General features: G+C 39.8%; 1 protein-coding gene and 1 long non-coding RNA gene across 14 annotated transcripts; one reads left to right on the forward strand and one right to left on the reverse strand.

The window, feature by feature from the left end:
* Window positions 1-11,101: 11,101 nt before the first annotated feature.
* FMR1 (fragile X messenger ribonucleoprotein 1) lies at window positions 11,102-67,919 on the reverse strand. Of its 13 annotated transcripts, none has more exons than XM_049871764.1 (18): window positions 67,619-67,919; window positions 45,310-45,362; window positions 40,038-40,131; window positions 36,994-37,065; window positions 36,566-36,714; window positions 35,343-35,436; window positions 35,141-35,257; window positions 29,523-29,693; window positions 29,347-29,425; window positions 25,078-25,187; window positions 24,053-24,187; window positions 23,488-23,550; window positions 20,673-20,759; window positions 17,889-18,084; window positions 16,172-16,354; window positions 15,890-15,972; window positions 14,685-14,744; window positions 13,389-13,474 (listed from the first exon to the last, which is right to left on the reverse strand). In XM_049871764.1, exons 1-17 carry the CDS (start codon window positions 67,667-67,669, stop codon window positions 14,703-14,705), a joined length of 1,779 nt encoding a protein of 592 aa, XP_049727721.1. In that variant the 5' UTR covers window positions 67,670-67,919; the 3' UTR covers window positions 13,389-13,474; window positions 14,685-14,702. The 13 variants fall into 13 exon arrangements, with proteins under 13 accessions (XP_049727724.1, XP_049727723.1, XP_049727718.1 ...); XM_049871765.1 differs by having other exon boundaries at window positions 13,462-13,525; XM_049871763.1 differs by lacking the exon at window positions 13,389-13,474 and adding an exon at window positions 13,544-13,795.
* Window positions 67,920-68,052: 133 nt separating this feature from the next.
* LOC126069426 (uncharacterized) lies at window positions 68,053-103,417 on the forward strand. Its single transcript, XR_007515926.1, has 3 exons — window positions 68,053-68,184; window positions 101,282-101,519; window positions 103,040-103,417. It is a non-coding gene; the product is annotated as an uncharacterized LOC126069426 (long non-coding RNA).
* Window positions 103,418-112,129: the final 8,712 nt, after the last annotated feature.

Here is a 112,129-nt window from a genome sequence, read left to right on the forward strand (position 1 = left end):
TTGTCTGGGACAGCGCTGGGTGTAAAGAGTGACTGTAGCGGATATGTATGGTAGATTTTCAATAGATTGTTACATTGGAACAGGAGCTTTTATATGGGACAAAATTTTGTTTGCCCTCAGAGACTTTATGTTAGAAATAAATGAATCAACAGGATAACACGAGAACAAATATTGTGTGATTAACATTAAAGACTGACTCCGAGCACGTAGATTTTATTCCCATCATTGCCACTGGTGACCTGGGTGGCCCTAAGCCAGTGCCTTTGTCCTACGGGGTCTCAGTGCCTCATGTGTAAAATGAGGGAACTGGCCATTGTCTAAGTCCCTTTCTGGCTCTAAAATCTGGCCCTTCAGCAAAATCGTATTAACTCGCTTACTTTGGGCATGTCTGCAAAAGAGCTATGCAGGTAACACTTGTATAGCCTGTAGGCCTGCCACATTCTGGTTTACGCACACAGGGATGCAAAATCTACTCCCTCAACTGCACTTCCATCCTTATTCTTACTACAGTAAAATCTGCGGAAGCGGGAACCTGTGTAAGGCGGGAACCTGTCAGAGAGGGAAAACGCAACTATTTTCCACTAAAACAAGTGGTAAGACTGCCACCGTCAAAGGTAGAAAAATTTGCAGAGACCTGGAAGAACAAGGTAGTCCCGTCGAGTTCCGGCTCTCACAGGTTTCATTGTGTATTTCACTCTGACTTCCTAAATGGTTTTCTTCTATTTTTTTCTCCAGTGTTAATAGGCATTTCTTGGGGATGTGGGGGTGAAGGTTTCCTATTCAAGTAGTTCTTGAAACTCAGCACTGTACCAACCCCCGTCCCCCCCCCCCACACCACCCACAATTCACAATGCTCTTTAGTATGTTAAAGGATCTGACAGGAAAAGAACCGACTTTTCTTTTGTCTCAGCTTTTCAAAAACTAATTTTATCAGAGAGCCGTCGTTCCACAATTTTTCGTCCCATTTATTAACAGTTCCTGAAACTAGTGCTTGCAACTATCAGGAACGATGAAGTGTCTGAGATTTTACCCTACTTGCAAGTAGTGAGGTAGTCTGCCACAGTTTCATAGATGCTGGAAGAAGACTCAAGAATACTGGGCCAGAGAAAGGACAAAAGCTGTCACAAGGCATGCAGAAACACAGGAGACCGGTGCAGAATCGGCTCCCAACATCAACCTTTTTTATATTGTAGCACACGTGGAAAATGAGCACGTGACCAGGCACCAAGCAGCATCCCTGATACTTTAAAGTACCTAACCTTTCATCCTTGTACCCAAGGAGATATGTACACAGATATTCATCGTAGCCCTCTTTGTTATGGTGAAAACAAACTGTGCTTCATTCCTATAATGTACGAATATATAGTACCTAGTGATGATCAGGAAACCCTGGTGGCGTAGGGAAACCCTGGTGGCGTAGTGGTTAAGTGCTACGGCTGCCAACCAAAGGATTGGCAGTTCGAATGCGCCAGGCGCTCCTTGGAAACTCTATGGGGCAGTTCTACTCTGTCCTATAGGGTCGCTATGAGTCGGAATCGACGGCACTGGGTTTGGTTTTTTTTTTTTTGGTTTAGGGATGATCAGGATCAATCACCCTAGCCAACGTGGTAATTCTCTTTTTTGTTGATTTATCTAGTCTAGTGGCATGAGGTGGCTGTCTCAGCTTCCAATTCAGTGGAACCATTGTTGTGTTCCCTGAAAGAAACATTCCTCTGTTGGATAATAAGCTTCTAAAATAGTAGAAACCAGAGTTATGGGAATGAAAAGGAAAACGCAAAAGTGTTTGCAAGTGAGTCATTAGGCATCATTCTCACCTTCACCCCTTAGTTCTTAGTCCCATGTACTCTGGTTATGGGAGAAACAGCAGCATATATTGATTATTGGTCCCAGTTCAGAGTACATACCACACCCTGCAAGAGAGTACCCCAAGCCCACAGGGTGTTTTCTCCTAGGTATGTCACACTAGGTCTTCAATAGGTCATTTCATTGTTCTATGAGGTCAACTTCTTCTAGATGATGTGGCACATGGTAAAAACAGGCCTCAGTTCATTGCTGCACTTCTATTGGGGTAATATGAGTTCTTGGATACAGGCAATGTTCTGTGAGATACAACGGTGGTGTATAAAATGTTTAACAAATCTATAGATTTTACTTGGATCCACAATCAACGCCCATGGAAGCAGCAGTCAAGAAACGAAAAGACACATTGCATTGGGCAAATCTGCTGCAAAACACCTCTTTAAAGTGTTGAAAAGCAAAGATGTCACCTTGAAGACTGAGGTGCACCTGACCCAAGCCACGGTGTCTTCATATGCATGTGAAAGCTGGGCAATGAATAAAGAAGACAGAAGAAGAATTGACGCCTTTGAATTGTGGTGTTGGCAAAGAATATTGAATATACCATAGACTGCCAAAAAAGCAAACAAATCTGTCTTCGAAGAAGTACAACCAGAATGCTCCTTAGAAGGGGGATGGTGAGACTATGTCTCACATACTTTGGACATGTTATCAGGAGGGACCAGTTCCTGGAGAAGGACATCATACTTGGAAAAGTAGAGGGTCAGCAAAAAAGAGGAAGACCCTCAATGAGGTGGATTGACACAGTGGCTGCAACAATGAGCTCAAGCATAACAACGATCGTAAGGATGGCACAGGACCGGGCAATGTTTCCTTCAGTTGTGCATAGGGTCGCTATGAGTTGGAACCGACTCGACGGCACCTAACAACAACAACAAAATATGACTTACAATTACCAGTGTATAACTTACAATTACTGATGTATGACTAACGATTACTATTTCCCTAAAGTTCTCCTGTATAAAAAGCCCTTCTCGTTTTCTGTACTTTGGGACATGTTGCAATTTTGCTTTATGTTCCCCAACTCAGGTTCCCCATTCAAGTTGCTATCCTTCAATAAAAGTCCTTACTTTAATAGTTCCAGAGACCCCGGTTTTACTCTACAACATTTTTGATGTGAGAAGTGGGATTCCACAAGTGAACTGACTCCTGAGACCCCCTGTGGCACCAGGGATTTGGGCCAACTGGTCAGAGCCTCCTTGGGCTCTCTGTTTCCACAGCGGATTCTCGGGAGTCTCGGCAAGGTAAATAACGTCTCAGATCTGAGCTACCCCTCTCTTTGCATAGAGGCTTTCCGGAATTTTATTGTTGGATTGTTTACTGTACTTTCAACTCACTTTTCTTTGTGTACATATTAAGGTCTCTATCCTCATTGAGGGCCCAGCCGCCTACAGGTAGCTGTGCTTAGACAGCATACATTACAGTGAGCACAGCTTCCTCTGTGAGAGAATGTCATCAATGTCAAAAGGTCACCAATATAATGGAATAGGCTTGCCCAGCCCATTGCTGACACATTGCAACTATTAAAGTATTGCTGGTGGAGTTCAAAATACCTGAGGTGGGACAGTAAAGGTGAACTTCATGCTTTGCCAGGTGCAAACAAATTTTTTTCTTCCTAGAGAAACTTGGAGAAGAGGACGTTAGCAACGTCTAGGGCAACGCTGTCTCACAGAAATATAATGTGAGCCTCATATATAATTTCAAATTTTCTAGCGGTCCCTTTTAAAAAAGTAGAGACAGGTGAAATAAGTTTTAATGATATATTTTAGTTAACCATTTAATATATCCAAAATATTAGCATTCCAGCATTTCAATATAAAAAAGTGTTTTTTTTCCTTCTTTTTTTTTTTTTGAACGAAGTTTTCAAAATCCCTTATATATTTTACACTTGCAGCACAGCTCAACATTTCAAGTGCTCAATAGCCATGTGTAGCTAATGGCCGAAGAGCTGGACAGTGCAGCCCTAGGGTCACATACCAACTGCCAGTATGGCTGCAATCAGTTCAGTCACCTGTTGGTATATCAGGCACTGTGGGTGCTATGGTGGCCACTATTCAAACCACAATAATCTACAGTCATAAGCCAAGGACAATGGGTTTATTCACTGCCCAAGCAGGTCTATGGAATTGGAAGGGAGAGTGCTTGTGCTCTACCACTCCCTCCAGGCAATAAACTTTGTAAGAGACGGATGTTTCCTTTCTCACCTCCTGGCATGTGATAATGGTTTCAACTGCACAATCGTGGGAAGCTTTGGAAGTACAGGACACTTTGGGGACTCAATCTAATTGATAGCTGTATGTCTGTCTGGTCTATCTGCATTTCACCCCAGACAGGCTGTGCCTCAAGCTTCCGGGCAGCCATTAGACTGCTAGTAATGAGGCACATACACCCACTGGCATCAACCATTCCATGGATGCTATGTTCATCTGTGATCGAGCTGTATACATGAGACACTTACACAGTGTTGGCAAAGTGAACACCATTATTACTATTTATAGAAAGCAAACAGCAAACAATAAGAACAGGTTCTCAAAAGGGAAGTGCTTACCCTTCCCCAAATTTCCCATGTCCACTCTTATGTCCGTGGGCAGGTGCACTGTTGTTCAGGTCAGTTTCAGCTACTGCCACGCTGCCGGGGGGCGGGAGCATGAAGCCCTTGCCCTGGACACACTCAGGCCTCTGCCCTACATAAGCAAGTGTTATAGCTCCTTTAGCTCTGCCGGCAAGTGCCTGGAGGCACCCAGCTCCGCCAGTAAGCCTCCTACCCAAAGGTGCTCAGCTCTCTCTCCGTGGGCCGGCAAGTCCACCACAGCTGCCTCTCTCTTTATCTCTCTGTGCGCCGACTTGCCCACTGCTGCTGTCTGTTGTCAGTGTGACAGCTCTCTCTTCTGGGTCTAGGAGGTTCTCAGTGCAGGGACCCCAGGTCCAAACGACGCACTCCACTCCAGACTCTTCTTGATGGAACTGAGGTCCCCCTGAACCTCTGTGGGATTGGCCCTTATGTAAGCAAACTCCTTTTCAATTTCAAGGCATTCCCTCCGCCCCCCCTCCCCAAGCAGGACCACGAAGCAACCAATGCCCTCAATGGACCACAGGTCAGTTAATTCTATTGGGTGGATTTTCAAACCACTATTTGCATAACTGACCAGTCCCTTGCAAGATTGTGGCCCAGCCAATCATTTTGTGGGACTTACAAAACCATGGCTAGAAACGCCATATAAAAGCGAGTTATTGCACCACAATAGCTTTCATCATGAGGAACCACAATTTGCGCACTCATCTAGCAGGTCAGTGTACTATGCTGGGCTGGGGGAAGACTGCGTGTCTGTACCAATAATGCAGTCTGACAAAGGGGCCGTGGGCATGGTCTAACCAAAGGAGCCAACGGACCTGCAGTAATGGTGACAAATCCCTTGGCTGTAAGTCAAACCAGTCTCAAATTCTGACAGGGAAATTAATTTCCTGTGGACTTGATCAAGTCCAAGAATGACAGTTCCTTGGGCTCCTGTGCGTGGTAAGTCTAGGTCTATTGAATCCTCCCCCACCTATGTTCCTGGCTACATGGGCTCGGGCATAAAGTTGGCAATCCCTTTGAGGAGCTTAGGGTACTGGATCCCAGGCCAAGTTTGCTTTTGGTTTGAATGGACCCAAATCTGGATTGGAGGGCCCTTGAGTAGCAAGCAGCTGACTAGAAAATCAGTCTCCCAGGTGGCACTGAGGCTTGTGGGGTTGGAGGGAACTTTGAGAGTCTCTTTTCAACAGTGTTAAGATGTGGCTTGCCAACCACCTTCTGTGGACCCTTTTCCAAGGACAAGGGAGGCTGGGGAGCTTGACAGGCTGGGCAGTGGGGAGAACCAATAGCCTTCATCTCCACTCAGAGCCTCCTTGCATTAGGTTTCCCATAGGAGTTTCCTTAGTGCCTGCTCTAATTTCAGCCATTTTTTGTTTCCTGTACTCTCAAATTTTCTCTCTGCAATCTCTTTAAAGGGATTTGGGCTTGAGTAGCAGTCTACCAGCTCTCTATACTTTTCTCATGTATCTCCTTACTTAGTGATCCCTTTGTTCAAGGCCCAGAGCCACAATGAGCTGCCTGAGAGAGCCTCAGATGGCAGATGAACGGAGCTTTTTCATGCCAGCAGAGACCTAGGGCACTCGCCAGGGCCTCTTATCTTCTCCTTTTACATGGGGCATAAATCAGCCTCCTGAAACACTAGTTGCCATCGGCTCTGACTCATGGTGATCCCACACGTCAGTCAGAGTAGAACTGAGCTCCACAGGGTTTTCAATGGGTGATCTTTCAGAAGATCACCAGGCCTTTCTTCTGAGGTGCTTCTGGGTGGATTCAAACGTTGAACCTTTCACTTAGCAACTGAGCGTGTTAACCATTTGCACCACCCAGGGACTCCAATCAGCCACAAAGGCTTGTCTTATTCCTTACTTCCTGGCAGAAAGGGCAGGTAGAGATGTCCTTCTCGTGGAAGGTCCCATCAACTCTTCCAGCATTCCCTGAATTAGGGTCACTTGGTTGAGTTATCCCCAAGGCCCAGGATTTTCATACAGCCATGCTAAAATGCCATGGTGTCTCAAAGCAACTATGGCCTCAGTAGCGGCATTTCACTTTGCGTTTAGGGTTTTAGGGGAATTTCCACTTTGTGTCTGTGTGAGTCCAATTTCCCTGCACATCCAATTCAAGAACAGGGCAGGCACCTGTTCCTCCTCCCCATTGGTCAGACCAGCTAATGCATTGGGCAATAGGGAACGTCATGGTCATCACCCAAGTGCTAGCCACTCAGCTCCATTTGCTTCATGGGTATATCTTCATCACTAAGCAATTCTAGCTTCAAGTGATTCCTGTGACTATTGATAGCACAATTCCCTGTCAGTGTGTTGAAACCCCTCATGCTGTACCTCAGTTTCCCCAAAAAGCCCCTGGGCAGCACACTGCACAACAGGTTTCAAATCTAAGAGATTAGTTTTCATCAACTATTCTAATGACACTTAGGGCTAAAGGCTCTTTCTCCCATCTTTGTCCTTCAGGCTCACGAGGGCTGGCAGACGTGTGAGCGGCAAGAGATTAAATAATTTCAACCTAGTATGTTCCATTCTGCCTTATGTGGTGACTTTCCAGGGCCTCCGTGGCACATAGTCACCAGTGATTTCAGCTCAGCAATGGTTTCCCGCCACCGCCCCTAGAAGGGATGTCGTCCACCCTCAGTATGGGTTGGCTGATCCTCTTCCCGGTTTCCAAAAAGCCTGAACTGGAATGAGTGGAATTTACCTCATGTGGGGACCCCATCTGTGAAAATGTGGGTGAAGCAAACCTCACAACTGGCATACGGTATGTGCACAGGGAAAAGATTATAACAGGGAAACATTTGGGCAACGGGTTAGCAAGAGGCAGCACGGGGGCAGCACTTTCTCCCACTGAGATGCAAACTGGGGCACTGGCTGCACCTGGGGGCTGTGCTGGGAGGGAGGGGGTTTACCCGTGACTCTCCTTTTTCACAGGACTTGTGGCCTTGCGTGCAGAAAAGCGAATCAGGGCCTGCAAGCCAAGCAGGCTGAGGTGAGATGCCAGCTGTTAAGGGAGTTGCCTGAGGACGCTAAATGCAGGCACCTATGACCTTGTGGGGAGCTGAATTTGGGCTGCAGGGCAGAGGAGTCTGTCTCCACGAGGCAGGCCAGGAAGTTGGATTTAAGCACAGCTCCTCCTACTACCTGGTTACCAGGCAACCTGAGAGGCTCCTGGAGTCCTGGGTCAACCCCATTTGTACCTCCACACTTCTCTAAGTAAATCTGATTAAAACCCTTCACAGGCTCCCTAAAGCCCATCCTCTTTAACATGGCACCTTAGGCCGTCCTTGAACAAGCATTTGTCTCAACTTCCTCACCCTCCACCTCAAATTCTAAGTCCTAGCCACACCAAACTCTTGGAAGATCCCCAAATATACTGTGCTTTTTTCATGCCTACACCAGTGCCCGCAGCCTTGTTTCTCCTGGCTAACTCATCCTACCTGTACTCCGGGTCTTCAGTAAGATTTCACTTTGCCTAAGAAGGACTTTAGGAGCCCCGGTGGCACAGTGCGTTAAGTGCTTGGCTGTTAACCAAAAAGTCAGTAGTCTGAACCCACCAAACGCTCCACGTGAGAAGGATGTGGCCGTCTGCTTCCATTAAGATTACAGCCTTGGAAACCCTATGGGGCAGTTCTACGCTGCCCTATATGGCCCGACTGACTCAGAAGCCACCCAGCAGCAACAGGTTTTGGTAGTTTCTTCGTTTAAGTCCTTTACTGATTCCACAGCATCATGCCACCCAATTTAGGTCATGCCCTCTGTGTGGTCCCACCTCACTCTCTGCATCTTAACACTCACCATATACCATATACTGGGACCGCCTGTTGATTCATCAAGCCCTCCCACTGGACCCTGAGCTTCTTGAAGGTTTGAGATACTATCTTTGTATGCCCGAGAAACTTTTGAAGTGCCCACTATACAGTGAATGTTCAGTAAATATTTCATGACAGAACCGGATGAAATCAGATGGGTGGTTCCTTATCACTTATTCTCTGTAGCTTTCTCCACATAAACAGGAATACATTATTAATGCATATAAATATTGGAGTTAGCATACCTTAGCAACCATTTAGCCGATAAAGAAACCAAAACCCTGAGAGGAGAAATGCCTTATCCAGTATCACAGAGCTATTCCCTGCCTTGGGCAGGTGTGGCATGTGCCTCCTGACTCCCAGTTCAGTCTTTGTTCCACTGTGGTGTGATACCTGTGTGTTATCTGCAACTTTCAATGATATACATTCTTTGTGCGCTAGTACTCTTATTTTTTTTTTTTTTGATTCAACATCTTACAGGCCCTGATCTCCAGGGAAATCTGACAAAGATGCCTTCGTATTTACCAAAAGACCTTTATACTTGAATAACACTGTATTTCTTCTGTACCCCTCTTAGCATAGGCCATCCAAGTTACGTCTGATGCTGAATAATGATAATATATCCTATTTCCCAGGATTTTGTAACCATCTACTGTTGACACTTAATCTTGCTTTCTTCCAATTTTCAACCTACCCATGTAGTCAAATGCATGGTAAGAAATTGGCAGTAAGATCTTTAAGCACTCTATTTTGAAGTTTAGTCTTTAATCATTTAGCAAATGGAATTTTCAGAGACTTTTAATGCCTGTCTAACATAAAACTCCCTAGCATAAAAAAAAAAAAAAAAGGATTTTCCTTCATTTCTTTGTGGAAAGTTCTCCTGAGAGGAAATGAAAAAAACTTTTTAAATGGCCCCCGATAAATATGCAAAGGAAGAGGAACTTAAGATTTAAATACTGGTACCCATCAAGTCTTCTGAGCAAGCCAGACTGTCACCTGGGAATGGCTAGTTCAGAATAACTGGTTATCGGAGGTTCAGGAGGCAAAGGTGCCGCTTCTGGCCAGGAAACAGAAACAAGCTCAGCAGGGATTCAGGGGCAGGTTAACCAGTAAGCACGGAACGCCACAAGTAAGCAAGGTACACACGGGCTAAATAGTGTTTACTTACTAATCTATAATCTATAGCGCACAATATTACATGGGTTTCACCACATCAAAGATCCTGTGAGACAAGGAAAACCCAACCACTTTACCTGAGGATCGTTTCTACCTACCCACCTCTAATAGACTGTGCTCAGTTCTTTGAGGTGTCCATACCTTTCAGGAATTCAGGAAGAGCCCAGAGCTAGGCAGAACAGGTGATCAGAGAACCAGGCAAGTACCAGAATGAAACACTGGACAAGCAGAGGCCATGCCAGAGTTGCCCAAAATGACTGCAACAGTCAATTCTCAGGCACAGTCTACCTACAAACCTGTCACTTATTACTAAGATGCTGACAGTAAAAGCTTTCTTTTCTTCCACTGCACATATTTAAGTTTTTCCGAATGACAGAATATGTTCGTGTGTACGCAGACAAGAGTATGTGTTTAATATCGTTTGGTGACATATGCAAAGGCATTGTGTGGATCATAAGAAATTATGGATAACATTGAGAAGAATGAAAATCCCAGAAACACGTAATCGTGTCCATGCAGAACCTGCACATAAACCAAAAAGCAGTGGTTCAAAAATCAGGAAAAGTGTGCGTCAGGGTTGTACCCTTTCACCATACCTATTCAATCTGTATGATGAGCAAATAACGTGAGAAGGTGGACTATGTGAAGAAGAGGAGGAGATCAGGACTAGAGGAAGACTCATTAACAACCTGTGTTATGCAGATGACACAACCTTGCTTGCTGAAAGTGAAGAGGACTTGAAGCACTTACTGATGAAGATCAAAGACCACAGCCTTCAGTATGGATTGCACCTCTACGTAAAGAAAACAAAAATCCTCATGAGTGGACCAATGAGCAACATTATGGTAAACGGAGAAAAGACTGAAGTTGTCAAGGATTTCATTTTACTTGGATCCACAATCAACAGCCATGGAAGCAGCAGTCAAGAAATCAAAAGATGCATCGCATTGGGTATATCTGCTGCAAAAGACCTCTTGAAAGCGTCAAAAAGCAAAGATGTCACCTTGAGGACTAAGGTGCACCTGACCGAAACCATGGCGTTTTCAGTTGCCTCATATACATGCGAAAGTTAGGCAATGAAGAAGGAAGACAGAAGAATTGAAGCCTTTGAATTGTGGTGCTGGCAAGGAATACTGAATATACCACGGACTGCCAAAAGAACCAACAAATCTAACTTTGAAGAAGTACAGCCTGAATGCTCTTTAGAAACAAGGATGGTGAGACTTTGTCTCAGGTACTTGGGATATGTTATTAGGAGGGACCAGTTCCTGGAGAAGGACATCATGCTTGGTAAAGAAGAGGGTCAGCGAAAAAGAGGAATACCCTCTATGGGACGGACTGACACAGGGGCTGCAACAATGGGTTCAAACGTAACAATGACTGGGAGCATGGTGCATGACCGGGAAGTGTTTTGTCCTGTTGTACACAGGGTCACTGTGAGTCGGAACCGACCCGAAGGCACCTAACAAGTGACACCCTATGTAATTATGTTTTGAAACCATGTGACTGGGAATATGGAGAATTCTTTTCAAATATCTTTGTTTTTGCCTTTGCTTCTATGATAAGGAACTTAAGGAACTTATCCCCCACATAATGTTAATTTTTGACATACTTAAAGATTCGAAACCAGGAGCAAACATCTGTCAGACTAATTTTTTGCGTTTTCATAAGTGCAACTTTTTAATAAAAATTTACATCTAGATAAACAATCTTCAGATTTTTGAAACTTTAATTAAAGATTTTAAAAACATCATGATTTTGAACTGAAAAACATACACGTTTAGCACACAAATATTGTATTATGAATCAACTCCAACTCCATTTGAAAACATGTGAATCAAATTACAGTTTTAGAAGTTAGTAATTCACATTTAAGCAAGTTAGCGCCTTGCTGAATTCAGCCTTTGTAAAAATAGACTTAGTGCATATTATAATGGTACAATGTGTTTTTGTACCATTTTGTTGATTTTTTTTCACTTCCTTAAACATTATTAAGTTCTTGAAAACTGGTAGAGAACAGCTAACTTCCTATGACATGTGAAACTTCCAATAGTAACAGTTAAATTTTGTAACAGAACACTTTCTAGATTTTTTTTCCTATCTTAAGATTTTAAAAGCAATCATTTGTAAGGATTGCATCAACATCAATTTAGCAGAGGAAGATCAAACTTTATTGAAACTGCTTGCATACAAAATATATTGCACTATAACCAAACAAATGTCAACATAAAATCCAATCTGTTGTAGCTAATATGTACAGAGAATATTGCCCAAGAGCAGTTACATTACAAGGTCATTCTACCTTGGTTAATTATCTACAGTATTTTAAACCAAACAGCTTACAGATGATGTGTGCAAGGTACCAATTTCTGTTTTCAAAATCTATACATTCCCAAAATAAATAACTAGAAATCAACATTAATGTTTGGCAATACTTTTAAAAGACTTTTTAATATTTGTTAAATCATGTGCAGTTTGTTGCCATTTTTATATGCTTATTTGTATGCAAGGAAAAGTAACTGTAAAATGAAAATCCAAAGAAACAAACTCACAAAATACATCAGAGGCAGAACTTAGGTTTGTACGGCTCTGTACAGATTCAGTGGTACCCCTACTCGGAGTTATTTTTTAAGAAAAATATAACATCTTAGAGTGAAGGTCCTTCACATATTTTCTCCTCAGTAAATTTCATTCATTAAAAAAAAAATCAAAAACAAAACTGAAACCCAACACATCACCAAAAAAGACCCCCAAAATAACAACAAAAAAGTATTATTTGTTAATCAATCCTAGTCTGCTTTCCAACTCTGCTTATACATTAGAACTTATATTTCAAACTTTACAAAACATTTAACCTGCTTCCAACGTTTCTTAGACAAAGTACCTGTACTTCACAGGGTTATTATACACACATGGCAATGACCATCCTAGCTCCCCGAAACAAGCTTGAAATTAAAATATAAAAAAAAAATGCACAAAACTTGGGGAGGATAAAATAAAAAAGGCTCTATGTTAAAATTGGTCATCAGGCCAAAGGGCAGGCATAATCCTCCTAACTTTCCACCTAGCTGAAAACAGTTTACCTCTCTCAAATGAAAAGATAGTTATTTCTTCTCCTGTCTATACAGAAAAATTACACATCCCTTCAATAACACTATTTGTCAAACTTCAGTGCAACGAAACAAAAAAAAACAAAAACAAGTCCTATTCCTTATACTGCCTAACCTGATGTTTATGTAAGGAAAAAAATATGGAAAGCATGCATTCTTCTATAAAGTACTAATGTTTGACAGGGTTTTGCTACATCTTTAACGTTTAGTGTTTCCAACTTATCTTCCCTGAAACTCTGCATCCAAATATAATATTCCTACCTGCCAAGATATAAAAAAGGCACAGATCATACAACTTTTTTGCTAATGAAAATGACAAATGTCACATCACACACATTTCAGGGCCCACTAAAATACTGGAAAAGTGGACCAGAACATAAACTGACACAGGACATGAAATGACATAGCATTTCACGGAGACTTCTATATGAGATTGAAAACAGAAGTCCAATACGATTACCATAAATGCTATTTATTCAGAAAAACTGAAATGTATTGGTGAGCTATCACTCATTGCAGGAAAATGGTTCAAAGTAACAAAGAATATCACTGCTCAGTGACTTGGGAAAAAAAAATCAAACAAAATAAAATCTGTCCTGAAGTGCTAAATATACTTAAAAGCAATATTTCAAAATTCAATATATTTTTTGTGCAAATCTGAAAATTGTTGCTCACAGCCAATAACAAAAAAATAAAAAGTCTCAACAGAATTTGTGTTCATGTCATGCCCTGCGCCATCTTGCCTACTATTTGTCTTTGGCCTAACAAAGTTTTCTAACATGGAATAAGAATTACGGAAATAGTATAGGAAATATAACTTCGGTATTATGCAGTTTAGGGTACTCCATTCACGAGTGGTTGCTGCCCATCCACGCTGTCTGGCTTTTCTTTCTTCTGGTTACGATCTTTACCCGTGCGCAGCCGATTACCTTCACTGGAGGTATTCTGTAATGTTTTAGTGTGGACACTCCTTTCATTATTGCAGTCAACTCTGATCTAAAACAAGTTATATGTGTTATATATATAGACCATATCCTATTTTAATCTGTAAATTGGCCTGACAAGAAACTTAAGCCTGAAGTGTAAATTCCACAGGTTAAAAGGGAGAACGGAGGTGGGAAGAGAAGAAGTGCAAGAAATTAAGTTAAGGTAGGATCTTTATTTGGCTTATGATTTTAAAACATTCTTCTTCTTTACTGGAACACATTGGTCATCTCACTGCATCCAAAGTTAGATTAAAAACTCACAATCCTACTGTGTCTTCTTCTAAGCAGAATAAAACAGTAAGAAACAAACAGTTAAAATGAATTCTTACTACTGATTACCAGAAGACATACATGTCTGTAACAGTAGAGTTCAAAAAGAATAGTTATTCTCCAGAGATTGTGAAACCCAGAAGGAGAGTGAACAAAATAGTCTTCCTATTCTGATTTTGCTAAGATAGGAACTCAACCAACTCACTTCTTAACCAGCCCTTCCTTTACCACACCTTTCAGTCTATCATAGGTATGGTTGAGTTTCTCTATACTAAGAGCTCTCCTCGTTTTATAGTAGAAAAATGAGAGTTGGTTTATAGCAATTTGTATTTCAGTAAGGCAATCTGGATGATCATACTAGGTTAACTTTGTTTTAAGAATAAGAATGGTATAGGGGAAACTTGAAGAAAATCTGTGTAAGGACTGGAATCCTGGGAGATAATAGTATTCTGGGATCTACAAAATATTTTAAGTGCCAGCACCAAACACTTCAATACTTAACAGAGTTCTAGATGCTGCACAAAAGGAAGATAATACTGACCAATAGGGGCTGAAACAACTACAAATACTGATCTGTTTCAAGTACAAATGCCAAATGTACCCCAAAATGTTTCACTATAATTTCAAAGCAGGTTTCACTGTTGGGTCTGGGTGTGTGTTTTAAAATGTCTGGTTGTCAAGGGTTCAGTGTTTTGAGGTGTATCTATCCTCATACTTATATAGAAAGCACAAACTTTTTATTCGATATTCCATTTTAATTATAAATATATACTTGTAAATACGAATCCTTTTAACCAATGTGATCAGACTGTCCAGTTAATCAAACAAGTCATTTAAAATGGGGAATTACAAAACTGATGCATAAATATCTTAAATCTTTGTAAAACATATATACGTACATTAATTCGCCAATCTTTTTATCTAGGTCCAAGGTCTTTTCTATGCTGGTCCTTAAGAACCTGTCAATAGTTAACACCTACTCAGAATTGCTATTAATTCTAATGAATATTCCACTATAAACTTTCTGTTCTTAAAAAAAATATCTTTCACTAATCTTGGGTGTTGGTTCCAAACCAATCCACAGTCAGGGGGAAGGGACCCTTAAACACTTGGATTAAGAATTAAAAGTTAAAGAAGAAATATAAGAGAGCCTGAGTTCTGGGAATCAAATACCACTCCACCATGTGCCAGCCATGTGACCCTGGGCAAAGGACTGAACCTAAGCTTCAGTTTATTCACCTATTAAACAGAACAATAAAGCAACTTACCTCAGTGGGCTGCTGCTAAGATTAAATTAAACACACAAAGCACTTAGCAAAGGTGCCTGGAAGTGCTCAGGGGTAATTTTAAAATGATTTAACAATGGGGTCAGTGCAGGTGATGAACAACCGAGACTGGAGCCTCAGAACCAGGGCTTTGAACCAGTTTGTTCCTGGTTTAACAAGATCTTATCACATTTTAACAAGATCCCCAGGTGATTCTTACGTATACTGCGATTTCCTATGGGAATGTGTATACATAAGAACCACCCAGGGATCTTGTTAAACTGTAGATTCTGATTCAGTATATCTTGGGTGGAAATGCAAATTCTCAGCAGGAGTTTGAATTAGAATGAACTTGTTCGAAGTCCTACTCACAACAGACTCTGGTCGTCAAGACACAGCTGAATGAGTCAACATGTACCAGGTGAACATCATCAACCCTGTAATGATTGCTATTTATGACAGCAACACCTTCTTTTCCCTAATTTCTACTCAAAGAGGGCAACTAAGGAAAGAAGGGGCCGACAGGGCTTACTCAGCTCTCTTAGTACACTCCAGGATATTCCTTCTTTTGTGGAACTAGGGAGAGACCACCAATGTGGTATTGATCTTAAAGTCACAATGTGGCTGTCAAAGTTTTCACGAAAACTTAGACTACATAGGCTCTAGAAAACTCCTCTTATTTGTATACTTGTCAAGAAGCACTAAGATCGCCCAGAATTGTAATGTTGAGGGGAAAATATTTCAGATACAACAAATGTGTCATCTTTCAACATGTTGAAAAATAAAGTTATAAATCTGTATTTCAAACAATTTAGACGTGAGGAGGCCAACAGGTTTACCTGAAGGGATCCATCTGTTGTTCTTCCTTTAGCCTCTCTTGGGTTGCGTGGACGATTATCTGTTCGGGAGTGATCGTCGTTTCCTATGGCAATATTTTAAAAAGGTTCAACGGTTACTGATTCTGAAACGCACATCTTCTATTTATTTAGGGCAAAGAATCGAAAATGCGATCAACAGCCTAGTGATTCCAGTTATATCATGTTTAATAATTTAGCAGGCTACCATGGAACTTCAGTTGTTCACATTCGCCTTTATTTCTTAACCAATGAAAGCCTTTGTACCTTTGAAGCCTCCTCCACGCCCTCTTCCTCCCTGTCCTCTTCCTCCGCCTCCACGCCGTCGTCCATCTCCTCTGCGCAGGAAGTTCTCCCTCTCTTCCTCTGTTGGAGCTAATGACCAATCACTGAGTTCATCTCTGTGGTCAGATTCTGTTTCAGAAGCATTTGATGCTTCAGAATTAGTTCCTATCGAGAGTTAAAAGTTATATACCATTGTCCGACTTAAAAAAAAAATTAGGTTAACAGAAGCTTCCAGGGGTAATCCAATACTTTTCCCAACTTATAAAGCCACCAAAAAGTACTACCACCTTCCATTTTGTAAAATAAATTATTTTAAATTCAAAATGAAGGGCTTCGTGATTATTTGAGATTATTTTGGTCACAAACATTTTTGGTTCTCATTTAAAAAATAAAAGGTATCTTATTAGCCACCTAAGTTCAAACCTAAGTGTGTCATATCATTAAACAGCTGCACTCCTTTAAACATCTGTGCTCTCTGGAGGAAAAGTTGTCTACAACAGTTAAACGTAATACCTTGATCAACAAAACCTCAATAAAGAGAGCTCCTTTTAACAGGTTTGGCCCACGGGCAGAGGAGAAGGCACATTTCTTGGTCACCTCTGGGAGAGTGGTAAATTAAGGCCACCATGGCAAGTGTCTCAGGGAAGGGTCTCTTGTGGGGCCAGGGACTGGACCTAGTTGAAGGAGAATATTCTTGCCTGAGGCTTGATCCACAACCTTCCCTCCCACTCCAAGGGGAATGACTGATCATGGATAAAGACATTACTACAAATTGACTTATTATGCCTGAGAGGGTTGATGACTTAGCGGATGGAGGTGTGGACGAGAGCTCAATGTTGAGGTAGAAATGCATCAGTAAAAAGAGCAGACTGTTGGGAGAGGGATTAGGGTTTAGGATCAAGGTTGGCCTCAGGAGTAGGTGTCTTCTCCCCCACTCCAGAATATCAACTCTACTACCTCTCTCTCTTCCTCTGTTGGAGCTAATGACCAATTATAGCTTCACCATTATAGCTTCACTCCTGTGGATCTTGAAGGCTTTTCCATCTTAAAGAGTTCCTTTTTGAAATGCAAATATTTGTGAGATGGATTATACCTTATACCATCATTAGCAAGTTACATAGTTGATAAACAGTTGAGTAAGTAAGACAGTAGACCCGGCAGGTGGGAAGAGGGTTCGGTGAAAAGGTGTTGGGAGAGAAGAAAGAGGCACTAACAGAAGAGCTGGGAAGGCAAAGAGAAACTCTGCCTACGTCTTGACTGTGCCTAGGGCTGACTTTGGCCATGTCACTCAGAATCACCTTAGGAGCCATAGGATACAGGCCCCTGATTTATATAGTCCATTCAGTAAGTATGACCTGCACATGCCTGACATAAAATGAGCCACAGTACACAAATGAAAAAGGCTGCTCTTTATACAGTAGTAAAATCAGGAGAGGCCTTAAGAAGGTCATCAACACACTAGGGCTTAAGCAGATTTATCCCCCATCAGAACATGGATGGAGCTCACACCTGCCTTGAGAACTACGTGTATCATTATCAGGATTTACTATAGATGCTTCTTGCAACGTGATTAGACCCACTGTGAATTGGAAACCACATAGTGAGAAATTGTTATAATGGGGTTCTAATGAATATTAGAGATTAGCAGCTATTAAGTCTAGAACAGATAAAGTAACTGAGTAAAATGCTTAGTTTGTACCTGAAGTATATCCAGGACCGCGTCTGCCGTGCCCCCTATTTCTGTAAGGTCTACTACCTCGACCCATTCCTTGACCATCATCAGTCACATAGCCTTTTTCCTTATCTGTACGATTTGGTGGTGGTCTAGAACTAGCTCCAATCTGTCGCAACTGCTCATCAATCTGTAATCTCTCCAAACGCAACTGGTCTACTTCCTATTTAAAATATACAAGATAACAGTAAAAATAATTTGACATTTTATTTAATAATACCTTTCGCCTTTTCATCAGATAAAAAGTACACTGGAAATATTTCAATTTCAGTTCTAAATTTACAGTAAAGACTGTTACACAAATTTATCAAGAAATGGAATGGTCTCCTTAAAAAGAAAATTACTACAGATAACAGGCTACTGATGTCCCAAATTAAAGACAGAACAAAAATACTCAGCATTAAAATTATACTGAATAAAATGTAAAGTTGTTTCATTTGGCACTATTATCCAACTATTCTACTGCTAAGGCACAGATACACTGTTTTCGGACTTCTTGATGACAGAATATTAAATAAAACAACTCTAAAGTGTATGAATACAAATCAATGACATTTAAGGTTTAACTAGCTAACCTTAAAAATCACACATTGTAAATAATCATAATTGAAACAGATTTGCCAGTTAATATCTTGATTTACAAAGCAGAGTTTGGGCCATATTTTGTTTTCGAAGAACATATACTACAGTTGGTCTTTGGATGTGAGTAGACAATTAGAAACAATTCTTTTTAATTAGCTGAAAATGCTGATATTCCTTATATGAGGGAGAAAAAAATTTAACAGCTGACCAGAAGAGCTAGGTCTTACATCATGCCCTAAAATTGTCTTCAAGACTACGACTGTTTGAAGAAGTATGACAAACAGTATAAACTTAGTTGATCAAAACATACACCTGGGGTCCACTGACAAACCCTTATAACACAATGCTTGCAACATGTCAGGTTCTGTCAAATCCAGATTAGAATCTCAGTTCTAATCCTTGTCCTTCCCATCCATTTTAAATTCCTCATTTCCTGACTACTGACTACAGGGACAGATCCCACACATTAGTAGTACTGGGTGTCTCAGTCAAGCAGAGGCTGTTGCAGGGACTATCTGCATGAACAGGAATTGGAGGAGCCCCTGTAAAGCTAAGCTCCCAAAATCTTGGTTGTGGAAGCTTCTGGAAAAGAAAAGTCAGGTAAGGATCTAGGGGAACTTCACTGGAGCTCTGATCCACAATTTCCGTTTTACATAGGACTTGAGCAAAGGAGAGACTGCAGCTGAGTGGCTTACTCAAAAGGTATAGTTAAAGCTCATGGAATGGGTATATCTTGCAAAACAGAATGGCAGTTCAGATTATCCCACTGGGGCAAAGCAGTCCCCTTTTGGTGAGAGATGCCAGGCCCAATCAAGGGAAGATCTGGTGATGGAAAGAATGACAACGGGATACTGCTGACAACCAGAAAAGATATTCAATTGTGAGCAATCAATGAAAAGATCTGAGAAAGAACATCAGTCAAAAGAACAAGGGTTTTGATACAATGGAACCCTAACTCTCCGGGTCTTCACAATTACTTAAGCTAAGAATAGGAAGAAACACCCAGACATGCAAACACATACAACAGGTTACATATAAAATACACTTCAGAGCAAAAACACATAAGCAAATCAAAGGGGTATCCTATCCGCAAATTTTGCTGAATGACACCTTCCTAGCTGTAATTACTGACCACCATAAAAATTAATGAAATGCCCAGCTATTTTTCTTCCTTTCACTCTCACTGGCATACAAGAAGAAATCATGTACTTTTTACTCTTTCTTTAAAGAAATCAACAAAAGAAAAACCTTAAATTGGCACCATAAATAGCAGAATAGAAACTTGGATTACTTTTTAAAGACTATTTAAAACCAGCTTCACTATAGTTTTGATACATACAGATACAAAGACGAACGAGATTATAGAAGTGAAATGGATTAAATTTCATTTCATTAAATTATAGAACATTTTGGCCAAAAGGAATTTTAAAAAGCATCTAGTCTAGGGAAGTGACCTGCCTAAAGTCATAGCTAGTTCAAGGTGAAACAGAGACCAGAAGCTAATCAGAGGATTCCCAATCCAGTGCTCCTTCACTACACCTTGTCACCTCCTGGTTTCTGCCTTCTAGTTTGCAGTCTAGAGGAGGCATGGCTGTACAAACACTAAAATGAGCATTTACAAAAAGACAGTAATAGTTTATATTCTGTATAACAGGGTATCAAAAAAATATGAAGGGTAAACATCTAAGTAGAGGACTTCATGAAGCACTGGGATTGCCTTGATAAATGACATAAAAGGGACAACAAAGGCAAGTGTTACACAGAATTTGGTCTTAAACACACACACACACACACACACACACACACAAAAGCTAGAAAGGATCAACTAGTTTAAGAGACTACCCAAGGATTACCTAAATTGAGTGCAAGGGCTTAACAGAAGAATAATTGGAAATAAGGGAATTTACTGAGAACTGGAATATTGGTCCTTAAATTTGCTATGATGGAAAACTGTTCTGTTTTCAAAAGGAATATAAGCTGAACAAAGTGAGTATTCTATTATCTTTCTATAAGTAGTTCATTATCTTAAATATATATATGCATATAAAAAAAATACGTATATATATACGTATATATGGTAGAATGAATCCTAACTGCTGAAAGATTTACTACGGAATCTTTATATCGTAGTGCAAACGGATTAGAAGTTAAAATTCTTTTTGTTCTTACCTTTAAATAGTTCAGGTGATAATCCAAAAGAACAGTGGCATTAGCGATGCTGTCCTTTGTTCCCACAAAAACAAATGGTACCATACCCTGAAAAAGAAATTGCAACAATGATCCTATAGAATGATGGGTGAGTCTGAATAATGCAAATTAATGACTAAATCCCTAGCACAGGGTATGGGAAACAGTAGGCACACAAATGTTTGTTGAAAAAAATAAAGCAACACATGAAAACAAAAAAGAGATCCTATATTTTATACAACTACTGTGAATAAGGACAGATCAATATAGCAACTGTTCAAATGCATCAGGTTATTACACTTTAAGGACAACTATTAAATGTTGGCAAAATCACAAATTACTTAATTCAAAATTTTACAAGCTTTAAGATGAGATGCATAAACAAAATGAATACGTAAAAACACTCCAATGCATTTACTATAGATTTTATCTAGATCAAATTCTTTAAAAAAATTCAAAATTAGATGCTAAAGCTACAAAAGTAAAGACAAAATTGATTTTGCTAACCAAGTCAACAGGGTACAAACAAGAACACAAACAAACAACACTAGGATAAATAAAAACGCACTGAGGAATTAACCTGTAAGAAAAAAATCTAGGCACCTCCACGAGCATATAATTTAGCAAGGCCCTCCCTATATATTCCAATAACTTACTTTGAAAATTTTAAAAGGCTGAATCACAAGGAAAATTCGCTTGTCCCGTAATGACACAACTTCAATGTAAGGATAGATTTTTTAAGTATAATAAAAACTTTTCCTTCCAGCCCATCAGTATAATCAGGAAAAAAAAAAAATTTATGGTCACAAGTTATAAGAAAGCCTGGCCACAGTTGTGTAAAACAATAGCTGGCAATTATGACAGACGTTCAAAGTTGACAACAGTTCAACATTTCACTCCTGAAGAAATGTACACGGTCACTGATATTCAGAAGTGACTAAAGAAAAGCCGCGTGGTAGTTTTGATGTGGGCACATGATTTTCAGGGCGAAGTTAAAAGGTGTGAGAAGCCAGAAGTTGTCCCTTGAGCAAAGTATCATTCTTTATACAAAGAGCCTTCATTTCATAGGTGTAGCTACTGCTGGGCTGCTTTGGCCTGCTTGAATTCAGTATACAGGATTTTTTTTAAAAAGGTACGTGGGGCCGGATCAGGTTTTTCTTTTCTCCTTCACATTAACATGGCTGCTGATGGAGAGCATAACTGAAGAACTAGGAAAATACTGCTTTCAGACTAACCTTTATCTGGTAGGTAAGGCACTACCTCCTAGTAGCAACAACCACCCAAAGAACCAGGTACTGCTGAAAATCCATAGGCTTCATTCACAGTATTTCTTTGCATCATATAGTACATGAACTACAGAAATAATCAGGCCTATGGATCAGATGTCTTTTCTCAAATGCATCATTTTTGGCTGTTTTTTCCCCAACTGACTTTGTTACAAAGCAGTTAACCATATTATTTCCCAAAACGCCTTATGATGAAATACTACATGCTTCCCTCTGGGTCAAATGTCACCAAAATAAACTTTAAAACCCTACTTCACAGATTTAGTTAGATCGACTTTGGAGCAAATCTTTTAAAAACATTTTCTCTTGCAGCATGTCCAAAGTGTTGCTGTACTCAAGTGCCACTGTGATTTAAGCACATTGTTAATGGACCTGAATATTAAAATGAAGAAAGGTGAGAGTAAAATGATAAGCAGAGTGGTGGTCTTCAATATGGACACCAGGAAAAAGTTATTCCCTCTTCTGGGATGAGAACTGGACTGCCCAACATAGAGGAATATCTGATCAACTTTCTCTTTGCAAAATGGCATTTTTGTTTTTAATCTCTTGTAAATCATAACATTTTTTCCATAAAAAAGTTCTCACAGGCCAGATAATATATTAAAAATCAAAGCCCTGCCCTCAAGGAACTTACAAGGTGATAGGGGAGATCAACAAGTAAACATCTTTGCAATAGGTGCTCTGATGGGGGTGAGCACATGGGAGCACATAAGGAGAAATGGCACCTGTGGCAAGTACACAAGGAAAGCTTCACAAGGAGTAAGGTCAAGCTTCACAAGGAGTAAGGTCAAAGCAGAGGTGGCAAGTTTAAGGTAGCTACCCAAAAAGGAGAAAGTGTTCCAGGCAGAGAAAGCAACGGACAGTATATAGGCAGTCCCTGGGTTATGAACGTCCCACTTACATACAACCTGTAGTTACGAACCAACTCCCGTAAAGCCTATCATATTAAAAATTCAAGGTGCATACAGTGGTTCGTGATACCAAATGGGCACTACTTTACGATATGTATGAAAACATTATTATTATGATTATTACTGTATTACTATGTTAAGATGTTTTAGTATACCTGGAAGTGTTTCTTTAATGTTTTTTATGCACAGAATGGCACACTATATACTAGGACAAGCATCTGAGTAACTAACGTTAGATACCAACCGTGCCTAACTGTTCCAACTTATGAATTCTACTTAAAGACAGATTTAGGAACGGAACTTGTTCATAATCCAGGGACTGACTGTAACGATGTTCAGAGAACTCTAAATACTTCAGTATGGCTCAAGCTTCTATAGAGCGCGAGAAGGAAGAATGGAGAGAGATGATACCAGAGAAGTTACCTTGAAGGGTCTTATAAGCAACATTAAGGATATAGAGGCAGAGCAATGGACACACATACCCACAAACACTCTTCCACCATCCCCCAACCCTGATGATCATTTGTAGTCTTTCTTAACAAGGGGAATAAACATTAAAATATAAAATTAAAACGTATTTTTCAAGGAATGTTTTCCTACCTGCCAAGCCTTGAGTTCAGGTTTCTGGGATTCCCCTGCTACAATTGATGAAACCACTAACACCTAAAGCAGTATAAGGAATGCAAGTGATGTCATTAACTATAACAAATGATACACAGAAGCCTGAACGCAGGACTTTCACTGTAGGACTTCTAAACCCATTTCTAAATATTTAGGTTAGTTCAAACATTGAAAACCAGTTTCTAATATATGGTTTTAAGTAACTAATGCATCTAACAGAAGGTACATTTTCAACTACTACACCTGCAAAATTTCAAGAGATACAGCATGAAAACATCAAAGTCTACCCTCAAAAGAAAAAATGCAACCATTAATTGCAACCCCATTATTTTATGTTTACAGCATACAATTTGTCACTGTGAATAAATGGAAGGTATGTATTATTTTCGTTTATAATCTCTCATAAACTGGCAATCAGATTTGAAAAAAATAGAACATGAGTAGCCTACAAGTCTAACCAGAGAAAACACCCAAAACACCAACTGTGACATCTGAGTAGAAGAAATTACGTTTAGTGTAATTCAAAGGGACAAATATTTCTTACCCTCTGGACTTTAGTACTGTTAGGTTGAGAAAAATGGGCACTGTTTTCCTTTATATCTAAATGTTTCTTTTCTTCTGAGGGATTAGGTCCAACCCTTGAATTGTTGGAAGGTAGGGAATTTGGTGGAATAATTTCCTTGGTAAAAAACACAAAAATGCAAAAGAGAAAAAAAGACCAATTTTTAAGAAGTCATTTAGCATTATCATTGTGTCAATGATCACATTTTGACTTAAAAATGTAAATTATAATAACCAGCTTTGTTATATAAAATTATAGAATGTAAAATCATTACTAAATATGAAGGGAAAAAAACCCCAGAAGATTTCACTTCAGTTAAAAGAAACTTTCACGGAAGAAAGAGGCTAGACAATATGTGGAAATCTTTTGGGGGATAGTATTTAAAACAATAGTAGATTTGCACAGAAAAGCACACCCTCATTCCCCAAACCCATACAAATACTGTAAAAGTTCTTCCCCAAAAACATAATATGCATGAAGATGAGGGTTATAACATTTAAAGATGAGAACCACAGGAAAGAGATGTTATGTCATATGAAAAGGTAAAATCACATAGAATAAACACACACACACCAAATCCCAAAACTAAAAAGCCAAAGCATGGAAGTCAGCAAAACTAATCAGAGTCTCAATTTGTCTTTGTCAGCAGCGGTAACATCTGAATAGTGCTTTACGAATAAAGCACTTCCACATGTATTATTTAATTAAATTGTCATAATGCTTGACACAGTGATACAGGTTTAATATTAAAAAAAAAATTATGACTACCCATTTGAAAGATCGGGAAATAAGACTTCAAGGGGTAAAAGTGACCAATCCAAAGTCACAGCATTAGAGAATGGCCAGAGGCCCTTATCGACACCTGCAACCTTAACTCCATCAGGCAGAATTTTTACATTCGCATTACCTGCACGTTACAGAGGCTCTAAAACAAGTACGCCAAATCAAACAATCAAAAAACCTGTACTTTTTCTAGACAAACCAGAAACACATGCACTATAACATACCTCTTCTTGTGGAACATTTTTCTCATTTTCGGCCTCAATTCTCACTCTTACAACTCCTGACTTGTCCACAATCTCTTGAATCAGTTTTCCATTTTTTCCTATTACTTTGCCTAAGTTAAGAAATGAATAAGTCATGTTCGGTTTTAAAAATACATACCTCAAGCCAGTAAAGCATACCCCACTGTAAACTATCACATTCATACATATATATACACACACACGTATATGTATGTGTGTACATATATGTATGAATATTGAACTATATATAAGGTTTCAAAACCAAAAACGAGAATCTTTTCAAGAAGACAGAGTTAAACTAGTTTTCTGTTTTGTTAGGTTATCATCGTTTTTAAACTCTTTTGGTCAGGTATTAGAATTAATTAATACTTGCCAACGGATTGGGGAATTCCGAATTTTTAAGGCAGTACAAAAAAGGATATGCTTTAAACTTGATGGTACTGAGGTGTGTAAAGGTCTATAAAAGGAATTAAGGAAAAGAAGGATAGATAATAGAAAATATATTTGCTTATTTGGCAATTTCAATTCTATCTGCATCTGATTTAAATCTGCTTTTTTGCCCACGATAAATACTCTCAGAATTCTGAATGGCATATTTAAAAAAAATACTCTAAGTTTAAACAGCGACTTAAGCAGCTATATCAAAAACCAAACCCCACAACTGTAGAGTCGATTCTGACTCATCGCAGCCCTACAGGACAAAGCAGATATGCCCCATAGGGTTTTCAAGGTTGTAAATCTTTACAAAAGCAGACTGCCACATCTTTCTCCTGCAGAGCAGCTGTTGAGTTCAAACTGCCAACCTTTTGGTTAGCAGCCGAGCAGTTGTACATACATCTAAAAGGAGTGCAAACTCTTCAAGACAATGTGTTAAAAGAATATAACTTCTGTGTATTCCTCACAAATTAGAGCACTATATTAAAGGGTGAATGGATTAGTCACAGAGTAAAAGTGAACAGATTAAGAAAGCACACTTTAAGATAACTCAAAACCACACCAAGAAGTTTATCGTCAGTTTTAGATTAAGTATTATTCAATATCAAACTTCAAAGACTTTAAATACTAGTAATAAACAGGCACACAATTCTTTCACACTTTTACAAATAAATTTTAATCATACAATTAGTGGGAAATGACTCTTCATGTTCATCATTACACATTAGTGTAAAGCAAGGCATTACAAATACAAGAACTACTAATTCTAGAATCTACATCTGATTCCCAGCGCTCTCTCCCAAGGTACTAAAGCACCCTTACACGGGGCACGTCCTTCACGTGCTTGCCTTACCATCTCATCAAAGGCAGTGTCAGGGAACTGCCAAGTCAAGGGGCAAAATTAGAGGCCAAAATTTGCTTTAGCCAGTCCTAGATCAGAATCCAAGGAAAGGCCTTCTCACAACAGGAACTTCTTGTTCTTCTAAGCAGAGCATAGCCTCAGTGCTCTTGCTGTATTTGGCAGCCTCACTCACCCCGATACACCTATTTTGGTTGGTTGGTGGTCAGGGAAAAGAGCTAACACCACTAAATCAGAACTAGATCTAGGTCCTTTTGTCAATTATTTCCATTCTTCTGCTCTTGAAAGAAAGGGTGGGGGATGGGGTGGGGGGGGTACCGTAACTGAAGCCTTCCCACAGTTCGTTTTTAATCACTAACACATTTTCATGAATTATGCTGATTTTAATAAAGGTCTGAATGAAATAGCAAAAAGAAAAGCGAGATATTGGCACATGTTTCAATTCAAACAATATCTTCTCTATTCTAAGTACTGAGTGCTAACTACAGCAGACCGAATAATTAAACCATTTCGTTGTCAGAGGGGGTGAACAACAAGCAAATTTTAAGAGGAATATAAATGAGTGTACATACTGAAGACAGTTTGTGAAAAATGAAGAAATCATAAATCAATGAGGCTCAAACAAAACTCATGCAATACTGATTATGCCATCTCCCTCAAGACTTGCCTTGCCAAGTCTAATTATATAAAAATGCTTTCTGAAACCTTCCAACATTCCCTGTGTTGCAGTAGACAATCTTGAAAGCAGATTTGTTTTGTTTTACTAACCAGAATCTAAACAAAACAAAAATCAGTCTGACCGTATGTACTTCAACAGGCTTTCTGACAGAAAGGTCACTTCTGGGATCCTCTTCTTTCCATGAAAGACTACAGGTAGAATCTGCTTTTAATATCAAATAATCTAATTCTACATTGTAACAACAACTAAAATTCGTTGCCATCGAGTCCATTCCAACTCATAGCAACCCTACGGGGCAGAGTGGAGCTGCCTCAAAGGGTTTCCAGGGAGTGGCTAGTGGATTCGAACTGCTGACCTTTTGGTTAACAAGTGTAGCTTATTTCCAAAAGCCAACTGACAGCTTACTCCAACTCTGCTCTGCTGAACTGGATGGAGCTTTTCTTCAGTGAGATGAAGGAGAGAACGTTACTATTTATAGTACCCCTACTATGCCCAGAACAGTTAGAAGCGCTTTATATATTTTCCTATTTAAGCAGCACAACAACTCTGCAAGGTAGATACTATTATTATATTTGTTTTACAGGTGAGGAAAATAAGACTCAGAAGGGCTAAGGCACTTGCCCAAGGTCACAAAGCTACCCAAAAGTGAAGTCAACATTCAAATCTAGATCTAATGCCAATGCTCAAGCCCCTTCCCCCACCATCAAGCTGTCTCCAAAATAACTTCATGAATCTGCTACAGAAGTTAGTATTGAGCACTTCAAAAAAAAAAAAAAAACTGCCTGTTGGCTATATTTTTATAAGAGCTCCTATAATTTAAAAGAACTTTTTTTTAATGTATGCAATCATTTGAGAAACTAAATTAGAAATAAATCACTCATTGCTCCACTGTCTTGAGATAATCACTCTCCCCTGAGCTATACACACATTTTCTACTCATACAAGTGGTGTGCAAGTTACCTCAGCGTTACACAGTCATGTTCTAGTTGTATGCAGTATACAGTTGAGCTAATTATTTTACTAGCATTTTCACTTTATCCTCAATCAAACAGTAATTTTCTTTGAGAAAAACACTGTTCCTTGTGTTTGTAACGGCACAGAAGAAGTAGGATTGAAACTAAGAATTCCTTGTGTTCTTCTTCTTTAAACTTTTCCATAAGGCATGTATTACTTTTTATTTTCAGTCATGGTATTGTTTAAAAGATAAAAATTGTACGAGTAGTATATCCCAATTTGACTGATAAATTAAAAACACAGGCAGTGTTCTTTAAAACTGTACCTGGTTTTGATATGTTCTACCAAATATATCTGCAGCATTTGGGAGCATTGGTGAAGGGTCCCTATGTATTTGCTGGTATTCACGTTGGTGATGACCATGAAACAAGAATACTCAAGTCAAACTCCAGAGACATTCAGAGTTACGTCTAGCTTTTATTAGACTTAATTAACCTACATTCTGAGCCCTGGTGACACAGTGGTTACGCGCTTGGCTGCTAACTGAAAGGTCAGCAGTTAGAACCCACCAGCCACTCCACAGGAGAAAGATTCGGAAGTCTTCTTCTGTAAAGATTACAGCCTTGAAGATCCTATGGGCAGTTCCACTCTGTCCTATAGGGTCACTATGAGTTCAAATCTACTGGACAGCAACAGGTTTAATGGGTTAACCTACATTCAGACCTTCAAACTTGAGATAATTAAGAATGCTACCATTTTACAGCTCTACCATTGTTGTTAGGTGCCGTCGAGTCATTTTTGACTCATAGCGACCCCATGTGACAGAGTAGAACTTCCCCATAGGGTTTTCTTGGCTGTTATCTTTACAGAAACAGATCACCAGGTCTTTCTCTAGTGGAGCTGATGGGTGGGTTCAAACTGCCAACCTTTCAGTTAGCACCCAAGTGCTTAACCGTCTGTGCCACCAGGGCCCTTTACAGTTCCATTAGAGATCAAATACTGATTTATTCCAAAGTATAAAGCCTCAAAATGCCATTCATTTTGAAAAACATATTCAATTTAACACACATAGAGTATACAGCTAAGAGGCCATGCAATATTTATCCATCCAGGTACCAGCAGGTCTGAACAAGTAATCTCTTTTGCATACCTTATGAAAATGTAATCCATGAGCATCACGTTTACCAAATATTTTCTGTAAACTGTAGCAACAGACCATATTTCAAAGATTAAACTTCAATGAAATGACCCCACCAGAGAAGGAAAATGGAATTCTACCTGTATAGATGAGTTTAGCATATATCAACAGCAATTTGTGACTCACCAACTAAGTTCCTTGGAACTTGTATGACATCTTCAGCAAATTCAAGAAAGCTTCTAGCCTTTTTCACGGCATCCTGGTCCTAAACAATGAAAAGTTTCAAGACAAAAGATGGGCCAGCTGAAATACTGATTTTGAATTAAAAAAAAAAAAAGAAACACTATTTAGGAGAATATTACCTCTCCGTAAATATGAAACGTGCAGGTATCTTCATCCAGATCAATAGCAGTGACCCCAGGTACTTTTCTAGCTTGCTGAATATTAGCACCATGTGTACCAATAGCTAGACCCATCAGATCTTCTCGTACGATAAACTGTTCATGAAACCTTGAGGCAAGTTGCCTTGAACTCTGAAGAGGAATGCAGGTCTGATTAATATGCTTTATCAAATATTAAGCCAACTGTATTTAGGTCAGCCATGTAAATTATCTTACCCTGTATACCAGGGGCCGATAAGTCAGTTTCAGTTGAAAACTAACAGGCTTTAGAAAACACCTCCCACAGCACAAGTGTTTTTAGGTTAATGAAAGTCTATGCCATTTGATATATTTTTATTAACAGGAAAGAGTTTGTTGACAATTTTCCAAGACAACTTTTAAAAACCTATTTGCAAGGCTGCCTTAGTTAACCAAAGACTTCAACAATGTAATTAATTAAGAAGCAGATCAAATGTTCCCAAATAATAGTAACAAAAAAAAAAATAACCAGCTCACTGGGTCTGACAGACTCAATGTTATTTAAGTAAAAAAGTATTAAAACACTAACTTTATAGAAAATTTAATTCACTTCATTTTTATTAAAACTTGAGTGTTTTTTTTTTGAAAACTGCCATTTTTATAACTTCTCACTAGATACTGTATTCTAGACATCCCTCTGTTGAAGCAATGACATTAAAATGGCAGCCCTACCCCCACCACTTCCCCAAACCTAAAGAAAGAACTTCCCCAAACCTAAAGAAAGGAACTATACACATTATTGGTACAGTAGTTAAACTGAAGGAATAAGGAGTGCCAAAGATTTAAAACTTATATACGCATCTGAAACCTAATGAGACCAGGGTCTGTAAGACCTTGTCATCTGGATCCACAAATATGATGAACTCTTTCAAGTACTCGGCAATGCCAAAATTAAGTTACACTGACACCCTGAACTTGTGAATAATCACTCTCTTTAGGTAGTATCAAAATTTAATGTTTAGTTCTAGCATGCCATTAATGAAAACCAAAACACATTAGTGGCTCCTGCTGAGAAGTGGGAATTCCTTATCTGAATATGTGAATCTCTTTAATATTAGTAGTGAAGAAAGACAGGCATGCATACTAGTTTTTCATTATTCAACACACCTGATAATTTCAATGAATGAATATAACTAGTATAAACAATTTTCAAAGTACAATATCCATTCCTTTAGATTACACTAACAAAATATACAAATGTTCCTAGGACTTCTCAAGATGTTTTTCGAGTCCCAGTTCATTCACCTGGTTCATTCTTTTCATTAATAATTCACCGATAAATGGTAAGCCAAAGGTATGATCACAGATCATTTAAGAAGAATTAGACGTTTAAGGAGAAACATATATTTCCGTAATACTCACAATGATAGTAAGGAGGCTGCTCTGGCCTACCAGTTAGGAGAGAATCACTAAAGAAGCCACAAAATTGTGAAAACAAGGACATCAACAAAGAATGAGAGCAAAAACGAATTAAACAGACCTCAAAATTCTATGGCCATAAGGAAAACAAAATAGCAAAAGGAGATATGAACGTCTACTCGCCTCCAATCACATATCAAGCTGGAAGGGAGCAGAAGTTTAACAGGGTTTTACAAGAACATAGCCTTGACTGCCTTCTCTTAAAATGCAGTTTGGAACTCCTTATTTTTCTTTACTATTTCAACATGGTGTTTTCCCTCTAATGAAATGAATAATGAAGAGGAACTCTGGGATTTGACAGTAATATACTTGAGTTGGCATATTAAACTAAAATCCATTTCATTTCTATGGTAATGGATGGAAGTACTAGATAGTTATCAATGAAAATAAATGTATGGTGATAGAAATTATTCAAGGATTAATAAAAGTAGACAAAATGCACCTTAAGAGACGAAATAGTAAGTTAGGGAAATAGCCTCGGGCAGGAATCTGAAGATAGGAGTTTTAAAGAGTGACAACCAATTAGAATGAAGAACTTCTATACCCTTTTAAACAGAGATAAACATATACAATGAGAGGAATATGATTAGATATTTAAATACTCTCTAGTACTTTAATGATACCATGTTATATGGAAGAAGCACTGCCTCATTTTATTAGCAGCTTTGACAAACTTCTAGTGAAACTGAATTGACCAGAAGTCCCTTAGGATACCTTCTTCCTACTCTGTCTTAGTCCGGAAGCTCAGCTGAAACCTGTCCTCCATGGGTAACCCTGCTGGTATCTGAATACCTGTGGCATAGCTTCCAGCATCACAGTAACACGCAAGCCCCCATAGTACGACAAACTGACAGACACGTCGGGGACTAAGACTAGGAAGAAGGACCCGGCAGTATACTTCTGAAAAGCATTAGCCACTGAAAACCTTATGAATAGCAGCGCAACACTGTCTGATATAGTGCTGGAAGATGAGCCCCCCAGGTTGGAAGGCACTCAAAAGATGACTGGGGAAGAGCTGCCTCCTCAAACTAGAGTTGACCTTAATGACATGGATGGAGTAAAGCTTTCGGGACCTTCGTTCCCTGATATGGCACAACTCAAGATGAGAAGAAACAGCAGCAAACATCCATTAATAATCAGAATGTGGAATGTACAAAGTATGAATCTAGGAAAATTGGAAATCATCAAAAATGAAATGGAACGCATAGACATCAATATCCTAGGCATTAGTAAGCTGAAATGGACTGGTATTGGCCATTTTGAATCAGACAATCATATAGTCTACTATGCAGGGAATGACAACTCCAAGAGCAATGGTGTTGCATTCATCATCAAAAAGAACTTTTCAAGATCTATCCTGAAGTACAACGCTGTCAGTGATAGGATAATATCCATACGCCTACAAGGAAGACCAGTTAATTTGACTATTATTCAAATTTACGCACCAACCACTAGGGCCAAAGATGAAGAAATAGAAGATTTTTATCAGCTGCTGCAGTCTGAAATTGATCGAACATGCAATCAAGTTGCATTGATAATTACCGGCGATTGGAAAGAGAAAGTTGGAAACAAAGAAGAAGGATCAGTAGTTGGAAAACATGGCCTTGGTGACAGAAACAATGCCGGAGATCAAATGATAGAATTTTGCAAGACCAACGACTTCTTCATTGCAAATACCTTCTTTCACCAACATAAACAGCGACTATATACATGGACCTCGCCTGATGGAACACACAGAAATCAAATTGACTACATCTGTGGAAAGAGACAATGGAAAAGCTCAATATCATCAGTCAGAACAAGGCCAGGGGCCAACTGTGGAACAGACCATCAATAGCTCAAGCTGAAACTGAAGAAAATCAGAGCAAGTCCATGTGAGCCAAAATACGACCTTGAGTATATCCCACCTGAATTTAGAGACCATCTCAAGGATAGATTTGACACACTGAACACTAGTGACCAAAGACCAGACGAGTTATGGAACGACATCATCCATGAAGAAGAAAAGAGGTCATTGAAAAGGCAGAAAAGAAAGAAAAGACCAAGATGGATGTCAGAGGAGACTCTGAAACTTGTTCTCGAACGTTGAGCAGCTAAAGCAAAAGAAGAATTGATGAAGTAAAAGAACTGAACAGAAGACTTCAAAGGATGGCTCGAGAAGACAAAATATTATAATGACGTGCAAAAAGCTGGAGATGGAAAACCAAAAGGGAAGAACACACACGGTGTTTCTCAAGCTGAAAGAACTGAAGAAAAAATTCAAGCCTTGAGTTGCAATAGTGAAGGATTCTATGGGGAAAATATTAAACGATGCAGGACGCATGAAAAGACGATGGAAGAAATACACAGAGTCATTATACCAAAAAGAATTAGTCGATATTTAACCATTTCAAGAGGTGGCATATAATCAGGAACCAATGGTACTAAAGGAAGAAGTCCAAGCTGCTCTGAAGGCGTTGGCAAAAAACAAGTCTCCAGGAATTGATCAAATATCAGCTGAGATGTTTCAACAAACAGATGCAGCGCTGGAAGTGCTCACTCGTCAATGCCAAGAAATATGGAAGACAGCTTCCTGGCCAACTGACTGGAAGAGATCCATATTTATGCCTATTCCCAAGAAAGGTGATCCAACCGAATGTGGAAATTATAGAACAATATCATTAATATCACACACAAGCAAAATTTTGTTGAAGATCATTCAAAAATGGCTGCAGCAGTATATCAACAGGGAACTGCCAGAAACTCAGGCTGGTTTCAGAAGAGGACGTGGAATCAGGGATATCATTGCTGATGTCAGATGGATCCTGGCTGAAAGCAGAGAATACCAGAAGGATGTCTACCTGAGTTTTATTGACTATGCAAAGGCATTCGACTGTGTGGATCATAACGAACTATGGATAATACTGCAAAGAATGGGAATTCCAGAACACTTAACTGTGCTCACGAGGAATCTTTACATAGATGAAGAGGCAGTTGTTCAGACAGAACAAGGGGATACTGACTGATTTAAAGTCAGGAAAGGTGTGCGTCCGGGTTGCATTCTTTCACCATACCTATTCAATATGTATGCTGAGCAAATAATCTGAGAAACTGGACTATATGAAGAAGAACGGGGCATCAGGATTGGAGGAAGACTCATTAACAGCCTGCGTTATGCATATGACGCTTGCTGAAAGTGAAGAGGACTTGAAGCACTTACTAATGAAGATCAAAGACCACAGCCTTCAGTATGGATTACACCTCAACATAAAGAAAACAAAAATCCTCACAACTGGACCAATGAGCGACATCATGATAAACGGAAAAAAGACTGAATTTGTTAAGGAATATTATTTTACTTGGATCCACAATCAACAGCCATGGAAGCAGCAGTCAAGAAATCAAAAGACGCATTGTATTGGGCAAATCTGCTGCAAAGGACCTCTTCAAAGTGTTGAATAGCAAAGATGTCACCCTGAAGACTAAGGTGCGCCTGACCCAAGCCATGGTATTTTCAATCACATCATATGCATGTGAAAGCTGGACAATGAATAAGGAAGACCAAAGAAGAGCTGACGCCTTTGAATTGTGGTGCTGGCGAAGAATATTGAATATACCACGGACTGCCAAAAGAACAAACAAATGTGTCTTGGAAGAAGTGTGGCTAGAATGCTCCTTAGAGGCAAGGATTGGTGAGACTGTGTCTTACATACTTTGGACATGTTGTCAGGAGGGATCAGTCCCTGAAGAAGGACATCATGCTTGGCAGAGTACAGGGTCAGTGGAAAAGAGGAAGACCCTCAACGAGGTGGGTTGACACAGTGGCTGCACGAATGAGCTCAAGCATAACAACGATTGTAAGGATGGCACAGGACCGGGCGGTATTTCGTCCTGTTGTGCATAGGGTCGCTATAAGTCAGAACTGACTCAACGGCACCTAACAACAACAACAACAACCCTTAGGATACATGCTTAATTTTGAAACCTCCAGAATGAAAACTTTAGTATGATTATGCTTTGTAAATTTTAATTTCCAAAATACAGACTGAGGAATTGTTAAGAAATAGTAAATCAGTAACAAACTACCCATACTTGAGTGTTATAACTACTGTTACATTCTCCCTTAGACAGCCTTACTAGCAGCCTTAGGGAAAGCGACATACCTCCAGCTGCTTACTGGCTTCTTCATTTCTCAGTATCAGGGACAACTTAGTGCGCAGGCTCCGAAAGTGCATGTCAATCAACATGTGTGCTCGTTTGGAGGTGACTTCGTTGATGGACTAAATGATTTAAATTAACAATGTTACTATCAAAGCAAATGAACGAAATGAAATAAACCAAAACAAACAACTCAACAACACTCACCAAAATGACAAGCTGATAATTTTCTGGATCATAGGTTACAGAAAAGGCGCCAACTGCCTTTTTGAAGTCCTTATGTGCCGATTCTTTGGCACACCTAGAAATAAAAAGAATATTCAATGTTAAGCTAAGATAAATGATTAGCAACTACTGGCATCAATATATGCCAAAAGATTTTCATTTAATTGAATCATATAGATTCATACTAAACTTGCTATATGTAAAATATGCCATTTCCTTTAAAAGTTTAGTTCGTTTGCTGTATATTGTATCTCTCTGAAATACTCAGCCAAATCTAGTGTTTAATATTGTACAAACAGAAAAAAAAAAGTTCGTTACTCCAATTCTTAATTGTCAATCATCTAGGCTGTTATGACATTATTGGTGGTCTTACATGATCAAAGGTGACTTGTTTAGAAAAACCATTCCTCTGCAGGCTTCCTGGTTTCATTTCTATATGATAAGTCATTAGTTTTCTTGAGTAAACTGTTGAAAACTGTTACGGAAGCTACAGGGTACGTGATTTTGTTTTGTTGTTTGTTTTATAAAGCAAAACTGCTGACCGATTTAAAGGAGAGAAGGAAATGTACATGAATTAGAAGACACGTTTACACACATGCACATTCTCTAGATCAAAAAGCAGGATTTCTATATACTTTGAACTGCAATATTCATGTAAAGCACAACATGATCCCATCAAACTTATAATAACCACTTGATGAAATCATTAAAAACAATGAGGAATCTCATATGTAGAAAGGGCATTAACCATTACTCTGGATCAAGGATGATAAAATGGAGAATTACCTCTTGCAGCGTTTTTAGCTCTAATTAAATACTTATCTGAAAATATTAGCTAAAAGGAAAAAAAAATCTGGAGGAATCCTCTGTCTAGATTTTTGACTTGTGACTTATCACAAAACTATTATCACATTTGCATTATAAGTTTTAAAGTCTTCAAAAATTCAATGAGCAAGTTTGTTTATTTGAGTAATAAGCAAATACACATTATGCACACGAGCCAAGCAAACTTAAGCAAGTGCAATCATATTACTGGGAAAAGCTAAATAAGCTCTTTTACTAAAAAATTTCCTTTTACAAATCAAACCATCTTGGCCAAAGTTCACTGACTCTATGTTATCAATTTGTACTATTTTAAAATGTATGTAGTTTTTAGAAGTGCATATGACCTGTAAGTTCTCGGCCTTCCTTGCATCCCAACTTACATTTGTCTTAAATCTTCTGGCACATCCAGTTTGATCTTGTGGAAAGTATCCTTGGTGGCAGGTTTGTTGGGATTCACCGATCGCAAACGTTCAATTGTGACGATTTCATTGTAAGTAGCATCACACGCCGCATACTCTATCACATAAAACTGCCAGAAATAAATAAAAGTCACCTCTAAACATTTTTTAATCCGAGCAATATGCTATTCAGTTATTTTTAAACAAATTCCTTGGAGGAAAAAAAAAAGCTATATTTAATCAACTTAACTGAAATACATGAAACATACTGAACACATAAAGAAAACATTCGAATAAAATGATTCAAATTAGGTATTACTGTAAAATGGAAATCCAGACTGAATTGTACTACCTGGGTTTAGAGAAGGGAAATAGTATAAGAAAAAAATTGTAAATAAGCATTTTCCTACCTCACCCTTTATCATCCTCACTTTAGCTAACCACCAACAGCAAGGCTCTTTTTCATTTGCTCTGGAATAAACCTACGCAAAAATCACAACATAGAATATTTCATGGTTAACGTCACTTTGAAATCTATAGATTATCAGACATTGAGGAAGATGCATTAAAATGCCCCTAGGCATACTCATTTTACCTGCAACTAGATTTTACTCCTTACAGCTAAACATAGATTTATAGTCAGAAAATGACCGAGACTGCCTGTGAGCTCCCTATGAAGATGATTTCCTATTTCTCTGTGCTAGATCACTATTAACTAGTACTCTGAACATGCATGTTGAATAAAACCTGATTATTCATAAACGGGGGCATACTTCCCTTGGGTACTCTGTGAGCTACGAAAACATATCTAAAATATACAAACTTATTTTTTGTTTTACTCTAATAAGTGAATAACTGATCAGAAGTTACTGACTCTGGCCTATTATTGCCTGGTTGCTTGGTCATTAAATGGGTAAGACCATTGCCCACTCAGCCCACTAAGGATACCACCCTGGCATCCATGTCTCCTGGGGCCTAAATCCTTGGTCACTCCCTCGGTCACTCTGGTCATTGGTCTCCTTTCCACTAAAATGGACAACTCCATAGCTGGTGAGCCTCTGGATACCACCTTCCCGCTCTTCCTCACACTGGGGGTCCATTCTTCTAATCAATCTCTCTGCTGACTACTCCAAAGTTCACTTATGATGCGACGACACTAGCAAATGAAGGTTAACAGAAAGAGACAATATAGTATACATAGAGTGAGACAGAAATACTCAGAAGTGGAAAAGAGAAGTGGAGAGGACAAGGCAGATGGGGAGGAGAGAAGTACAGAGCCTAAGGCTGACAAGTGAGCCAGGCTCCAACTCCTGTTATCCTTTTACAACTTAAGTTAAGGGTTATATAATACAGTGACTAAATACAACTGAATTTCACCTATTTTTCCTGCTTGCCTCCATCCGTCACCTTCAACTCTGTAAATACCAGTGGAATAACCTTAGTTAATTGTTACATAATACAGTGAGGACGCCCTAGCAAAATCTCTCATTGGTCTCTACCTGTCATGTGACTCACTTTAAAAAAAGTCCCATTTATGCATCCAGCAAACACTACCATGAGCATTCTCAATATAATAAAAAAAAGAAAATTGCCATCGAGTCGATTCCGACTCATAGTGACCCTAGAGGACAGAGTAGAACTATCCCACTGAGTTTCCAAGGAGTGCCTGGTGGATTTGAACTACTGACCTTTTGGTTCGCAGTCGTAGCAGTTAACCACTACGCCACCAGGGTTTCCATTCCTAATACAGACAGTCCAAAAAACCTGGTCCTTGCCTTTGGGAGGCATGTGGTCACTTAGGTTTCAACTCCTGACTCCCTTTTACAACCTAAGTTAATGGTTATGTAATACAGTGACTAAATACAACAAAATTTAATCGGTAGTTCCTGCTTGCCTCCATCACTCTCTTTCAACTCTGCTCATGCAGGAAGAGTAACCTTAGGTAACTGTTATATAATACAGGTCATCCTAGCAACTGCCTCCCACTGGCCCCTACCTGTCACCTGACTCACTGGAAAAAACAGTCCCTGTTATCCATCCACTAAGCACAATTATGGAGCCTTGGTGATGCAGTGGTTAAAAACTCAGCTGCTAACCAAAAGGTCGGCAGTTTGAATCCACTGGCTGTTTTCTGGAAACCCTATGGGGCAATTCTACTCTGTCCTACAGGGTTGCTATGAGTCAGAATTGACTCAAGGGCAACAGGCTTTTTTTTTTTAATAAGAATTATGAGCACCCCTGTTATAAAAAAAAATAGACACACCAAAAAAAACTAGTCCCTGCCTTCAGGAAATGTATAGTCTCCTGGAGAATAGAGGCAAGGGGACAATTAAAAGTCTTCAAGAATACTCAGTGTTTGTTCCCTACTGGCATCCCTTGCAAAGCAAATCCCAGTTCCTTACACCTAGTAGGTACTTTATTCCATTTACGGTTTAACATTACAGAGAAAAGAACACAGGACTGGACATCCAGGCACCTGCCCTAACCATTTTCTACACCACCTTCCATTCTCTTACTTTTTTCCTTCATAGAACTTGTACCTGTTATGGTATTAGCTATCCTCACTAGAATGCAACCTCATCGAAGGCAAGGATTCTGTCCTCTTTTGTTGTACCTTCTGTACCTAGTATAGAAAACAAGTACCCAGTACCACTTTTACCTTACCTGTACAAATGTCAACTTAGCTGCTCCCTTCATACCACAATTATTCACAGGTAGCGACTATTAATAAGGCATTATGCTAAATATTGTGGAGAAAGAAAGGAAGAAACTTAAAATGGAGTGTGGGAAAGGGGAGCAAGGAGAGAGAGGGAGGATACTATACAGACTAACTGAGAAGTACAAAAACAAGTTTTAATGGATAGAGAAATCACAAACACAATGTTTTGGTTAATGTTAGATCTCATAGCATCCTTTGGTCAAAGAAATCAATGTCACGGTATGCCCCATGAAAACGATGAATTACCTACTCATCTTTAGTTAAAAACCCATTTAACTAAAATGTGTAAAACGGTTTTTTTAAACATATGAGGGGCATTTACTGCTGCTTCAAGAAATTCTAGGATAGTGATGTATTATAAAGCATGACTTTTTGTCCTTAGTTAAACTGTTTTTCCTATTTTGCTGAAAATGGGGACACACCCGTAAATTAACAATATACTATCCAAACAAAGATGCAGAGATTGATGAAAGGAGGAAAAGAAGTACCTAGTGGGCAGACGAAATCACTAATGTTCAAAAATTGTCCCAAGTGCTGCTCAAATAACCAAATTTAAGCATCATCTATTATTTCAAATCATTATGAAGATTGCTTAGGCAAAAGCACAGGCCCATCTCAGCTGTAATTCTCAAGGCAGTTTAAACAGTATTAAAGACAAGGATAAAACAGGCACAGGCAAGTGAAACAGCCCCCACTCCTTCACTGCTTCGCAATATTAAAGCAGGAGAAACTTACCTCAACTTCATCACTTTCATTTATATCTTTATTATAACCTACAGGTGGTGGGAATCTCACATCATGGAATGGAATCTGCCTCTCAGGCTGCCAGCTGCAAATAAGCAAACATACAATTATTTAACAAGCTTTTGTATTTAGCTGAAACAATGATCACATTTCTTAACTTTTGGTTAAGTGTGATCTTCTGTTTTTCTAGTTTAAAGAAGCAAATGCTTTAAAACATAAATTTTTTGAGGGAGGGAGGGAAAATTATCAAATAGAAGATACATGTTAATATTGGTGAAGGCAATGGCAATATACGATATGGAGAAGTCAGCACAACACGACCAAGAGAGGACACTGAGAGGAACTTGCAAGAATAATGGGCAACCACGATAACTACTACAGCATAGTCATGCAACAACAGTATTAATAAACAATAATTTATGAATGGATACATAGGTAGAGATGCCCAGAGGTGCGGGAGGGTGTAAGAGAGCTCACCCACCGGCAGCTAGAGGCTTGGTGATGGATATTTCTATGTACATGACTGTAGCTGCTCCTCATATATTAATATAGACAACAGAGCAGAAAAGGGGCACAGTCAGGGAAACCTCTTAGACGTAACCAAACACCTCACAGAACGAAGTTCCTAGGCTCAAAGACAAAGGACCATAGACTGGGGGACATCTACATCAACTGACACAACACTGTTCATAAAGACAATGTTCTGCATCCTAGTTTGAGGAGAAGCATCTGGGGTCTTTAAAGTTCGCAAGTGGCCATCTAAGGTACAACTATTGGTCTCTTACCGTCTGGAGCAAAGCAGAGTGAAGAAAACGAGAGACTCAAGGGAGCAATTAGTCCAAAGGGCTAATGGAGCACATGAACCACGGCCTACACAACCCTGAAACCAGAAGAACTAGATGGTGTTTGGCTACCAGTACCGACCACTCTGACTGGGATCACAACAGATGATCCTGGACAGAGTGGGGAAAAAATGTAGAACAAAAAATCAAATTCACAAAAATACCAGACTTACTGGTCTAACAGAGACCAGGGAACCTCTGAGACTATGGCCCTAAGACACCCTTCTGACCTGGAACTGAAGCCATTCTCGGAGACCACCTTCCACCCAAACAAAAGACAAACACATAAGATAAACAGTAATGCCCAAAAGGAATGTACTCCTTAGAACAATCAATTATATGAGATCAAAAGGGCAATATTTGCCCAAAAGCAAATATGACAAGGTACAAAGAGGTAGTAAATCAGGAACAATGGTAACAGGTAACCCAGGGTGGGAATGGGGAGAGTGCTGACACATTGTGAGGAATGACACCAAGACCATGAAACATTTTATGTACAAACCATCAGATGGGAATCTAATTTGCTCTGTAAACTGTCACCTAACGCATAATAGAAAAAAATTTTTTTAAAGTATATATATGTGATTAAATTGACAACTGCAACTCTAAAAATTAGATACCAACTTTAGGAAGCAGTGAGTTTATGTTAATGAAGAACAACTCAGAAAAGGAGGGTGAGAATGGCTGCACAACTAAAAAAATGTAATCAATGTTACTAAATTGTACATGCAGAAACTGTTAAATTGGTGTATGTTTTGCTGTGTATATTCTCAACAACAAACTAAATAAAATTTAGGAAAAGAAAAATATAAACACAGTATTACAAAATGCCCAATAGTACAATTATGTGGTGGTTTTAAAAAAGGTCCTGAATTCTTTGATACTCTTCCCTCCAACAGGTGGAGCTGAATTCCCCTTCCCTTGAGTGTGGGTTGGTCTTCAGGACTCACTTTTAACGAATAGTGTACGGTGGAAGTGACGGTACATAATTTCTGAGATTACATCATAAAAGGTACTGCAGCTTCCTCCTTGCTGTTGGACCACTTGCTCTGGGAGAAGCCAGCTGCTACGGCATTTGGACACCCAAACAGTCCTATGGAGAGTCCCACGTGGAGAGCAACTGAGGCTTCCTGCCAACAGCCATGTGAATGAGCCACCTTGGAAGAGCCCCAGTCAAACTTTCAGATGACGGCAACCCCAGCTGGCATCTTGCCCATGCCTTCGAGAGAGACCCTGTACCAGAACCACCCAGCTAAGCCAATCCCAATTTCTGACCCAAAGAACCTGTGATATAATAAACACTTGTTGTTTTAAGCTGGGGTATAATGGTAATATAGAGACATTTCAACAAAGCCTAAATGCAGCATAGCAGTCTTGTAGTTCCATTTAGAATATTTCTCTCAACACAAGAAATTAATCTTAGAATTTTCAAAAAAGTGTCTTCCTTTCAATAATGCCAACCTCAGAGAGTTCTGATCATTAGAGTGTTCTAATTTGTAAGGCCATAAAAGAAAATTTACTTTGATGTTTAAATTAAGTATGTTAGTATCTGTAAGTGTTGGTAACACCATCAACATAGTTCTACTTGTAAAGGAATTTTAACCACATTCCAATGACCAAAGAAATGGGTCCTAAATGCCTTTGAATTCCCAAGCAAAACGGGGCAGTCAGCACATTACCAATTTGCAACTCACTTTTGCCCCTTTAAATTTTAGATCCCACGAGGTGGTCAATTCTTGCCGTAGGTGGCTGGCTGCTGATCAGTGTGACGTACCAGCATGCCCTGGGCTGGTGCGGTCTCATAAACTACAGAAACCCGGTGGAGAGAGTCTACAGGAGTTCAGTAACTTGTTTTTTTTTTTTTTTTTTACGATACAGAAGGATTTTGAAAAAGACCAAATTATTCTTTTATATAACAAACACATTGTAAAAACACTGGAGGGGTTCAGCTGCTGGAGCAGTCACTTCTGGGTTCCTTTTGGGGTGTTTTATCAGCAAATATTGATACCTGTCCTATGTATAATGTCAATGTTCTGCTAAACAGCTTTCTTAGTAAAATCTTATTGAGTAAACGGTTTTTTTGTTCATTTGTTTTGTTTTTAAGAGCCATCACATAAGAGGGCAGGTAATATCTCAGAATGTGTGGAAATCCACATGGGGCCTAAGTTAGACGGAACCCTTCCTCTGAATTACTGTACACAACTGGAAACTGTAAAACTTTTTTAAAAACTATCTTAACTTCCAAAAAGCCTTTGTATACTTATTGAAAATTTGTGACTTTTAAAACGTTACAAATTCATTTTTAAGTTTAATCTGTAAAGTATATAATAATGATAAATATATTTTTGGTTCCAATGAGAAGAATTATTTTATTGCTTAAATGTACAGTGATAAAAATTCTAATTATTCAAAAATGTGAACTAAGGAAGGTAAAAACAAAGCATCTAAAATAGTTTGGTATTTGAGTTACAGGAGTTTCTTTATGATTGAAAGGGAAGAAAGAGTAAACAGAATCTTAAGTTCTATTATCAGGAAACGTTGCTTTTAACAGAAAACCAAAAAGGAAACACACAAAGAAAGGGAAAGAGAGTACTTTCCTAAGAACCGATCAACTCTGAGTAATATGACCAAACCCAGTGCTTTATCGCAAACATACTCCAAGAACACAAGGAAAAACAATTGAACTTCTATTCCCAGGATGACAAATAGCTAGAAGACAGACTTTTATGCAGATATGGTACAAGAGATAATTAGGAAGTTCAAAGATCAGATAATTTTAAGTTAAATAGAAGTCTGACAGAAAACAAAACTGATCTCATAAATCAGTGTATAAACAAGACACATTCTTAAATGCAAAGAGGAAATCAGTGTTTGCTTAATACTTCAGATGAAGGACTACAAAAAAAAAAACAAAAACAAAATATGAAAAACACAGTGTTTACCTAGTGATGGGAATAAGCAGATAAGAGTAGAATGTACTTACAAGAAAAAAAATTACTCTCCAGGTTAATAATGAGGTGTGATGCCTATATGCTTCAATGTTGTTCAGTGTATAACCTTGGACACTCTACAAAACTGCAAAGAGGCACATTCTGGAACATTTGGCTCCATGTGTTCAGAGAAAGGCCTTCTATTATTCAAACTTGTATTTTAGTTTGAGACTATTAGTCTGCAACTGGTAACAGGGCTGGGTGCTCTAAACTCTTTTATCTTTGTCCCCCTAAAGGTGTCACTACTTTGTCCTATTGGTAGCTAAAATAATCTGCTAATAGTCTAATTATAAAATTTATTTTCTAGACACTAAAATACAGGCCTGCATTTTAAATTTTCTTAGAAGCAAAATTTTTTTTATTGCTCAGTGTGGTGGCTAGGTCACATACTATTTTTTAAACAGCTATATTGAGATATAATTTGCATGCTATACAATTCACCCATTTAAAATGTACAATTCAATGGTTTTTAGTATATTATTGGTATGCAAAACCATCAACAGTCATTTTTAGCACATTTTCATCACTCCAAAAAGAAACCCAGTATTCTTTAGCATTGTTCCCCTCTTGCTCCATTGCCCCAGTCTTCAGCAATCACTTCTACTTTGTCTCTACAGATTTATGACCTGCTTTTAATATACTATTATTTCTCTTGGTACATAAAATCCAAAATGTTATAATTGTCAAACATTCATCAGAGTTCAGTGAAATCCTAAGATCATGATCGGATCTACACTTTACCTACGGAGTTCATACGCTCCTTTGGGATCTCGAACGGCTATTATGAAACCAGCCCTCATTAGCATCCAAAAACATTTACTCAAGAGGTTTGCTTCCCCTAATAAAATGTTAACATCTATACTACTGATGCCTTCTATAGCTAATGTTCCTAGGACTGCAAATATTTTTACTTTCTCATCTAGCAGAAGAAAGCAGAGAAGGTCAGCTAGTGCCATTACTGATTTACAAAAAAGATGAAACTGATAAAAAATAACAGGTAACCATGATTATTTCTAATAAAATGTACTCGACAACTAAATCAATTGTTTTTAGATTAAATGCTGCAAAACTTACATCAATTTTTACCAACACCTGCAAATGCCTTCATTTTCATCCCCTTTAATAATGACAAATATTCCTATCTAAACTCGCAGTTAATCCAGAAGAATCTGGTTAAGGACACATGTAAGAGGACTGAGATACAAGGATCTGGGTTATACAAGAGGTGCCTCTGAGGCCATTAGCAGGAACAGTCATTTCATTGGTTTAATGTTCAGTTGCTCAGGAACTTCCTGGTCATTATCATGAAGATCCATTCCTGAAAAACACTCAAACTGGACTATAATTAAAAAAAAATGAAGAATAAAAATAACAATTAGCATAAAGTATCAAAGAACTGAAACATTAAAAGATACTTATCAAGACACTTACTTGTTTTCAAATGCAACTGTTATTGAATCTTCATGAACATCCTTTACAAATGCCTGCGAGAAAAACACCACAGTTAAAATAACTTCTAAGCCCGAAAATCATTTTAATGTTTTCAGTTAAGTTTTACAGATAACATTTTGTGTTTCAGAATAAAATGGAGCTTTAAATAAAAGTGTCATTTTTTGAAGATCATTGTTTCATTAATCACATCTATGTTGCCACCTGCTACGCGCTAGGCCCTAGGAATACAGATACTTCAAAAAATAAAAACAAGGCATCAAAGGAAAAAAACTGCTCCAGAGTTCAGTACCTAAAAGGAAAGAGACAAGTAAACTGAAACATACAACACTGTGCAAAGTGCAAAGCTGGAGGTACACTTTAGGCTAGAAATACTGAAAACCAAGAAACCTGTTCAGTGCCATGTGTCAGCCAGTACAGATCTGCTGCAACTATCTTTTGCTTAATAAGATATTAAGAAAATAGTAAGTGATTAAATAAAACCTCAAATCTATGTATACATAAGTATACTAATTTTTCTTTAACAACCATATGCTGGAAATACCACTAAAAAGCCCAATTACCAGAATTTAATTAAATTATCCATCTCACAAGCACTCGGAGAGAAAAAAATTATTAATACAAAGCACAGAAATTTAAATTTTTTAAGTGTGATGTGCAACTGCTAGTAATCTTTAGAAAGACGTAACAAAAAGTAAATAGTTAATTATCAACAATTCTTTAATCAATCTCAAATCTTACTATACAGCAGCGGTAATCAAAACAACCTAGTACTGGTTCAATGACAGACACATAGAACAATGGAATACAATTGAGAACCAAAAAGGAAATCCATCCATGGGCAGCAGATCTTTGACAAAGGGTCAAAGTCCATTCAATGGGGAAGAAACAGTCTCTTTAACAAAAGGTGCTGGCAAAACTGGATATTCATATGCAGAAAAATGAAATCAGGATCCATAGGTCACACCATGCTAAAAACTAATTCAAAATGGATCAAAGTCCTAAATGTTAAAGTTAAAACTATAAAGTTCCTGGAAGATAACATAGGGTCAAAACTAGGGAACCTACTTTTTGGCACAGTCAATCAAACAAAATTAAAATGCATGAATGACAGAAGATAAATCAGATAATTGGGACCTCCTAAAACTTAAAACAATTATGCTCATCAAAAGGCTACCAAAAGAGTAAAAAGAGAACCTATAGACTGAGAAAAATCTTGGGCAACAACATATCTGATAAGCATTGAATCTCTAAAATATATACAAAACTCTAACAACTCAACAACAAAAAGACAATCCAATTAAAAAATGAGCAAAGTACCTGAACAGACACTTCACCAAACAGAACATTCGGACGGCCAACAAATACATGAAAAGATGTTCTCGATCATTAGCCAATAGAGGGATGCAAATCAAAACTACAATGAGATACCATCTATCTAATCCCAGCCAAAATGGTAGCAATCAAAAAAAAAAACAAAACAAATGCTGGCAAGGTTGTGGGGAGACTGGAACTCTTATACGTTGCTGGTGGGATTGTAAAATGGTTACAACAACTACGGAAAAGAGAATGGTGTGTTCTAAAAAGCTAGAAACAGAAATACCTTATGATCCAGCAACCTCACTTCTAGGTGTATATCCTAGAGATATAAAAGCAGAGACAGGAACAGATATAGACACACCTATGTTCACTGTAGCATTTTTCACAATAGCAAAAAGCTGGAAACAACCTAAGTGCCCATCGATGGATGAATGGATAAAGGAATTTGTTACCTACATAAAACGGAATACTACACAACCATAAAAAATAGCAAAGAGTCCACAAAACACCTTATAACATGGATGAACCTGGAGAACATTATGCTGAGTGAAATAAGTCAAGCACAAAAAGGAATATTGTATGGTTCCACTATTATAAAAAGTCGAGAACAGACATACTTTGATGCTTACCAGGGATAGGATAGAGAGGGAGAGGGAATCACTTTCTAGCTAGTAGACACTTTTGGTAATAGGAAAGAAATGAAACCTGTTGCCCTCGAGTCGATTCCTACTCATAGTGACCCTAAAGGACAGAGTAGAACTGCCCCATAGGGTTTCCAAGGAGCGCCTGGGGGATGTAAAGTGCCGACCTCTTGGTTAGCAGATGTAGCTCTTAACCACTATGCCAGCAGGGTTTCCTGGTTATGAGAAAAGCGATCCGAAATATGGGTGAAGTCAGCAAAACTTGACCAAGGTAAATAAAGACATTAAGAAGTATACAAGAAAAGGGGACAATTTTGGTAAAGGCTGTAACATATACAATTTTGCAAGAGTAAAAACAACCAAAAAACATGTGTGGTTACATAGGTAGATATGGATGCATACATGTGTACAGGAAGGTATACATGAGTGTCTGTAGGCATGGGTATGCACACATCTGTATATGCTGCATATATATCCACGTATATAACAAACCACACGGAGGCACAGTTACAAAGCCTTCCGAAACATATCCAAACAACTTGTGGGATTAGTTTACTGATCAAAAGGCTTGGGACTGTAGTCTCGTGAGACAACTTAGTCAACTGGCATAACATAGCTCACAAAGCAGCAGCAGTCAAGAAACCAAAAGATACATTGCATTGGGCAAATCTGCTACAAAAGACCTCTTTAAAGTATTGAAAAGCAAGGATGTCACTTTGAGGACTAAGGTGCACCTGACCCAAGTCATGTTGTTTTCAATTGCCTCATATGCACGCAAAAACTGGACAACAAATAAAGAAGACTGAAGAAGAATTGACGCCTTTGAATTGTGGTGTTAGTAAAGAAAACTGAATATACCAGGGACTGACAAAAGAACAAATTCTGTCTTGGAAGAAGTACAACCAGAATGCTCCTAGAGGCAAGGATGGCGAGACTATATCTCACACACTTTGGACATGTTGGCAGGCGGGATCAGTCCCTGGAGAAGGGCACCATGCTTGGTAAAATAGAGGGTCTGTAAAAAAAAGAGAAGATCCTCAACAAGATGGATTGACACAGTGGCTGCAACAATGGGTCGAAGCATAACGACTGTAAGCATGGCGCAGGACCAGGCAGTATTTTGTTCTGCGGTACACAGGGTCGCTATGAGTTGAAACTGACTCAACCACACCTAACAAGTTCACAAAGATAAATGTTCTACATCTTAGTTTGATGAATAGCGTCTGGGGTCTTAAAAGCTTTCGAGCTGCCATCTAAGATACAACTACTGGTCTCTACTTACATGGAGCAAAAGTGAATGAAGGAAATCAAAGGCTCAAAGAAACTAGGCCACAGGACTAGTAGCCCACACGAACCACAGCCTCTTCTAACCCGAGACCAGAACTAGATGGTACCTGGATACCACTACTGACTGTTCTGACCATGGACACAATACAAGATCCCAGATAGAATGGGAAAAAAATGTAGAACAAAACTCAAATTCCTAAAAAAGGCCAGACCTACTGGACTGGTAAGAGACTAGAAGAACCCCTGAGACAACTGCCCTAAGATATACTTTGAACTTGGAATTGAAGCTGTTTCTGCAGGTCACCTTTCAGTCAAATAACAGCCTGGCTTATAAAATAAACAATATCACTGTGAGTAATATGCTCCCTTACACAATTAACTATGTGAGACCACCCCAAGGTAAAGATGAGAAGGCTACGAGGGAAAAGGAAGCTAAATCAATGGAAACAGAACAAACAGAATGGAAATGTGAACTCTGACACATTGTAAAAATTTTAACACCAAAGGCATGGTATAAAATTGTTAAAGAGGAACCTAATTTGTGGGGTAAACTTTAACCTATGACACAATATAAAAAAAAAATTCTTAAATCAGCATGCTGTCCATAATTCTATAAAATTAAGATTTTAGTAGGTGCAAAAAAGGAATTTTTACACAATTAAAAAAATTTTTTTTTTTTTTTAGAGGGGTAGGATAAGGCATAAAGAAACTCAAAGGCCTTTATATCCTAATTAATTTTAAAACGGCCTGGAGAGATTTAAGCTTCTCATCCAAATTTGTTCTATGTTTCTGTCCTTCAGTGGTTTCTCCCCGGCCACAGGATTACGGCCAAGCTCCTTCCCTGGCTGTAAAAGCCCTTTGAGCTTAGACCCCTGCTCACCTCTCCAAGCTTCATCTTTCACATTCTTAGAGTTTGTGATCCAGACATTCGGAACTACTTGTGCCTTACTCTGTAGTTCCTGAGCCTCTCTATATGTGCTGTCCCTCTTCCTACTGTCCTTCCCTTCTTTTCACCTAGCTATCGCCTACTGGTTTTTAGGTTTCAGTTCAGATGTCACCTCCTATGGGAAATCTGGAAGACCAGGTTAAATTCCTTTCCTCTGCATTCTCACAGCATCCTATGCTTATCCCTACTATAAACTTACCATCCTATACTGTTATTGCCCAATTTTCCACTAACAGTAAGCTTCCTGAAGGTGGGTGTTAGGTCTTATTCACAGTCATACTTCAGAGTGCACAGAAGGAACTCAGGCTCCCAGGATGGCGCAGTTAGGCACTTGACTACTTGCCAAAAGGTTGGCAGTTTAAACCCATCCAGAGGCATCTTGGAAGAAAGTCCTGGCAATCTGTTTATGAAAGGTCACAGCCTTGAAAACACTATGGAGTAGTTCTATTCCACAAACGTGAGGTTGCCGTGAGTCAGAATCAACTCAATAGTAACTAACAAGTATGAACTCATTGAACAGTTATTAAATGGGTCATTGCCTAAGAAATTCCTACCCCAATCTTGGAGAAAAAGTATGTGTGTGATGGTGGTGGTATGATGACCAGGAAGGACTTACGGAAGAACATGAGGTTCCTATTGAACCTTAAAGGCTGAGGAAGAATTAGCCAGACAAAGGGGAGGCAATCCAGACCCAAGGAACTGAATGAACAAAGGTATAGGACACAGGAAAACAGGCTGCAATCCCGCTGAGTCGATTCTGACTCATAGCAACCCTATAGGACAAAGCAAAACTGCCCCAGAGTTTCCAAGGGTTTCCAAGGTTGCAAATTTTTACTACAGGAGCAGGCAGTCACATCTTTCTCCTGTGGAGTGGCTGGTCGATTTGATCTGCCAACCTTTTGGTGAGCAGCCAAGCACTTAACCACTGTGCCACCAAAAAAATAAGAAAAAAAGAAACCCATTGCTGTCAATTCCAACTCACAGCGACCCCACATGACAGTATAAATGCCCCATAGGATTTCCAAGAATCTCTTAACTACTGCACCACCAGGGCTCCCTAAACAGCTTGGAGTGTGACAGAAATAAGTCAAAGGGGAACCAAGACAATTCAACAAAGGAATGATAGTGTTTTGAATAAATGGTTCTGGGACTACTGGATAATCACATGCAAAAGAATGAATTTTGATCCCTTCTTGTCGTTAGGTGCCATTCAGCCCGTTCCGACTTATAGCGACCCTATGTACCACAGAAAAAAGCACTGCCTGGTCCTGCACCATCCTTGTCATGCTTGAGCCCATTAATGCAACCACTGTGTCAATCCCTCTTATTGAAAGTCTTCCTCTTTTTCGCTGACCCTCTACTTTACCAAGCATGATGTCCTTCTCCAGGGACTGATTCCTCCTGACATGTCCAAAGTATGTAAGATGCAGTCCCGCCACGCTTGCTTCTAAGGAGCATTCTGGTTGTACTTCTTCCAAGACAGATTTGTTTGTTCTTTTGGCAGTCCATGGTATATTCAATATTCTTTGCCAAAACCACAATTCAAAGGTGTTAATTCTTCTTCAGTCTTCCTAATTCATTGTCCACCTTTCACATGCATATGATGCAATTGAAAATGCCGTGGCTTGGGTCAGGCGCACCTGAGTCTTCAGGGTGACATCTTTGCTCTTCAACACTTTGAAGAGGTCCTTTGCAGATTTGCCCTGCAATGTGTCTTTTGATTTCGTGACTGCTGCTTCCATGGATGTTGATTGTGGATCTAAGTCAAATGAAATCCTTCACAACTTCAATCTTTTCTCCGTTTATCATGATGTTGCTCAATGGTCCAGTTGTGAGGATTTTTGTTTTCTTTATGTTAAGGTGTAATCCATACTGAAGGCTGTGGCCTTTGATCTTCATCAGTAAGTGCTTCAAGTCCTCTTCACTTTCAGCAAGCAAGGTGGTGTCATCTGCATAACGCAGGTTGTTAATGAGTCGTCCTCCAATCCTGACGCCCCATTCTTCTTCACATAGTCCCCAGCTTCTCAGATTATTTGCTCAGCATACAGACTGAATAGGTATGCTGAAAGAATACAACCCTGACGCACACCTTTCCTGACTTTAAACCATGCAGTATCCCCTTGTTCTGTTCAAACTGCCTCTTAGTCTATGTATAGGTTCCACATGAGCACAATTAAGAGTTCTGTAATTCCCATTCTTTGCAATGTTATCCATAATTTGTCATGATCCAAACAGCTGAATGCCTTTCCATAGTCAATAAAACACAGGTAAACATCCTTCTGGTATTCTCTGCTTTCAGCCAGGATCCATCTGACATCAGCAACGATATCTCTGGTTCCATGTCCTATTCTAAATCTGGCCTGAATTTCTGGCAGTTCTCTGTTGATATACTGCTGCAGCCATTTTTGAATGATCTTCAGCAAAATTTTGCTTGCATGTAATACAAACGATATTGTTTGATAATTTCCGTTCGGTTGGATCACCTTTCTTGGAAATAGGCATATATACGGATCTCTTCCAGTCGGTTGGCCAGGTAGCTGTCTTCCAAATTTCTTGGCATAGACAAGTGAGCACTTCCAGTGCTGCCATCGGTTTGTTGAAACACCTCAATTGATAGTCTACCAATTCCTGGAGCCTTGTTTTTCACCAATCCTTCAGTGCAGCTTGGACTTCTTCATTCAGCACCACCAGTTCCTGATCATATGCTACCTCTTTAAATGGTTGAACGTCAACTAATTCTTTTTGGTATAATGACTGTGCATTCCTTCCATCTTCTTTTGATGCTTCCTGCATCGTTTAATATTTTCCCCATGGAGTCCTTCACTATTGCAACTCGAGGCTTGAATTTTTTCTTCAGTTCTTTCAGCTTGAGACACGCCAAGCATGTTCTTCCCTTTTGGTTCTCTACCTCCAGCTCTTTGCACATGTCGTTATAATACTTTACTTTGTCTTCTCCAGCCATCCTTTGAAATCTGTTCAGTTCTTTTACTTCACCATTTCTTTCTTTTGCTTTAGCTGCTCCACGAGCCCCTACGTGTCTGTCAGTTTGTCGTACTGTGGGGCTTGCATGTTGCTGTGATGCTGGAAGCTATCCCACCAGTATTCAGATACCAGCAGGGTCACCCACGCAGGACAGGTTTCAGCTGAGCTTCCAGACTAAGACAGACTAGGAAGAAGGACCCGACAGTCTACTTCTGGAAGGAATGAACCTGTGAAAACCTTATGAATAGCAGCGGAACACTGTCTGATATACTGCTGGAAGATGAGCCCCCCAGGTTGGAAGGCACTCAAAAGATGACTGGGGAAGAGCTGCCTCCTCAAAGTAGAGTCGACCTTAATGACGTGGATGGAGTCAAGCTTTCGGGACCTTCATTTGCTGATGTGACATGACTCAAAATGAGAAGGAACAGCTGCAGACATCCATTAATAATCAGAACCTGGAATGTACAAAGTATGAATCTAGGAAAATTGGAAATTGTCAAAAATGAAATGGGATGCATAAAAATCGATATCCTAGGCATTAGTGAGCTGAAATGGACTGGTATTGACTATTTTGGTTCAGACAATCATATAGTCTACTATACCAGGGATGACAACTTGAAAAGGAATGGTGTCGTGTTCACTGCCAAAAAGAACATTTCAAGGTCTATTCTCAAGTACAGCTCTGTCGGTTACAGGGTAATATCCATACACCTACAAGGATGACAAGTTAATACAACTATTATTCAAATTTACGCACCAATCGCTAAGGCCAAAGGTGAAGAAATTGAAGATTCTATCAGCTCCTGCAGCCTGAAATTGATCAAACATGCAATCAGGGTGCACTGACAATCACTGGTGATTGGAACGTGAAAGTTGGAAACAAAGACCATGGATCGGCAGTTGGAAAACACGGCCTTAGTGACAGAAACAATGCCAGAAATCTCATGATTGAATTTTGCAAGACCAATGACTTCTTCATTGCAAATACTTTTTTTTTTTTTTTAACCAACATGAACAGCAACTATACACATGGACCTCACCAGATGGAATACAGGGGAAACAAATCGACTACATCTGTGGAAAGAGATGATGGAAAAGCTCAACATCATCAGTCAGAACAAGGCTGGGGGCTGACTATGGAACAGACCATCAATTGCTCATATGCAAGTTCAAGTTGAAACTGAAGAAAATTACAGCCAAGTCCAGGAGAGAGAAAGTACGACCTTGAGTATATCCCAGCTGAATTTAGAGACCATCTCAAGAACAGATTTGACATGTTGGACACTAATGACTGTAGACCAGATGAGTTGTGGAATGACATCATACATGAGCAAGAGGCCATGAAAAGACAGGAAAGAAAAGACCAAGATGGATGGCAGAGGAGACTATGAACCTTGCTCTCAAACGTCATAAAAAAAATCAACTCGGAATGGCTCAAAGGCCTAAATGTAAGAACTAAAACTAAAATTCTTAGAAGAAAACATAGTAGTAACTATGATTTTGGATGAGGCAATACCTAAGCATAAGCAACAAAAGGAAAAAGAGTAAGCTGGATTTCAACAAAATTAGATAACATCTGTTCTTCAGAAGACACTATCAAGAAAATAAAAAGACAACCCTAGGGTAGGATAAAATATTTACAAGGTTATATCTGATCGGAAACCCTGGTGGCATAGTGCTTAAGAACTACAGCCACTAACCAAAAGGCTGGCAGTTCGAATCCACCAGGTGCTCCTTCGAAACCCTAAGGGACAGTTCTACTCTGTCCTATAGGGTCACTATGAGTCGGAATTGACTCAATGACAATGGGTTTTTATCTGGTAAGGGACTTGTACCCATAATATATAAAGAATGCTTACAACTTAAGAGTAAGATTTTTCCAGTTGCCATTGAGTTGATTCCAATTTATGGTGCTGCCATGTGTCAGAGTAGACATGCATGCTCCACAGGGTTTTCAACAGGTGGTTTTTTAAGTAGATCAGCAGGCCTTACTTTCAAGGTGCTGGACAAAGGGCTTCAATAGACATTTCTCCAAAGGTGATACACAGATGTCCAAGAAGCACACAAAAGATGCCAACATCATGTCATTAAGAGAAATGCAAATCAAAATCACAATGAGATACTACTTCACACTCATTAGGATGACTAAAATTAAAAAAAAAAAAGGACAAAAACAAATGTTGGCAAGGGTGTGGAAAAATTGGAAAACTTGTGCACTGCTGGTGGGAATGTAAAATAGTGCAGCTGCTGTGGAAATAGTCTGGCAGTTCTTCAAAAAGTTAAATGTAAAGCTACCACATGACCGAGTTCCACTCCCAGGTATATGCTCAAGAGAACTGAAAACATATGTTCACACAAAAACTTGCACATGAATGTTCATAGAAGCATTATCCGTAACAGCCAAAGAGTGAACACAACCCAAATGTCCATCAACAGATGAATGGATTAACAAAATATGGTATATCCATACAATGAATTATTATTCCGTGATAAAAAGGAAGTACCAATACATGCTACAACACAGACGAACCTTGAAAACATTACGCTAAGTGGAAGAAATCAGACACAGAAGGACACATATTATATGACTCTATTAACATGAAAGGGGGAGATGGGGAGTGACTGCTAATGAGTATGAGGTTTCTTTTCAGGGTGATGAAAACGTTCTGAAATTAGATAATGGTGATGGTTACACAACCTTGTGAAAAAAGACCACTGAATTGTACACTTTAAAATGGTAAATTTTGGGGAGGTGAATTATATCTCAATTAAACAAAATTAGTCTGTTGTCACTGGGACATAGAGCACAAGGCTTAAAGTTAGACAATGGGGGGAAAAAACAAACCAAACACACAGCTGTCGAGTCGATTCCAACTCATAGCGACCCTACAGGACAGAGTAGAACTGCCCCATAGGGTTTCCAAGGAGCGCCTGGCGGATTTGAACTGCTGATCTCTTGGTTTGCAGCCGTAGTACTTAACCACTACGCCACCAGGGAAGGGTCTAGATTCAAAGGCCTGCATGCCCTGTCAAGGAGGATTTTCCCAAGTAGGATCATAACACAGTTAGATCTGCATTTTAGATTGTCACTCTGGTGGCTGTATGGAAGGATGGTACCGGAAGCAGGAAATCTGGTTAAGAGACTTGAAATATTCCATGGGAGACGATAAAGGACTAGACCTAAGGCAGAGCTCATCGGTGGACAGGAGGAAAGGGATTTGAGACACAGTCATAAAGTTAAAACCAGTGGGAAGCAATGATCAGTTGGATGGTGAATACGAGAGAAAAAAATCAAGGAAAACACCAAGTATTCCAGACTGGGTTTAAGTGCTGCAACTGACTGAAATAATAGAACAGAGTTTAACGTACAGATAACTAATTCAGATTAAGACCAGTCTTTTATTTCTGTATCATCAGTACGTGGCACAATTTCTGATATATATATACTGAATATTCAATAAATGTGCTACACAAACAATTGATAAAAGTATCTTGGTAAACTAGGTGGACCAGGTTATATCTTCAAAAGCCTGATATAAAAGGATTCTTTAGAAAACAAAACTTCCCAAACCTCAAATTCAAACGTACCAGTCAAGTAATCAGCTGCTCCTAAGGAAAAAAATGGCAGCTGAGGCAGGACCCCAAAAAACATTTATACGGAAGCTACTGAGACACCGAAATTCTAGAATTAAGCTTAAATGAATAAAAATAAGGATATACTAAAAGAAAGTTTCCCTGTAAGATCAAGGTGGATATCATGGTATCCTGGGGTTCTGCTATACTCACGATGGCTCACGCTGTATCAAGGTGAGTCAAATTATTACTCTGAAGTTAAACACGTGTATGTACCTTTACTCGCTGGTTTAAAGGGAAAAAAATCTACATTTTCTTCCTGTCATTTTGATCTTGCTTATATTTACTCAACTATGTTTAAATTAGCAACATGTTCTACAGCATATTTTGAGAACTCTAGTTTAATACTGTTCGTGTTAGGTGTCTTCAAGTGTGTTCTGACTCATAATGACCCTATGTAAAACAGAACAAAATACTGTCCTGTCCTGCATCATCCTCACAATTGCTAATTTGAGCCCACTGTTGCAGCCACTGTGTCAATCCATCTCGTTGAGGGTCTTCTTCTTTTTCACTGACCCTCTACTTTACCAAGCATAACGTCCTTCTTCAGGGACTGGTCCCTTCTGGTAAAATGCTCAATGTACGTTAAGACAAACTCTCCCCATCCTCGCTTCCAAGGAGCATTTTGGCTGTACTACTTCCAAGACACATTTGTTCCTTCTTCTGGCAGTTTACGGTATACTCAGTATTCTGTGCGAACACCACAATTCAAATGCATCAATTCTTCTTTGGTCTTCCTTATTCACTGTGGAGCTTTTGCATGCATATGAGGCAATTGAAAATGCCATGGCTTGGGTCAAGTGCTCCTTAGTCCTCAAAGCATCAGCTTGGCTTTTTAATGCTTTAAAGAGGTCTTTTGCAGCAGATTTGTCCAATGCAATATGTCATTCGATTTCTTGATTGTTGCTTCCACGGGTGTTGATTGTGGATCCAAGAAAAATGAACTCCTTGACAATGTCAATCTTTTCTCCATTTATCATGATGTTGTCCACTGGTCCAGTTGTGAGGATTTTTGTTTTATATTGAGGTGTACTCTCTGTATTCTTTTATGTTGAAGGCTGTAGTCTTTGATCTTCATCAGTAAGTGCTTCGAATCCTTTTCACTTTCAGCAAACAAGGTTGTGTCATCTGTGTATCGGAGGCTGTTAATGAGTCTTCCTCCAATCCTAATGCAGAGTTCGTTTTCACATAGCCCAGCCTCTCGGATTATTTGCTCAGCTTACAGACTGAATAAGCATGGTGAAAAGATACAGTCCGGATACACACCTTTCCTGTCCTTAAACCATGCAGTATCCCCTTCTTCTGTCTGAATGACTGCCTCTTGGTCTATGTACAGGTTCCTCATGAGCCATTTAGGGTTCTGGAATTCCCATTCTTCACTATGTTTTCCATAATTTCTTACAATCCACATAGTCAAATATGTAGTCAATTAAACATAGGTAAAAAAAAAATTTTTTTTTTAAACATCGTTCTGGTATTCTCTGCTTTCAGCCAGGATCCATCTGACATCAGCAATGATATCCCACGTCTCACGTCATCTTCTGAATCCAGCTTGAATTTCTGGCAGTTCCCTGTCGATGTACTGCTGCAACCGTTTTTTAATCACCTTTAGCAAAATTTTACTTGCGTGTGATAACGATCTTGTTCTATAATTTCCACATTCTGTTGGATCACCTTTCTTTGGAATGGGCACAAATATGGATCTTTTCCAGTCAGTTGGCCAGGCAGTTGTCTTCCAAATTTCTTGGCATAGATAAGTGAGTGCTTCCAGTGCTACATCCAGTTGATATTCCATCAATTCCTGGAGCCTTGTTTTTCACATGTCTTCAGTGGAGATTGGACTTCTTCAGTATCATTGTTTCTTGATCATATGCTACTTCCTGATTTGGCTGAGTGTCGATCAACTTCTTTTGCTACAGTGACTGTGTAGTCCTTCCACCCTCTTTAGAAGATTCCTGCATTGTTCAATATTTTGCAACTCGAGCATTGAATTTTTTTCTTAACTTCTTTCACCTTCAGGAATGCTCAGCATGGTCTTCCCTTTTGGTTTTCTAACTTCAGGCCTTTCAACATTTCATTACAATACTTTACTCTGTCTTCTCGAGCTACCCTTTGAAACCTCCTGTTCAACTCTTTTACTTCATCATTTCTTCCATTCACTTTAACTACTCAACATTCAAGAGGAAGTTTCAGAGTCTCTTCTGACGTCCATTTTGGTCTTTTCTTTCTTTTGTCTTTTTAATGACCTTTTGCTTTCTTCATGTATGACGTCCTTGATTTCATCCCACAAGTCTGGTCTTTGGTCATTAGCGTTGAATGAGTTAAATCTATTCTTGAGATGGTCTCTAAATTTAGGTGGGATATACTCAAGGTCGTATTTTGGTTCGCCTGGTTGTTTTAATTATCTTCAGCTTCAACTTGAACTGCCATGGGAACAACTGATGGTCTGTTCCACAGTCAACCTCTGGCCTTGTTCTGATGATACTGAGCTTTTCCATTGTCTCATTCCACAGACATAGTCAATTTGATTCCTGTGTATTCCACCCAGTGAGGTCCACGTGTATCATTGCTGCTCATGTTGTTGAAAAAAGGTTTTTCCAATGAACAGATCATTGGTCTTGCAAATTTCTATCATGCGATCTCTGGCACTGTTTCTATCACCAAGGCCATATTTTCCAACTATGGATCGTTCTTCCAATCACTAGTAATCACCAGTAATTATCAATGGATCTTGATTACATGTCTGATCAATTTCAGACTACAGAAGTTGGTGAAAATCGTCAATTTCTTCATCTTTGGCATTAGTGGTTGGTATGTAAATTTGAATAATAGTCATATTAACTGGTCTTCCTGGTAAGTGCATGGATATTATCCTGTCACTGACAGAGCAGTAATTCAGGATAGATCTTGAAATGCTCTTTTTGAAGATGAATGGGATACCATTCCTCTTCAATTTGTCATTCCCAGCATGGTACGCCATATGACTGTCCAATTCAAAACAGTCAATATCAATCCATTTCAGCTAATGCCTAGGATATCGATCTTCAAGTATTTTATTTTTGACAACTTCCAATTTTCCCAAAATCATACTTTGGTACATTCCATGTTCTGATTATTAATGGACATTTGCAGTTGTTCCTTCTCATTTTGCGTTGCACCACATCAGCAAATGAAGGTCTCGAAAGCTTGATTCCATCCACTTCGTTAAGGTCGACTCTACTTTAAGGAGGCATCTCTCCCCCAGTCACACTTTGAGTGCCTTCCAACCTGAGGGGCTGATCTTCTGGCACTACATCAAACAATATTCTGCTGCTATTCATAACATTTTCGCTGGCCAATTTTGTTTTAGAAGTAGATCACCAGCTCTTTCTTCCTAGTCTTAGTCTCAAAACTCTGCTGAAACCTGTCCACCATGGGTGACCTTACTAGTATTTGAAATACTGGTGGCACAGCTTTCGGCATCACAGCAACACACAAGCCAACAAACTACTACAAACTGACAAACGAGTGGTGGAGTTTAATACTAGCCATGTTTTATAATATAGTAGGCTTCATAAGGATACATTGCTCAATCCTAGGCACTTACTTTTATAAACTATATCCTAGAAAATTGAGGGAAGAGTAGACACACAGCCCCCATTTCTCCCTTGTCTTTGTCTTTATATAATGGCTAATACCAAATTAATAATTTGCTTTTGGGGGATGAGGAGCCCTGGATGCACAGTGTTAAAGCACTCAGGTACTAACTGAAAGGTCAGTGGTTTGAACCACCATCCGCTCCACGGCAGAAAGATGTGGCAGTCTGGAAACCCTATGGGGCACTTGTACTTTGTCCTATATGGGATCCTATGAGTCTGAATTGACTCTATAGCAGTGGATTTGGTTTTTTTTTTTTTCTGAGGGGTGGAATCAGATTAGCAACTAAAACCAAGACTCCTATCCAGAGGTAATCTCTTGTTTCCCAAGAAGGGCAATTACTTCTGTCTTCATCCTTAAAGTTTTACAACACTTGCATGTCTTGGCAGTAATTAACATTAGTTTCTTACTGTATATTGTATATTGAAAATGTTAAGTCCTCTAGTCAGCTAACAGAACCTTGTTACACCTGGGCAAGAACTGTTCATGCTAAATTAGGCATCTTCCCAATGCTGTTCCCATTATCTAAAACTCTGCTGTCCACCAAGGTAGCCACTGGTCACAAGTGGCTATTTACATCTAAATAAATTAAAATTAAATAAAAAATCAATCCTCAGTCTCACACTTGCCACATTTCAAGTTCTCAGTAGCCACATGTAACTTAGTACAGTGGACAGAGAACTTTTCCATTATCACAGAGTGTTCCAATGGACAGTGCTGATTTAAAAAATTTAAAAAGTGTAGGGACTACACTCAGAACCACCTTCAAAGGTACTCTAAAAGTCAGTCTCATTACTCATTGCTGTATTTTGACTTATTTTTCTATTTGCCAAAAAACACTGACTGCCCAGCTTAATTGTACTCATTCACATTTGCCTATTTCCTAAAATCAAACATTTTCCCAAAGGAGGAAGACCTGCAACTGTTGTGACTATTCAAACAAACTCACAGGCTCTGAAAAAAATTTCTGATTTGCGTATCAGGAATGGTTTGAGTAATCATCATAGCCTAACAGGGCCATTACCTTCCAGTTAATGAGGCTTATCTATATATGGATGTTTGCATGACTGTTTCAAAATCAGTCATTTTTAGTCACAGCTTGCATAATGACTGAATACAGACAACATGGAACACCTCTCTTGTTGTTGTTTTAATAAGACGAATAAAAGAAACTAGGAAAGCCCCACAGGTTGCCTCTGTCTGTGGAAAGCCTGCACTCAACATCAAGAACAAATGCATTCTGTGAGCTCTATGGCCCCTTACCAAAGGGTCACTTCTAACAAGGGTTCCATCTTCCTGCTTCTCATCATACTTTCTCCAGTAACCCTCCTTTGATCCTGGCCCTCCCTTACCCAACACTCTCACCCTGCTCTTTGGTCACCTGAAGAACTCTATCACCCTGCCTATCAGCAACTTAGAAAACTCCATTTTGCTGTGGTCCCCAGCTATCCTATGTACTTCAAGCAAAGATGGTGTTTGGGGAGAAAATAGGTCAAGGGGATTCCTGAGAGGTTTTAAAAGGGTTGCAATGAATGCAGAGAGAGCTGCACTGTACTGGATGAGGGCTAGGGCTCTTATAAGGTGTCGGTAAACTTAGGGATTAAGGATTTTGCTACAAATCAGACCTGGGTTCAAAATCTTCACTCACCACATAGTAGCCGAGGTCCAAGCTCTGGGCCTCATATTCCTTGTCTGCCTGTAAAGAATGGATAAAGGAGAACCAGACTACCCCTCTTAAGGTTTTGAGTAATAAAATTACACGTCTAGTGCCTAGCACAGAGTCCCTGGTGGCACCAACTGTTAACATGCTTAGCTGCTATCTTAGTTATCTAGTGCTGCTGTAACAGAAATACCACAAGTGGATGGCTTTAACAAAGAGAAATTTATTCTTTCACACTGTAGGAGGCTAGAAGTCCAAATGCAGGGTGCTAGCTCCAGGAGAAGGCTTTCTCTGTCAGCTCTGGTGGAAGGTCCTTGACATCAATCTTCCCAGGCTGAGGAGCTTCCCAGTGCAGGGACCCCGGGTCCAAAGGATGTGCTATTCTCCTGGCTATTGTTTCTTGGTAGTATGAGGTCCCCATGTCTCTCTGCTGGCTTCTCTCTTTTATATCTCAAAAGAGATTGACTTAAAGCACAACCTAATCTTGTATATTGAGTCCTGCTTCATTAACAGAACTGCCACCTATCCTACCTCATTAACATCATAGTGGTAGGATTTAGAACACAGAGCAAAATCACATCCGATGACAAAATGTTGGACAATCACACAATACTGGGAATCATGGCCTAGCCAAGTTGACACGTATTTTGGGGGGACGCAATTCATAACAGCTGCTAAGCAAAAGGTTGGAGGTTTGAGTCTACCCAGAAGTGCCTTATGAAAGGCCTGGTGATCTACTTCTTTAAAATCAGCCATTGAAAACTCTATGGAACACAGTTCTACTCTGACACACAAGAGGGCGCCATGAGTCGGAGTCCAACTGATAGCTACTGTATTTTTTTTCTTTTAGTCCCTAGCACAATGCCAGGCACATAGCTGCACTAAATGAATGAGAGAGAAAGCAGAGAGGGGCACATTTTATAACAGATGTAGAATCATGTAGAACCAAATGCTGTTGTATTTGAGAAAGTTACATCCAAAAAAATATTTAAAATTGGGGTTAAAAAAAAAGCGTGCTTCCACAAAGATAATCAACACTAAACGATAATTTAGACTCTGGGATGAAAAAATGTGGTGAAAATCTCTGAGGTCTGAGAAAAGTGATAAAGTACAGTTAAAAACAGACAAGCTCCTCATTTAAGAGGAAATAAACAGGAAAACAAAAAACCACTATAGAATCCCCAGCTTATTTGCAACTGGACCAAAGAAGTAATCAAAAAATCATACTTACCAAAGTACATAATGACAGGAGCTATCCAATTCAAACATAACTTACCGGGATTAATAACTAAGACAGAAAGTCCATCCCTATTTGGGTAAACTCTTACTCCCACATTGCACTCCACACCCCTTAGCTTACTTAGCAAACCATCTCACAAATATGAGCCACTGGTCACAAGAGAGGTTACTGTGTACAGATGTTTCAGTGCAAGTACCGGACTACCATTGATCACAACTATGTACTTGGTCATTGTCAGTAGGCTTCTGCCACTCACTGAAGACAACGCGCGTAGTGTTGTAACAACTCTTATCAGAGAAAACTTATAGCACTGTAAGATATCCCTCATAAAGAAAACCTGCAAGAGAAAGGATAAGAAACATGAAATGTGATAGAAATAAGCAAACCCAAAGCTTCACATATAAAGCAGGTTATTACTTTGTCACCCTTTGTATGTGGGCACTAATGGGTATTCCTGGATATGAGCTGTGGTTAGAACTACCGTTGAGGAGGTTTGTTGTACTTTTTTGTCCATTCATTCTGTTAAGTTGTTCATTCGAATCTTATTTTTTTTCACATTTCATATGTCCCTATCCTCTATCTTCTGCAGATTTTCTTTATGAGGGTATTTCACAATGCTGTTTTCTCTAATGAGAATTATTACAGCACTACACTTGACTTTATTTGATCATGAATCACAATTCTAAGACAAATGCAACTCTTTCTAGCTTTCCTTGATCCAAGCCAATGCAGCTGTAGAGAAAACAGTATTAAATGAGTTATTTTCCTTATGTGCATGTATTTCAACTTTTGAGTGCTTCAGTTCTTAGGTGCTCCCAAGGCAACAAAAGCAAATTTCATAGCAAGGTCAAAGATTTTTTAACTATTTTTCCTTACTAGGCCATTCATATGAAGAATTACAAGGTAGTATGCCAAGTTGCAAAAAAAAAAAAAAAAAAAAAAAGGGAAGTTGATACATAAGTTGAATATTTTATGACATCTTTGTATCAACCTCAAAAAATGGTAACATAACCTACAACTGTAGTTACAAAAATGCTAAGGCAAGTAATAAAGTAACAAATACAATCAAAGGCCACAATAAAGCTTAAAAACAAGTAAGAAATCAAATTCAATTGATTTCTTTGAGTTAACTTTCATCATTTCAGGAAGTCAGACTGTCTCATTTCAAATCCCAGATCCGACCCTTAATCACTTGATGACACTTAATACTCACCTACCTAGCTTCTCTGTACGCCAAAGTCCTCATCTACAAAATGGCATTAACAGTCACTCAGGACTGCCGGGGAGGACTAAATAGATTCACAGAGATAAGGTGCCACAAAAAGAGCCTGGCACCTAGGAAGCGCTCAGCGCCTGTTAATCATTATCATAATCATGACCACAGTCATCACGAGAAGCATATTCCCATAGTGAGCAGGAATCAGAAACTCAATTAATATACCTTTGAATTCTATATTCAGTTAATAACTGGAAAGTTATCACAATACTCAGACTTGCATATAGAGCCGGAAACTCCACAGTTCAAAAGGGAAAAAAAAACAATGCTTACACAAAGATAGTAAATACTAAAAAGATTACTTAGGCTCTGAGAAGGAAAAAAAAATGCAGTTGACTGAGTAAGTGACTTCCTTGAAGTACAGAATAACACCTATATGCAAAGTCAGCTCTGGAGACTTCAGAGAAAACGCGAGTAGTCCCTTATGCGTGTTTATTTATAGTAAAACAGTGACTTCTAGTAGGCTATGTAGCTAAAATGACATTTTAGACCACTAATGTCTTATTTTAAAATTTTTTCGGTTGTTCATTTTATCATATTTAGCTGCTAGCTACTGTAATAATACTTACCAAATGAAAAGTCTCTCTCCTCAGATAACAAACGTAAAAATATAAGATATATTAAAGTGTTAATATAACCATAAAAACACAAGCAAGTATAATTTCACCAGATTACAAGGAATTAGGTTAACAGTCACTACATTTGCAGAAAACTAAAAGGTTTTGCATCTTTGTTTCCAAGACACAATTTCTCCATCTTTAGTAATTTTCATACTAGTACACACACGTAGGAATCTGAAGATATGTCAGTGCATTCCTACTGGAGTGAAGCACATTCTACCTCTAAAATGGAGCTAATTCATTACCATTCTCAACACATCGAAACACTCAGTCCAAAGAAAACTACACTATTTTGGGCAGATGTCCCTAGAATAAAGACCTTATTTCAACATTATTCATTTAGAAAATGCTTTATAAAGATTTTGTGAGTTATAATTCAAAGTGTTTCACGTCTTAAAATAACGCAAGGTTCTATAAGTGGTACATGTAACTGACTCAATGTGAAAGAAATATCTAAGCAATAAAAACAGTGGCTCTGATAATTACTAATCTAACTTTCAAATTTTTAAGAATAAACATGAGAGGAAAAGTAGAAGTGAACTATTGCAATCTTAGGGTTTAGGGTTCATGGTTAATTCTAAATCCTGAGCTTCAGCTATGTTCTAGAGAAAGAATAAAACTGTTACCAGCATATACTCAGTACTGAGTTTTTATTTGCAAACTTGGAGCATGTGCTCAGAAGATGGAGAACTGTACTTTGCAATATGGTGGCTCTGTTAGGCAAATCAAAGTCTGTGTTCAATTATAAAGAAGTTATTTCATTTGTTTAGTTTTTTTTTTTTATCAATTCAATGAACAAGGTTCCTTTTTTTTAATAAATGCAACATATTTCTCTACAGCAGTTCATTTTTGATTGGTCTTATTTCCTATTTTTCATGTCCATCCCACCAGACATTAACGACAAGCAATTCAGTTTACTTTGTTGCTCTTTTATAACTCACAGCAATATTATGAGCTAAATAAACAGCTAAACTTTTTTCATTACAGAAACTCTTTTTTCACCAATACAGATCAGTTGAGATTTTCTTAAAAAGAAACCTTAATTAAATAAACATAACAGCAACTTCTCTTCTCCTCTCAAAGAGCTAAGGAACAATTGGTTCTTTTTTTTTTTTTTAAGTCACCTTCAAATTAAGCCACTTGGTTAAAAAACAAAAACAAAAAGGGAGCTTAATGGCAATGATAGGGGGCATTTCTTATATTCCTATCGGTTTGCAAGCAAAATCACTGGAGCAAATCATGTGTTGCTGGAAAAGAACAATAAATCCTTCAAGACCAGGATGTGCTACTTGCCCTCTATGGCAAGCAAACTCTCCTAAAAGACATAAGGGTGGTGTCCAATATAAGCTGATATTATAAAAAAAAAAAAAATCAGTTAAAATACTGCTCAACCATTAGTACCTGGTCATGTATACTATAGTTAGATCCACAAAAATAGTGACTAAAACTACAAATCTAAGAACCAGAACTATTCTACACAAACCATTAGAAATTATGAATTGCTGAAATAAATGCATCCACAATTTTGACTGCAGAATCAACTGTTAACAATTTTATATTGGTGAGACGGTGAAGAATAAAAAATGCTGAGTTAATTTTCACTTCCTTGTACAGCAAAAGGTTTTATCATTCTTAGTGGAACAATTTACATTCTTTAGTCTTTTATGAAACATACTCATCCCCAAATGTTGCGATAAAATTGGTAAGCTTATAGTCTGTTAAGTAGTTGAGTCAATGATTGCTTTTCTTATAGCCAAACATGTCCCTTTGAAACGTTAGTTACTCCGTAATACTTTAACAATTGTGTTGGACAATGGCCATAGCTATTTTCCATGCTTCCTTCCATGTGCACCTTCTGTTGACAAAATACTCTAGTAAGGTGGGATCTTACTTACAGAAGTTATACAGACATTGAAGAGGAAACAAAAATTCATAGATTACTGTAGTAAATATGAACTAACAAACCCCCTACTGATCCACCAAAACATTGCTTTTAATTCTGTTTTTCTCAAATGTAAGATATTTGTTGATGTGCAATGATGTAACTTCAAAAATAAAAACCCACAGTAGGACTATTAATGCCTATTCAAAACCCCTACAACACAGTCCTCTGCAACATTACACATCCAAAGAGAAGAGAGGCAAATACCTATACTTAGAGCACAAAGCAAACATTTCCAAACACTCCGTTCTTAAAATTCCTCAGTAATAAGACAGTCCCAATTAATTTTCTCAAGTTTCATGAGGCATATATTCAGGTCTTTGGGGAGTTTAAAAAAAACGAAAAAAAATTTTAAAGTGAGTAGTAGAGTTGCTAATGTTTTTTAGATGCTGTATTCCAGAATTTACCCACGTTAAAAAAAGGGAGGGGGGCCGAAGGAGAAGAATTACCAACTTCTTTAATGCACCGATTGCCCAGATATGTTAGGCTCTTTCTGGAACTTTGGAGGCTCTTGTAAAAATGCACAAAGAGAGAGAGCAGTAAACCCAGTTACCACCGTGATTTGGGACTGACGACCACTTCTTACTACTCTGTCTTCACACCTCGCCCAGAACAGCGGCGCTCTTCGAAGTCCCAATCCTGGACCAGAAGGCGACGCCAAAGGGGACCTGAAAACCTCTGGGCCGGACAGGCGGCGGCCCGCCGAAGGCGCCCCCCGCTCCTCCGCAGCTCCCCCACGTCAGGCCGGAGCCCACGGGCGGGGAGCTGGGCGACGGAGCAAGGGGACGGAGGAAGCGGCTGTCGCCGTCCCCGCGCGCCGATTCCGGCCCTTCCCGCCTGGCTCTACCTGCCGCCGCCCTCGCCCATCCCCAGCCTGCCGCGCCGGGGCTTGGCCGGGGTGGGCGCCCCTTCTCCTCGCCCGTGTCTCCTCCCCACGGGCGCCGGGGGCTCTCGAAGGCTCGGGGGGCTTCCCGAAGGCCCGGCGCCCGTCCTTCCCCACACCTCCAGCCGAGCGCGCCGGCCCGGCCCCAGGCCTGCCTCCCGCCGAGGCCGCGAAGAAAAGCGAGGGAAGGAAGGGAAGAGATGGGGCCTGCCCAGAGCCGAGTACCTTGTAGAAAGCGCCATTGGAGCCTCGCACCTCCACCACCAGCTCCTCCATCTTCTCGTCGCCCCTGCTCGCGCCGGGAGCCCGCCCCCGGGAGGTGGGCTGCAGGCGCTCGAGGCCCAGCCGCCGCCGCCGCCGCCGCGCTCCCGCACGCCCCCCGGCAGCGGCGCCGCCGTCACCGCCACCGCCTGCGCTCGCCGTCGGCTCGCTGCCCGCTCCAAGGCGGCCCCTCACCGGAAGTGAAACCGAAACGGAGCGGAGCGCCTGACTGAGGCCGAACGCTGAACGCCGGGCCGCTCCGCGTGTAAACACTGAAGCCGCGTCACGTGACCCGCGCCGCCCCTCCCCCCGCCGGCTCGGCCCCTCGGCCCCGCCCTTCCCTTCCCCGCGGCCTCTGGAGCGCGCGCATGCGCGCTGTGGGGAACCGGCTGGGGCGCCAGGCCCGACGACGGGCGCGCGGGCTCGGCGTGTGCGGGGGATGGCCCAGCGCGGGAAGGCGGGAAGGGCAGTGACGGGTCGCGTCGCTTCGCAAAGCCCAGCGATGACCAGGGAGCCTGTCACTGGAGAGGGTGAGAGGAGGCGTGGGAAAGGGCCTCCCGTAGCGATCGCCTGCATTCAGTCATCTGAGGCCAGGCTGCTCAGGGTGGGAGGTGGTGGTTTATTTTTTTTGTTGTTGTTGTTTTTTTAAAGCGGAGCAAAGGCTTATTGAGCTGGAGGTGGAGTGGGAGACAAGGATAAAGGTGAATTAGATTGGAGGAGACTTTAGTAACAGTAACAACCAGTTCATCCAGGCTAATGTGACCCTTAGAGGCAGACAGGGAGAAGAGCGCCCACCCACACCATGACATTCTAGGCAGAGTAGGAGATACATCCCAAGTCCCTTGAGGGGCAATGGATTGTGTTGGCATCTCTGGAAATTTTAGCTTTCCCTCAGACCCGAGACTAACCCACATGTTCCCTTTCGGTCAATTCAGTTTCATACTTTTACTTGACATAAGTATAAAAAAAAGTTAAGCACTTGTTCATTTCTCTACAGCTCATATCTGCCCCTACTGTGTGCCACCCTGTACCAAGAGGGTAGGTGGGCATGTGCGTAGCAGACAGGCGATCTGCCTACAGGGGCCTTGCACGACCCATTTCCTTGCAACTCACTTTACTCTCTATGGTAAACAAAACCCAAATCTTTCTCATCTCTGCCTCTGCACCATGCTGTATCCTCCTGGGCCTGTGTTCCCCTTGTCTGGGGTGCTTGTATTCAACTGAAAAGTTTATTGAGTGCCTACCATGTGCCAAAGCTCGTAGCGACCGTCTAAGACAGAGTAGAACTGCCCCATAGAGTTTCCAAGGTGGGTTGGCGGATTTGAACTGATGACCTTTTGATTAGCAGCCCAACTGCACCTATAGGGTCGCTATGAGTCGGAATCAACTCTACCTCAACGGGTTTGATTTTTTGTTTACCATGTGCCAAGGAAGCTCTGGTGGTTGAATGTTAAGCACTAGGGCTACCCAAAAGGTCGGCAGCTCAAACCCACTTGGTGGATCGGCTCTTCAGGAGAAAGAACTGATGATCTGTTCCCGTAAAGATTATAGTCAAAACCCTGTGGGACAGGTCTGCTTGGTCACATGGGGTGCTATAAGTCGAAATTGACTGGAGGGCACCTAACAACAATAACTCATGTGCTGGCAATACATGAGTGAGCAAAAACAAACAAAAGCAAAACGGCCAACATCGAACTTGAAACCTACAGTCCTAAAAACCAAAAACCAAACCAGTTACCATTGAGTTGACTCCAACTCATGGCAGCCCCATGTTTTGCAGAGTAGAACTGTTCTATAGAGTTTTCAAGGCTGTGATCTTTTGGAAGCAAGTTTCCAGGCCTTCCATGGGAAGCCCTGGTAGTACAGTAGTTAAGAGCTTGGCTGCTAACCAAAAGGTCGGCAGTTGGAATCCACCAGCCGCTCCTTGGAAACCCCATAGTAGTTCTACTCTGTCCTACAGGGTTGCTATGAGTCAGAATCGACTTGACAGCAGTGGGTTTTGGTTTGGGTTCTTCCATGGCACCTCTGGATGGGTTTGAACCACCAACCTTTTGGTTATCAGTCAAGCACATTACCGTTGATGGGCATAAATTATCGGAAAAGTAAATGTAGAGTTGCAGCTGTGATAAGGGCTATGAAGAATAACCAAACCAAAAAAGCCAAACCCATTGCCATCAAATAAGTGCACCTATAATAATGATGAGACATGACCTAGTGTGGGGAGAGGAAGGTGTGTTTGGCGAAGGGGAAATGACTCAAGCTGGAATGTGAGGGGCCAGAGTTAACTGACAGATGGGCAGCACTGAGTTGGGGGAAGTAGCATGAACTGCCCCAGACAGATGCCCCAGAATGAGAGGCATCATTGAGGCCCCGTTCCCTTCCCACCCCACCCCCAGCCAGAGCAGCAGCATCAGAGCTGGTGCAGTCCTAGCTCTAAGGCAGCAGCTCAGAGGCCACACTCCTTGAGGCCATAGTAAACCGGAATGACCCCTTGGACTAGAAGAGTCTCTGGAGGAGTCACAAGATGGGAAGACTCCAATAGAGATTCTCGCCATAGGCTGGACTGGATCAGAGTAGATTAGAATAATTATACCTTCCATGTGTAGAGTGTTGCTCAAGTTACCCAGTGCTTTCAAGATATCAGCCCTCCACAACCACCTTTACTGCTCGAGCCACATGCTTCCTGTCCCCCAGCAATACTTACCCTTAGCACTATCCCTTAGCACTGTTAGCTGGATTTCTGTGAGCTAGTTATTTTACCTCAGGTGCAGAGAGTGAAGTTGCTTTGCACCTCAATTCTCAGCACATTGTCATCATGAGTCCCTTCAAGGCCCTTCTCATGTTTAAGGTATTTTATAGTGTTTATATTATTTATATTACTTTTTCTCATCTCCCTCAATCCCCACTCTCATTCTTCTAGGCACCCATTGCAATTTGTTTGCTATGATACTTGATAATTTAAGATGCGCAGTATTTTCTGTATGCCTTTACACTTACAGAAATGTTATTGGACTGTAAATCTCTGGTTCCCACTTTTCTCACTCAACACTATGTTTTTGAGCTGTCTCCACATTGCTGGGTGTACCCCTAGGTTGTTGCTTCTACCTGCTGCTGAGTATTCCATAGATTTTACTTACACATTTCCCTGGTGACGGGCATTTAGGTTGCTGCCAACTCCCCAGTGCCACACTGTGATGAACTCTTGTGAATACCTTCACAAATCTTTGGAGGCAGTTTCTTGTGTACTCTTGTAGAACTTTGTACAAACTGCCTGCTTCCTCTTCACACTGCTTGGCATAGAGCAGGGACTCAGGAAATGTTGAATAGCTCAACTGTGATGGTGAAATGTACTGGAATTGCTTATTTATATTTCTGTTTCTCTCAATGGACTGTGAGTTTCTTCAGGACAGGAAAGATGTCTTATTTATCTTTGTGTCTCTGGCACATTAAAAGTGGTTGGTTCCAATAAATATTCAATGAATGAGTGAATGCTTATACCTAAATGTACTGTGACTTAGCCTTGCCCACTTGCCTCTGTGTCTCAGCCTCACTCTGATCTCTAACTCTTGAAATTTCCCCTTTCAGGATAAAAACCAGTTTCTTTCAAGATAGCCCAAGTGAATTCAGCCCTGCCTCAGAGTCTGCTCCTCCCATATTCTCCCCTTACACAGTTAATGGCAACCCCCTCCTTCCAGTGAGTAGCTCAGGCTTAAAAAGGAGTCCTTTTGGACTCTTTCTCACACTCTGCAGCTACAAATCCATCAGCAAATCTTTTCAGAGTCCAGAACCTACTTCCTACCACTTGTGCTGCTAAAACCCTGGTCCGAGCCCCATCTCTCTCACCTGGGTTACTGCAATAACCTCCTCACTGGTCTCCCTGCAGCTCCTCTTGTCCTCGTCTCTCTATTCTCAACACAGAAGACAGAGTGACCCTGTCCAAGTGTCCATCAAGTCACTCTGGCACTCAAAGCCCTCCAGTGATCCCTAAATGGCTCAGAGTAAAAGGCAAAAAACCCTCCAATGATCCCTAAATCTCTCAGAGTAAAAGGCAAAGTTCTTATTTACTCTGGCCTCTGTTCTCTACATCTTCTGACCTCTGTTATTTCCTCTATGGCACCCTCTACCCTTCCATTCCATACCCCCCCCCATTCCAGCTGTTTCTTGAATACACCAAGTAGGCCCTGTCTGTCTCCCCTCACTAGAATGTAAGCTCCGTTAAAACAGTGTTTTCTTCACTGCTGCATCCCCAGTGCCTAGTATGGTGTCTGGAACAGTAGTAGTGCATATTAGATATTTACTGAGTGCATGAATGAATGAATGAGTGTTGCAGACCGGTTTGGGCCGGGTCGGCTCCCATGGCTATATTTATTCAATACTGGAATGATGCTTCAGCTTTTCTGGCTCTGCCTCAGCCCCTAGCTTTCATGAAATTGCTGCTAGTTGTCTTTGCATTGATTTATTCTGTTTTATTTCCTGCTTCTTCGCAATTCAAGCCATGGAGTCTTTGTTCCTGCTGTAATCCCAGAGGGAAATGCCCTCTGCCCTTTCCAACTCTAGAAGGACTATGTACCCTTCAGGGCCCTTCGAAAGTCTCACCTCTTTACTGACACTGTTCTGACAATTTTGCCTCATCTTCACCTCTCCTTTGAACTAGATATTAGGAAAAAATATTCATTAATAGATTTATTTTTAGAACAGTTTTAGATTTAGAGAAAAATTGAGCAGATGGTACAGAGAATTCCCATATACTCCCACACCCCCCCCCACACACCCACAGTTTCCCGTTATTAACATCTTGCATTCCTGTGGCACGTTCGTTATTATTGCTAAACTGATATTGATATATGATTGCTAAAGTCCATAGTTTACATGAGGGCTCACGCTTTGTGTTGTACAGTTTTAAGAGTTTTGAAAAATGCATAATGTCATGTATCTAGTATCATACAGAACACTTTCACTGCCCTGAAAGTCCTGTGTGCTTCACCTATCATCCTTCCCTCGTTTCCCTGAACCCCTGACCACCACTAATCTTTTTACTGTTCCCTATAGATTTGCCTTTTCCAGAATGTCATAGAGTTGGAATCATGCAGGATGTAGCCTTTTCAGACTGACTGCTTTCACTTAGAAATGTGCATTTAAGGTTCCGCCATATCTTTTCATTGCTTGACAGCTCATTTCTTTTTATCGTTGAATAATATTCCATTGTATGGATATACCACAGTTTGTTTATCCACTCGTCTATTGAAGGGCATCTTGGTTGCTTCCAATTTTGGGGGGGATTTTTGTTTTTTTTATGAATAAAGCTGCTATAAACATTTGTGTGCAAGTTTTTGTGTGGACATAAGATTTTATGGGGTTAGAAAGTATGTAGTGGTATTTCATTATTGCTTGCAATTCCCTAATAACACATGTTGAGCATCTTTGCATATGCTTATTTGCCATCTGTATATCTCTTTTGGTGAGGTTCTGTTCAGTTCTTTTGCCCATTTTCTAATTGGGTTGTTTTCTTATTTTGACTTTTAATAGTTCTTATATAGTTTGGATTCAAGTTCTTTATCAGATATGTGTTTTACAAATATTTTCTCCCAGTCTATGGCTTGTCTTTTGATTGTCCTAACAGTGTTTTATGCAGAACAGAAGTTTTTACTTTTAATGAAGTCTGACATCAGTCTTTTATTTCATGGGTTGTACTTTTGTCATTGTATCTAAAATGTTATCGCCAACTCCAAGATCACCTAGATTTCTCGTATGTTATCTCCTGAAACTTTATAGTTTTGCATTTTAAATTTAGGTCTATGATCCATTTTGAGTTAAACTTTTGAAAGGTGTAAGGTCAATGTGTAGATTCATATTTTTGCGTGTGGACGGCCAGTTGTTCCAGCACCATTTGTTGAAAGGACTGTCCTTTCTCCATTGAGTTGCCTTTGCTCCTTTGTCAAGTATCACTCAACTATATTTGTGTGGCTATATTCCTGGGCTGTCTATTCTGTTCCATTGATCTGTCTATTTTTTCACCAATGCCATGCTGTCTTGATTACTGTATAGTAAGTCTTGAAGTTGGGTAATGTCAGTCCTCTGACTTTGTTCTTCAATATTGCGTTGGCTACTCTGAGTCTTTTGCCTTTCCGTATAAACATTAGAATTGCTTTGTCAATATCCACAGAAAAATTTGCTGTGGTTTTGACTGGGATTGCATTGAATCTGTAGATCAAGTTGGGAAGAATTGACATATTAACAATATTGAATCTTCCTATCCATAAACAGGGAATATCTCTCCAATTATTTAGATCTTCTTTGATTTCTTTCTCGGCATTTTATAGTTTTTCTCATAGATATCCTGCACATTTTTTTTTTAGATTTATGCCTAAGTATTTCATTTTTGGGGGTGTGAATAGTAATGTTATTGTAATTATATGTAAATTGTATTGCGTTTTTAATTTCAAATTCCACTTTTTCATTGCTGGTATATAAATATCCCTATAAGCACTGCTTTCATTGCATTCCACAAATTTTGTAAGTTGTATTTTCATTTTTATGTAGTTCAAATTCATTTTAAATTTCTCTTGAAGCTTCTTGTTTGATTCATATATTATTTAGAAGTGTGTTGTTTAATCTCCAAATATTTATGTTTTTTCCAATTATCTTTCTTTCATTGATTTCTAATTTAATTCCATTGTGTTCTGTGAAAATATTTGATATAATTTTTAATCTTTTAAAAATTGTAAGCTGCGTTTAATGGCCCAGAATGTGGTCTATTTTGGTAAATGTTCCGTATGAGCTTGAGAAGAATGTGTAGCCTGCTGTTGTTGGATGAAGTCTTCTATAAATGTCAATTAGATCTATATTTATAGCCCAGACATCACCAATAACCCTACATGAGTAGAAGTATTTCTCTTCAAGGTGGTGGTTACATGTTCAGGATCTATTTCATTGTGGGATTAACCACATTACTTTCTTTTTATTCATCAAGAACAAGTAAGCACGCAATCCGTGAAGGACACTAGATTGGCTACACTCATCCTCCATTGCCAATCTCCTTCTCCCTTACCCATCTCTACTCTAGATGCTGGAAGACCTAAATATGCATGTTCCTAACTACCCCTGCAGCTAGGGTGGCCACCTGACATCGTCTTTGAAAATGAGATGTAAACCTAAGTTTCCCAAGAGGTTTCTGGGAAAGCTTTTTGCTTTCTTGAGAAAAGGAATGAGTTTGGCTGAAGTTTCCTCTTCCTCTGTAATCCCTGCCTTGATTGTGGGTATACTGTAATGCCTAAAGCTAGGGAAACCATGAGGGAATGGCCAAGAGAATTACAGTGGTATCAGTGAACTGATGCCAGCAGCTACCTACCACTAAGCTTCTCGTGTAAGAAAAATAAACCTCTGCTTGATTAGGCCTTTCTAAGGTGGCTTTCCTGTAACCTGCAGGCATACGCATTTCTAACTGATAGAGCACATAGCCTACATGGAACCTGAGGTAGAAAGCCAATAAACCAGACTAATAGGTAAACACTGGGAAGACCAGGAGTAAGCTCAGCTACAATGAAGGAGTAATGCTGAAATCCACCTATTCAAAAAACTAAAGCAAAGATTAGTCTCAGTGTTGTTGAAATACCAAGGACTAGAGCTATGCTGATTGCCATTTGTCATATATATATGTTACATGAGATATGAAGGGGATGTTGACTCTGTGTAAGCTCTAGGTGCTAGTGGCCAAGTAGCATGAGAAAGGGAAGTTTTCACAGAGGTGGGATCTGTAGCAGTCTCCGCTGAAACCGACCAAAGATTTCTGATGTTTTCTGAATCAGGGATTAGAGGTCCCTCCTTAGCCAGTCTTTTCAGGCAAGTTACTTGATCTTCCTGCGCTTCAGTTCCCTTGTCTGAAAAATGGGGATACTAATAGTACACATCTCATAGGGGTAGTACACATCTCCTAGAGGTGTTGAGAGCTTTCGATGAGACAATCCACGTTAAGAGCCTAACCAGTCTCTGCACATGGTACATGCTATGTCTGAGTTTCCTAGGGTTGCCATAGCACAGCTACCACATATGGATGGCTTTAAAAAACAGGAATTTATTTTCTCACAGTTCTGGAGGCTAGAAGTCCAAATGTGGGCCTTGACCATGTCAATTCTTTGTCAGTAACCCTGGGAGTTCTTTGCTGCCTTGGTGTTTCTTGGCTTGTAGACAATCCTCACATGTCATCTGTCTTCCCTCTGTATCTCTATGTCTATCCAGGCCTTATTTTTTGCAACTCAGAAGAGATTAGGTTTAGGATCCACCATACGCTGATATGACCTCATCAACACATATTTGGGGGAGACACAATTCAATCCTCTGCATGCGTCGCCATTACCAGCCCCAAAACCGCACCAAAGTTTGCCTCGCTCTGGGGAGCAGCATGTCTGACTGACTTGTTCTTCCCACGTCAAAGAATACTCCAAGAAGTGCTCTTTGTATTGGGGCAGAGGAATTTTTCTAAGCTGTGTTGGACCTTGGTTTGGTCATTCATTTGGGTTTGATGAGGAGAGGTTCAGTGAAATTTTACCTAAGGGACGATAAGCAAAGTCCACCCTTTGAAGAAGTGTGTGTCTGCTTAGTAAGAATCGTGTTTAGAGTTCTTCCAGAAATCAACGAAGCTCGGAGCTCTGTATGTCCTTTTTGAAATGTGTGATATTGTCTATTTCTAATCTTCTGGCATTTTTTCCTCCTTTTCCTTGATTTCTCAACAAGTAAGGGGTTCATTTCATTTAATTTTTTTAATCTGGTGTAACAAGAAGTCTTGAGTGCTAGCCTGGTGTGGTGGCTTCTTCTGCATACAAGGACAGTGAGTGTTCTGTCTGATGTGTGGTCCTTGTCCTCATGCTCTCAAATTGACTGCCCCTTTTCCAGGCCTTGAATTTGCATTTTAGGCAGGAAAGGAGAGGGGAAGAACAGAGTGCAAAAGGTACTTAACACCTCCTTGCCGCCCCCCTTTTTTTGGGAGGGGTTAGGAAAGTAATAGCTCTCATAGCTCTCTGAGAAGCCCCATCCAGTAGACTTCTGCTTACATCTCACTGGCCAGGACGATGTTACATGGCCGGACAGCTGCCAGGAAGCTTGAGGACTGTCGTTTTTTAGCTGCGCACACTGCTGCCCTAAATAAAACTGGGTCTTTTGGAAAAAGAAGATGAGACTGATGCGTATGTAGCTAGCTGTGGAATATCCAACATCAAAATATAATTCGTGATTATTATATTTTAAAGGATCATTCTAGATATTTCTTGGTCCTCTCTTTATTGACAAATATGTCTTCTCACAATTACTGGGAAGAACTATTTTTTTTATAAGCTTTAGTACCTAGGCAGAGCAGGGCTCAGACCCTTCCTGTATAGCTGACATAAAAATATTTCAACCACTTAAAAAAATTAAGGGGACCTGGAGAAACCAAGGAACTGTCACAGACTAGAGGGAACTAAGGACGCATGATGACAAAATGCATGATGGGATCCTGGAACAGAAAAAATACAGTAGTGGAGAAACCAATGAAGTCTGAATGAAACCTGTACTTTAGTTAATAGTAACTGTACCCATGTTGGTTTCTCAGTTGTGACAAGTATATCCTGGTAATGTAAAATGTTAACATTAGGGGAAACTGGGTGAGGAGTATATGGGAACTCTGTACCATCTTTGTGACTTTTCTGCAAATATTAAATTACTCCAAAATAAAAAGTTTATTTAAGAAATTAAGGGAATGCTGAAGCAAAAAATTGTCACATGACAAAGTGTTTACATTTCATTAACAGCAACCTCAATGAGAATGAATGGGGTCCAGATGTACTGGTATGAGCCTAGGGTATTTTCACAGGTGGAATTTAGGCACGTCCAGAAGACTAACGGGAGAAAGGCCCATCATGAGTCTGTTTCACATGAGAGATGAGAAACTTGTTAGGAAAGAACTTATACTTGGAGTAGAGAGATCAAGCAAATGTAGTTCCAGGACAGAGGCCAACATGGGGAAAGAGGAAGAATTCTAAGTACAGCATGATATCAGTCACTCAGATTGCACCCTAGCCCCAGAAACCACAGCTTCATGGCCCAGTTCTAAGTGTAAGAGAAGCAATAAAGTAAAAGAGCTCGTGGGCATCAACTGCATTGGGCCCAAGATCTTCTCCAAGCAAGGGAGATGACACTGGCTGTTTTAGCAGTAATGGGAGTGTGCATCTCCAGTTTATTCAGCATAGTACCTTCAGCAATGCACCTGAGCATTTATTGCCCATTATTAGCAGTAATGCCTCTTGTTGGCAGCGGTAGCAGAGTTTTAATGATGGGAGATGTCAGTACGGGAGAAGAGAAAAATAGAAAATGCCACAGTAACCAAGAAGGTGGGTTCTAGAAGAACACATGAAGCACAGCCAGGGGACTCATCAGAAGTATTTTTGAGGAACTGAGGAGGCCTATGTGTGAATTTCTTTTTACACCTAGGTTGGTATGACCTGAGAATCACAGTTTATTCAAGAATGTGTTTTCCAAAGCCTCACCGTAAAGCTGATTGCCATTTAACTAGATTCTTTCAGTGCATGAAACTTGACCTATGAGTGCTGACCAAAATGCAATATGATAAAAAAGGAAATGAAAATCACTTTGGCTTGAGAGATGTATATTTGAAAATGCTACATTTGCCAAGTAAATGGTGATCTTGCCTTGTAAGAGAAAATAACAAGCTACCTGTTGAACAGACTATTATTTTTAGTGGAAACTGACCTGTCGATTATTCAGGACAAACTAGCTCAACACTAGGGTTTTGGACCACTGTTAATCTGATCACTGAGAAATATGACTGTATGAAGAATATCAAAAATGGTACAAATCTTGTAGCTTTTTAAAATCAGAGGCTTCTTTACCAAAATTAATTTCTGAAAATGTTTGTAATAAGCCTAGAGGAAAATCAGGCACAGTTTTAAAATCGAAAGTAGATTTATGGCTGGAAATAATAAATTCTCTAATAGCAGTCCAGCTACAAAGTCCTGGAAGTGGAGAGGGAGACTGGGAATATGGATCCCAACTTCAGTTTCTCTCACTCCCTTGAGGTGAACGGGTGCTAGGGCCTCTAGGCTGGTGGGTGCAAGTGAGGCCTTGGGCTCCGCGGGCGCTCCAGTGGAGGGAGCTAATGTGGAGCTTTCTCCTCCACAGACTGCAGGCACCCCTGGAGAACAGCATCCAGGAGCCCTGGATTGAGTGGGGAATGCTGTGCATTCTGGAAGAAACTTAGCGTTTGCTGCCAAAGGGAGACACATCCAGTGAGTGCTCAACAGAGGACTAGCAATCAATCTTTCATTCTGTTGACCTGTGAGGCTGAGTCTTTTTCACTTTCCTGTACCTGGAGGACTCCCTCAACTTGCCGTTAGCTGCCATCAAGCCTACTCCAACTCATGGCGACCTTAGGTACGACAGAACGAAACACTGTCAGTCCTGAGCCATCCTCATGATCAAGTCTGTCATTGTGGCTACTGTGCTGGTCCATCCCACCAAGGGTCTCCCTAGGCCCCACTGGCCCTCTGCTTCACCAAACAAGGTATGTTTCTCCAGGCATTGATCCCTCCTGATGACGTATTCAAAGCAAGCAAGTTGAACAATGTTCTGCTGTCATCCATAATGTTTTCATTGGCTAATATTCAGACAGTGTTCCGCTGCTATTCATAAGGTTTTCACTGGCTAATGCCTTTCAGAAGTAGACAGCCTTCAGTATGGATTGCACCTCAACATAAAGAAAACAAAAATCCTCACAACTGGACCGATGAGCAGCATCATGATAAATGGAGAAAAGATTGAAGTTGTCAAGGATTTCATTTTACTTGGATCCACAATCAACAGCCATGGAAGCAGCAGTCAAGAAATCAATAGATGCATTGCATCGGGCAAATCTGCTGCGAAGGACCTCTTCAAAGTGTTGAAGAGCAAAGATGTCACCCTGAAGACTAGGGTGCGCCTGACCCAAGCCATGGTATTTTCAATCACATCATATGCATGTGAAAGCTGGACAACGAATAAGGAAGACCGAAGAAGAGTTGACGCCTTTGAATTGTGGTGTTGGCGAAGAATATGGAATATACCATGGGCTGCCAAAAGAATGAACAAACCTGTCTTAGAAGAGGTACAACCAGAATGCTTCTTAGAGGCAAGGATTGGGAGACTGCGTCTTACATACTTTGGACATGTTGTCAGCAGGGATCAGTCCCTGGAGAAGGACGTCATACTTGGCAGAGTACAGGGTCAGAGGAGAAGAGGAAGACCCTCAATGAGGTGGATTGACACAGTGGCTGCAACAATGAGCTCGAGCATAACAACGATCGTAAGGATGGTGCAGGACCAGGCAGTGTTTCGTTCTGTTGTGCATAGGGTTGCTATGAGTCGGAACCGACTTGACGGCACCTAACAACAACAACAAGAATATTCAGAAGTAGATTGCCAGGAGTTTCTTCCTAGTTTGTCTTAGCCTTGAATTTCTGGTGAAACCTGTCCACCATGGGTCACCCTGTTGGTATTTGAAATACCAGTGGCGTAGCTTCCAGCATCACAGCAATGTGCAAGCCACCACAGTATGACAAAGTGACAGACAGGTGATGGGCCTCAGTTTAGCACTCTCTAAAATTCGGAACTCATAGCAACCCTATAGGACAGAGTAGAACTGCTCCATAGGGTGTCCTAGGCTGTAATCTTCATGGGAGCAGGTCGTCTTTTCTCCTGAGGAGCGGCTGGTGTATTTGAACTGCTGACATTTCAGTTAACAGTGGAGGCGCTTAATCATTGTGCCACTAGGTCTCTCTCTCTCTCTCTCTCTCTCTCTATATATATATAAGATCTCTTTAAAGTGTTAAAAAGCAAAGGCGTCACTTTTAGGACTAAGGTGTGCCTGACCCAAGCCATGGTGTTTTCTATTACCTCGTATTCATGTGAAAACTGGACAATGAATAAGGAAGACTGAAGATGAATTCATACATTTGAATTGTGCTGTTGACAAAGAATAGTGAATATATCATGGACTGCCAGAAGAACGAACAAATCTGTCTTGGAAGAAGTACAGCCAGGATGCTCATTAGAAGCGAGGATGGTGAGACTTCGTCTCACATACTTTGGGCATGTCTTCTGGAGAAGGACATCGTGCTTGGTAAAGTAGAGGGTCAGCGATAAAGAGGAAGACCCTCAAAGAGATGGATTGACACAGTGGCTGCAACAATGGGCTCAAGCAAAGCAATGATTGTGAGGATAGCACAGGACCTAGCAGTGTTTCCTTCTCTAGTACATAGGGTCACTGTGCGTCGGAATTGACTTAATGGCATATAAGAACGATAACAACAGTGAAACCTGTGAGAGCCTGAACTCTGGAGAACTGCTTTGTTTTTCCAGGCCTTGCAAGTTTTCTGCCTTTGACAGGGTGCAGTCTTACCCCTTTTCTATCGCTCTCGATTCGTGGAAAATATTGTTTTCCTTCTCTGACAAGTTTCCACTTTACACAGGTCCTGGATTTTGCAGGTTTTATTGTATATATATATATTATATGTATACATATATATATGTATACATCTATATACACATATATGGAAACCCTGGTGGTGTAGTGGTTAAGTGCTATAGCTGCTAACCAAAGGGTCAGCAGTTCAAATCTACGGGGCACTCCTTGAAAACTCTATGGGGCAGTTCTACTCTGTCCTGCAGGGTTGCTATGAGTCTGAAGCGACTCGACGGCAAAGGGCATATATATATATATATACATATACATACATACATATATATATGTATGTATATATATTTTTTATATATACATATATATATAGCATTTACCCTGGTACAAAAAGGGAAAGAGAACTTCCCCCTCCCTTTTTCTTAGAGCCTTTACTTTATAAAACTTGTAATTTTAAATTCTTTCTCTGCCTCTTTTGAAATGTATATAAGTCCTTTGAAAAGGTTAATTAAGCTTCTTTACCAGTTTTACAACACAAAAATGTTTGCTCAAGGACCTGGGAGGCACTCCTTTAAAATGTAATTATCAAGAAAGATAGGAGCTCTGTCTCTCAGCATGTGTGGGACAGTAGGAGCCTAACTTCTAAGGGCGCCTTGCTCTAAGTTACAAAACTATCTCCTGTCTTAAAGATAAGAAAAGTTTATTTTTCCTTTTGGATAAAGACAACAAACACAGATAGCTACCTGTCTTATTTATCTGGTGCTGCTGTAACAGAAATACCACAAGTGGATGGCTTTAACAAGAGAAGTTAATTTTCTCACAGTGTAGTAGGCTAGAAGTCCAAATTCAGGGTGTCAGCTCCAGCGGAAGGCTTTCTCTCTCTGTCAGCTCTGGAGGAAGGTCCTTGTCCTCAATCTTCCTTAGCTCCAGGAGCTCCTCCGTGCAGAAACCCTGTTCACTCTGTTCACTGTATTGCTTTCTTGGTGGTATGAGGTCCCCTGTCTCTCTGCTTGCTTCTCTCTTTTATATCTCAAAAGAGATTGACTCAAAATACAACCTAATCTTGTAGATTGAATCCTGCCTCATTAACATAACTGCCACCTATCCCATCTCATTAACATCATAGAGACAGAATTTACAACACATGGGAAAATCACATCAGATGACAAAATGGTGGAGAATCACACGATACTGGGAATGGTGGCCTAGCCAAATTGATACATATATTTTTGGGGGACACAATTCAATCCATGACACTACCCCAAAACCTAGATAAATTTAGGATGCATTATATGTAAGAAATAGTGCTTTTAAATCTTCTTACTTGAATATCATTTATCTTAAAATATATATGAACTGAGTTGCATCTACTTGGCTACAGAAAAGGGCAGATTCCTTTGTTTTTACAATCCCTTTAGCAGATTGCCTGTTGAATTCTTATTAAACATTCTGTTTAATGCTTATTCAACAATAAAAGTGTTTTCTTTCATTCTCTTCTACATTTGTGGGGAGGTTTTCTGGGTTGGGAATAAATTTCGTTTTCAATTACATTTCTCCAACACCGGCTGGGTTGGTGAGAAGGGTCACCAAGGGGACATGGGCTTTCCAGGACACCAGAAAGCCAGAGGGGGAGCTACTGCCCAGACATACCTGGGGGCTGGTTCTGCTTCGTGCCCCTGAAGGAGAAGTGGCCTAATAGTGCTGAGTTCACTTCCAGAACCAGGAGAACTCAATGTTTTGTAAACATTGCCTTAAACTAAATCACCCAGATTATTTAAGTTGTAGGGAATGGTGATGTAAGCCTGAGAATAAAAGAGTAGTGGTGTAGCAACAATTCATCTGCTTTCTGGGGGCCTCTACCTGCATGAAGGGTGCTACTGACAGCTGCACCCCTGATGGAACTGAGAAGCAAGGGAAAAGCCATGCCAAGTTAGGCTGCATCTGCTCCCATGCTGTGTGTCAACTGTTTCTAGTTCTCCCCTGTCCTGGAAACATGCTATGGTAGTGTGTTCCCTGCCCTCTTTTTACAATTTTATTTTTTATTATTTCTATTTTAACAGCTTTATTGAGATACAATTCATATACCATACAGTTAACCTTTTACAGTACAATTTGGTGGGTTTTAGTATATTCACAGAGCCATGCAGCCGCCTAGTTCTAGAATATTCTCATTAAGCAGTCACTCCTCATTTCCCCCTGCCCCCAGCCCCTGGCAACCACTAATCTCCTTTCTGTCTTTATGGATTTGACTATTCTGGACACTTCATATAAATGGAATCATACCATATGTGTCCTTTGTGTCTGGCTTCTGTCACTCAGCATAGTGTTTTTGAGGTTCATCCATGTTGTGGAATGTATCAGTACTTCATTTCTCTTTATTGTTGTTGTTTGGTGCTGTTGAGATAGTTCTGACTCATAGTGACCCTATGTAAAACAGAATGAAACACTGCCTGGTCCTGCACCATCCTCACAATCATAACTATGATTGAGCCCATTGTTGCCACCCCTGTGCCAATTCATCTTGTTGAGGGTCTTTGTCTTTTTCGATGACCCACTACCAAGCATGATGTCCTTCTCCAGGGACTGGTTCCTCCTGATTACATGTCCAGAGAATGTGAGACAAAGTTTCGCCATCCTCACTTCTAAGCAACATCCTGGCTGTACTTCTTCCAAGACGGATCTGTTTATTCTTCTGGCAGTCCATAGTATATTCAATATTTGTTGCCAACACCATAATTCAAAGGCATCAATTCTTCTTCTGTCTCCCTTATTCATTGTCCATCTTTCACATGCTTGTGAGGTGATCGAAGATACCATGGCTTGGGCCAGGCACACCTTAGTCCTCAAACAGACACCTTTGCTTTTTAACACTTTAAAGGGGTCTTTTGCAGCAGTTTTGCCCAATGCAATATATCCTTTGATGTCTTGACTGCTGCTTCCATGGGCGTTGATTGTGAATCCAAATAAAATGAAATCCTTGACAATTTCAGTGTTTTCTTTGTTTACCGTGATGTTGCTTAATGGTCCAGCTGTGAGAATTTTTGTTTTCTTTATGTTGAGATGTAATCCATACTGAAGGCTATAGTCTTTGATCTTCATCAGTAAGTGCTTCAAGTCCTCTTCACTTTCAGCAAGCAAGGTTGTGTCATCTGCATAACACAGGTCTTTAATGAGTCTTCCTCCAATCCTGATGCCCTGTTCTTCTCCATAGAGTTTAGCTTCCCAGATTATTTGCTCAGCATACAGACTGAATAGGTATGGAGAAAGGATACAATCCTGACACACACCTTTCCTGATTTTAAACCACACAGTATCCCCTAGTTCTGTTCAAATGACTGACTCTTGGCCTCTGTACAGGTTTCTCATGCACATAAGTCTTTTGGAATTCCAATTCCTCGCAATGTTATCCATAATCTGTTGTGATCCACAGAGTTGAATGCCTTTGCATAGTCAATAAAACACAGGTAAGCATCTTTCCGGTATTCTGTGGTTTCAACCAAGATCCATCTGATATCAGCAATGATATCCCTGGTTCCATGTCCTGTTCTGAATCCAGCTTGAATTTTTGGCAGTTCACTGTCGATGTACTGCTACAACCATTTTTGAATGATTTTCAACAAAATTTTACTTGCATGTGATACAAATGATACTGTTCAATAATTTCCACATTCTGTTGGATCACCTTTCTTTGGAATGGGCACAAATATGGATCTGTTCCAGTTGGCTGCCCAAGTAGCCCACTTCCAAATTTCTTGGCATAGACGGATGAGCGAGCAGTTCTGGTGTTGCATCCGTTTGTTGAAACATCTCAGTTGGTATTCCATCAATTCCTGGTGCCTTGTTTTTCACCAATCCCTTCAGTGCAACTTGGACTTCTTCCTTTGATACCATCAGTTCCTGATCATATTCTACCTTTTGAAATATTTGAATGTTAATCAATTATTTTTGATACGGTGACCCTGCGTATTCCTTCCATCTTCTTTTGATGCTTCCCGCACCGTTCAGTATTTTGCCCATAGAATCTTCACTATTGCAACTCAAGGCTTGAATCTTTTCTTCAGTTCTTTCAGCTTGAGAAATGTTGAGCTTGTTCTTCCCTTTCAGTTTTCTATCTCCAGGTCTTTGCACATTTCATTATAATACTTAATTTGTCTTCTCCAGCCACCCTTTGATATCTTTGGTACAGCTCTTTTACTTCATCATTTCTTCCATTAGCTTTAGCTACTCTATGTTCAACAGCAAGTTTCAGAGTCTCTTCTGACATCCATTTAGGTCTTTTCTTTCTTTCCTGTCTTTTTAATGACCTCTTGCTTTCTTCACATATGATGTCTTTGATGTCATTCCACAACTCGTCTGGTCTTTGGTCATTAGTTTTCAATGCATCAAGTCTATTCTTAAGATGGTCTTTAAATTCAGGTGGAACATATTCAAGGTTGTACTTTGACTGTTGTGGACTTGCTTTAATTTTCTTCAGCTTCAACTTGAACTTGCATATGAGCAATTTACGGTCTGTTCCACAGTTGGCCCTTGGCCTTGTTTTGACTGATGATATTGAGCTTCTCCATAGTCTCTTTCTACAGATGTAGTCGATTTGATTCCTGTGTATTCCATCAGGTGAGGTCCATCTGTATCGTCACTGTTTATGTTGTTGAAAGAAGGTATTTGCAATGAATAGGTCTTGCAAAATTCTATCATACGGTCTCTGGAGTCATTTCTATCACCAAGGCCGTGCTTTCTGACTACAGATCCTTCTTCGTCTCCATCTTTTGCATTCCAATCACCAGTAATTTTCAATGCATATTGATTGCATGTTTGACCAATTTCAGATTGCAGAGAATTGCTATCATGTACCAGTAACAAACAATTGATAGATTGGCATGAATCAGCGGTCCACATTGTGATTAGGATTTATCTAGCCCATCCTTAGTAGAACACTAACACCTGTTGTGTTCTGTATCCTTCATTACATAAAGTCAAGAATTTATATTAGGTGTATGAATGTGTCACTTATTTCCACTAATTTCTGTCCCATCTGCAAAGCTGCTTTTGGTGTCCAATGTAGAAGTGATATGGGGCTTCCACCATCACCATGGCTAGATTTTGGAAGGAGTGTAGCAGGCTGAGGGAAGGAATGGTGAGCTATCCATTTACATATGTAGACTAAATAACTCACAGCATGAGACATTTGGATTTTGAAGGATGTCTCTGTAGGTATATCTGTTCCTATGTCTCCATTTGTTTTGGTTCAGTGGATAATTAAATATGGCCAAGACAAAGGCATTATGGTCAGGATACAGTTTCTTGGCTTCTCCCAACCATATTAGCCAGGGTGGTTGGGAATAATAATAATAACAATAATTAGTACTTATATAGTGCTTGGAAACTCTGGTGGCATAGTGGTTAAGTGCTACGGCTGCTGACCAAAGAGTCGGCAGTTCGAATCTGCCAGGCGCTCTTTGGAAACTCTATGGGACAGTTCTACCCTGTCCTATAGGGTCACTATGAGTCAGAATTGATGCGATGGTACTGGGTTTGGTTTTTTTTTGGATGTAGCGCTTAGCATATTCTATCACTGTTCAAATGCTTTATATATATGGTAACCCATTTAATCCCCACAGTAATCATCTGAGGTCGATATTGTTATTTTCTCAGATTTTTTAAGTGAGGTTTTTATTTTAGGTTTTGAATTTGCTACAGAGTAGTAAACTTTTTTTTTAATTGTTAATTTAAATGTTAATTTTATGTAACGTAAAATTAAGCATTAACCATTTTGAAGTGTACAATTCAGTGCCATTTAGTGCATTTCCAACGCTATACAACCTTCACCACTGTCCACTTCCAGAATATTTTTGTCAGTGCAAAAAAGAAACCCTGAACTCATTAAGCAGTCACTCCCCTTTCCTCACCTCCCCCCCATCCCTGGCAACCACTAATCTGCTTTCTGTCTCCATGGATTTATGTATTGTGGACATTTAATACAAGTGGAATCATACAGTATGTGGCCTTTTGCAACTGGCTTTTTTCACTTAGCATAACGTTTTCAAGGTCCATTCATGTATACATGTATCAGTACTTCATTCCTTTTTATGGCTGAATAATATTCCATCTTGTTTATCCATTCATCCATTGATGAACATTTGGCTTGTTTCCACCTTTTGGGTATTGTGAATGAACGATCTAAGTTTCAAAGATGAAACTGAGGCACAGAGAGAGGTGAAATAACTTCCCCCAATGTCGCACCGCTGTTAAGTGGTGGAGTCAGGTATTGGTCATCACTATATTTGGAGATCTAAGATTGCAGAAGGGAGTTGGAACCCTGCAAGGAGGGGAAGCCTATATTCAGGCAGAGTCCCAAGTGTCTCTGCTCCAGTTCCTGGTACTGCAGATGGCAACATAGGAAATTAGAGAGGTCTTGAGGACTGCTTCAAACCCCAACAGATAATCAGTGGGTATCTTCAGGCAGGGAAGCAGTGACAACAGAGATTTAAAAAAAATGCCTTAATTTTCATGGAGCTCATTGACTCTCCTTGTAGAAATAGTCTGAAATAGAGACTCCAAAACCAAGGGATTTAAATAGATACCAAAAGTTTTAAATACAGAAAGGGATAATAGTAACAACAATAAAGTTTTAAAACCTTTGTTTTTCTCTACCTTGCCTTAAAAGGAAACCCTAGTGGCGTAGTGGTTAACAGCTATGGCTGCTAACCAAAATGTTGGTAGTTCGAATCCACCAAGCACTCCTTGGGAACTCTATGGGGCAGTTCTCCTCTGTCTTGTAGGGTCACTGTGAGTCGGAATCGACTTGATGGCAACGGGTTTGGTTTGTTTGTTTTGCCAAAAAAAGTGGCTCAGGAGGAAATGGACTCCAAGTTAAAGTGTTTAGTTGTGAGTAACTCCTTTAAAATGTCTACAAAACCTTTCTCCTTTACAGGCAGCTGAAATCATTGAGCTCTGTGATTCGTGTAAGTGAATTCTTTTGTTTTTAGGTCACAGCCAGAGGTTGAGGATTCCAAGATGATTTTCTACATGGAATGAGACCCTCCTAGAAAAATAGAGTGTACATAAATGAGATATAAAACTTCCACTGGTTCACGATACACAATTTCTGTTTGGAATTTTGCTTAAAAGATGAGTGGGTGTATACATGTGTTTTGGGCAGGTAGATCAGATAATGCTTTGGAATTCGAATGGGTCTGAGTAATTGCTAAATTCAGCATTTCCAGAAGAATCCATGCTCTCCAAGGAAATTTGAACTAAAATGGCCTTGAGACAATTCACCTAAAGGATTAAGATAAGTGTAACTTTTGAAACTTAAACAATTACTTTGTTTTACTTCAGGCATCATTTTTCTTAAGGGGAAAAATGACCTTGCTGGATCGGGATGGAATTGAGATTGGGGGCGGGTGTTGTCAAAAAGCCCAGACAGTTGTTATTGAAGAGTTCCTCTCCAAGGCCACAATGGGCTTGGGAGAAAAAGAGTTTATTTGCTTTTCTTTTGTTTTCTTCCTGTTAGAATGTTTTAAAGTCTTGGCTAGAGGCTATGGTCTGTGAGCTAGCAAATAAAGAATTTAAACTGTCGCTTTAATAAAAGTTGTTGTTGTTAGACGCTGTGGAGTTCAGTTCGGACTCATAGAAGCCCTACGTACAATAAAAAGAAACACTGCCCCAACTGCGCCATTCTGAAAGCTGGGGAAATGCGACTTGTAAAAGATGGGGGCGGGGGGCGGGGAAGAAGCAGGTAGAAGGAATGACCCCAGAAAGGCATCTGAGAACCTCCACTCCCACCCCCTCCAGGACACAATGGGCCCCTCATGTGTGCACAGGCAGAACCAGTCAAGCTGAAAGATGCCAGGAGTCAGATAGGCAGAGGAAGTCAGACAGGACCTAGTGGAGAAGAAGCTGCCCTCCCCTGCTCTGGTGCTTGAAGAAGAGTCTGAGCACAGGCAGTGGGGCATGTCGAATTAGAAAAAAATATGTTCAGAACACTGAACTCCGGGGGAGGCAAGCTTGGCTGAGCCCTGCCCCCAAGTCAGATTGCTGCTGAAAGCAGGTGTTGATTGGACACGCAAAACGGGAACTGCTAGTCTTACAGGCCCCCCAAGAAAAGGGTTAATCTGAAACAGTTAAATTACTGAAGAACAGATTACTGGCTCTGAGCCCATCCAAGTCTCAATAAGAATTTCAACCCCTGGCTGGCCTGTTATGATTCTGGCAAAATCGTATCCCATACTTGAGGATTTATTCACCAGATTTTTTTTTTAATTCACCAGATTACCTGGAAAGAACTGACTTTGTGCTTTATCACTGTGTTGATCATGAAGTAACCACAGAGAACAAAATTGGGTTCTTTTATTTCTTTAAAAACATTTTTTTCTTGAGGTATAATTTACATAAAGTACAATTTACTCTTTTTGCTTTTAACAAACCATCCCAATTGTGTAACCGCTGCCACTCCTCATTACACTCAGCTCCTGGCAACCACTGATGTGTTTACTGTCCCTATAGTTTTGCCTTTTCCAGAATGTCATATTAATGGAATCATATACTACAGAGCCTTTTGAGTCTGACTTTTTGCACTTGGCAAAATGCATTTGAAATTCATCCCGGTTGTTGCATGCATCAGTAGTTCGTTAATTTGTATTGCTGCATAGTAGTATATTGAATGCATGTACCATAGTTTATCCATTCACTAGTCTAAGGACATTTGGGTTGTTTCCTGTTTTAGGCAATTATGAATAAATCTGGTGTGAATATTCATGTAGAAGTATTAGCGTGAACACAAGATTTTTCTTTTCTCTTGGGTAAATATGTAGGCGTGATTGCCAAATTGTTTTCAAAAGTTGCAATGCTATTTTGCATTTCTACCAGCAATGTATGTTTCTCAATATTTTTGTCAGCATTTGGTATTGTCATAAAAAAATTAGCTCTTCTGTTTTTTTAGGTGTTTGGTATCTTATTTTGGTTTTAATTTGTATTTCCCTGATAAGTAATCAGGTTGAGCATCTTTTCATGTGATTATTATCCATTTGTATATGTATTTTTGGGGGTAAAGTGTCTGTTCAAATCTCCTGCCCATTTTTAATTAGGTCAATTCTTTTATTATTTTGTATACACACCCTTTCCAAGATATGTTTTTTGCAAATATTTTCTCTTAGTCTGTATCTTTTTATTTTTTTCAATGTGCCTTTCAAAGAGCAGCAGTTTTTTTAATTCTGATGAAGCAGAGTTTAATTTTTTTTGTGTGTGTGTGTGGATTGTGCTTCGTGTGTCCTATGTAAAAATTTTTTGCTTATTCTAGGTGGCAATGCTGTTTTTTCTTATATTGTCTTCTGGAAGTCTTATAATTTTAGCTTTTAGGTTTAGGCCAGAGTCCCTGGGTGGCACAAACAGTTGAATGCTTGTCTCAAAAGCTGAATGCATGGTAAAGCAGTGGGCCAGAGGAAAAGAGGAAGACCCTCAATGAGATGGATTGACACAGTGGCTGCAACAACGGGCTCAAGCATAACAATCATTGTTAGGATGGTGCAGGACTGGGCAACGTTTCATTCTGTTGTACATAGGGTCGGTATGAGTTAGAACCAACTTGATGGCACCTAACAACAACAGGTAAGCCGAAAGGTTGGCAATCTGAACCCACCCAGAGGCATCTTGGGAGACAGACCTTGCAGTCTGATTCTGAAAGGTCATAGCCTTGAAAACCCTATGGAGCAGTTCCACTCTATACATGTGGGGAGCACTGTGAGTTGTAATTGAGTCCACGGCAACCAAAAACAGCAACAAGTTTAGGTCTATGATCCATTTGAATTTATATAAGGTGGGAGGAAACCCTGGTAGTGCAGTGGTTAAGTGCTATGGCTGCAAACCAAGAGGTCAGCAGTTCGAATCTGCCAGGCGCATCTTGGAAACTCCATGGGGCAGTTCTAGTCTGTTCTATTGGGTTGCTATGAGTCAGAATCGACTCGGCGGCAGTGGTTTTGGTTTGGTTTATAAGGTGGGAGGTATAGGTCGAGCTTCCTTTCTTTTTGCTAATGCATATCAGATTGTTCCAGAATCAAATGCAGAAGTTAGGTTGGAAGATGGGAGGTGAGAGGAAATAAAAGCTTTTCAAAGGACAGGAAGTAGAGGGTAGGGTAGTGTGAAAGTATTCTTAATGTTTCATCTTACTGGCACTGGAGAAAATGGGAAGGAAATGGGAGGAATATTTAGATACAGGCAACATTTGATACCTTGTTTTAAATTAGTAAAGAAATATGTATATTAACAGAAAGGGAAAATAACAAATAGCAATATAAAATAAGTAGTTAATATGAAGCGCGATACAAAAAATCAAGTATATAAGAATGTATGCTATATATAAATGACTGATCTTTCCTATGAAAATACAGACTGTTAAGTAAATTAAAAATAAACATAATTAAAGGGATAAACAAAGGTTCAAACTAAGGGGGTGGGCAAAAAAATGTTAGACACATTCCAATAAAAGAATGCAGAAGGAATTTAAAGTTAAAAGTACCAAAGAGGCTAAAGAGGGACGTTAGGAATTTATCAAAGGCAAAGCTATAATAAACATAAACCTATACGGAGAAAACAACATAGCAGCTAAATACATAAAGTAGAGGTGGCCAATTACTTATAAACATAAATTATTGGATGAGGTTTCTAGAAAAGCTCTTTAAAGAAGCTGACTCAGCTGAGAGATCTCTTTTTCCAGTTTCTTTTCCTCCTTCTGCCAGCGTCAATCTTGTGGCTGTGAAGCAACCTTAATGATGAAAGGCAGCACTCAAAATTGCAGAACAGAAAGATAAAAAAAAAAAAAAAGAAAGAAATTAATGATATCATGGAATTGTCACATCAGTCCTGGGCAATCTATTGACAGATTTTTTGTGTTTGAGAGAGAAAATAAACATTTACCATATTTAAGCTACTGTTGTGTTGGTTCTGTTTTGAGCAGCTGACCACAAGAAAATTGAACCAGAATTTCAAAAGTAGTTTCTTTATAGGATATATTGACTGGTCCTATTTTAAAAACATTAGAAATAAATAATAAAAGGCCACCCTTATCAACTTAGGTATTAGAAAACAAATTTCTAAATAACCTTTGGATTAGAGAAAAATAAAGATAGTTGAAAACTATCTAGAAAGCAATAAGTGTAGTTTATACCAAACTAGATATTCTCAGAGAAAAATTCAGGGCCTTAAATGCCTTCATTAAAAAAAGGTGATGAAAAATAAAGTAAGTACTCATCTAAAAACTATTAGAAAAAGAACAACAGAAGAAACTAGGAAAAAGCAATTAAAAAAAAGTTAAAATGATTAAATTAGGAAACAAAAACAGTAACAGGATAAAAAATCTGACAGCTTGTTCTTTGAAAATACTATAAATTATATAAACCCTTTGCAAGAGTGATTAAGGGAAAAAAGTTGAGAAAGCCAAAGTTGACAAGGTTAGTCAGTAGAAAGTCATATATAACATATACTGATAGAATTATAAGTCAATATTACATGCGGGTCTGTGGCAGCAGATGTGGAAACACAGAAGGATTAGTGATTCTCTTTTAGTATACGATGACCAAGGAGCCCTGGTAGTGCAGTGGTTCAAGCGATCAGCTGCTAACTGGAAGGTTGGCAGTTTGAACCCAGCAGCTGCTCGGAGGGAGAAAGACGTGGCAGTCTGCATCCATAAAGATTACAGCTTGGCAACCCTCTGGGGCAGTTCTACTCTGTCCTATAGGGTCACTGTGTGTCCGAATTGACTGGATGGCAACGGATTTATATGATGACCAAAATTGGCCCAGGTAGAAATGGGAAATTGGAAAATATCAGCTTCATAGAAGAGATTAGAAAAGTGATTTAAGATCTACCAAGCCACTAAGGCATGTTGGATAAACTATCATACACACCTCTCAAAAAAAAAAAATCCCAAAGCATATGTGAATTCTAAACAAACTAAGGGCAATTCCTAGGAAACAATTCAAATGGAGCTGAAAAGCAGAAGGGTAAACTGGAGCTAGGGCTGGCCAATCTCTCAGAAACAAAGCGATTGAGAATAGATGGCTGTGGCGGGACAGGAGGTAAACCCCGGGGATTGCGGAACCTGCGCAGATGCGCTGAGACACCCCCCGCATAAACTGGGGCATTGGAAATTAAAAATGAACTAGAAAAAAATCACATTCCAGGGAAGAGGGAGAACAAAAAACTAGTTTGTTTTAGCAAGGGCTCTGGGTGGTTTATCCACCTGTATACAGGCAGTCCCTGGGTTACCAAGGACAGATTTAAGGACAAACTTGCCCTCTAATGTTATGTAAATTTGCCCTCACTGTGAAAAGATTGAACCAACCCCTACTCACAACCAATTCGTCATCGCAATCACCTTCACCTGAGGCACGGCTTCGAGCCTTTTCTTGCACGAACCCAAATCGAACCAAACCTACTGCCAACGAGTACATCCTGACTCACAATGACTCTACAGGACAGAGTAAACTGCCCTATAGGGTTTCCAAGGCTGTAAATCTTTACGGAGCAGACTGCCAAGTCTTTCTCCCATGGAGCAGCTGGTGGATTTGAACTTCTGACCTTTTGGTTATCAGCCGAGCACTTTAATCACTGTGCCATCAGGGCCCCTTTCTTGTACTAAAAAAAAAAAGTAAGGCTAAATAAGAACTGTATGCGCCTGTTCTGACTTACCTACGTATTCTTAAAGACACACTCAGAAACAGATCTCCTTTGTAACCCAGGGGACTGCCTGTACGCATTCTCTCTCCCAGCCTCAAGACTTCCCCCAGAGCTATTAATCTGAATTTTGTGTTTGTGTTTACCCAGAGTTCTGGTGGTTCTTGAACTTTATAAAAATGGCATACTGTAGTAGTCTTCTGTGATATGTTTTTCACTCAATATTGTATTTATAAAATTCATTCATGTTGCATATAGTTTGGAAACCCTGGCGGCGTACTGGTTAAGTGCTGTGGCTGCTAACCAAAAGGTCAGCAGTTCAAATCCGCCAGGCACTCCTTGGAAACTCTATGGGGCAGTTCTACTCTGCCCTATAGGGTCACTATGAGTCGGAATCGACTTGACCCCAGTGGGTTTGGGTTTTCTTTTTTTTGGGGTTTGCATATAGTTAAATTCATTTTCTCTGATACATAATATTTTTTGCCTGAATGTATCGCCATTTTTCTATATTCATCTGTTGTTGGACATTTCAAACATTTGGTGTTATCAGCCGTCTTAAATTGGGTCACCATGAGGTGGAATTGACAGCAGGTAACAACAACAAAAAAATTTTTTTTTTTTTACAACAACAGTGGATATAAAATGACATCTAATTATGGTATAATTTGTATTTCTCTGATTATTAATGAAGTTGAAGATATTTTTACATCTTTACGTGTTATTCATTCTTCTGTTCATGTCTGTTCATGTCTTTTTCCCAGTTTTATATTGAGTTGTCTGTCTTATTAATATTTTAGGTATTAATATTTTGGGAGCCCTGGTGGCACAGTAGTTAAAGAGCTCAGCTGCCAACCAAAAGGTCGGTGGTTCGAATCCACCAGCGGCTTCTCAGGAGAAAGATGTGGCAGTCTGTTTCTGTAGAGACTTACAGCCTTGGAAACTCTATGGGGTCACTATGAGTCAGAATTGACATGATGGCAGTGGGTTTGGCTTTTGGTTTATTTAAGAAATACTCCCTTACTCTGAATTTATAAAGTTATTCCCCTATGTTATGTTCTCAAATTTTTAAGCTTTGTTTTTTTCAAAGTTTTAATCCACTAAGAACTGATTTTTTCTGTATGGCATATGGTAGGATATTGAATTATCCCAGCACCATTTATTGAATAATGCATGGTGTCCCTTGTGCAATCCTGCTTCCGTCATGTATCATTTCTATATATGCATAGATGTTTCTCCATACTCTGTTCTATTTTTCAGCTGTGTATCCTATACCAGAGCTCTGGTGGCATAGTGGTTAAGAGCTTGGCTGCTAACCAAAAGGTCAGCAGTTCGAATCCACCAGGCGCTCCTTGGAAACCCAATAGGGCACTTCTACTCTGTCCTATGGGGTCACTAACAGTTGGAAGACTAGATGGCAAGGGTTTTTTTTTTTCAGTTTATCCCTATAAACCAACATCATATTAACGTTGCTTTATAACTTTTTTAAAATCGTAGTAAATATATATGTAACAAAAGATTTGACATTTTAGCATTTTTTAAGTGTACAATTCAGTGACATTAATTATATTCATCACATTGTTCAATCATTGTCACCATCCGTTTCCAAATTTTCCCATCATCCTTAACAGAAGCTCAGTGTCCACTAAACATTGAGACCACCTTTCCCCCTCCGTTCTGCCTGCCCCTGGGAACCACTAATAAAATTTGGTCTCTATACACTTGCCTATTTTACATATTTCATATAAGTGGGATAATAATAACTTAGAAATTTTTTAATGTGGTAAAAATATACATAGCAAAACGTTTGTCATTCCAACTTTTTTACATGTACAATTCAGCGACATTAATTTCATTTACTACGTTATGCAACCATCACCAATATCCATTTCCAAATTTTTCATCACCCTTAACAGAATCTCAGTATCCCTTAAGCAATAACTGGAAACCTGGCACAGTGGTTAAGGGCTACAGCTGCTAACAAAAAGGTCGACAGTTCGAATCCACCAGGTGCTCCTTGGATACTCTATGGGGCAGGTCTACTCTGTCCTAGTGACTCGACGACAACGGGTTTCGTTTTTTGGTTTTTAATTTTGACATCTGCTATGGCAAACCTTAGATATTCTTGAGTACATACATTTTATAATGTACTTGTCAAGTTCCTTTAAAATATTTGTTGGGGTTTTAGTTGGAATTACATTGAATTATAGATCACTCAACCGTGAACAAGGCATCTCCTTCCAAGTTTAAGGCTTTCTTTAATGTCTCAAGAATTTCATGACCATTACAGCAGAGCATTAAACTAAATGCAGGGCCCTTCTAAGCACGAGTCACACATCCTGTCCCCATCCCACCTTCTATATTGTCAATATTATTCACATTTGCATTGTCCACGAGATACTATCAAAAGTTGATAGAAATAGAAATAAAGCTTTGAATCCACTATTTAAAAATTTCCAAGGTAACCAGAGGAGAGATAAAAATAACCTGAAGATCAAAACTCAGGAAGAGGAGAGAGGGCCAGAGGAATTGTGGGAATTAAGTCTTTGTCTTTCATAGCAGGGCACCAGCAGCTACAAAGAGAGGTATAAGCATATCATCCATACTTCCAGAGAGCTAAAAAGAGAAACTGTTAAGATGGGTTGCTTTTCAGGAGTGGGTTTGGAGTTGAGGAAGGTGAGGTGGGAAGGAGTCTGTGGCTTTGTCATAAGGTTTTCTGTACCTTTTCATTTGTTACCATTTACATTCATTACCTTGATAAAAATAAAAATACAGACAGGGAAAGCAGCTTTTTGCTATGTGTCGCAATAAGTCAATACACATGCATTCTCATAATTTGCTCTTAGCTGATTGTGGACGGAGTCAATTTAATTGCTTTTTGAATATGAAAATACAATTATTTTCATAGATACAAGTTTGTGATGATTAATTAGACCCAGATATCTTCTTAGTCTCATGAACTGGAGATTTATAACAATGAAACTTTCTTATATTTTATATTCTGAAAAACAGTTTGATCTGAGTAGATGTTTGCCAGATAGAATGAGATCTTATTTTATTCCATGGCTGGTATTTCCAAACTTGGTATTAAATCAGCACAGTTCTCTGTCAGATAGGATGAACTAAGAGTTTTTTTTTCTACTGATCAGCTATTTCCAGTGGACATTTTAAAACCAGTCTTCTGAGTAGTAGGCAGGGAAGAGAGGTAGTTAAGAATGTGGGATCAGATTGCTGAAGTTCAGATCCTGCTTTCCCTCCTTAAGACCTGACCTGTGAGGCCTTCGGCAACTGACTTAACAGCTCTATGCCTCTGTTCCCTTATTTCTAAAATGCAAATAGTAATAGCACTCATCACAGACAGCTTTGTGACAATAAAATGTGATGAAATGTATAAAACACTTAAGCAGCGCCTGGGACCTAGCAAGGGTCTAGTTCCCGTAGAGTACGGTATAAGGAATTTGTGCTATAATATCTTTTTTTTATACCTAAGAAATGATGACAGAAGCTCATCATTGCGTGTATTTGAACTTCTTTGAAAGTCGATTCCAATAAATCATGGTTTGGTAATTAGACTGTTGTTTGGTTTTTAATTTCCCTCAAAATCCTAGTTGACTCTATATCCTTGACGTGAGTAAAATCAGTTGCCATGGAGTCGATTCAATCTCAAGGTGACCCCATGTGTGCAGAATAGAACTTGCACTCCATAGGGCTTTCAAGGCTGTGACCTTTTGGAAGCAGATTGCCAGGCCCGTCTTTTGAGGCGCCTCTGGGTGGGTTTGAACAGCCAACTTTTTGGTTAGTAGTTGAGCATTTAACCATTTGCACCATCCAGGAACTCCTAACATAGTTAAACAAAAGATATAGATCAAGCATTTCAACGGCTCTAAATCCATTTACGCTGACCTTGGACATGCCTAGTGATACATGGTTTATTTGAATCTGCACTCTGGAAATAGTGTGACATTAAAGGGCAAAGGTAAATCTAGTTTTAAAACCTTTATTTTCTTCTTCGGTACTCCTGGAAAAATACATACCCTTGAGTTAATGTTTAGTGCTTAGAACCAAGCTTAGAACACACCTGTTTGGGAACCTGGCTTGACAGAATCATAATTATGCAAAGATCTTGTGCCTTTTATTTTTTAATCTGGAAATTTGAAATTATGTCTATAGTTAAATAATTTAAGTCCCAGCTATTCTTTCTTTTCACTCACTTATTTCCTTCCTTCCTTCCTCCCTCCCTCCTTCCCTTCCTCCTTTCCTTCCTCCCTTCCTTCCCTCCCTCTTCCCTTCTTTCCTTCCTTCCTTCTTCCCTCCCTCCCTCCTCCCTTCCTTCCCCCCTCTTTCCTTCTGTAAAGGAAAGTGTATGTATTCAGTTCCCAAAGATCACCAAAGTAGAACCTCACACATTTCTGTGTCACACATAAGCACACAAACACAACAGTGTTTGAGACATTTCTCTTTTAATTCTGAAAATATACCCCAAGGAGAACACATATGTACAAACTATGAATTATAACTTATAATGATTATAAAATAATGTTTGGAAAATTTAAGAGATTCCAAAAGATTTGTGAAGTTTAGCAGATCAGAATTATAAACTCCTTTCATCATGTCTTCAGCTGTACCATGTATCTTAGTCCTCAAATTTAGAATATATGCCATTTCTGAAAATAGCACTGCCTTTATTAAAAATAACTTTTGCACAAACATCACTAATGTCAAATTACAGATACAAAATTACTTGATGGGTGTCTCCCTATTCCCTTAAAAGACCTCATTGAAAGGTGAGTAAATGCTGGGGGTAGAAACCTTTATAATTGATTATTTGAAATTTTTTGAGTGTCCTGGAATGCTTGCCGCTATTAGAATCTACCCTTGGGAAGCCGACAAAGTTAGTTTATTTCGGGTGATTACTGTGTCTTATGGTTATTTTTTTCTGAGATGCCTGTACAATGAATTACTGAATTAGTCAAGGTATTTTTGCTTTTAAGTGACAGAAATTTATCTGAAATGAGCTTAAGCAAAAAAGGGAATCTATTTTATTGGCTTACATAACTTTGGATGGGCAAGGGCAGAGCTAGTTCCAGGCATACAAGCAATGCCATTTTAATTCTTTTTCTTTCCATCTCTTGGCTCAACTTTCCTTGGTGTTGGCTTCATTCTCAAGCAGGCCTCTTGCACTTGGCTGCAAAGACAGCCCCTGGCAGCTCCAGGCTCACATTGTCCTTGGTTCTTACAATCTCAGAAGAGGCCCTTTCATAACCAATGTCTACATCAATCCCTGAAAAATAGACAGGATTGCCTTTATTTGTGAAATATGCCCATCCCTGAACCAACCAGTGTGCTCAAGAGTATGGGGTACACTGATTGACTTGGAGCAAGTGCTCAACCCTGAGGAAGAGGAAGCAGAAATGTATAATGAATATTCTTCCCAGTAGGGTAATGGAAAGTCCCAGAAAGAAAAGATGCAGGGCTCCCCTGGTAGCACAGTGATTAAGAGCTCAGCTACTAACCAAAAAGGTGGCAGTTCAAATCCACCAGGTGCTCCTTGGAAACCCTATGGGGCGGTCCTACTCTGTCCTATAGGGTAGCTATGAGTCAGAATCAACTCGATGGCAATGGGTTTGGTTTTTTGGTTTGTAGGATCGTCTCTGGAAACCCTGGTGGCATAGTGGTTAAGAGCTACAGCTGCTAACCAAAAGGTCAGCAGTTGGGATCCACCAGATGCTTCTTGGAAACCCTGTGGGGCAGTTCTACTCTGTCTTATAGGGTCACTATGAGTCAGAATCGACTCAATGGCAGTGGGTTTGGGTTTTTTTTTTTTTTTTTGGATCTTCTCTTTGACTTCAGTGTTCTGAAATTTCTCAGTGAGGTTACTTGGCGTATGTAGCTCTATTTTCATCCAATGGTTGGGTGCTTAATGGACCCTTTCAAGCTGGAAACTCATATCCTTCAGTTTTAGGAACTTATCTTGTATTTTTATATTTCTTTGAAGTTTTTCTCTTGTGGCAGATTTTATTTTCCAATGATGACCGTGCCAATATACATCCCATCGCACATACTCTTTTTACAATGTGATGTCATCATTCCTCCATTGAAAGGTGGGGTCTATATTCCCTCCTGTTGAGCATGAGCGGATCTTTCTAACTGCTTCAACCAACAGAACGTGACAGAAGTAATACTGTACATCTTGGATCTCCCTCTCTCAACACTTATCTTGGAATCCAGTCACCACATTGTGAGAAACCCCAGGCCTCAGAGGTGTACCAGTCCACAGCCCAAGCTATGCCTTTAGCTGGCAGACAACACTAAACACTGTACATGTGAATAAACCTTCAGATGATTCCAACCTCCAGCCTTAGAGTCTTCCAGATGAGGCCCCAGACGTTGTGGAGCACAGATAAGCTGTCCCTGCTGTGCTCTGTCTGAATTCCTGTCCCACAGAAACCACAAGAGATAATAAGGGATTATTGCTGGTTAAGCTACTAAGTTGTTGGGGAATTTGTTATGCAGCAATAGATAACTATTACGTCTCCCACTCCTTTTTTTTTTTTTCCCCCTACACTGTCTATCCAACTCCTTTCCTCAAGGGCTCTATTTCCTGGAGTGGCTTTCTGATTTTCTTATCCTTTCTCTCTATTATTTTGTTTCTTCATCTTTCTGCTCCACTTTCGGGGGCTTTTCTCAATTGTATATTCTAATCCTTCTATTGACATTTTAAAAAGGTTTTTTTTTTTTTTTTTTTACCGTGATGTAATTTAATTTTCAAGGGCTCTTTTTGGTTTTAGGTTGAATATTCCTTGTTTTATAACATCCATTCTGTTTGTGTTTCACATATATACCATCTTTTCTTATTTCTCGGAGGATGTTAATTATGCAATTTTATAATAGCTTTGTTGAGACGTAATTCGCACTCCAAACAAATTCACTGTTTTAAAGCGTATGATTGAGCAGATTTGAGAATACTCAGAGTTGTGCAACCGTCACCACTAATTCCAGAACATTTTCATTACCCCGAAAAGAAACCCCGTACCCATTAATCACCTCTCCCTGTTCTCCCCTCCCTGCAGCCCCTGGGAACCACTGAGCTACTTTTTGTGTCTATAGATGTGCCCATTCTGGACATTTCCTCTAAATGGAATCAAACAATATGTGACCTTTGTGACTGACTTCTTTCACTCAGCATGTTTTCTAGGTTCATCCATATTGTAGCATGGATTAATCCTTTAGAAGTGTTTTTTTCTTTCTTCACCAGGATTTTCCCCTGTTTGTTTGCTTTGGATTCTATCTTGCATGTGGGAAGTGTCCCACAGATGTCTGATAAGCCTTGGCAGTCTGCTAATGGTTAAGAGTGGGAGACCAAAAGTCAATTGGAAGCTCTGAGGCTGAGGGTGTGGGTGGGCCTTGTCATCTTAGAGTTTTACAGCAGGGTGAGATGGGTGGGCCATTTGGGGGAATTCATTGCATGCCACGATGTCCTTGCGTATTTGTCTATTAGAACGTTTGTCTTTTTCTTTCTTTAGGTCTTTCTTCTTGGGCTGATCAGATTCCTTCCAGGTCTGGGGGCTGAGTCGTGGAAGGGAGCTGGGGATCTCAGCCTTAACTGCAGCAGTCTGTCTACATTCTGTACAGTGCCATTAGCCCAAAACTGTGTCTGTTGACCCACTGTTTAGAGACCCTCTGTTTTATCCACTCCAGAGAATAAATATCCGACTACTGCTGGGGCTGTGGCAGGGATCTGGAGTTTGAACTGCTTCCCAGGTAAACCTTTGAGTGACCTTTTCTTTTTCAGCCAGCCCTTCCAGAGGTGCCTGCTTCCACCAATTAGGTTATTATCGTCAGGGTGGGGGTTCTGCATTGTAAATTAGGTTAGTTCTTAGTTTACTCTCAGTTTAGGGTTCAGCTTTTTTGGTTCTTCTAAGACAGTCACCACTCAAATGTTTTCTAACTTCCAAAATCATGTTGCTGTTTTCTCTCCTCCCATTATTTTTGTCCTTGTCAGTTTGTACCTTTTAAAAATCCTATTATTGTCATTTTAGTGGGGTTTCAGGAGGAAGTAAAAGCAAATGTGGGTGTTCGATCCATCATCTTTACTCAGAAGTCCCACACATTTATATTTTTAAATGAGCTCATGGTATACAGACTGTTCTATAATCTGCTTTTATCATCAAACAAATTCTAGTGAATATTTTTTTTTGATGTCGATAAACAGAAATATAAATCAGTGATTATTAAACTTGGCTGCACACTGGAATCACTCAGTGGGGGCAGAGGTTAAACGGTACTAATGCCTGGGTCCCTCCTCCGGAAGTTCAGATTTAATGGCTATGAGGTATGGCCAGCACTAAAAAAAAAAAAAAAAAAACCTCCCCCTGGTGATTCAAATATGCAGCAGAATTTAACGGCCACTGATCTATACCATTGTTCGTAATGGATATGAGGCAGCTCCAGGGTTACAAACGTCTGATTTAGGGACAACTTGTACTTGCCCTTTAATACTATGTAAATTTACCCTCACTTTGAAATGATTGAACCAACCACTACTCACAACAAATTCTTCATTACATTCACCTTCGCTTGCTGCACGAAAAAAAAAAAAAAAGCAGCTTTTAAATCGTTGAAAAGGCTTTAAGTCTTTTCTTGCTCTAAAGTAAGGCTAAATGAGAACCAAATGCACCTGTTCCGACCTACCAACCAATTTTTAAAGACTCACTCAGGAACGGGTCTCGTTCAGTAGCCGGGGAGCCGCCTGTACAATATTCCAGGAAATGGACTGAGATGTATTAAAACAAACCCCTATTTCTGGACACTAAGGTTTTTTCCAATTTGTTTGACATTATAAACAATGCTGTTATGAACATCTTTGGACATAAAATATTGTCTACATTTTGGATTATTTTATTGGATAAATGCCGACAAGTAGAATCGCTCTGTTAAAAGATATGAATATTTATAGGATTTTTGGGTGCAATTTACCGTATTTCTCTCTAAAGTGGTTTGACCAATTTAGACTCCCACCAGCATTAAAAAAGTGAGTTAAAAATACATAGCTTTATAATTGAACAATAGCATTGCATCACTATTTTTAATTTGTTTTACTATTTGGAAGGTGAAACAGTGTTTCTTCTTATTGTCCATCTGTATCTCACTTTTTTTGTGTGTGGATTGCTTAATCACGTGGGAACATCTGTGAGGAATGTTTTTGGCTTGAAGAACTATCTGAAAACCTCATTAACAGTGGCTTACGCTAATAAGGGTTTATTTTTTCTTCACACAAACAGGAGTCTGGAAGTAAGCAGCTGTCGGTATTGGTTCTGCAGTTCAATGATACCATGTTTGCAAGATGACCACCCCAGCTCCAGTCATCCTATCCTTGTCCAAGAAAACAAGATTTTTCTAGAAATGCCCCTTTCCCCCAACAGATGCTTGCTTGCAAGATTGTGCCACATTGCTAACCCTAGTCGCCAGTGAGGCCAGTACAAAAAAAGGGGGATGGGAATATTTTCTGAGTTAGCCAATCAACTGTGCATGCCACAATGTCCTTTGCCTATTTGTCTATTAGAATGTTTGTCTTTTTGTTATTGGTTTGTAAAAGTGCTTTGTATATTAAGAATACTAGCCCTCTTTGTTGTCACATGTGTTTGGCAAATGTATTTCCCCTGCTTCTTGTATGCAATTTAATTTTGTTTCAATATACAGAAGATTTATGTTTTTTTAATTGTTAGGTCCACACATCTTTTATTGTGTGGTTTCCTCTTTTGTTCTGAGAAAATATCACTATTCTTCCATATTTTCTTTTTGATCTTTCATTTTAATTTAAAAGAGCAGGAAGGGCATCTTGTTTGATTCTTACCAGAGACTGGGGAAGGAGTGACCCAGGGAGCAAAGGAATAGAGAAAACAAATTTAGTCTACTATCACTGAACAGGAGCCCTGGTGGTGTAGTGGTTAAGAGCTACAGCTGCTCACCAAAAGGTCGGCAGTTGGAATCCACCAGCTGCTCCTTGGAGACCCTATGTGGCCTGTCCTGTGGCGAGCTATGAGTTGGAATCGACTCAGTGGCAACGGGTTTGGTTTTGGTTTATCACTGAACACAGGAAAAAGGCTTGATCTTGCCTTCCAAGTATGCAGGAAAGTCTCTCATGTTAAAACATTTATTGGTGAACAATGGTGGCAGCTGGATAAGGTAGACTTTTGGGGGCCTGTTTAGAGGCAAGGCATGTTTTGTGGCAAACAAACCTCAGATATTGAGGAGAGAGAATGTGAAACAAAAGCACTGGTTCAATTTCAAAAAGAAGAGGTGATTAGAAATAAAAAATATACAACTGGAAAGACCACACAGTGATGGATTTTGCAAGCAGTTATGCTATGGAAAACACTGCAAGCATAATGGAGATTCCAAAGATTGCTGAGAGAGAACCACCACCAACTGGAACTGCTCTCAGCTTATTGATCAAAAGTAGTTTTTATGAGGGGCAGTGAAAACCAGCCTGTTTAGTAACACTGCCTTCTATAGTGTGCATTTTTCCTACAGTGGGATTAACCTAGGGCTGGACACTCTCTATGTCCCAGATGAAATTACTTTAAGGTGACAGCCAAGTGACAGCCTAGGCCTGTATAATCATGAAAAAAAAAATACAAATACACAAGACATTTTAGGCTTAGAAAAAAATATCTTTCCATATGTTTGCATCTAATCCCATCTGTCTTTGATATAGAAAGATGACAAACTGAAATTGAGAATGAACTGCCCAAATTCTTTCTCTCTACTCCAAATAGAAACTACAAAATGGCCTAAAGAATAATCTGTAAATCCCCTCCCACCCCCCACACAAAGATGAAAAACAATGACATCATCATGTTTTCCAGTTATCCTGAAACTGCAAGACTAAATTTTGGAAAATAATTGTATGACTCTGCAATCTCTCTCCATCTTGAAATTGTCTTCTCTGTGTTAGATCAATTTTTAGGTACTCAGATTCATGGATGCTTTGATATAAATTAATAGGTTGGATGAATATTAGACTTGGAGGGGACTGTCAAGGCCAATTACTTATTTACTGAACTATGGCCATCGTTTGTTGCACCTGATGAGCGTTCCTCACCATTCCTCTTGGGAGATGCATGTTCATCGAGGCAAAGGTAGGAAATTCTAGAAAAGACATATCTTTAACCAATTATTCCTCCTCAGCTAGCCTTTCCTAACACTTAGTACTTCCTCAAGTGCTGAGTTGCGTTTCTTCGCATGTTTGAAGCAAATATTTTTCTGCCTACTGGTCGGGCTACTTTAATTTCAGGTCATCTCAGTAAATTGCATGAATTGAGAGTTTTGTTCATAACTTTCAACCTTCTGATTCATACATCCACACAAACACATTCACTGTGCTTTTCCTAGTACGATAGTCCTTGAAAAGATGGGTTAATTTGACATCATACTATGTACCCATTTTATTACATTCGGTTCTCCCACAAGATACTATTAGTGACTAATGTAACAGGCTTTCCACAAACTGTTTTTTTCTGCCTTTGTCTTAATAGTTCTTTTGATCACAGCTAGATCCAAACAACAACTGCCTTAAGGTAATTTATTCCTTTTTTTTTTTTTCAAAATGCTATTTCCATCTTTATACAAGGGAGACTAATGCACTTTAATAATGAGCACATAATAGGAAAAATTGGGACTTATTCAAAAAGATATTCACAACAGGTCTCCTTCCGTCTGGTGTCTACCAAACCCCTCAGCAGCTCCTTTAGACCACACTGCTGCTTTGGTCCATAGAGCAAGGCACATGCTGTGTGTCTGACCCTCCCCAGGCATTTTCACCTGTGGGCTCTGGGCTTTGTTGGGTCACATGGCACCTACTCCAACAGGGCACATATGGCCGGTAAGTGCACGTTCCCCGTGCACAGTGTCTTCGTGACCCTCTGGTTCACAAGAACTTCTTTACATTCCTTACATCTGCCAACTCCGGACCTATCTGTCTTTTGTAGGCTGGGAACATTGAAATAGATGGAGCTTCAGTTTCCTGGTGCTTTAAACAGGCATCAGCTCCATACTGCTTAGAGGTGCAACTTGTCTCATTGACTTTAAAACACAATGTTCAGCCTAAAATGATCTGGCCCTATTAATGATCATGTCCTAACTGCCTAACAGTGGAGAAGCAGCTCCCTCTTTTCCAGGGAACTGGTCACTCAGTGTGTTGTTCTGTTCAACAGCATTAAAGAGGTCATCTATTGATATCACGACAGCATGGGAAACGTCCTGTGAGGTGGTAAGGGGTCCACTACTTGATTAGAAGAGAGCTGAGTGTTCTGAGAGTCTCCATTTGTATTCATGGCCTCCTTTGCAAAGATGAAATTGAACTGTTGCTGTGGTATTGAATTCTATTGTAACCCAGGGAGAGACAACAAACTAAGCTCCATGACGATGGTTGGGTACTTCAAGATGATGGACACTTCAAGCCTTTTTTAGAAGCTTTTCGTCTTAATGGCTTCATTGTCTCTAGGCTCAGTTGGTGGTGGTGCTAAGCTCCAGAAAACAGAAGGTAAGATGAGAGGGAGGAGGAAGCTTGAGGGACATTTCTAGTCCAAGTTTCAGTAGGTCCATTCCTCAAAGTTCTAAAACAGGCAGACAGTAGATAAATGCTGAAGTACATCATGTGATCACAAGTATGTTAAAAAATGCACATTGCAAAACAAGGGGAAAAAATAAACTAAAATGTTAACAGTTGTTATCTCGTGGGTGGGAATATAGTTGACTGGCTCTTTTCTTGTCTTTTCTGCATTTCCCCATATTTTCTATGCTGAATATACACAATTTTATGAAGGAGAAATACTTTTATAAATTAAAAATGTTAAAAAAAAAAACCTTCCACACTCTAAAATAGATTTACCATTACACCTCAGTATAGAAATATTATGCCATGAAATAGGATTATTAAGTAACTAACTACGTGAAATCTTAGCTATACTCAGAACCTTTAGAAGGGCATACATTTCACAGAAACGAAGAAGCAAAAGCACATTGTTGACTGTAACCCCAATACCAACAGTGTTTCCTAAGCAATTAAAAAAATCCATTAGCAAATAAACTGAATGTTAAGGATTCTTCAGATATACTGGCTGAGGCAAAGTCATATCTATACATATCAGCTTTACTGAGGTACAATTCAAACGGTACACAATTCACCCACTTAAAGTATAAAATTTAGTGTATCCACAGATACATGTAACCACCACCACAGTCAATTTTAGAACATTTTCATCACCTCAAAAAGAAACCCTATACCCATTAGCAGTTTTTCCTCATTTTCCCCCAACTCCCTTCCTTCTAGCCCTAGGAAACCACTACTCTACTTTCTGTCTCCATTGATTTGCCTTTTCTGGACATTTCATAAAAATGGAATCATGCAGTATGTAGGCTTTTGTGTCTGACTTCTTTCACTTAGCATAGTATTTTTGAGTTTTACTCATGTTGTATCATGTATCAGTACTTCATTCCTTTCTATGGCCGAATAATATTCCATTGTAGGATACACTACATTTTGTTTATCCATTCCTCAGTTGATGAACGTTTGAATTGATCCTACTTTTTGGCTATTATGAATAATGCTGTGATAAACAGCCCTGTGGTGGTGCAGTGGTTAAAGTGATCGACTACTAACTGAAAGGTTGGCAGTTCGAAACGTTCAGTGGCTCTGAGGGAGAAAGATGTGGCAGTCTGCGTTAAGATTTATAGCCTTGGAAATCCTGTGGGGTCACTATGAGTCAGAATTGACCTGATGGCAGTGCTTTTTTTTTTGAACATTGGTGTACAAGTTTTTGTTTGAACACCTGTGCATCATACAGAAACAATTAATAAAATAAATAAAAATAAAAATTCACACTTTCTCACTTTTTTATTCAGTTCTGACACCAGCTGCCCATGTGGCACTTCTTTCTCTTACTGTAGTCACCCAGAGTTAGGTCAGACCTCACAAATTAAAAGGACACCATCCTTCAGACTGCCAAATAGACAGATGCCAGCTGCAAGCTCAGGGGTTCCTGGCTTCTGACCTGCTGGCTCCCACTACTCCCTGGGGTTTGATAATTCACTGGAATGACTCAGAGAACTTGTGGAAAGCACTATACTTGCGATTCCAGATTCATTATGGCAAAAATGATACAATTCAGGATCAGCACAAAGAAGAGGCGCAGAGGACAAGGGCTGGGAGGGGTCCGAACATGAAACTTCTTGTGTCCCCAAAAGGACATGCTACCTCCCAGCTGCATCAATGTCTTTCACCAACCAGGAAGCCCACAGAGCTCCCATATCCAGAGACTTTATTGACTTCATTACTTAGTCATGATTCAAGCCTCACTGCATAGGCATAATTGTATTTTCTTATATATATATATTGAACTTTAGATGAAGGTTTACAGAACAAGCTAGTTTCTCATCAAACAGTAAACACATTGTTCAATGACATTGATTAACAACCCCACAACATGTCAACACTCTCCCTTCTCAGCCTTGGGTTCCCTATTACCAGCTTTCCTGTTCCCTCCTGCCTTCTAGTCCTTGCCTCAGGGCTGGTGCACCCCTTTAGTCTTGTTTTGTTCCGTGGGCTTGTTCAATCTTTGGGTGAAGGGTGAACCTCAGGAGTGGCCTCATTCCTGAGCTGAAAGGGTGTCCAGGGGGCATATTCTCAGGGTTTCTCGAGTCTTTGTCAGGCCACAAGTCTGGTCTTTCTTTTTGAGTTAGAATTTTGTTCTGCATTTTTCTCCAGCTCTTTCTGGGACCCTCTATTTTGATCCCTGTCAGAGGAGTCGGTGGTGGTAGCTGGGCACCACCTCGTTGTACTAGGCTCAGTCTGGTGGAGGCCGTGGTAGATGTGGTCCATTAGTCCTTTGAGCTAATCTTTCACTTGTGTCTTTAGTTTTCTTCATTCTTCTAAATAGGCATAATTGATTGAATCATGTCCTACTCCTTCCCCTGAAGTCAACTGATATCAGACCATGTGGTGGTCTTTCTAGTCAGGCCAGCCCCAGCTCATTAGCACAAACCTTCAGGTGGGGTTTGGTTTACAAATGCACTTCAGTTACCCAGAAATTCCAAGGGTTTAGAGTTATCTCTCAGGATCCCAAGGGCAAAGACCAGATTATTTGGGTAAACTTAATGTAAACTCTGCAACCTGCTTTCAATTCTTTTGGGTATGTACCTAGCAGTGGAATTGCTGGGTCATTTGGTAACTCTGTTTAACTTTTTGAGCAACTACCAGAATGTTTTCCAAAGTAGCAGCACCATTTTATATTTCTACCTGCAGTGCATAAGTGTTCCAATTTCCCTACATTCCTGCCAGCGCTTGTTATTTTCTATTATATTTTATAATAGCCATTCTAGTGGATGTGAAGTGGTACCTCATTGTGGTTTCAATTTACATTTCCCTGAGGACTAACAATGTCAAGTGTCTTTTCATGTGCTTATTGTCCATTTGTATATCTTCTTTGGAAAAATGGCTGTTCCAGTCCTTTGCCCATTTTTTAATTGGGTTGTCTTTTAGTCGTTGAGTTGTATGAGTTATTAACAACATCATATGTTTTTATTGCAGTTTTGGCATTAAACATGACAAAACAAGAAAGCAGATGTCTTTTTCCAAAGCTCTCAAAGACCCTTAAGTAGCAGGGACATTCTTCTCTGGCCTGAACACTTCAAGGATTAGGAAAAACACAAGAGAGCCAGGCAGGTACAGAGCAGAGGGTAAGCATAAACTAGACCAATGCTTCTCACCCTTTAATGAGTATGTGACTCACCTGGGGTCTTGTTGAAATACAGATTCTGACTCAGCAGGTCTGGAATGAGGCTCAAGATCATCATTTCTGACAAACCCCCAGGAGATGCTGGCTGCTGCTCCAAGGACCACACTTTGAGTAGTGAGCATCTACAGCATGCAGGGGCCACCTGGGTTATACCCCTTGGTGATTGAAGAAATAGGCCCCAAAGCAGGTTCAACTCGAATCCACTTTAGGCTCAACTTTCCCAGATGCTTGACCCTAGGGGCTGAGGGTGAGGGTGAATAGTGCTGTGAGTAGCTCCACAGTTGCAGTGTGTAGTGATGGGGGTAGTGATCAGAGTCTTGGAGTGGGAATAAATGTTTGGAAAGTCTTGGTGGGCAGCCCATTTAAAACAATGGTGGCACAACACAGCTAGTTTGGGATCTGGTACAATTGGTCTAGCTGGGGCAGTTAATGACATTATCTTCCATGGAGCATGTTAGTTTGGGGGAAATAGGGACTCCTCTTTGCTCCCACAGGGAGTTTCTTCTTTACTTTTAATGTCTTTTCCCCTTCTCAAATCTCCCAAGAAGTTTCAAATAAAACTTCTGGGGACTGTATTGGGGCAGTCTGGTTTTACTCTTAAGAAAATATCTACATCCCAGTTGATCTGTTTCTTCTTAAAATACTTTTTACGGAGACACATTTATCAGTGCTGTCTGTGTAAAAGTTTGTAGAAGCCTTATTTTGGTGAAAGTTGAAAATAACTTACGTTCTTTTGACCAAGGCTATAGTTGGAATTGACATCTTCCATTTTTTCTTAGACGTACACCCAGAATGCTCTTCAGAAGCAAGGATGGCGAGACTACGCCTTACATACTTTGAACATGTTATCAGGAGGGATCAGTCCCTGGAAAAGGACATCATGTGCTGTAAAGTGGAGGGTCAGCGAAGAGGAGGAAGACCCTCAACAAGATGGATTGACACAGTGGCTGTAATGATGGGCTCAAAACAGCAACAATTGGAAGCATGGCGCAGGTCCAGGCAGTGCTTCATTCTGTAGTACATAGGGTCGCTATGAGTTGGAACTGACTTGATGGCACCTAACAACAGCAACATTTTTGTTTTTCTCTTTTTTTTGTCTTTTTTGCGAGTGAGGCTCTTCATTCTTGTCATTTTGTGTGTTATAAATATACTTAATAATGGTCCTCCTGTGAATACAGAAATATCTCTTTTATGAAACAGTGTAGAATAGTGGCAAGAGTTTGGAGCCTACCAATCCTGGCTTTGAACTCAAGCTCAGGCAGTATCTGAGTGAAAAAAACCCGTTGCTGTCAAGTCAATTGTAACTCATAGTGACCCTATAGGACAGAGTAGAACTGCCCTATAGGGTTTCCAAGGAGTGCCTGGTGGATTTGAACTGCTGACCAAAATTTTGGTTGGCAGCTGTAACTCTTAACCACTGCGCCACCAGGACTCCTATCTGAATGAAGGTGCTCAATAAGTGAGAACTATTCGTACTATTCATCATCCCCCTCTCTTAAGGAATGGGGTATTCTCTGTGAATGAATGGGATAAAATATGAAGGAATGAACATTCTCTGTGAAGGAATGGAGTGTTCTCTATGAAAGAATGGAGTGTTCTCTAGGAAGGAATGGGGTATTCTCTATGAAGGAATGGACTTTTCTCTGTGAAGGAATAGAATGTTCTTTGTGAAGGAATGGAGTATTCTCTATGAAGGAATGAGATATTCTCTGTGAAGGAATGGAGTTATTTCTATGAAGGAATGAGGTATTCTTTGTAACTGCATTTTTCACATAACTGAAGTTTATCCCTTTACTTGCCAATAGTTGGAAAACTTCTAAATTGCCTTTTGTATTTTACGTGATTTATTCAACAGAGAATACTGAATCTGATTTTTACCCCTTCTTGACAACTCCTGGGAACATCCTAGATTGCACTGAATCTGTAGCCCTTGTCAATGCATTCAAGGACCACCGAAGTGTGGAGGGTTGTTTGTTCATGCTCCTGTGGCCCTCTACTAGTGACTTCTTTATTCTCTTTGGGGTTCGTTTTTCAGTGAACTTACTTCTCACATAATTCAAAAATAATAGTCTCTAGTTCAAAGGCTAGAGAATAGCTCCCCCATCTACCACATAATAATGTGCTTGGCTTTTGTTACAGGTGTTTAATTATTGGAGACTCAGGTACATTTTCACTTACTTTCAAGGTCTAGTTTGAGCTTCAGTATGTTGAAGTTGCTGGAAGTTACACCACTGGGCAAGTGGAACATTATACTTATTTCATGTTTAATAAGGGCTTTTGCTTCTTTCTCAATATTCCTTCAGGGAAATGTATGAAATTTCCAAATTCAAAACTAGCTAAGATCAAATTTTATGTGATATTTGATTGAAAAAATAAAAAGCCTAAACAGACTTCAAAACTTTCCTTTAAATGAGAGAGCATTTAAAAAAAAAATTTATGGTGCTTTAAGTGAAAGTTTACAAATCAAGGCAGTCTCTCACAGAGAAACTTATATACACCTTGCTACATACTCCCAATTGCTCTGGGAGAGCATCTTTAAAAAAAAACAGACCCTCGTATTCAAGTTTTAATTAT

Source organism: Elephas maximus, chromosome X (genome assembly GCF_024166365.1).
Source record: "Elephas maximus indicus isolate mEleMax1 chromosome X, mEleMax1 primary haplotype, whole genome shotgun sequence".
Classification (NCBI taxonomy): domain Eukaryota; kingdom Metazoa; phylum Chordata; class Mammalia; order Proboscidea; family Elephantidae; genus Elephas; species Elephas maximus.

Bases quoted from the DNA above. Each gene is read 5' to 3' on its own strand.
- FMR1 (XM_049871756.1), bottom strand. From the start codon at position 67,669: ATGGAGGAGCTGGTGGTGGAGGTGCGAGGCTCCAATGGCGCTTTCTAC. The intron at 25,188-29,346 runs GTGAGTCACAAA...TTCTTAACTTAG, and splicing joins AGTTCCAAGGAACTTAGTTG to GCAAAGTAATAGGAAAAAAT. The intron at 24,188-25,077 runs GTATGTTATAGT...TTTTTTACCAAG, and splicing joins AAAATGTTCCACAAGAAGAG to GAAATTATTCCACCAAATTC.